General features: G+C 49.2%; 1 protein-coding gene across 1 annotated transcript; it reads left to right on the top strand.

Moving 5' to 3' along the window:
* Positions 1-5,375: 5,375 nt before the first annotated feature.
* Positions 5,376-71,811, top strand: MTR (5-methyltetrahydrofolate-homocysteine methyltransferase; the record flags this gene model as incomplete). Its single annotated transcript, XM_080716919.1, has 33 exons — positions 5,376-5,409; positions 9,438-9,649; positions 11,900-11,989; positions 13,488-13,557; positions 15,152-15,244; positions 16,825-16,931; positions 19,610-19,669; positions 20,586-20,680; positions 21,386-21,486; positions 22,490-22,551; positions 23,213-23,280; positions 25,177-25,256; positions 28,413-28,525; positions 31,827-31,967; positions 32,858-33,043; positions 38,819-38,998; positions 39,913-40,029; positions 40,435-40,575; positions 42,554-42,643; positions 43,373-43,525; positions 44,329-44,436; positions 45,387-45,487; positions 50,860-50,927; positions 51,418-51,538; positions 57,758-57,839; positions 59,930-60,028; positions 61,393-61,468; positions 64,039-64,194; positions 65,403-65,599; positions 68,513-68,713; positions 69,061-69,253; positions 70,876-70,988; positions 71,725-71,811. The coding sequence occupies 33 exons, from the start codon at positions 5,376-5,378 to the stop codon at positions 71,809-71,811; spliced, it is 3,795 nt and encodes a 1,264-aa protein (XP_080573045.1).
* Between the last annotated feature and the right edge of the window lie 45,344 nt (positions 71,812-117,155).

The following is a 117,155-nucleotide window of genomic DNA, read 5'->3' as shown; positions in this document are numbered from 1 at the left end:
GGAAGACCTAGGGATAGAAGGAAAGTTAAAAATGAACTCTAGAATTCTCAGGATGGGGGTAGAATCACAAACTGGTAAACACTTGATATTTTAAAAAATATTCTTCCTACTGTGCTTATGTGATTATCCCTTGGAGAAGATGTTTGAGATTCTAGTGTTGTATTTTTCACTCATCCAAAGATTAGCTCGACTTACATATAAATGGTACTCCCATCTCTTCAGTTGAATTAAATGGTAATGAGATGGACCTGCCAGGGAAAGAAAGGGGCTGATCAAAAAGTCTTTAGCAATTAAAATTTTTGTAATAGAATGCAAGGTCAGCTCTTCATTATTTAGGACTAGATGGTCTGATTAGTAAGGTTTTTTCTTTTTTTCTGTGTGTGTGTGTGTGTGTGTGTGTGTGTGTGTGTGTGTGTGAGATACTGGGGATAACCCAGGGGCTTTCTACCTCTGAGCTACACCCCATCCCTATTTTATTTTTTATCTTATTTTTATTTTATTTTATTTATTTTTTTTGCGGGTCTGGGGATGGAACCCAGGGGCATTCAACCTCTGAGCTACAGCCCCTGCCCTATTTTTTATTCTTTATTTTGAAACCGGATCTCACTGAGTTGCAGAGGGCCTCACTAAGTAGCTGAGGCTGTCTGTGAACCGCCATCCTCCGGGTCTCAGCCTCCCAAATGCTGGGATTACAAGCATGCGCCACCACGCCCGGCTTATTATTTTTTATGTTAAAACAAGGCCTCAGTTACCGTGCTGGCCTCAATCCTCCTGTATCAGCTTCCCAGATAATGGGATTACAGACTTGCACCACCACGTCCAGCTGATTAGTAGATTTTGATGCCTTATTCTTCCCCAAAGAAGGACCAGAGGAATCCTGGAGGTCAATTTAGTTGCCAGAGGCAAAGGTGGCGCCCAGTGGGTAAGAGTTTTTGAGGACTGTGGGTTGACTGCAGATCCCCAGGCTTGGTCCAGCTCTTGTTCCTAGAGTTCTCCAGAAAGGGCCGTACCTGAGCGCTCTGTTTTTAAGGAAGCAGGTTACTACGGTAGTTGCTTCTAACAAGAGAGAACACGGACACTTCCAGGGCTCCAGGCAGGCCTCCCTCGCCCAGTGTTCTGTGGCCTATTCAAGGGGGGCAGAGTTCGCAGGAAAGGTGCGGCTCCTCCTGGCAGTAGAGGAAGTGTTTGCTCCTACAGAACCTCTACACGTAGCTGTGGGGTGGATCCCTTTTGTGGACTAGAAAGTCTAAGAGGCGTTTGCTGGTGGTCAGGTGGCCACCACCAGGGCCGGGAGGCACCTCCCAACAGGTTCCAGCTGAACGTGGCTTTGCCTGCGTCAAGACCCACTTCGTGACCTGGGAGGCCACCTGCGCCCCTGACGTCACACCTCCATCCACCTGATGTTCAATAACTTTTCTGCTCATGGTGCCATAGGCGCTAACCCCGCCCCCCATTTTTCTACCTCGCTGATAGCTGTAGATAATAAAACAGGGATGCTGTCTAGACTTCTAGATCTGGGTCCTTAAGGATCGAGAACCCAGTTATAAACAAACAAACAAACACTGGCTACAGACAGCAACACAGTGCTATGCACCTGTCACCTACAGTCTGGGTCCTCTCATTTTTATAGTTTTCTGCGACAGCTAGAGATATGATACTTTCTTTTCACGACAAGACCTTTACCACACTGGACCATTTATAGAAGCTTCGACCTTTATGCATTTTGTGAAATTGTTTCATTATCAAATAGTTGGTAGTTCTTAAATTCCTGAGTTATTTGAACTCCTTGAGTTTTATCCTGGACACTCTTGGGCTGGGGTGTAAGTCAGGTTTTGACTCTGTTTTATTTTAAGCAGGTGCTATATTCTATCCATAAACACAAGGGAGAAACCGGGGAGTTGTTTTTTCTTCGACACTAACCAGGGGTACTCGTGTTTTAAGTGTGGGTATGGGTAACTCACCGGAGCGTATTCACCACACTCAACAAGAGAACGGATCAATACTGTCCGCTAATAAGCGAAGACAGGAAATAAAGTCTGAAAGCCAATAAACATGTTTATACTCTCATTTTAGAAGTTGTTTTTTTTTATTTCTGATGCTGAGTTATCCATTAAACCATGTTTGAAAAATAAAAAGAATCACTGTTTTTAAAATTATTTCAAAGAATAAGGAGGTACTTTTACAAACTTCCACATTTAAAATTTCCATCATGGAGAGCTGGGTGCGGTGGCGCACGCTTGTAATCCCAGGAATTGGGAGGCTGAGACAAGAGGATCGGGGTTCGAGGACAACCTCGGCTACTTAGTGAGGCCCTCTGCAACTCAGTGAGACCCTGTTTCAAAATAAAGAATAAAAAAATAGGGCTGTGGGTGTAGCCCGGAAGTAGAATGCCCTGGGTTCCATCCCCCCAATACTGAAAAAAAAAAAAAAAAGAATTTCCCATCATGGAGGTTGAAACAGGAGGATCTCAGGTTCCTGGCTAGCCTCAGCTACTCAGTAAGGCCCTCTGAAACTAAGACCCTGTTTCAAAATAAAGAATAAAAAATAGGGCTGGGGGTGTAGCTTGGAGGTAGAATGCCCCTGGGTTCAATATCCCTGTACCGCAAAAAAAAAAAAAAAAGTCATATTTTTTTTTCTGGTGGTACTGGGGTTCCTGGAAGCCCTTCTACCTCCGGGCTACACTCCCAGACCTATTTTTACATTTTTATTTGGAAACAGGGTCTCCTAAGCCAGTGCGCGAGGCTGGCTTCGAACCTGCGCGATCCTCCTGTCTCTGCCTCCCAAGCGCGGGGATTACAAGCGTGCGCCACCACGCCCGGCCAAAAAAGTCATCATATTTTAAAAGCTCTCATTTGGCATATCTGCCTTTCTTAACCATTAACCTGATAGTTGGGTCTAGTGACACATTCTTGTAATCCCAGTACTTGAGAGGCTGAGACAGGAGGATCAAGGTTCAAGGATAGCCTCTGCAACTCAGTGAGACCCTGTTTCAAAATAAAGAATAAAAAAAAATCGAGCTGGGGGTATAGCATGGAGGTAGAATGCCCCTGGGTTCCATCCACAGTGCTTAAAAAAAAAAAAAAAATTAGCCTGGCTTGTTAGGTACAGGCTGAATTTCAGATGGGAATTAGGGTTGACCTAGTTAGAGGTGAGTGGTGAATGAGTTAGGAGGAAAGTCACTTTAGAATTCACAGCAGGCTGCCGGGTGCGGTGGGCACGCTTGTAATCCCAGCACTCGGGAGGCTTAGACCAGAGGATCGCAGTGCGCCGACAGTCTCAGCTATTTAGGCCCTCTGCAACTCAGTGAGACCCGGTTTCAAAATAAAGAATAAAAAATTGGGCAGGGGCTGTAGCTCGGGGGTCGAATGCCCCTGGGTTCCATCCCAGACCAGCAAAAGAAAAAAAAATTCACAGCAGACTATATATATAATATATATGTACGTATATATACACATATATACATATTTGTATATATGTATGTATATTTACACATATTTATATATGTATATCATATAAATGTATGCATGCTCAGCCCTGACATCTGTGTTTTAATTTGCAAAGGTTTGGTTTAAGCCCTGGACATCAGTATTTTTTTTGAAACTCCATGGGGATTCTGCTAGTTCTTGACTGAAAACCTGTGAATTAGAGGAAAGGTCACTACAATCAAAAGGTCTAAAACAGAATAGCCTTTCCTGGGAAGGTTCATGTGAAGCTGGACTGTATGAGTGACCCGGCAGAATTGCTGTTCTCTGCTTGGCAATATGAGGGTGTACAGAATCGACTTTTGTTATTTTTTAATGGTACTGGGGGTGGAACCCAGGGGCTGTCTACCTCCGGGCTACACCCCCAGACCTAATTTTTTTTATATTTTATTTGGGAACAGGGTCTCACTAAGTTGTTGAGAGCCTCACTAAGTAGCTGAGGCTGGTTTCGAACCTGTGCGATCCTCCTGTCTCAGCCTCCCAAGCGCGGGGATTACAAGTGTGCGCCACCATGCCCGGCTCGAAATGAAAATAAATTAAAAACTCTGTTATAATTATTCCTGAGAAAGTAAGAGAGCACTTGGGACAGACATAGTAATCAAAGGTAATATTTCTGCTCCTCTAAAATAGGAACAAATAGACTTTGTTACAGGGTGAAGATAAAAGAGACAGAACATAAGCATGTAAGAATTCAATTCATAGCTAGTATTATCATATAATTACCTAAAACCCATTTTTGTATTTAATTGTAGCCAGATGCTGGCAATAATTGGCCAGGTGGAAGACTTACTGTTGGAGTTTGAGGAAACAGGTGGCATAATTTGAGCCAACCGATCCCCCCATATGCCAGGTTTTTCACGGGCAATGGTAATTCTCTCGGTAAAGAAAGGAAGAGGGAGGCCGCAGGGCTGTTGGCTATGATAAAATCACTGCAGATTTCCTTAGCATTCGTCTTCATTACCTTGTACCTGTTACTGGGGTCTGATACCGTGCAGTCTGTGTGGATAATCACAATGGTGCTGACCTATGTAATCGAGTGTTGGGTCAAATCTTCGAAACTGCTGTTTCACGCAAGAAAATTACTTCCCAGCCGGAATGGACTTGGCCGAGGCACACCTAACAATTTCCTTCAAGACCCAGCTACTTCTTGGAAGCTTTCTCCCAGCACCCTTAGGGAACTGTGTCTTTTGGAACATTCTCCAAGACAGAGTTGGGGTCTGATGTAAGTTGTCTCTCTGCAACCCAGTGTTAGACGCATACAGATACCCAATTAGTATTTACTGTTCCTAAGTGACTGTTAACCTCTCTCTATATATACTAGAGTTTTCATAGTGCCTTTGCAAGATCTCCTTTAATCCTAACCGCAATCCTATAAAACAGATCATTACTACCCCCCATCATTTCCTGTTTACAGTGTGCAGACTATGTATGTGGTCTAGCGCCAACAAAACGTAACTCGAGGTGGTCTTCGGACTCCAAGCTGGCGGCTCTGGACAGCGCGCAGCTCCTGCGGGCCAGCGCCCACCCGGCCCTGCTGAGCGCCTAGATCACCTGGTGCCCCCAGGAGCTGCCCGTGCCCGCCAAGACAGAGAAGCTCCGCCCCCTAGAGGGCGGGGCCAGAGCCTGCACCTCCCATAGGGCCGCGCGGGGCGCAGCCTCAGACGATTGGTCAAAGCTGACAGACACTAGCACGCGAACGCCGCGCGCGGCCCAATCACAGGCGGACGGGGGCGGGCCCTCCGTGCGGAGGCTGGGCTTAGCGGAGAAGTAGCGGCGCGGAGCTCGGCGTTTAAGGGCTATGGCTGCCACGTCTCGCTCTCCTCAGGCGGCGCCCGGTCGTGGACGGATTTGACGGCCCGGCTAGTGACGCCCCGGCGGGGGAGGCTCGGCGACATGTGCCCCGCGCTGCAGGACCTGCCGCCGCCCGGTAAGGCCGCGGCCCCCACCCGCTCGCGTTGCCCGGGATCCCCGGAGCCCGCCGCCGCCGCCGGGGGACGCGGCCGGGGCCCCGCGGGCTGCGGTTCTGGCTGCGTTTCTTTCCTCCCGGGCAGGGACGCCCTGGAGCCCGCCGAGCACGCCCTCCGGCCGCCGGAAACACGCGCCGGTCGTCCCCGCTGCAGCTGCTCGCAGCTCCGAGCTGCGTGCTCCGGCAGGGCCCGAGGGAGCTGAGCTGTGCACGGGTGACGTTCTTCGCCAGTAAATACGTATAGGAGGTCGGCCAGAGGAAGTTCAGGGGCCGGGAGACGGACACGGGAGCCCAGAGGGCTGTGATTTTATTTGTGTAGTACACGGATTGAACCCTGGGGCGGCCTATTTCCTAGACACACCCCCGGTTCTATTTTGTTAATTTTTTTGGTGGTACTGGGGTTCCTGGAAAACCCTTGTACCTCCGGGCTACACTCCCAGACCTATTTTATACTATTTGGAGACAGGGTCTCTTAAGCCGGTGTGGCTGACTTCGAACCTGCGCGATCCTCCCGTCTCCGCCTCCCAAGCGCGGGGATTACTAGCGTGCGCCACCACTCTCTGCTAGTTTATTTATTTTTTTAGCGGTACTGGGGATGGAGCCCAGGGCCACGCTACCTCCGAGCCACACCCCCAGTCCTTTTTTTTTTTTTATTGTTTTGAAACAGGGTCCTAAATATCCGAGGCAGTTGTCGAACCGCCATCCTCCTGTCTCAACCTCTCAAATGCTGGAATTACAGGGGTGCACCACGACACCCAGCTTATTTTTTATTTTGATGCAGGGTCTTGCAGGTATTTGCTCAGGATGGCCTTGAACCTGGCTCCCTTCTCGACTTCCCAAACTCTGGGATTACAGGCTGGGCCACCTCCAAGGCTTCACCTGGTCCCTGAAGCTGATAAGCAGGTTCCAAACTGAAATCCTAACTACCCCAATTAAAGCTTCGCCCTTCCTCCCTGCCACGGTCCCTGCCTCAAAGCTATTTAATGAATTGGGAATTACTGAAGCTCAGAGCTGGGTCTTAGAGCTTAATGACTGTGATGTCTTACCACAGTCACCTGGAGAAGGAGGCTGGTGGGCTGGCAAGTACTTGTGAGATTGCAACCGTAGCTTCTAAGGGTTTCTAGTTTTCATCCTTAGGATGAAACATTATGCATGTTATACTGTGCTGTGAATGATAGGGTACGTGACCCACTGAGCTGATATCTTTTTTTTTTTTTTTGGTGGTCCTGGGATTGAACTAGGGGCGTTCTACCTCCACGCTACACGCCCAGCCCAATTTTATTTTTATTTTGCTCTGTTGATGAGTCTCACTGCTTGCTGAGGCTTTCCTGGAATTTGGAATCCTCTTGTCTCAGCCTCCCTCAAGTACTGGGATTACAAATACGCCTACCACGCCTGGCTTGATGGCATTCTTATCCTACAATAAAAGGGAACTACTTCACAAAAGGAATAATACACAAGCAAAAAGAGACGACTTTGTAGCAAATAAGTACAAGCCAGACTCAAAAACCTTGCAAGTGGTTTATTTGTAGGGCAGAAGTAGAACCACTGTGACTGGGTGGGAGCTGGAAACCGCTGAGAAAGCACTGCGATCCTTTGCTTCTGGTACAGAACATGAGCATGTGTCTTCATTTGCTGAAGTGAGAAGGGGAGTTCTAAGTAAGTCAGACCTGCCTGGGTAGGTCACTGTCTCCAGAGGAGCTGGATTCCTGAAGCTGCAGTTAGGAACATGGGAGGGTTTATTGGCTTTTCCCTTCATCTTGTCTTTTTTTTTTTTTATAATAGTTCTTAAGGTGACGCTTGCCTGACTTAGCACCTCAACAGATGATCGGTGCTGTAGCCTATTAATCCTATATTTTTTATTTTTTGGAACACTTGTGAATCCAAATATTAGCAAAGGAAAAAAAAAAAAGTAATGGTAGGGCGATAAACTCCACAAAGCGTATTGGCTAGATCCACTCCAACTGGGGAAATCCCGTGTGATCTCGTGGGCTCCCTAGTAAGAACATTTCTTGAGACCGCCTCCTCCGCACTGCCATCATCTGCATCACATACACACGCTAAACAGAAAAGTGTTTCTGAGACAGCGTTCTAACTCCTAAGTGGGGGAACCGCAAAACTATGTATTCTTCTATTGATGGTGAAAGATACTTGGAAGTGTTCTGTTTAGGGCCTGACCAGCCAGCAGTAAAGTGGACAGAACGTTCTAGTCCTGATGAACTGGGTGTAGATAGTGATTGTCTTTTTATTTTTTACTTGTTCTTCGTGAAAGCAGCATTTCAGTGAGTGCCCACTGTGCCAAGGGAGCGCATTATTGTCAAGGGGCCTCACACAGATGCGGTGCTGGTGGTAGTTGGAACCCGGTGAGTTAGAGTGGTAGTCAGGAGCCAGTGAACAGTAACCTCCCACTGGAAACGCTGAGGGAACGCTGAAGGATGAGGACAGTCAACAATTAACACCAACACATCTCCGGAGGAAGAGTTTTTATTTTCTCTAACTGGGAAATCTTACGTTGTCCCTTAAAAGGAAAATAAGCTTGTGCCAAATGTAGAAGCTTTGTTGGTCCTTAAGGGCCTCAGCTGTTTGATGGTAAATGGTGTATCTTAAAGCCTGGGAGCCCCGTAGGGGGTCCCATAGAAAAATAGAGATTATAGGAAAGGTGGGGTGGGGGTGCTCTTTGAGGTCAGATTTACTACACATGAGTAGTACACATTTACTACAGATTTACTACAGTAAATCTGTACAGTAGTACAGATTTACTACACAGAGCACTTGCTCTGTGTACAAGAAAAGAAAAAAGGACTTGTGAATAGTAAGATAATGACTGATACTGACCATTTTGCTGATGCCAAAGGAGATTTCTCTGTGGGAAAGATGACATTTTCTTTTTTTTAGAAAGTTCGGTTGCCTTTTAAAAGTGATTTTTCATCTGCATGACTTATCTGCGGCCGTTGCACCCTGGGCTTCCACCTGTCTTATGATTCAGCCACCAGCTTAGGTTTATATGATCTCATTTCGGGGTGGATTACAGCTACCTTGATTAAAAAGAAAGGCCTCGCTTGGGCATGGCATAAAGATTGTGGGCGCCTCTCGTCTCAGGTTTCCCTTGACGTGATTGCCACGTAATTGCCTTCTCTGTCAGGTTGATGGCCATTTCCAAACCTGCAAGGATGCCATTCCTGCCCCAGCACAAACAGGGCGCAGTGCTTGAGGCTTTATACACCATGTCTGTTTTTATTCAGCTTACTGAACTTTGTAGCGTCAGGAACACGGTCTTGAGAGCTTCAATCCCAACTCTGTGACATTTAGACCGTCGTGGGAATAGCTAACATCTTCCAGGTGTTCCTGTGTATCAAGCACATCTGTCTCATTCCGTGACTCCTGTGACTTGAGAGGTCCCGTACAGTCTCATTATTATCACAGTTCTGATGACGAAGGCAGGGCTGGTGGCTCCCGATTTTGCTAAAATTAGAGACGCCTTCCCAACCACATACCCCCTTAGTGGGGCTGAGACGGAAGCCCAGACTTCTTGGCTTTTCTCACCTGCCACTTTTGGCTTAATCACGCCAACTGGGGGTGCTTGGTGCCTGATAGGACTTTCCCACGGGGATGTCCAAATTAGAGCCACATGCGAACTTGCTTTGATTGTAACTAGAAGTGACTGCACCACTCTGATTCCCGCTGGTCTTCCTAGGAGACCACCTCATGCAGCCGTGCCTTCCCTTCCTATCTCCTGAGAAGCGATTTCCTTCATTACTTGGGGTACTGCTGTTGGGTCTCCAGATCTTAGTCCTTTGTCAGGAAGTGTTTTCTCTCAGCTGCAAGTTCAGTAAAAACAGCAGCAAACATCCTTCTAATGCTGTAGAGGTATGCGTGCATCTTCTAGGAACTCCACTTACCCCTTCACGTGAATTATAAAAAAACTCTAAATATCACGTTATCTTTTTTACCTGTCATTTCTTAGTCATTCTTTGCTTTCTTTCAAGGAGGCACAAAGCAAACGCTGCAGGGTGAGCTCGAAGCCGTTCTGCGGAGCAGGATCATGATCCTCGATGGGGGGATGGGGACCATGATCCAGCGCTACAGGCTGAGTGAAGAAAGCTTCCAAGGCCAAGAGTTCAAAGACCACGCCAAGCCGCTGAAGGGCAACAATGACATCTTAAGTATAACTCAGCCCGAAGTCATTTACCAGATCCATAAGGTAAACTCTGGGGGAAGCTAGGGGTGTTGCGTAGCCCACCTTGAGGCACTGCCTTTTCATATTAAGAAATATCAGGAGGCGTCTCAGCGGATTTGGGGTGCTCTGACAGGTGAGACTGCGTGGCTTGCACAGCAATGCTATGTCTGAGTTCTGGCGGGGACTGCAGAGCCCACAGAGCTGGTGTCTGCTGAGAGCCCTCCTCACGGGCACGGGCGGATGTCCTTGTGTGGTGGACAGCGGAGAGAGTGCAGTCTGTCGTCTTATAAGGGCACTGCTGTGATCTGGGTGTGGTGCCCCTGGTTGGTGTTAAGCCCTCATGCCCAGCCTGAGGGTGTTACGAGGCATGCTCATAAGGGAGGCCTCGGCAGCTTGCCCATCCATTCCACGGCAGGAGGACGCGGGGAGAAGCAGCCCTCTCTGAACCTGAAGTCGGCCCTGGCCTTTAGTCAAGCCCCAAGACACAGCGACCATTCACATGTTCTAGTTTATACTGTGGTCTCGCTTTTCTATTTAAGTTTTTAAAAATTAAGTTGTATTATGTTGCTTTATACTGTCTTATAATTTAGTTTTTTTTTTTTTTTTTGGTGGTACTGGGGTTCCTGGAAGCCCTTCTACCTTCATGCTACACTCCCAGACCTATTTTATACTTTGTGTTTTATTTTTGGAAACAGGGTCTCTTAAGCCAGCACGGCTGGCTTCAAACCTATGAGATCCTCCCGTCTCTGCCTCCCAAGCACGGGGATTACAAGCGTGCACCACCATGCCCAGCTAATTTACAGTTTTTACTTATCATTAGCATTAAATATCCTGAATATTTTTTTGTTTATCTTCTTAATAATCTCTTTTCTGTCTATTTAACTAGTTTCCTTATCTTTAGGCATTAAGGTAGTTTTAGATTTTTCTGTTATTTTTTGGTGGTACTGGGGGTGGAACCCAGAGGCTTTCTACCTCCGGGCTATACTCCCAGACCTTTTTTACATTTTATTTGGAAACGGTCTCACTAAGTTGCTGAGAGCCTCACTAAGTAGCTGAGGCTGGCTTCGAACCCATGCGATCCTCCTGTCTCAGCCTCCGAAGCGTGGGGATTACAAGTGTGCGCCACCACGCCCAGCTTTTCTGGTTGTTTTTTGAAAAATTAAATATTCATTAATTCATTCTTATAAAAACAAAATTGACATTTTCCTTCCTAGAGATAGCATTGATTTGTTGGTCTGTCTTTCCACATCCTTTTGCTAGGCAATTATATAGTATGAGTGTGTGTGTGTGTGTGTGTGTGTGTGTGTGTGTGTAGGAAACGTTTTGGGTATACATGTACGTTTTAAATTTAATGATTATCATTAATGCTTTAAATTTAATGATTTATGTATCATTCAATAATGCTTTACGTACTGTTTCTTCTACTCAGCACTACTTTAGAAGATTTGATATGTCAGAATATGTAGATAAAATTTTTTTAGCTGTCACATAGCATGTAATAAAATCAGCATATAATTGATTGAGCTCCCCGTTGATATTTATTTGATGGTCCTTAGGGTGTTTGTGACTTGCTATTACAGCTGTGTTCATCATTTGTTGTCTTTTCTGCAAACGTCATTCATCCCCTTAGGAAGGATCTGGCTTACCCACTCTTAGAAACTCAGGGAGGTTGAGGGGTTCCAGAGCGCCAGTCAGTGTGAGGTTGAGATGATGTCCAGACAGTGAAACCAGGGGATGAGTTTCATACAGGGAGGACAGTGGGACCCAGAGTCCTCCAGGTTCCCGCAGGAGCGCAGGGCTGCGGCAGAGGGCCAGGAGGTGTGCACCGATGTCGGAGATGGTGTGGTTCTCGGTGGGGATCAGGTGGTGCTGGACCAGGGAGGAGGCCGGGAAGCAGAACGGCGTTAGGTGCTCAGCGTGCCAGACACCCGAAGCGTTCCCTTGAGTTACCGCAGCCACGCGGCATGTGGAAGACGGTCAGAATGCTGTTTGAGATGAGGACACGGAGACTCGGGGTTTAAGGAATTTGGTTGTCTTTACATAGCCTCAGTGTGTTAACTTTGTCTCCGCTTAAGTTTGGTGCTTGATTATTAATCCACATTTCTCTCCATGGGCTCCTCATACCTTCTTACTCCTCTAGCCTTCAGCGCACTGCCTGCTCTTGGTCAGTGGTCAGAAGGTGTTTGGCGGAGATGGCGGTGGGAGGACATGCACATTGTTGGGGGACAGGGACCCTCCAATCCTAAAAATTGAAACTATTACCTCTCGTTGCAGGAATACTTGCTGGCTGGAGCAGATATCATTGAAACAAATACGTTCAGCAGCACTAGCATTGCCCAGGCTGACTATGGCCTTGAGCACTTGGTAAGAACTTTCTTCCTGTTCCCCAGCAGACTTCTGAGCACGTGCCACACTGGCCATTGCTGGTAACAAAATCACCTAAAGCCGCAGAATCGAGCTGATGTCCTGGTCTTGTTGGTGTGAGACGGGGAAATGGCTCGCACCTCCTCTGCCTACACTGCAGCCCGTTCACTTCCAACCAGCTGCTTTTATGAACAAGTAATAATGAAGGACAAATGGTATTTATTGTGCAGTGGCTTTCAATGAGGCATAATCATTGCTCTGTGCACGGGTCGATGAAATATAAATGGTCAAGACTTGGTCCCAGTAAAACTTTATTTACAAGAATAGGTGGGGACTAGATTTGCCCGTGAGCCACGGTGGACCAGACCTATTAAGGATATCCTGGGTTCTTAAGTAGGCCCGTAAGATCTTAGGATTGGAGCGGATCGCGAAGATCGCACTTTTAGGACCTCTGGCCGGGCACAAGGCCGGGCTTGTGAACAGACACAGTATGCCACACTTTGTGTGTGCGCATACTGATTCCTGGTAAGAGTGTTCATGGCCCTTTATCACATCTCAAGAGGTTAATCTACCAAAAAAAAAAAAAATCAGGTAGCACTCATTCCAACCATTGTACAGTGAAGGAAATAGAGGCCAGGGGAGGTTGCCGTGGGAACTGCCAGCCAGCCAGCGACCCTAGAACCCGGTCCTCCTCGGAAGCCTGGGTTTTCCCCTTTGCTATATTTTTTATTTATTTATTTATTTATTATTTATTTATTTATTTATTTATTTATTTATTTATTTTGCGGCTCTGGGGATAGAACCCAGAGACATTTGATCTGTGTGCTACACCCCCTGGCCTATTTTTTTATTCTTTATTTTGAAACTGGGTCTCACTGAGTTGCAGAGGGCCTCACTAAGTAGCTGACGCTGCCCGCAAACCACGATCCTCTGGTCTCAGCCTCCCAAATGCTTAGATTACAAGCGTGCGCCACTGCGCCTGGCTTATAGTTTTCTTACCTTCAGCATCTTTTTATTTTATTTTTTTGGTGGCACTGGGGGTGGAACCCGGGGGCTTTCTACCTCCGGGCTATACTCCTAGACCTATTTTATATTTTATTAGAAACAGGACCTCACTAAGTAGCTGAGGCTGGCTTCGAACCTGTGCGAACCTCCTGTCTCAGCCTCCCAAGTGCTGGGATTACAAGCGTGCGCCACCACGCCCGGCAACCTTCAGCATCTTTTAACCACACCAGCTTATGCTGTGACATGCCAGATGTCCAGAGGTTGCCCCTTTACCCGCTGGCTTGTGGTTTGGAAGAAGTCCTGAGCACCTCCCCAAGGTTGCTAGCTGTTCCTGCTGCCTTTCAGGGCTAGGGCATCAGGTCTTCTCCCACATCTCCGATGAAGTCCCTCTGCGGCTCTTTACTGAATACAGCCGGGTAGCGGGCGGCCGTAGATTCTTACTTAGCTTGTGGAGGAGAAGCAGGATAAACTAACGCTTGCGTTAATGTGCTAGGCCTACCGGATGAACAAGAGCTCCGCGGGCGTGGCCAGGAGAGCCGCGGAGGAGGTCACTCTCCAGACAGGTAAGGGCCACTCTCGCTCCTGCGGCCGCACGTGGCTCCTTTGATCTCGGCTAGAACGTGCAGTCCTTCCTGCAGGTTTCCTCCCGAGGCCTTCGACGTACGAGCACCTGCAGCTTCCCGAATTTCACTTGTTTGAAGGTTATTTCTCCCCAGTTTCGTAATGAAGCAGTCGGCGCCTCTCTGATGCAGTGCACGGTGGGCCTTGGGCTCAGGGTTACTTTCACCTGCTGCCGAGCGCCTGCCTTTGTAGCTAGGCCCCTGAAAGTGATGCTTCTCTTTGGGAGCATCCCGCCAGGTTGTCAGTGACAGCGGGCTGGTTTGGTTATCTCGGTTATCGTTAGGGTACTGGATTTCATCCTTCCTCAGCTGCCCTCCTCCCTGAGACGGGCTTAGTGAGGCGGAGGTGCCTTTTGAGCATTTCCCCTCTGTACCACCGATGACCTCGGAGGTCTGCGCAGCGCACAGAAGAGCGGGCGTTAGATTCGGTCTTGTTGGGCTTGAACAGTGGCTCTGAAGTAGCCGACCTCGTGGCTGCCATCGAGCACGTGGGCACCAGCCGGTGAGAGCCTTTGGAGGAGGAAGGAACAGAAGAACTACCGGAGCCCTTAGGGCTTGGAGCTGTGAAGCTCCTGCCGGTAGGAAAGATGTCACGCAAAGCGGGGCGGACGTCAGCCGCAGCCTACTGATGACGAGCAAGTCAGCTTATAGGAGCTGTTCTGGGCAGTGACGTTTGGATCCATGGGAATGCGTAGACCACTGCGCCACGCAGACGCAGGTCGGAAGGTGTTGAACCCGCCACGGCGGGCGGCGGGGGAGGACGCTTTTCTCCTGCCGACGCTGTTGCTCGGCTTTGGGGAAGATGAAATGTGACGGGGCTGTGAACTGCTCCCAGGCTGGGCTCTCAAGCCGGTAGTCCTCCAGCTCGGGGTAAGGCAGAGAGCCCAGGTGATCGCGTGGCGGAAATCACCCTGTTGTGACAGGCACGTGAACGTAACTTCCTACGCCGTTTTAGAAGCATCTCCACTCCCGCCCGGAGGCAAGGTGTTTAAAGAGATCTAAAAGAACACTCAGTCTGCTGCATACCGGAGCTTCCGACTTAGCACTGTTAGTTCTGACTTATTACTTACCTACAGTCCAATACTAGAGAGCACTTCCAGTTAAGTTCAGGACCATTGGGGTTACTTAAGAATGGCGAGACGCAGTTTGTCCACGTATAGTTGTGGTGATAGACTACTTACAGAAGCACTTTGAGGTCAGTCGTGTGAGAATTTAAGAGTTTTTGGATTGGCTTGGTGATACTATTTATATATCCCATACATTACATGATTTCTGCAGGGGAAACTGAGGCAGTCCCCATAACCAAATATATATATATTAGCAGATTTCACATTCAGTGGCATAAATACTACAAATACTCTCTTCTTCAGTAGAAGGCTGGTTTTATTGTGCAGTTAATTAAGAAAAACAATTGAGAGCATTTTGGATTTTAGAGCTGTGGGAAAAGGATTATAGCTGTGCTAGTCTACCCTGTCGATTCACAACAGGAAGCTTGAGCTGTTTGGACGTTTTTACATGTGCCTCTCTTTTCCCCAAGGAATCAAGAGGTTTGTGGCAGGAGCGCTGGGTCCAACTAATAAGACGCTGTCTGTGTCGCCCTCTGTGGAAAGACCTGATTATAGGAACGTCAGTGAGTATCGCGTCTCCTCGTGGACCTGGGCGGGGCCTTAGTGCGTCCGTGTCTGCTTCTGCCAGTGGGGCCAGTAACAGGATCTGCCTCAGGGATATTGTGACTTTATCTGTGGAAAGGGCTTATCATAGTGTCTGACATATGCCATAAATAGGTGCTGCTCCTAATATTTGAGCTTGCTTGCAGATGTTCCTGGTGATATGTCCATCTGTGGAAGGAAAACCAGTCACCATAGAGCTTTAGAATAAGAAGTAGACCATGTTTAGGGACCAGCTTTCGGTCTATTTTAAATAGCCCAGAGTACTCCCATTTATCAGAAAGCAGTCCAATCTAAATAAACATACTGGCTTTATACATAATATAAACACACTTACTGAGATTTGACCCCAAATACAGGAACTTGGATCAATTTCTAAGTATTAATTTTATAGAAACCAGCTGGATGTGGTAATCGCACGTGCTTGTAATCTCAGTACTTGGGAGGCTGAGACAGGAGGATTGTGGGTTTAAGAACAGCCTCAGTAACTCAGCCAGGCCCTCAGCAACTTAGTGAGACCTTTTCAGAAGAAGAAAAAGCTTGGGAGTATAGCTTAGAGGTAGGATGCTCCCGATTTCAGTCTCTAGTAATATACACATGCACGCATGCACATGTATATTCTCTCTCTCTCTCTCTCTCTCTCTCTCTCTCTCTCTCTCTCTCTCTCTCTCACACACACACACACACACACACACACACACAATAAAATTAAAATTTCAGAGCTGAATATACTACTAAGGGTGTTACTGGAGATTTTGTGTAGATGACAGCTTGAGTAAGTGTAGCCCGTAAGTTATTGGTTGTAGGACTTTGCACGTCCCGACACCGCGCTTTTCCACCGGGAGCCCTCTTGCAGGGCCTGTACGTGGCCGATGGTCCTGTTTTTTCTGTTTCTAGCGGGAAGCTGGCCTCTGCTTGTCCTCTGCTGTGTGGCGTCAGGTGTCCTTACACAGCAAGTATCGACTTACTGCTGGGCTTCTCTGTGGAAGCCCTGATCATTTTTCCTTTTTAGCTCAGGAGATAAAATGGGGGGAGGAATGACCTCTCTGGAAATAGACACTCCCAGACATGTGCAGCAAAGATCCTACCTGGGAGTGACGGGGCACCTTTGGCCGGGACGGCAGTTGCCCGTCTGAGAGGTCTTTTCTCTGGCAGGTTTGGGGCAAGGGCAGCAGTGAAGTCTGCAGCCTTTTACCCGAGGGTGCGGCCTGAGGCAGCCCGGCCTGCACCCACATCACGTTTCTCGCATTGATGGTTGGGTACACTGATCTGTGGAGAGGATTTATGAAGTACCTGGTTCAGCAGGTCGACACATCTTCCTGCTCCCAGCTCGCACTTGCGGAGGGGGGGGTCGCGCGGCCAGTGTCCAGGAGCAGCCGCGTTCAGTTGGCTTGCTTGACCTCCCGTCGCCGCCGTATTCTTCGCGTGGTTCCTTACGGGGCATTGTAGGCCCGCAGCGGTCCGCGGGTGCCAGTCCTGGGCTCCCCTTGCCCTGGCCTCAGGCTCCCCGTGACTGACCGGCTGGGTGTGGTTTATATTCCAGCATTTGATGAGCTCGTGGAAGCATACCAGGAACAGGCCAGAGGACTGCTGGACGGTGGGGTCGACATCTTACTCGTTGAAACTATTTTTGATACTGCCAATGCCAAGGTGAGTTATGGGGGAAAAAAGGAGTAAGGCTGGCATGGGGACTGGGAAGAATCCCCCAACGTAGGGAGACAGTTTACAGAGTTTTTTTGAGGGGGGCAGGAAGCTATACTTAGAGGGACACTCATTATTCTGAGATAGGGAGAATATACTTAAAGGGACGGGGCACTCCTTATTCCAAGGGAAGGAGAAAAAATGATCTAGTACTTTATAATTGTATCAAACTTTTAATCAACTGGAAATAAAATCATTTGCTAAAATATTTGTATGTCAGAAGCCTCTCCCAGCCAACAGCTAGATGAACACCGTGGGAATCACTTTCCACACTTTAATCAAATTCCTGAGATAATTAGCTTATGGTTTTGGCTCATGGTTTTGGAGGTTCCAGTCCAAGATTGGGGGGACTTGTCGGCTTGCGCCTCTGGTGGGCGTGCCAGTGGCATGGTGGGGTTTATGGTGGAGCCGTGGAAGCAAGACGAAGAGGAAGGCGCTGGAACCCCACCGTCCATCTTGCATGCACCCCAGTGTCTTAAGGACGGCTGGGGAGGCCCCGGCTTCGAGGCTCTGACTCCGAGAGGCTCCACCGTCTCCCAGGCATGCCACCCTGGGACCAGGCCTTCATCCCGGGGCCTCGGGGGACCTTGAGGATCTAGACTGTAGCAACCGCCTTACCTCACTTTTCTGCAGAGCTGGGGTTGAATCCAGGGCTGTGTGTTGGTTTTTTTTTTTTTTTTGGCGGTACTGGAGATGGAACCCAGGGGCATTCTACCTTTGAGCTACACCACCAGCCCTATATTTCTATTCTTTATTTTGAAACAGGGTCTCATGGAGTTGCAAAGAGCCTCACTAAGCAGCTGAGGCTGTCCTCAAACCAGGATCCTCCTGTCTCAGCCTCCCGAATGCTGGGATTACAAGTGTGCGCCACCACGCCCGGCTCCTCAGCCTCACTCTTAACACAGCCTTTTTATTGTGTTCTCGTGTGTGTGTGTGTGTGTGTGTGTGTGTATTTTTTTTTTTTTTTTTGATGGTATTGGGGTTCCTGGAAGCCCTTCTACCTCTGGACTACATTCCCAGACCCATTTTTTTATATTTTTATTTGGAAACAGGGTCTCTTAAGCCAGTGAGGCTGGCTTCGAACCTGCGTTATCCTCCTGTCTCCGCCTCCCAAGCGCGGGGATTACAAGCGTGCGCCACCAGGCACCGCTTGTATATATGTATTTTGAGAAATTGTTTTGTGAATTTCAGATAAACAAATGACTGAAAAGAAATTCAGATAAACATTTTAAAACACAAGAGCAGTTAACAAAGAAGCACCCTCTGTGAAATGAGGCTCCGACGGCCTCTAGGGAGGAGTCCCAGCATTGTTGACGGGAGAAGCAACGCTGTGAGGCCCTGGGTCCAGTCCCTAGTGCACACACAGGGAAAGGTCTTAAGTGTTAAGTGTGGTATACAGTCTTTTGTTAGAGAGATTTTCTGCATGATGCTTCTAGAATTTATTTTGGAGTGGCAAGTAGGGGAGAGCTTTTTTCTGGTCTAGGTTATCTGGTTTCCTTAACACCATCTATTAAGCATACCCCATTTCCAAACAAAAGATGAAAGGGCTGGGCATGTGGCTCGAAGGTAGCATGTCTGTGGTTCAATTTCCAGTAGCATTAAGAAGAAAATGTCTGAGCACTGGAAGGCGGGGGGGGGGGGGGCTCAGCCCCTTTTCATTAACCCCGCCTTTTTTCTGACTGTCCTTTGAGTTTGTTTTCCATAGGGTTTTTAGGAAGTTGGACATTGTTGATTTACTTTTCATAAAAAAACCCATTTTCATAGGGAAGGTACTACAGATTAACTATAGGTTGTGTTCTGATTTTATTTTTTTATTTATTTTTTGGTGGTACTGGGGGTAGAACCCAGAGGCTTTCTACCTCCGGGCTATACTCCCAGACCTTTTTTATATATTATTTGGAAACAGGGTCTCACTAAGTTGCTGAAAGCCTCACTAAGTAGCTGAGGCTGGCCTCGAACCTGTGTGATCCTCCTGTCTCAGACTCCCAAGCGCAGGGATTACAAGCATGCACCATCATGCCTGGCGTGTTCTGATTTTAGAAAATTGTACAAGCATGCACATCTTTGAATTAGTAAATATAATCAGCCAATAAAGAGATCCATTTTCTAGAACTAAAAACATAGGCCAACGGCACAGAGTAAATGGGGTTTATAGTTTTACAGTCCAGTCCAGGCTCACTGTTTTTTTCCCAGTGACCCGCTCAGTTACTGTATCTACCACATACATAAAAATGAGAGGGCAGGGGATTTTTATTTTTGATTTTGATTAAGGGATGAAAAAAAATAGAGCTCTTCAGCTATTCCTCTGAAAAGAAATACTTCCACAGGCGAGCTCAGCACTTTGCTTTTGGAGAGGTGCTGGATGTCGCCAGGCCTCCCGTGGGCTGGGCAGGTGCCCGCCGCCTGGCCGAGCCACCCGACTCCCCCGTGAGCATGTTGGGTAGGTGGGGCTCGCTGCAGCGGGAGCGCCGCTTGGGTATTACAGGCCAGATGCTGCCCCCACTCCCCCTCCAGAGAACTCTGCGTGTTCCTTACTGAGGAAGCCTAGGAAAGGGTGTTTTCAGATCCCTTGGTCTGGCTTGGACACATTCTCTTGAGTAAAGATGTCTTCCTTTTTTCTTTGACAGGCAGCCTTGTTTGCACTCCAGAAACTTTTTGAAGAGAATTATGCTCCTCGGCCCATCTTTGTAAGTTCTGAAATGTGTGATGACGTTTATCTTTTAATAGTGCTTGCCACTTTGAATGTATGCTCCCCCACGCCCCAGCGTGGTGGAATGACTGATGTCGGGCTTTTAGAACTCACCTCCTTTCACTTCCTCTGCTCACCTCCCTCCTCCTGCCGTTTCCAGGCCAGGAGCAGACGCACCTCTAGAAACGCAAGGAAAATATGCAGGTGGTCACTAGAGGCAGGCTGTTCAGAAGCCCCCGCATGAAGCCAAAGCTAACTGACCCAGTTTTATAAACACGAGGGCTGATAGCCAAGTCCCCAGCACTGAAGACGCCAGACGCCAATTCATCAGCTAGGCCGCAAGAGTCCTGAGATTGCTTGGTGAGAGTAGAACAGAATCAGAACAAGGTGTTAGGTGTCGGGTGCTCAGCGGCAGGAGGCCAGGATGACCTGAGATCGCTGGGCCTGGCTGTGCGAGTGCTTGTCCTGTGCGCGACATGGCTCTGGCCTCGGCCACGTTCCCTGTTTTGTTTTTCTATGTCACTTGCATGTAGCTCAGACACTTGGGAAAAGTGCTGCCTTTGGGTTCCGCAGTTCTTTTTTGTAAAAGAATGAAGAACAGCCCGGGGTAGTGGCACACGTGTGCCTGCAACCCCGGTACTCCAGAGGCTGAGACAGGAGGATTGTAGGTTCAAGGTCAGCTCCAGCAACTTAGACCCTTGACAACTTAGAAAGACCATGTTTAAAAGAAAAGTGAGACGGACTGGGGTTATAGCTGAGAGGTAGAATGTGCCAGGTTCAATCCCCAGTAACACACACACACACACACACACACACACACACACACACACTGTCAGCTGTTTGATTTGATTTTGCCGTTGTGACCAGTCTCTACCCGGGTCTGTCTCAATGACCTTGTTTACTCTGTACTTCAGATTTCAGGGACAATTGTTGATAAAAGTGGGCGGACTCTTTCTGGACAGACAGGAGAGGCGTTTGTCATTAGCGTGTCTCACGCAGACCCGCTCTGGTGAGTTCTCCCTCCGCCATTCCCTGCTGCTTTGGGAGGGCTTTCCTGATGGCTGCAGATTGTCGGGGTGGGGTGGTGTTCACGTGGTCTGGACCACTTCCAGGCCACACTGCGTCGCCTCTTCTCACTTCAGACCTTTCCTCAAGGGCTTCAGAAGACGCTGTCAGGACGCGTCACTGAGGCCCAGGAGAGCCCCTAACCTCAGGGCTGCCAGGTGTCTGTTTGTTGTTGCTTAAGATTGGCTGGGTTACACCTTCCAGCTGTTACCAGTCACTTTCAATCTGGGGTAGTGCTTTGTGTATTTTACGCAGTGCCTCTCTGATTAACAACATTAAGTCTTCCTTTTCATAAACATGTAATAGCTTTCCATTTATTTAGGTCTTTATTTCTCTCATTAAAGTTTTATAGTTTTCCTCTTAGTTCTCATTCATATTTTATTAGATGCATACCCAGGTGTTTTGTTTTCTTGCTGATGTCAATGTTTTTTGGGTTATTTCAAATTTTAGTTGCTCATTGCTGGTATATTGTTAAACAGTGGCTCTGGTATGTTTATCTTCTATTTTGCAGCCTTGGTATATTTGCTTATCACTTCTGGGAGTTTTTTCTGATTGGGGAATTCTACAGATACAGTTACATATCTATCATAATTTTTGTGTAACTGTCTGGAATGAAGGATGATGCCTCTAATATCTTCTGTTTTTCCAGCATCGGATTAAATTGTGCTCTGGGCGCAGCCGAAATGCGGCCTTTTATTGAAACCATCGGGAAGTGTACCACGGCTTATGTCCTCTGTTACCCCAACGCAGGTGTGTGTTTCTGTTACCCCAACACAGGCGTGGTACATGGGGACAGGTGTTGAGTAGAAGAGATATTTTTCGTAGCTCTTGGTGTAGAACTGACCCTCACAGGGATTTATTTTTCAAATGAGTATTTGGGTGTCAGCCAGTGTTTCCCTTCGGACCTGAAGGAACGGTGTGGCTCAGCCTGAAACTTCAGCATATTACACAACTGCAGGGGCTGAGTGTGCCCCGTGGCCTGCCAGGGCCTGCGGTGACGGGCTCGCCGTGGGCTGGCTACGGAGGAGGAGGGGAGCCCTCTCCCGTTTCCCTGGGGCAGTGGACGAGCAGCTGAAGATTCCCGTGTGTGGTCCCTGCTCTCCTCTCTGAAGGCTAGGACATACAGCTCACCTGTGTGTCAAAATTCCAAAGGCGTTTGCAGGTCATTCTCAGACCATCCAGGTACATGCTGGCAATCCATTCTGGGTTAACTAGATTTCCCAGGGAATGTTACTGAGCGCTGCTCCGCTACTTAGGGCTATAAATAATTTTCCATCTTTCCTTTTCCAAATATATATGCTTAAAAATGCACAGTGCATCTACCTCCCACCAGGAGAAAGGTGGCTGGGAGGGAGGAGTAAGTAAAATTGGGAACTCTGGTTACAGGGAGAATCCTTCTGAAAGACTGGTTGTTTTTGTTTGAAGTTGCGTGTCAGGTGCTCCTAGTCCAAAGGATGTGAGCCCTCCTCTCCCTCCTCACGTGGCTTGGAAACAGGAATGAATTTCTGTAGTGGGAAGGGATTGGGGGGGGGCTGTCCCATATTTCCTCGAAGCTTTCAAATGGAAAAGAAAAAGGGGGATGTTTTTTTTCCTGTGACTTTTGGGGGGAGGGGCATGGGGAATTGTATTCTGTTTCCTATATGAATGTTACCTATTATTTTCTATCGCAAATAACCACCATTTAGTTCGCAGTACAGAACTTTACAGCTTCTTGTAAAGGCTGTTTTTAATTCAGTTGACTGTCCGTCTGCAGGTCTCCCCAACACTTTTGGGGACTACGATGAGACACCTTCCATGATGGCCACGCACCTAAAGGTCAGGTTCGTTCTCTTCCGCTCGGGTTTTAAGAGAGAGAGAGGGTTTTAGATAGAGATATTGAGAAACAGAATCTTCCCTTAAAGAAATCTCAGTCTTTATAACGAAGCAAGGCATCTGGAGGCATCGGGAAGGGCGGTCCTGTGGATCGGCACTGGTGGCTGCTGGGAAATTCCTAATGAGGTCCATGTCCAACTAATTGAGATGTGGCTCTCCTCTGAGATGCTGCCTCCACTGCAATCCTCCCAACTAATGTCTTTATCCACTTACGCCCCTCACGCTGCTGGATGGAGTAGATGTGCTCCTGGGTACCCTTTGACCTCCAGCAGCCGCCGCCTCTTCCCATGCACCTGCCGTCTGAGTCACGAGACTGTACCTCCCACGACAGTCCTATCAATGTGAACCCAAGGGCGTAACACAGACCGGCGAATAAATTGCCCACTGCATTTTAAGTACTACAAAGAATTTATTTCATAGTATCTGAACTGTGATCTTCATATCTAGGACTTGTAAAATTTTTATATCTGGAGTTCAATAAATATGTTTAGCTTTCTTTTTAGTATAATCTTAGTCGTTCAGGAAATACAGGAAGTAAAGTCTTTTATGTCTTTTTAGTGAGTTTAAAATTCAAATGAACTCCCTGGAACTTTCCTAAATGCAGGACTTCGCAATGGACGGCTTGGTCAATATAGTTGGTGGATGCTGTGGTTCAACACCAGATCATATCAGGTAGTATTCTCCTGTTTACCAGCTGAATTTGTATATCCAAAACTTGTATATTGAAGTCCTCTCCCTGGTAGTTCAGAACTTGACTGTATTTGGAGATAGGACCTTTAAGGAGACAGTTAAGGTGCACTGAGTCGGTCCATCTATACACCGGCGTGGCTGGTGCACGCGTCCGAGATGGCCATCGGCCAGCCCTGGGAAAGGCTTTGGAATAAGCCAGCCCTGAGAGAACCTTCATCCTGGAGCCTGTCTGTCCGACCCTGAGGAGACTGGTTGATGTTGCTTAAGCTACCCGGTCGGGCACATTTGTAGCAATCCTGGCCAAACAAATATGCCTTCCTATTGTGAGAAATCCAGAAGATAGTAGAGAGATTGTAAAATGAGCCCTCATGTGCCTCTCAAATACGTTGCAGAATTTTCAGTTTTGCCGCTCTTAGGTTACCTATCCCTCAGATTTGTCCTCTGGAATATTGTAAAGCAAATCATGATAGTCTACGCTTAAACACTGCGTGGACGCTCGAGAGGCACGCCTGGGCCACCGGCTCCTCCACGAGGCTCTTCCGGAGGCGGCGGCAGTGAGGAGAGCGCATGCGCGAGGGGGCGGCGGAGCAGGCAGCGGCCCCCGCCCCGTGCAGCTTTGTGGCTCACAGCAGACTGGAGATGAGCGCAGGAGAACCTGCTCGGGACTGTACATCTTTACCCCCGAGCGCTGAGGGGCATCCTTTGGGCCCCTCCACTGTTGGGAATGTTTTCGTGTGGACCCTGTGCTGCTTCTACTCCGTTGCCTGGGAGCTCACCGCTTTCATTGACTTTAAACCTTTTTTTTTTTTTTTGGTGGTAGGGATTGAACCCTGGAGCATTCTACCTTTGAGCTGCGACCCTCCCCTGGCCTCCCCTTTCTCTTTATTTTGAAACAGTTCCCTGGTGCTGGTCTTTCTTGGACTTAAAAGTCTGTTTCAGCCTCTCAAGTACTTAGGCTGCTGGAGCATGCCACCACATCTGGTTGATAAGCTCTTAATAAGTAATTGTGTGTGTGTGTGTGTGTGTGTGTGTGTGTGTGTGTGTGTGTGTGTGTGTGCTGGCGATCGGATCCTGCAAGCTAAACATGTTCTCTTCCACTGCACTGAATCAAGCCCAGTTTTAAAAATATCTTTTATATCAGAATTTATATCTTTTATATCACATCTGAGGACTAGCAGTAGCTAAATATAACCCATCTTTGGGTCATAGATTATTTTTCTTAGACATCCACATACTCCTTAGGGTGGGGGAGAGTGAGCGGTTCCTACTGGTCCTGAGAAACTTAGTGGAGTCATGATTTTTCTAATTAATCAAAGACCTTCATTAAATTGCTAAGGTTAGAGAATAACTAGGACCAACTTCGAGGAGTAGTTACTTTGAAATGTTTCCAGCGGATTGCCTTGCGCCCTCGCCTTTGCTTTGTGTGCGTGCTGCGGCGAGCAGAGCCATGGGATCGGCTCCTGTACTTCCAGCCTGCCTGCTCCAGTCTGCTGCTCCTCAAAGCTGATGTCTTTTGGGGTGAAGCTGTCGAACAGACAGCAAGGGTGCGTGCAGCGTGTGGGATTGAGGGCGTGACAGCCATCTGGGCTGGGGGGCGATTCTGTGCTTGCGCAGACTGTCGAGCACCTTCAGGTCCGCGTCTCACAGCAGGAACGGCGCAGCCTAGTGTGAGTGTGAGGCCGCCTGGGCGGGCGTTCGAGCTGGCCTGGAGGTTGGTTTTGTGCATACTGAGAAAGCCAAGATATAATCACTGCTGCGCGTTTGGAAGTAGTTATGTAATTACGCGCGTAGTTAGTGAATCCAGACTTAATTTCGTAGCTGGAAATTAATTAATTTTACTCTGAATTAATGGATGCAGTGTTTTCTCTTTTGACTCAGGGAAATTGCTGAAGCCGTGAAGAGCTGTAAGCCTAGAGTTCCACCCGCTGCTGTTTTTGAAGGACATATGTTGCTGTCTGGTAAGCCACGAAGGATGCTGATCGTGAGGTTAGGAGCCGTGTGTGGGCTGTATTCAGTATGTTTATTCTACGCAAAATCTAGAGTTACCTTAACCAGCAACTTGTGTGCTGGGTCAAAGAAGAGTACTTATTTCTGTTAACTCAAGTGAGTGCTAGTGACAGACGCTTTGTTCTCCTCGGGCTGGGGCGGGAAGGCCTCAGCTTCAGGTGAGTCCAGGTGGCGCCCTTGCTCACGGCGAGGGCTCTCCTCTGGTCTTGTCTCTATAGTGCAGTGTTTGAAAACATGCTCTGGACCACAGACTAATAATTGTAGTCATCTGATTGATGCCAGTGTTTGGTGATGCAGCAGCTTCTTCCTGGGAAGTTTCTTGTGCTTCCCAAACAGTAATTTTGTAAACTTGCCTTGGCCATGTGTTTGGGACTTTACAAAAGAGTTGTTGGCCGGGCGCGGTGGGCACGCTTGTAATCCCCGCGCTTGGGAGGCGGAGACAGGAGGATCGCGCAGGTTTGAAGCCAGCCACACTGGCTTAAGAGACCCTGTTTCCAAATAAAAATATAAAGATAGGTGTCTGGGAGTGTAGCCCGGAGGTAGAGGGTTTCCAGGAACCCCAGTACCACCAAAAAGAATTGTGTGTTAATTTTGTTTGGTTCCCAAAATCGGATGAGGCAGGCAGCCTTCTTATTTAAAATGTGTTTTAATATTCAAATAAGGAACATTAGCAAGATGGATCTTCTGCCAGTGTTATAAAAACATTTAAAGTTAGTATTTTTGCCTTGCTCTGTGGCTCTGTGGGCCAGCCCTCTCTTCTCTTGCACCAGAAGACAGAGGACGAGAGTAGAAATGGGCATTGTCAGAGTGGGGCGTGGCGGGGAAAGGCCTTCATCCCAGGCACTCAGTACAAGCACCCAACCTTGCCAGAGTCAGAACCAGGCCACATATACATGAGATGTGTTTAGAATTTATTTGTAGGAAGGATACTCTTTTCCAATTTGAATTTCATGCACAATTTCTTAATCATCAGTCACTTTCAAATAGATTTTTTTCTGGGGAGGTGGTATTAGAGATTGAACCCAGGGGCATCCTACCACCAAACCACACCTCCCCCTTTTGTTTTGAAACAGGATTTCACCAAGATGCTGAGTCTCTGTAAGTTGCCGAGGCTGACCTTGAACTTGTGACCCTCCTGTCCCAGCCTCCCAAGGCTGAGATCATAGGCATGTGATCCTCTTTAAATTGGTTTTTTTCTTTTTCTGCAGTCTGGGGATAGAACCCAGGGGCATTGTACCTCTGAGCTATACCCCAGCCCAACTTTTTTTTTTTTTTTTTTTTGAAACCCGGTCTCACTGAGTTGCAAAGGGCCTCGCTAAGTAGCTGAGGCTGTCTGCGAACCGCGATCCTCCTGGCTCAGCCTCCCAGATGCTGGGATTACAAGCGTGCACCATCATGTTCGGCTTTTTTTTTAAAAATGACATCAAGCATGCTTTTTAAAATCTTTTGTAAATCGCAAACCTGAGGGGAATGCCGTTTTTGTATTACTTTGCGTTCATACGGCGTGAACCGCTGGCCGGAAGGTCACACAAGAACCCCCAGGCACTTAACCGCTAGCTTCGGAGTCTGCTGGTCCTGCGAACCTTTGTCGGCCTAAGGACCAGGGGAGCCTGGGACCGGCCTGGGGCCCCAGGGTCCTTACCAATAGGAAGGGGAGTCACATGTGCAAAAGTGATTGTGTGCTAAGTGGATGGCTGGCCTAGAATGGCTTTATTATGACCCAGCTCATCACGTGGCCCAGACCTGCTTCTTCCTCACCAGTGCTTCAGGAAGGACTTGAATGCTGTTTTCTTTTGCCCAGGATGGCGCTGATTTCATAGCCATCACCGTCACTCAGGCTTATTTTTCCAACAGTGTGGGGCAGGTGCTTGGCCTGCCTGTCCTGTGAGCTCAGGCATGTGGGTATCTACCTCAGGTTGTTCAGGCGGGTCAGTGAGTCGGACTCACCTGTCCCCAGAGCCTGCCGCCAGCCATCCAGTGAGACTGCCTCCCAATACTCCAGACAGGAGGGGCGGAGCAGAGCTGTTCCCGGTCTTTCCCACAGCCACGCTGTGCTGTTGTGGCTCTGTGCAGTGTGTCCACACGCATCATCTGACCATCACCCCGCATCGGCCTGTGGCGGGGAGATGTCACCACCTGCCTGCCGTTGGCAGGTGTGGAAGCAGGACCAGAAGCCGGCCGCTTGCCCCGGTCAGTCCGTTAGTGCGGAACTGCCACGGCCAGTCTTCTCCCTGACCGCTGCCTGGCTTCTTCTAACAACCTGGGTCAGTCCTGCTGCTTATGGGTTCTTGGCCTCTGGATCAAAGAGGCAAAGTACCGTTCCGCACACACTGTAATAAGAGAGCTCCTTCCATCCAGCAGGAAAGCAGGCAGCTATGGAATAACTTTTTTTGTGATACTAAGGATTGAACTCGGAGTGCTGTACCTCTGGAGTACATCTGTGGCCCCCTCGCCCCTTTTATTGATTCTAGAGATTGAACCCAGGGGCATTCTACCTCTGAGCTATACCACTAGCCTTTTTTATTTTTATTTTTTTGAAGTAGGGTCTTGCTGAGTTGCTGAAGCTGGCTTCCATCCTGTGATCCTTCTAGCTCAGCCTCCCAAGTACTCGAATTTTAGGCATGTACCACTGTGCTTGGCTTTCCCGGCCCTCTAAGTTTTATTTTGAGATAGGGTTTTCCTAAATTGCTCAGACTGGGTTTGCGTTTGTAACCCTCCTGGCTCAGCCTCCAGAGTAGCTGGGCGTCGTAAGCCCCCGTGCCTGGCTGTAATAATGCTTTCATTCTAACTTTCCTTGGCTGAATAGGGATATGAAGATAACTCTTCTTTTCCAGAGATGGAGTGGTTCAAGCCCATTAAGGATACTTTGCGTTTAAATCTGAGATATTTCTTCTTCGAGAGTGCCGGTTGTAAATGTAGCAGCTAAAGCAGCCTTTGTCGCATCTGGGAAGCCTGAAGGAGAAGGCTGTGACCCCTTTCCTCATCGGTCTCTTGTCCGCCTGCTCCAGGGGCTTTGGCATAACAGCTTTCTTACTGAAGACATTTGTGTGTGTCTCCTGTCATTCATGTATACTTTCAGGAACTTCTCAAATGCTTCTCCTCCTCAGGTCTAGAGCCCTTCAGGATTGGACCGTACACCAACTTTGTCAACATTGGCGAGCGCTGTAACGTGGCAGGATCGAGGAAGTTTGCTAAACTCATCATGGCAGGAAACTATGAAGTGAGCATCGTCAGGCGGCCCCGGAGGCTTCTGCCCTGGCCCCACGTAGACGGCGTGTCAGCAAGTGGTGTGCTGCCCTCGGCAGTGCCGCCCGCAGAGCTGCGGGGAGCGGGAGGTCGTGAAGTGCGGCCCTGGGGCACCAGGAGGGGCGGGGTGGGCGCCATCCACGGCCTGGCCATTCCTCTTACCGTGAAGCAAGTCTAAATATTGGAGACTGCGCTTCATTTTTGCCACCCACAAGTCCTAGAGAAAGGGAAAGACAAGGAAATCTAATTCCTTAACGCGTCGCTCGTGGGCTATTGGGTGTTACTGACCCATTTTGCTGTAGACGGAGACAGAAGGTAGAGGTCGTTCCTTGGGAAGTTGATGGGTGAGTTATGCAGAGGCAGTCTACCTCCGGGCTGTACCCCAGCCCTGTTGTATGTTTGATTTGGAAACGGAGTCTCGCTTAGTTGCTGAGAGACTTGCTGAGTTGCTGAGGCTGGCCACAAACCTTCAGTTTTCCTGTTTCCCAAGTGCTGAGATTGCGCAGGCCTGGTGCCCGGCTAGCCGTGGTGTTTTAAGCTTGATCATAATGTAATCTTCAGAGAGCCCGCCTAAGATCTCCGGTTAGATTTTCTTGCCCTTCTTCACGTATGAAGTTAAAAGTGGGAGAATTTCATTCCTCAGAATTTCAGAGATGGCTAGTGTTGCTCAACTTTTCTCACTCTAAGAAGCAAGCCTTTCAGAAACCAGCCCCAGAGCAGATGCAGTTCTTTGTCACAGACATGAGCCATCACTTGCCCCTTAAGGACCTGCTAACGACTACTTCTTGCCCCCGCCCCCGGTTGCACCCTCCTCCTATGGTGCCCCTTCCGGTGCCTGTGGCCCCTTCCTTCTCTTTGTTTCTGTTCACTGTGGCCATATGCTTCCTCGTGGTTTTCCCCAGCTCAGAAGTCCTCCAGGGCAGCGGTGGGCATGTAGAATAAAGCCCAGACTCCTGAGGCCGTCGTCTTGTCCCCTGCACTTGTGTGCACCCAGAGCTCCCCATCCCACCTGGGGGTCACCTGACGAGCCCCAAGGCTTGGTCCCGCCGGGCCGCGGCTCTGGCTTGCCCCTTCCTAAGTGCAGACGGCCCTTGTCCTCATGCATGTGCTGCAGCTGCTGGGGGTCCCGCTCACGTCATGACCCTCTGCCCACTGTGGCAGCCCTTCCAGCTCTTGGATTTGATAGATTGGACCCTGAGGAGGGGAGAGAGCCCTTGAGGAAGAAGCAAGCTGGCACAAGGGGTGGTGCACGCCGTTTATCAGCCCATTGTGTCCACACACTTCACATCCCAGCCCCATGGAGGACAGTGTGGGGATGGAGGCTCCGGGGAGATCAGATCCCTGCCCTGCAGTGGAGGCTGAAGGAGGTGGCCTGAGAGGCAGTGGGGATGCGTCTCCTTTAGAGCCTGGCGTTCCAGGACGCAGTGACCTTCTGGGCTCTGGTCTTGTGGAAGAGCACTGGCCCAAGAGCACCTCGGTCCTGGCTCCCCTCATGGCTGGCGAGTCTGTGAGCAGCTTCCTCTCCTGGCTTGTTTGGGAGGGAGGGCCAGGCGGCCCAGCACTTATTCTGTGATTCTGATAACGTGGGTGGGCCACGTCTTGGCCCTCTGCTGCGGACCTCCTGTCCTCTGCTTCCTTCAGGCTGTCTGCTGGGAGTCGAGTTGGCGGCAGGATTTCCCTCTGGGTTGGCTTCCAGTTCAAGTCCACAGCTTACAGCGCTCTCCTGGGTATCTAAGGGGGCTTGGCATTTGACCTGCAATGCACAGCAGTGCCCGGGTCAGGTAACGCCAAGCAGAAATAAGTTCTACCAGAACAGAGGTTGTCATTAACACTTCTTTTAATTTTTTATTTAATCATTACTGATGAGGAGTGTGTGTGTGTGTGTTACTGAGGATTGAATTCAGGGACATTCTACCTCCAAACTATACCCCCAACCCTATTTTTTATTCCTTATTTTGAACCAGGATCTCACTAAGTGGCAGAGGGCCTCACTAAGAAGCTGAGGCTATATGCTCCTGCCTCCACCTCCCAAATGCTGGGATTACAAGGGTGTGCCACCGTGCCTGGCTAAGCGTACCCCTGCCCCTTAACAGTGCTGGGAATTGAACGTAGGGCCTTGTGCGTCCCAGGTAGGCGCTGTACCATTGAGCTACGCTGCCAGCCCCTGGAAAACATTTCTTGATTGGCTTATTTGTTTGTGATCCTTTTTCTGTGCACCTTTTGTTCACTGTGAATGATGTTTTCTGATGGCACATGTCTGAGTTTCATGCCTATTTTATTATAACAGCTGATACCAGTTCTTGATTTTCTTTGACTAAGCAAAAATCAGCATCAGCATCTAATAATTTTATCCTTATTTCATTACACTATAAAGTGTACAATGAAAACTTAAGGCAATAAAAGTCTCTGCTCCATTATTTAGAAGGTATCATCAAACATGTATTCTTTTCTAGCTTTGTTCAGAGTAGGAAATAACATAAGACCTTTCCATCTGTTGGGAGGAATAAATGACTGCTCGCACTTGAGGACTTGGTAACGTGATCAGCCACATGATAATGGTGTCCAGGGCCCACAGGTCATCGCGGCTTAACAGGGTTCATGAAGAGCACTCTCTGCTGATCTTGCAAGACACTCCTCATGTGGTCATTAGTGGGAAATCCTGCATCTTGTTCTTTCTTGGACTGTTGCAGTATATGCTAGTGTTTTAAAGGATTTGAAAAGCTTGCTAGTATAGAAGTACACCAAATTTATCTCCTTCCTTTTTGTTTAACCCCTTTTAATCTTCTATTAACACTTTGCACACTTCGGCCGACACTCAAGAGTTAGATGCGTTTTGAATGGTTTCTCAGGACCTTCCTTGAAGGAAATGAGACTTCAGCTGGGTCTAAACTGGGGCGAAGGGAAGGAGTTCTGCCGTGAGCAGAGGGGACTGTGCGCTCTGGGGCACAGAGACGGAGGTGGCCGTGGCTGGGTGGAGGTTCCCGTGGGAGTGAAGCAGGAAGGTCAGTTGAGTAGGAGCGGTCAGCTCAGAGGGCCCTGGCCACCAGGGCGAGGACCTCTTACTCTTATGGTAGAAAAGCAGCCCGGTGGATTCCCAGTGGTGAAGCTGTGCGATGGGTGGGCCCATCCGTGGTGGGCGCCGGGGCAAGGTGGCCCACCGCCAGGAGTAGGCTGGTCAGTGGGTTCCAGCTGGCAGGGACTGCGGGGCCTTGGGATGACGTAGTGTCCTCTCGGTTGCCCTCTGCTGACGATGCGTCCTCTTGCTTCCCCCTCAGGAAGCCCTGAGCGTTGCCAAGGTGCAGGTGGAGATGGGAGCCCAGGTGTTGGACATCAACATGGACGACGGCATGCTGGACGGCCCGAGTGCCATGACCAGATTTTGCAACTTCATAGCTTCCGAGCCTGACATCGCCAAGGTAGTGCGGAGCTGGTGCCCACGGGGGGTGGATTGCCTGCTCTGTCCCTCAGCTTTGCTGGCTGTCTGTTGATCTATCCACAAATAACCTGGCTTTCCATTTTCCCACATTGAAAGCGCAGGGCCTTCTTTTTGTTAGCTTTCTCAACTAATGATAACCTTTTTGACGTAAGCTGGGTTTTGGTGAGAAAGACAACTTTAGCTTGGCTATTTCCAAGGCTTCTGTGATTGGTCGTGAGCACTGATGACTTCAGATGGCTGATAAGCTGAGGACTCGCTTTCTGCTTTGGACAGACGTGCCGTCATGCCTGTCCCTGCCGCGCGTGGGCCACGTCCTTGCCATGGGGGAGGGAACAGGAAGAAGACAAGTTGGTGGGTTTATCAGGTTAAGGCAAAAATGTAAGATCAGATTAAATCAAGGTATTTTTTTTCAGATTTTACATTTGTTCTTTAAAAGGTGAAAGTTAATTTTTGTGTCAGGCTTCGGGCTTGTAAACATTTTTAGAGTTCTGAAAACTTTGAAAATCTTACCTCATTTCTCTGTCACTAATTCTGGGATGAGAAGTGGTTTTTGAAGCTCTGTCTGAAGAACTTCCTGGAGCTCTTTGGTTTCTTTTTCGTGGTGGGGATCGGATCGAACCCAGGGCCTCAACATGTCCAGCTTGTGTTCTACCACAGAGCTGCACCCTAGCCCCTTCTTGGTGCAGTAAGAGTTGGGTTTTTCAGGTTGGACTCTCAGTTATTTTATTAGAATTCAGCAAATGCTCTGGTTAGAAATCTGGTAAGCCCATCCAACCTGAGAAGTCCTTCCTTGAAGAGGTCGGGGAAGCTGGGAGCCCTGGTGGGATGTGACGACTCATGACTGCTCGTTTCTTCTCGCCCGCTGCCCAGGTGCCCCTGTGCATCGACTCCTCCAACTTCGCCGTGATCGAGGCCGGGCTCAAGTGCTGCCAAGGAAAGTGCATAGTCAACAGCATCAGCCTGAAGGAGGGCGAGGAGGACTTCCTGGAGAAGGCCAGGAGGATCAAGAGGTTCGGAGCCGCCATGGTGATCATGGCTTTTGACGAGGAAGGCCAGGCGAGTGGTTTCTCTGGGGTCCGTGCCACTGTGGCACGTGGTTAGAGAGCGGTGTCTGAGGCAGGTGTGTGTGTGTACACATGCCTGTGTCTCTATGCATACATGCATACACAGGCAGTGCATGATAGTGTTTTCATCGATGGAGAAAGATTGAATTATTCAGTAAATGCATTCGGGACAGAGTAAAGCCAGAGCCCCGTTTCGGTTTATCTGTGCCGCTGTAACAGTATCGCAGACTCGGTAACTTATAAATAGTAGTTTTCTTGGCCTGCAGTTTCAGAGGCGGGGAGGTTTCAAATCGAGGGACCCCATCTGGAGAGAGCATTCTTGCTGTCTCCTCCCATGGCAGAAGGTCAAGGAGAGGGTGAGAGGGCAAGAAAGGGCGGCCTTTGACTTCAGAGCACCCTCTCGGAAAGAGCCCGTTCCCGACGTGACAGTGTTAACCCACTCCTGAGGAAAGAGCCCCCCGGCCTGGCCGCAGCAGCGCTGGCCCCAGTTACCCTGTATGCTAACGTCCGTGTTGATTAAGGAATGTAAAAGTAAAATAATTCTAAAAGAATACAGGAAAATATTAATTTAAATTTGCATTGTAGAAGATATTGCCAACTCAAGCCAGAAAGAAAAAAATGGATAGAGCTATCTACCAAAATTATAAATCAGTTAACAGCATAATACTGTTTGTAATGTAAGTAATGGCAGTGGGTGAATATCCCAGATGTGCAAAGAGCAGAACTCCCCAGTGAACCCCAGAGAAGAATGGACAAAAGCAATGGAATTTATAGGAAAAGGAGAACAAATAGCCAAATAACCTACGAGATTAAAGTTTTTTAATGATTAAAAGAATAAAAAGGCAATAATGAGATAGGTTTCCTTTATTTTTATTTTTATTTTTTTTGTTTTTTGGTGGTACTGGGGTTCCTGGAAGCCCTTCTACCTCCGGGCTACACTCCCAGACCTATTTTTACATTTTTATTTGGAAACAGGGTCTCCTAAGCCAGCGCGCGCGGCTGGCTTCGAACCTGCGCGATCCTCCTGTCTCCGCCTCCCAAGCGCGGGGATGACAAGCGTGCGCCACCACGCCCGGCTGATAGGTTTCCTTTATTATGGAAAAAAATCAGAGATCGGTGTAGGAGCCCTCCTTAAATCCAGTGAGCGTTCAGCTGGGTGACGCAGTGTATAGTGTTGATTGCATTTTTGTTTGTGCCCCATAACTTTTAAGAATATTTTGGTATCTCTTAATTAAAGCAATTGAAGAAAATCCTTTTTTTTTTTTTTTAATCATTAAGCCCCTCTTGGGAATCTTAAATTGGTGAAGCAGGTTGAGCACGTCGGCGTAGGTGTAGATGTTCTTCGTAGCGCTGTGATAGCGAGAGGGTGGCAGTGCTGTGAAACCGTGGCTGGAGAAATGCTCCTGCAGCAGCTAAAAGAATGAGCCGATGAGACAACGCGACAGAAGCCGTGGTGACCCAGCTTATTAACAAGGATGTGTGTGGGACGTGCGTGCTTGTGGAGATGCAGAAGAGACTGGTGTTTGTCAGCTGAGGGATAGGGATGGGGTGGAGGCGGGGATGCTGCTTTATGTAGAACGGTTGAGGAATAATGGGACATTTTACAGAGACCTGACGGAGCTGAGGGAGCCGTGTGCAGAGGGGGAGTGTGTGGGGCAAGGAGGCCGGGGTTGGTGGCACAGAGGGGAGACGGAGATGCCAGCTCGCGGCATGCAGGGCTTGGGGCTGCTTTGGTCAGCGCTGTGCCTCCGGGAGAGCTGGGAAGCTACTCAAGGCCCTGGCAGAGGACCAAGTGCAGTTTGATGTCTGCTCTAAACCCCTGTGTTGAGCCAGGCATGGTGGGGCACACTTGTAATCCCCGCGCTTAGGAGGCTGAGACGGGAGTATCGCGCCAGCCTCAGCTACTTAGTGAGGCTCTTAGCAACTTAGTGAGACCCTGTTTCCAAATAAAATATAAAATAGGTCTGGGAGTATAGCCCAGGGGTAGAAAGCTCCTGGGTTCTACCCTCAGTACCACACACACACACACACAAAAACCCTCTGTTGGAGAGAGCATGTTGGGGTCGAGCTGTAATTCAGATGAGAGCCTAGAAGCAACAGAGGGTGTTAATTAATTGGTTTCAAGGTGTAGGATTTTTTTTTGTGTGTGTGTGTACACTAAGCTGCTGAGAGCCTCACTCAGTAGCTGAGGCTGGCTTCAAACCTGCGTGATCCTCCCATCTCAGCCTCCCAAGTGCTGGGATTACAAGCGTGCGCCACCACTCCGGCTTCCCAGGTATAGTTCTAATAGAGCTGGTGGCCTTGGCCTTCACGTTGGGTTTGGCATAATTTTAGGGGTATTTGCATGGGGAGTCGAAAGGTTGGAGCCATCGAGACGGGGAAGACTGAGGAACCAGGTTTGGGATGGTGCGGGAGAAGTTTGGGGTGGCGCATACCATGTGAACTGTGAGTCTGGATTCAGCGGTCGAAGTGTGGCTTGAAGTCGATTCCCTTTCTTGGGAATTATTTGCGCACAGATGGTGTTGCACGCAGGGAACATGGCTGATCTCACCGGAGGAATGACGAGGGAAGCCTGGGCCTGAGTAGGGCTGGGGGCGGCCTGCTTGGGCCTGGGGAAGAGGAGGTGCTGTCACAGAAAGTGGGAGAGCGGCCTGTTTTGGGGGCCCAGGAGAGGCTTTGCTGGGAGGCCAAGGGAAGGACGCGCTCCAGTGGGTAGCTATTGGGCGCGCCAGGAGGAGGAGGAGGAGGAGGAGGAGGAGGAGGAGGAGGAGGAGGAGGAGGAGGAGGAGGAGGCGGCCGCCAGGCGTGTGCCCACCTTCAGGAGAGGTGCAGAAGCAGCAGTGCGGGAGGCGCTTTGAGTTCAGCCATAGTGGGCAGCAGTGAGATGTGGAAATTGGAGGCTGGTGGACCCTGAGGTCAAGAAAGAAGGAGGAAGGAGAGAGGACATGAGACAGGGAGGGAAGGACGAGTGCAGATGCCAGCCGCAAGTTTCCTAAGCGCGTGGGGACGCTCTGCTAAGGGGTGGTGCGGGTTCGCTGGACCCATGGCCACGCAGTTTGCAGGCCTGGCCGCCAGCAGCAGCAGAGCCAAGCGGCTGGCTCCCGGCAGGAGAGGAGCAGAGAGATCCCTGGCCGTGCTCTGGCTGCTGGTGGGCGGCTAGGGTTGCCCGTGACCTCAGGGAAGTCGCAGGCAAGGTGAGCTCGGCGTGAGAACAGGATGCCGTATGCGCTGGAGACCTTACTGCTGGACCAGGAGCGCGAGGCAGAATCTGATGAGGCGCAGTGGCCAAATAATGAGGTTACTAAGGTAACTTCAGTTCCTTCATCTATTGGAATATTATCCAGAGTACTTATGTACTATACAGATTTTGGAGCAGCATAAATGCCCACTGTCAGGTGGAAAGTACTGAAAATTATGAACAAAGAAAAGAACTCATGTACCTGTAGAATCCAGAAACCCAGTCTTGTCTTCCAGCACTGCGTTCTCCCAATGCTGTAGGATGTCACATCAGCTAAGAACAGGCTAAGAAGGGGAGGCAGCTCCCTCGGCGAGAGCGCCGCTCTTGCAGTAAGCAAAGCCAGGGACTTGGCTTCGCTCTCTGGCTGCTGGCTGCGGGTCTGGGTCTTTGGTGTATATTTGCGATGAGTGTTTCAAAGAAAATCAGAAGGTCATGGCCAAACAGGGCAGAGGGGACTGGCCCAAGACTTCTGCTTGGGGGCAGCGAGGGAGCATTTCTGTGCTGCTTGTTGTTTTACTCAGCTCTCATTTTCAATACCAATGGTAAGATAAAGGGACACTTGCTCAAATTTTAATGGGAAAGACCATTTTATTGCTACTTACCCTCTAGATTCAGTTCTTTTATTTATTTATTTATTTTTTTGTGGGTCTGGGGATGGAACCCAGGGGCATTCTACCTCCGAGCCATACCTCCTACCCTGTTTTTATTCTTTATTTTGAGACGGGGACAGGGTCCCACTAAGTTGCGAAGGGCCTCACTAAAGTAGCTGAGGCTGTCCGCGAACTGCCGTCCTCTGGTCTCACCTCCCAAATGCTGGGATTACAAGCGTGCGCCACCACGCCCGACTGATTTAGTTCCTTTCTGATTGAAATTATTTTTATATGGTAACTTTTGAAACTGTGAGGTTTCTTAAAAATGTTATCACATAGTAGCAGAATAAGCTATTATTTTGTACATGTGTAAATTACATAGAAAAATATCCTACAAATGAATCCATTATATCTAACACATTTGCTGTGTTAAGATGATTTGCAAATAAGCTTTCGATTTATAGAAAAATGATCCCCACTGGGAGGTCGATTGAATTTAGTTCTAACCCAGAGCATAGTGGTGAATCAGTATGTTGGCAATGTTCAGGTTTGTCCTTGAGGAACTTGGAATGTCTTTCCAACTACGCACTCCAACCACTCATTTTGTAGTTCTCTGTAAAAAGGAAATTTCAGCTGGGCGTGGTGGCGCACGCTTGTAATCGCAGCATGCGGGAGGCTGAGACAGGAGGATCGTGGTCGGCAGACAGCCTCAGCTACTTAGTGAGCCTTTTGCAACTCAGACCCTGTTTCAAAATAAAGAATAAAAAATAGGGCTGGGGGTGCAGCTCAGAGGTAGAATGACCCAGGGTTCCACCCCCAGACCTGCAAAAAAAAAAAAAAAAAAAAAAAGAATCTCGGGGTCATTCCTGGGTACTTTGCTGTGTTTGTTGTTTGGTTTTTTTCTTGGGTAAATATTTTTTCTTTGGTAGTGATTTTTAGACTTTATCTCATAACTACACTCTTGATTGAACTTAGATGAATTAACACTGTTTTCCAGTTGCTATCTTAGACCCAGTCATGAAGAGTAATGCTAATTTTTGCATTTGTAGCTTAGGCCCATGTTAACAAGCCAGTGCGATGGTGGTGGGTGGGAATGGGGAGTAAATGTACTTTGTGTGTGTGTGTGGGGGGTACTGGGGAGGGAGCCCAGGGGCATTCTACCTCTGAGCAACATCTCCAGCCCTATTTTTTATTTATTTATTTATTTTTGGTGGTACTGGGGTTCCTGGAAGCCCTTCTTCCTCTGGGCTACACTCCCAGACCTATTTTGTATTTTTGAAACAGGGTCTCTTACGCCAGCACGGCTGGCTTCGAACCTGCGCGATCCTCCTGTCTCCGCCTCCCAAGCGCGGGGATTACAAGCGTGCGCCACCACGCCCGGCTCTCCAGCCCTATTTTTTTATTCTTTATTTTGAAACAGAGTCTCACTGAGTTGCAAAGGGCCTCACTTAGTAGCTGAGGCTGTCCTTGAACTGCGATCCTCCTGTCTCAGCCTCCCCAATGCTGGGATGACAAGCTCGCATCACCCTGCCCGGCTGGGAGTAGATGTGTTTTTGGGGCACCACAGATGCCAACTGGATAACCCCCGCGGTGGCGGCAGCATTGTCTGGAGCCTCAGGAGAGGGAGGCATGCTCACATAGTCTCTCCTGTATAATGTTATATGTTCTTTAAAAGCTTCTTTATTAACATGCACATACACATGCATAAGATTTGAATTTTGCATAGAGAATATAGCTGTTGTGTTGGTGAAAACATGCACGGTTTTTAAGCGGATTCCACACTTGGATTTTTGATAAAAGTGTAGAGGCTCTTTGGCATTTGCACTAAAACGGAATCCAAGTGTGGACATTCGAGTGCCCTTGATGAGGGGAGTGTACCATGTTCACGGATGACACTGGGCTTCTTTGTTTCCAATGACGTATCTGCTCCTTCCCCCAGGCCACGGAAACAGACATCAAAATCAGTGTGTGCACGCGCGCCTACCACCTGCTTGTGCAAAAGCTGGGCTTCAACCCAAACGATATCATCTTTGACCCCAATATCCTCACCATTGGCACCGGCATGGAGGAGCACAACTGGTATGCAGTCAACTTTATCCAGGCCACCAAGGCGATCAAGGTGAGCGCGGGCCGCGTTCCCGCTTCCTCCCACGACGAGGCTCCGGCTAGTCACGTGGGACTGGAGCGCGGTCAGAACTTCCACTTGTGTTTATTGGCTGGGAACTTGACTTTCTTGTTAGCAAATTTTTTTTCCTGAAAAGTAGGGACTTTCTTACATTATATGATGCTCTTTTGAATTGTGAAGTATAACATACACTGGAGAATTTGTTAAACGGATACAGGGGGTAGTAAGTAAGATGATGTAAAGAGCTTTCACTTGGCCCAGGGAAGCACACGGCCAGTGCCCCGTTCGTTGCGGTAGCTGCCACCTGCTCATCTGTCAGTGTTTAACTTCCCTGTGTCACTGGGCCGCAACTCACCACTCTGCTGGAGGCCAGCATTTAGCTTCCGGGGCTGGGATATGGACGGTGCTGCTGAGAACACCTTGTATCTTAGGCCCACATGCCCGCGATCCTCCTGCGGGACGTGGGTCGTCCCGCGCCTGCTAATCCGCGCAGGAGCCTCAGTGCCCTTGGTCCTTCCATCGCTCGTCAGGTTTGTCGTGAGCGGGAGTTCACTCGGCCTCTTGTGCTCTCGGTGCCCTCTTCCTGTCTGTCTCCTCCTTCTGTCTTTATCCAGCAGATACTCCGTGAACCACTCGCTCTATGGCATACCCTGTCATGGTCATTACAGAGACAGAGTAGAGTTCCGTATTTTTCCATAGGGAGACTAAAGTCTAGTCGGACACACTGAGGAAGCAGGGCCTTCGACACCGTGATCTGACGAACGTTGGTCAGTGTCTAGCGATGACGACCTCCGGGTTGCTTTAGACATTGTAGGCTCTTGACTTTCCGTCGTATATAAAGGTTAACATGTGATCGCGGCTTCGGGCACAACAAAGGAATCTTCTCACGTTTTTAAACTTTTTTCCAGGAAACGTTACCTGGAGCCAGAATAAGTGGAGGCCTCTCCAACTTATCCTTCTCCTTCCGAGGAATGGAAGCCATCCGAGAAGCCATGCACGGGGTCTTCCTTTACCACGCAATCAAGGTGCGATGGGAACGGTCTTCCTTGACCAGGCAGTCACGATGCGGTGGGAGGGGTCTTCCTTGACCAGGCAGTCACGACGCGGTGGGAGGGGTCTTCCTTGACCAGGCAGTCACGATGAGGTGGGAGGGGTCTTCCTTTGCCTTGCAGTCAAGGCACCATGGGAGAGACCAGCTTTGAGCAGGGCGGGGTTTGCAGGCTGTCAGGCTGTGGCCAGGCCCGCAGGCCAACTCTGCCCCCAGAGTGCAGAGGTTTTTCCTGGGGCGGAGCCCCGACTCCACCCCCATGGGCGCCTCTACTTATATCTCTTCTGGGGCTGCGTTTAGGTGACGGCAGCAGAGTCAAGGGCTTATAAGGGACACTGTGGTTCCTGGTTTTGGAAATCCTCACTTCACTTCTTGCCCTCAGTGCGGCATGGACATGGGAATTGTGAATGCGGGGAACCTCCCCGTGTACGACGATATCCATAAGGAACTCCTCCAGCTCTGTGAAGACCTCATCTGGAATAAAGACCCTGAGGCCACCGAGAAGCTCCTACGCTACGCCCAGGTAGAGAGGGAAGTGGCCCAGGGGGCTCTTCCTGTCTGAACTTGTCACTCACAGGATTGGACCTTCATTGTAGAATACAAGCGAGTAGCTAATTGTCTCTGGATCAGCGAAAAAAAAAAATTTTTTTTTTTTGGAAAGAGGGTCTTGCTAAGTTGACTAACAATCTCTAGGTTGCGGAGGCTGGCTTTGAACCTGCGATCCTCCTGTCTTACCCTCCCAAGCACTGGGATTACAGGAAAGTGCCACCATGCCCAGTGAGATTTTTGTTGTAACTTCTAGTCACGTGGATTTTCTATACATTTGAAAATAGAATTGCATACTGTGTGTGTTACTAGGGACTGAGCCCAGGAACATTCTACCTCTGAGCTATGCTCTCATACCTTTTTATTAATATTTTTTTGTGTTTGTGATACTGGAGATTGAACCCAGGGGTATCCTACCTCTGAGCTACATCCCAAGCACCCCCCCCCCTTTTTTTATTAAACAAGGTCTCCTTGGTTGATGAGTCTCACTTTTTGCTGAGGCTGTTCTCAAATCTAGGTTTCTTCTCTGTCAGCCTCCCAAGCACTGGGATTACAGGCGTGGGCCTCCACTCTTGGCTTCTCAGACTTATTTTAGTTTTCACTTTGAAACGGGGTCGCACTAAGTTGCCAAGGCTGGCCAGGAACCTGCGATCCTTCTGTCTCAGCTTCCCAAGTACTAGGATCAGAGATCTGTCACTACGCGTGGCTAGGACTAGATACTCTGGATGCTTTTGGTAACCTTTTGTCACCCTGGTGACATCTTTCCATTATATTTGGTGTTTTTCTGCTTCATTTAAAAAGACTGCTTTGGATTTTCCTGTATGGCGGCAATCGTGATCTCTGGCCCCTGGTGTTACGTGTGTGACTTTCTTCTAGGATCTGGTCCTTTTGTGTAGGTTCTGCAGTTCAAGGTGTGAGGTCTATGCGCATTCTATCTGGAAGAATAAGTGCAGATGATTTAAAGATCAGCTCCTAGTTTCTATCTCTTATATGTTGGTCATAGTTGTGGGCTCGTTAACTACCAATGCTGCTTCCCAGAGTGCGGGTTAAAGGAAGATGAGATCGTTGCCTCAAAAAAAAAAAAAACAACAACAAAAAAAAACCTGCATTAGAATCTGAGAATAGCAGTAAAGGAAGACATTTTCCTTACAAAAGCAGGTAGGCTGCTTTTGTGTATTGTCAACTTCAATAATGGTTTACATATTAGAATCTGAATTTTACTCCTACAGAACTAACTTCTGCTTCATAGAAGGATAAGTGTTCTTGAAGAAGGGTAGGACGATACAGGATTAGCTACGTATAACCCTTAACTCATAACTTAACTGCACGTCATCCTGGTGATGGGATGTAGCTGGTAGAAATGCTTACGGGAGCCTCGGAGCGGTGTCATGTACACACAGCCCTCCTCAGTGTCTAAAATTCCTCATTACTCAGTGTTGATGCAGGCTGCCTGGCTTGGTGCATCTGCCTCATTCAGCCCTGGACCGGCCTTCTCAGGGCTGCCTGACCTTGGGCATCCCACCTCCCTGGTTCCATGGCAGAGTCTGGGATGGGCACGCTGAAAGGTACAAGACAGAAATCCCACACCTAAGACCTTGTGTGCCCAGCTTGGCTTCACTAGCCTCTGCCTTTGTTTGTGGGTAGTGGTGACACCTGTCGAGAGCCTGGAATGCCCCCTGAGGCTAGAGTCGGCTTCCTCATTGTCCTAAGGGTGCTTTGTTATCTTTTAGAGAAGAAGTAAAGAATAGATGGAACTTCACTCTTGTCTGCTACTCAGAATTCAAGTCCTAAGGGGTTTCTCTTTCCCTCTCTCCATTAAGCACATAGAGAGGTCTTACAGATGCTGGGTGCTCCATCAGGGCTGGAAATGCTGAGGAAGACTAAGACACGGTTTTCCTCTGCTACCGTAGTGCAGTGAGTGGCCTCTTGTACCCATTTCTCCATCCTCATTTCAGATGCACGGCACAGGAGGGAAGAAAGTCATCCAGACAGATGAGTGGAGGAGCGGCCCCGTGGAGGAGCGGCTGGAGTACGCCCTCGTGAAGGTGAGTGGAGCCGGCTGGTGGCTCACGGCGCTGTCGGAGGCTGCAGCTAAGGGTCGGTGCTGGCGGCAGCTGGAGGAGAAGCCCGTGACCCCAATTTTTAACCTGGGGATGGTCTCCTGGCCCCCCCACATGATAGCACATTTCAGTGTCTAGAAAAGCGTTTGGTTGTCACACCTGTGTGTGGGGTGTTACTGGAGCCCAGTGGCCAAGGATGCTGCTCAGCACCCTGTGGTACCCAGGACAGCCCACACGGCAGAGAACTACAGCCCAAGCGCGGAGAGCCCTGCTGGGCCCAGGCTGCTCTAGCCGGTCAAGCACGGCAGTGCTGGCTCCTCTGGGTAATGGAGTTTTAGGGAAGGTAAGTGATCTCTTGGCTTCAGTTTCTTTCTTGGTGAGCCGAGAGATTCTCAGAGTTGTGTTTTGGGCTCCACAGTTTAATTCTTGGGCCTTTTGAGGTTCATGCGTTGCAGGGTGTGGAGCTAGTGGGCCTTACACAAGGGCCTTAAGCGGAGGACTCGGAGGGGCCTGTCAGTGAAGGCGAGACCAAAGCCTAACAGATCGCCAGAGTCAGGGCTGGGAGCCAGGACTGGGCTCCTGAATCTGACTTGGAGAATTCCACTAGGCATGTCTGTGACCCTTTGGAGTTAAGCCAATTTTTATGTACCCCTCCCTCCATTTCCTTCTTTCTTTCTTTCCTCCTTCCTCCCTCCCTCCCTCCCTTCCTTCCAGGGCATTGAAAAGCATATTATCGAGGATACTGAAGAAGCCAGGTTAAACCAAGAGAAATACCCCCGGCCTCTGAACATAATCGAGGGGCCCCTGATGAACGGCATGAAGGTGGTCGGCGATCTTTTCGGAGCTGGGAAGATGTTTCTACCTCAGGTTGGCAACACAGGGAGAGAAATTCACAGCGGATTCTTGGCTTTGTCTTTTAACAAAGAGGTGTGGGTACTGGTTTTCAATTTTCAGTTTGGACAAGAGCTGGGTGGGGTCTCACCTGGTCATTCCTTCCCTGGATGTATCTGGAGGCATGACTGAAATAAATATCTTGAGGGTGGTGTGAAGGTTAGAAATCACCTGGAAACTTGGTGTTCTGGTTTTTTGCAGTACCTTTCACCCCAGTGCCTCTCTCTGTTCCCACAAAAGTAAAGAAAACCCCAAGATAAATACAGCATCAGTATTAAGGTTGGATTAGAGTAGCCAGTGTTCATCTTAAAGGATGCAGTGGTCCCATAGATGGTTTCAGGGAACCTGGAGCCTTTGGGGCCACAGCTGCTATGACCTGTCAGTTAACACAGCGCCCAGGCCGGGGCTCAGGGAGCCTCTTCTGTGAGGCTGGGTTCTAAGTGAGTCATGATGTTGGGGACTGAAGAGAGGACTGGGAAGCTTGAAACTGGGAGGACAGAGCGAACTGGAGAAGCGATGGAGGCCCTCGCCTGAGAACCAGTGAGCAGAGGTTCAGGAGGCCGGCGTTGCGGCTGTTGGGGTCTCGTGTTTTCCCTCCTCACTCCTCGGCCCCCACACAGTGCGCTCGTCCCTTCCGCCTGGTCCTGCGCGCGCTCGGAAGCAGAGCATGGGCGGTGGGCCTGGGGTCCAGCGTGCGCTCTGACCCGTGCTGTGGCTCCCAGGTGGCCACGGCGTGGTTCCGAGCGGTCATCAGACGCCTGGCTCTGCTCTCTTCCCAGGTTATAAAGTCAGCTCGGGTCATGAAGAAGGCCGTCGGCCACCTTATCCCCTTCATGGAGAAAGAAAGAGAAGCAGCCAGAGGGCTTAACGGCACCGTAGAGGAAGAGGCAAGTCCTCCTGCCGGGCCTGTGGGCCTGGAGACGCCTGTGGGGGTGGCAGAGGGGTGGGGTCAGCGTCGGGCCGGCTCGCCGTGTTCATCACTGAAAACAAAATGGAGAACCCCAACGACATCTGCCCCTCCTTTACCAGACTTCAGAGTGCCCAGGGTTCCGCCGATTGTGGCTTTATGACATTTTTAATGGAGACATAGTTTTTAAACCAAAGTGCATGATTTCAAGACAAGACCAGCTTATTCCTGTTTACTGACATTTACGGTTGTTTCTGGAAAACTAGTATCTAAATATTCTTTCCCTCCCGGTAGTATCCTTGGTAGCACTTCTGGATTCAATTTAGTCCTTGCTGGTCGCACCACGAGCGTCAATCATTAAGCCTTTTGACTGCTTAGCTCCCTGTGAAGTTCAGGCAGCTTCAGCCCCCAGGACTCCAAATTCATAAATTGATCCGAGTTTGCAGATGGCTCAGACAGTGTTTATAAAAATGCTGCCTGCCTTGCTTGCTATTCCTCTTTTTATCCCTAAAGGGAGGGGATATATTGGCAGTGTTTGTAACAACCCCTTTCGACACTCAGATGCCCTCTCTGCTGGGTGCTCAGGGCTCTTTAAAGCTTCTGAGAAACATCTGTAGCTACCGAGGCCCCTCTCCTCCTAGCTCTTCTTTATCTACCAGCTGTAAACTCGCCAGGCAGTCTGGAGAGCAAGGTTGTGGTTTTCGGCTGTGGAGCTGGTCTGTGTTTGAACTTGAGACATTGGGATGCATGACTGTGGCCGAGGCCCCTGGGGCTAACCAGCCCGAAGGTCGCCTGAGCTGCCTGGGCCGCCGGCCTCGGGTCCCGGGCTTGTGCTCGAGGTGGTCTTGGCACATTAGTTCTTTCTGCGTTGACATCTGTGTGGCTCTAGAGAACCAGGGTCTGCGCTCAGCCGCTCGGCTTGCTTTCCAGGACCCGTACCAAGGCACCATTGTGCTGGCCACTGTTAAAGGGGACGTGCATGACATAGGCAAGAACATCGTGGGCGTGGTGCTCGGCTGCAATAACTTCAGGTAAGCCACGGCCCGCTGCGTCCTTCGCTGTTAGAAAAGGAAGTGTTTCCACAGGGCAGCTCTGTGGAGCGCGAGAGGTAGGAAGTGTTAGAGGATAATTTTTATTTTTTTCTACTGTGTTAGGTTTGTACGGAGAACAGAGCTTTCCAAACGAAATACGTTAGTAATTGCCTATCTGTCATGTGTTCAGTAAGGACAGAAAGAGTAGGAAAAGCTGCCGAGGCAGGTCGGAGCCGCCAGGAGGCCTTCTGGGTTGACGCCTTGATGGGGTGCTGAGGGCGGGGCGCGGGATGCTGTGGCTTACGGCATTCAGCCTGCCCCCTTCCTCTCGACAAGCCGTGGGATTTTAGAGGCGAACCACAGGCTTTGCGTGGACTTGGCTCCCGGCTTGGCTTCGAGCAGGACCCTGCGTGCTTCTTGGTGGCAACGAAGCTGCCTTTTGGAATGTTGTGTGCAAGGAAAGCCCCTCCCTGCAGTGTTTCATTGTGAAATACTGATAGTTATGTCCCGGTGAGAGCCCACCACCCGCAGTCAGTGCGTGTTCTGCTCGTATTCCACCATGGTCTCGGGGATGAAAAGCCCAGTGTGGCGGGCACCTTCCCAGCTCCGTGTCCAGCCCACAGCCCTCCGTCGCCGGCTTCTTTGCCAGTGTGCCGTTTTCTCAGGTTAGAGAAGGGAACGGATTGGAGCCATAAGTGTGAGCTTCAGAATTCTCTTCTCTGCTCGCAAACACAGTGAACCCTCAGGGCCTCTGCTCTGAACACTTTTCTCCCTCTCCGCCTAAGGCTGAGGAATGCAGCTGAGAGCTTTTCAGGAAGGCCGGGCGGAGGAGCGGGCCCTGCGCTGGGGGCGCCCGTCCCCTGCAGACGCTGCCGGCCGGCTGCCGCACAGGCTACGCACCGCGAGCGCTCTTGGCCGAGAAGTGAGGAGTACTGTTAGCAGTTTATCTTTTTTTTAGAAAACTATTTTGGGGATCGATTAGAATGAGGCTTTATCAGTGTAGTAAATATTTTGATAAGGTATTCACCCCCTAAAATCTGCAAGACATTTCTGCCATTGTCTGACCTTTCTGCCCCGATGTTGTTGGTTTGTTTGCATTCATTACAATCAAAATTCAATTGAGGCAATAAATGTTTAGAGGTAATAACTACCAGGTGTGCATTAGAGACACAGTGATTCAGTTGACTTTTCTGACGTGTCTCACCGTCGGTCTCTGTTTGCTGTGTGGTATGGGGGTTGAGTCGCGGGCTGGTATGTGCCGGGTGACCGAGCTAGTCCCAGCCCCAGGCTCAGTAGCAGGTGCACATTGGGCCGTGGCAGCCGAGAGGTGACTTGCAGACATTTCCACCGTCCTTGTTCCATTATTGTTTATTTTATTGTTTATTTTGGCCAAGGGCTCGTCCACTGCGAGATCATAAGAGAATGCTTTCCCCCCAGCACAGACGTTGGAGGTGGCCAGGAAGGTTTGTGTCCTTTCTCCAGTGGCTCCCACAGCTCGGAAGGCTCCCTGCAGTGCATCGGCTGCTGAGCTTTCCTCGTGAGTCTAATGGAGAACGGTCTGGCTCAAGCTGGGACTCTGTCACTTTACTTTCTCATTCTTTTTGTGTGTGTGGTGCTGGGGATGGAACCCAGGGGCATTCTGCCTCCAAGCTACACCCCCAGCCCTATTTTTTATTTTGAAACAGAGCCTCCCTGAGTTGCAAAGGGCCTCACTAAGTAGCTGAGGCTGTCTGCAAACCGCGATCCTCCCGTCTCAGCCTCCCGATGCAGAGATTGCAAGTACACGACCACACCTGGCTCCTTTCTCATGTTGACTTGCACACAGCTGTAACTGCAGTGTCTGATGTGATATTACTTTCCCTCAGTAATTTAGAATGTTTGGAAATAGTTTTGATCGAATACGTGATTACATAAAAGTTGATTTTTAGATGAATGTTCTAATAATTACTATAAAGTCAAATGTGTTTTTTATTTAACAGATAATCACACTACTTAAGAAATCATAACAGACATCTTAAAATTATATACCATACATCTAGTACTTGGAAGAGTATGGTTCTCATGAAAAGGGAATGAGGCGTATTTATTTTAACCAGTGGTTCTCAGTGTGTCTGGCATGGGTGAAAAAAGTAAGCAGTTCTGAGGCCTATCTTACATGCATAAGAATGGAAACAATTAGAGACCTGTGTTGGCCTGTTCAGCCAAGTATCTCTCCTGAGCACCTCACATGCTCACCAGTAATTTTTTTTTTTTTTTTTTTTTTTTTTTTTTTTTTTTTGCGGGTCTGGGGCTGGAACCCAGGGGCATTCGACCTCTGAGCTACACACCCTGCCCTATTTTTTATTCTTTATTTTGAAACCGGGCCTCACTAGGTAGCTGAGGCTGTCCGCGAACTGCGATTCTCCTGTCTCAGCCTCCCGAATGCTGGGATTACAAACGTGCGCCACCACACCTGGCTCAGTAATTATTTAGAAGCTTTTGACTTGTTATATTTGTGGGGAAGATTTTCAAGAACATGTTTTATTTAAAAAAAAAAAAAAGAAAAAAGAAAAAAATGAGTACAAGGGACCCCCCCCCCGCCCCCCCCTTGCTTGATGGGAACCTGGGGCTGTAGACTGGTGGGCACTGCCATCTAGTGGTAGAACCTGTGAATTGCAGGGGCAGCTGGCAGTTCAAAGAACAGCAGCAAGTGTCAGGACCCTTAAAAGGATGCAGGTGCAGTTTTCTTTCTTTGCATGTTTTTATTTTTAATTAACACATAACAACTGCATACTTAAGAGGCACATTTTAGTGTGTGTGTTTGTGTAACTGGGGAATGAAGCTGGGGCATTCTACCTCTGAGCTACACCCCTAACACTTTATTTTATTTTTTATTTTTTAAAGGGTTTCATTTTTTTGTCTTTTTGGAACCAGGGATTGAACCCAGAGCGCCACCAAAGCAGGTGCTTTGCCGCTGAGCTATGTCCCGGCCCCTTATTTTTTCTTATTTTGAAATAGGGTCTTGCTAAGTTGCTGAGGCTAGCCTTGAACTGTGATCCTCCTGTTTTAGCCTCCCAAATACAGGGATTACAGGCGTGCATCGCACCCCAGTGTGGTATTTTAGTGCCCGTGGGGGGGCAGTGTGCAGTGATCAAATCAGGTGATTAGTGTTTGTTCCATTATCGTTTCTTCATGTTTGCAGCCTTCAAGCTCCTCTATCCTATTTCTTCACAAAATTTATAGTAAGTTATATGAAGGCTGTGGTCACAACCCTGTATTTAGAACACAAGATTGTGTGTCTCTCGGCTGAGTTTTGGGGTCCACTCCCCATCTGCCCTCCCGCCTGCCCTCCCGCGTCCTCGTAATTACAGCTCTGCCTTCTTAGACTTTGAGATCGACTTCTGAAGCTCCTTGAGAGCGAGCGAGTGAGCGCCCGTCTGTACCTGGCTCATCCCCGTGACCTGATGCCCTCCGGTTCCACCCCAGTTCTCACTGCTTAGCCACCAGTGCCTGAATTTTATTTTTTTCCCACTGTGAAGCCCAAATTAAATGTTGATACGTGGAGATCTGTTGTGAGCACTTAGCACTTACGAGTAACACAGTAAAGCCAACATTCGCTGTAACTTTTCATTTTTATCCTTTTGACTCTCTCAAGTAGAACATGTAATAATGTATAATAGGAGAGGCACACAGATGCGGGCATAGCTCTGAATGACAAGGGAAACCCAAGCACCCAGAGCCCTTACAAGCGTGCGCCCCCACGCCCGGCTTAACTCTTTATTTTTGAAACAGGGTCTCACTAAGTTGCAGAGGGCCTCACTAAGTAGCTGCGGCTGGCCGCGAACCCTCGATTCTCCTGTCTCAGCCCCCCAAGTACTGGGATTACAGGTGTGGGCCACCGGGCCTGGCTGTGCCAAGGGTTTTGATTTCATTTAAAAAGCTTCTCCAGTGTAGAAATGACCAGCTCTGAAGGCGTGCCTTTTTTTCTTGACTTGACAGCAGCGTGCTACTGTGCCTCATTCTAGAGGCAGCAGCCTGCACTTAGTCACTGTTTGACAGGAGATCTGGTTACCAGACTTAGCAGTACATTACAAAGGGGCCGGTGGAGCCAGCTCCCTCTAGCTGCAGCCCCGCCATCAGCACCTCCAGCAGTGGCGTGCTCACAGCACTGAACTATCCTTCCTTCACAGCACTGATAGTGTAGCTGTCAATGGTTTGTAGCTAGATTTTTCCTGAGGACTCCATATTTGCTACCTGATTTAAAAAAAAAGGAAAATTTAAAAAGTTTATAAGGAAGTAAGCTAAAAAGGCAATGTAAAAAGACATATAGTGAGAATCGGGGCTTCTCCTTGGCTTGGTGCGCAGCTCAGTTGTACCAGCTGGTACTGCGATGTAATTCTTTTTCAGTGGCTCTGGGGATTGGACTTAGACATTCTACTTTTGAACTACACCACTGCCCTTTTTTATTTTGAAATATGGTCTTGCTAAGCTGCTGAGTATCTCATTAAGTTTCCGAGGCTGGCCTCAAACCTCTGATCCTCCTATCTCATCCTCCCAATGATTGGGATGACAGGCATGTGCCACCACGCCCAGTTCCTGTAGATGTTCTTAAGCATGCTTTAAAAAATGTAAACAAGCCGTGCGTGGTGGTGCACGCTTGTACATTCGGGAGCTGAGACCGGAGAATCGTGGTTTGCAGACAGCCTCAGCTACTTAGGTGCTCTGCAACTCAGTGAGACCCTGTTTCCAAAAATTAAGAATAAAACATAGGGCAGGAGGTGTAGCTCGGAAGTCACATGCCCCTGAGTTCCATCTCCAAACCCGCCAAAAAAACCCACATTTTTGCCTATTTAACTTTAAGACATGATGTAATAAAATAAATGAAAATACCTGCTGAAAATTTTAAACTTCTTTTAACAAACGTGATGAAGTAGAAAAGGAGTGACGTTCTAGGCGCTCAGTCTAGAGTGGAGGAGTCCAGGGGCCACTCCCGGGGCAGGTGTCCCCACGTGCTCTGAGTCCCAAGCAGCGCGCTCCTCGGGAGCTCCAGGTCCCCGGCAGCGCTGCGTTCCTTCAGCCTGCCCTGGCCTCCCTGTCCCGGCGCCCCTCTCCCTGGCCTGTGTGTCCGCCCTTGAGGCTCGCACACCTTGCCGGCCGCGCGCTGTACGTGGGTGAATTGTGCGCAGCGTGCACTCTGTTTCGGGAAGCTGTCCTGGGACAAGGCGTGTCCCTCATCGCCGGCATTTACGGGGGTGGTCGGCCCGCTCAGCGAGCCCGGCCCTGTGACCCCAGGTGACGTGAGAGCCGTGTTTAACGACTGGATGAAAGTGTTAGTTCCGCTCTGTGCTGACGGGGTGCTGTTGATTTTCTCCCGTCTCTTCTCTGTGCCGCAGAGTTATTGATCTAGGAGTCATGACGCCCTGCGATAAGATTCTGAAAGCCGCTCTCGACCACAAGGCAGGTACTGTGCTGGGTCCTCCGGGCCGCTCACTTCTGCCCCTTCTCCTGACGTCCGTCCGTGTGCAGAGCGGGGTCCGAGGGACCTCAAGTGCCCCTCCCGCCCGGCCGCCGGGGGCCGAGACGCGTGAGCCACCGCGCAGCTCCTCCCGGCTCCGGGCTTCTTGGAGCCAGACTTGGGGTAGACTTTGTGTGTGTGCGGTTTTTTTTTGTGTGTAGTTTTTTGTTTTTGTTTTTTCCCAACATTGGTTTGTTTGAGTCTGGACTTTGATGAGCTAAAGACAGTCCTGTACTCTGTGGTTCTCTAAACCTACCAAAACCGAATAATAAATCCCCTTAGACGGCAAAGACGTCTTAGGATTGGGCGCTGGCCGTTCCCGCTGGGTCCTGCGGTCTTAGTCACGCCGCTTTCAGAACGGGTCATCAGACCTCTCTGCTTTTCTCATCCTCCTTACTGTCCTTTTTTTCTTTTCTTTTCTTTTAAAAAATAATAGACATAATCGGCCTGTCGGGACTCATCACCCCGTCCCTGGATGAAATGATCTTTGTTGCCAAGGAGATGGAGAGACTGGCCATCAAGATCCCGCTGCTGATCGGAGGAGCCACCACCTCCAGGTAGGCGGCGCTCGGGGTGCGCCGGCACTGACCACCGGCGCCGCGCTCGTCCCCGGCTCGGCCGCGCGTCGCCGCTCGCTGTGGAAACTTCTGGTGTTGACTTTGTCCAGAGCCGGGATGCTTAGGGGCGCGCTGTGGGGCTCCCGGGGCTCCCCGCTCCTTGCAGCTGGGGATCCTCTGGCTTGCGCTTAGTTTCCCAATCCCCTTACCGCGCGCTCAGCTTCTGAGAGTCGTAATGAACTCCTGCCGCTCTTGAAACCAGACTGAGCGCAGGAGCTGTTTTCTCGGTCCAAGGATGTTGCTCAGATTTCTGCCCGCTCTCTGACTGACTGGATATAACTCCAGGCTCCCTTGATAAACTGTAACCTCGCCCTACTTTAGAGACAGAAGACCCGTCCAGCTAGAATGAACCGAGGGTCACTGTGGGGCTTGTTTCTGAAAGGAAAGCTTTATGGGGAACCTCGGGCTCACGTTTGGTGACATGGTCATCATTTGGCTTGCCAGATTTTTCCTGGGATCTCAATCCTGGCATTTTGGGGAGGGGTATGTTAGTTTTGGGTCCTAGACTTCTTATGGAGTATTCCGAATGCTACACATGGTTTACTTTGGTCAGAAACAGTATTGAGCAGCAGTACTGAGCTGGGTGCATGCAGTCTTTTTTTTTTTTTTTTTTTTTTTTTTTTTTTTGGCGGTACTGGAGATTGAGCCCAGGGGTATTTTACCTCCAAGCTACAACCTCAACCCTATTTTTTAGTCTTATTTTGAAACAAGGTCTCACTAAGTTGCAAAGGGCCTCACTAAGTAGCTGAGGAGGCTGTGAATCTGATATCCTCCCCTCTCAGCCTCCCAAGTACTGGGCTTACAGGGTTGTGCCACCATGCCCAGCTTGCAGTTTTTTTTTTTTTTTTTTTGGCACTTGGGATGGAACCCAGGGGCATTGTACTCCAGGCTACACCCCCAGCCATATTTTTTAGTCTCTTTATTCTTTGAAACAGGGTCTCACTGAGTTGCAAAGTGCCTCGCTAAGCAGCTGAGGCAGTCTGCGAACTGTGATCATTCTGTCTCTGCCTCCTGAATGCTGGGATTACAAGGGTGTGCCGCCATACCTGGATGCAGTTTGATTTTTGTTGATGCAAAAATATAGTCGTGGCCTGGCAGTAGGTGTGCTAGAGTTCCTCAGAGCGAGAAAGTCATGCTGAGGAACTGGCTCTGTGATTGTGGATGGGCAGGACTCATCTGCAGGCTGAGGCCAGGCGAGAGCTGGTGTCGTCTCGGCTCTGGCGAGGGTGAGGGGCAGGAGTAGAGGAAGCACCTGGGCCTGTGTCTTTGGCCTTCTCGTGGTCTGTGAGCCACCACATAATGAAGGTAATCTGCTTTACTTACAGTCTGGCTAAGATGCTTTCAATTTTATTGATTAAAATATTAATCACATCTAAATATCATACCTTCACGGCAACATTTAGACTGTGGGCTGACTGAGCAGAAACGGAATACCATGGCCTTGCTAAGTTGACACATGAGATTAACTGTGGCACCATTTTTAATCTGAAAGGACCGTTTTCACCGGTAGCCACAGTGTTGTCTTTTGTCTATTAACTGATCTTCATACCGGAAGAACTTTATTTTTTTCTACTATTATTGCACATATTAGAAAACTAGGTTTGTTTTTCCACAAAGGACTTAACCCCCAGGCTGAGTGGCAGACTTGGTCCCCAGGAATATGACCAGCCATCCAAAAGTGGGATTTTGATGAACATGGTCTTAGGTATTCTTTTTTTCTTTTTTTCTTTTTTCTTTCTTTCTTTCTTTCTTTCTTTCTTTCTTTCTTTCTTTCTTTCTTTCCTTCTTTCTTTCTTTTTTTTTTTTTTGGCGGTGCTGGAGATTGAACCCAGGGCATCACATAGGCCAGGCAAACGCTCGACCACCAAGCTACATCCTAACCCTGTTCTTAGATAATTGAAGCCAAGCTTAGTAAAGAACATGGTAGAATGATTTCTAGGCTACTGTCAGAATGAAAGATCTTCGAAAATCAGGATGGTAAGCCAGGGGTGATGGCACACACCTGTAATCCCAGTACTTGGGAAGCTGAGAAAGTATTACAAGTTCAAGGTCAGCCTTGGCAACTTAGTGAGACCCTGTCTCAAGAAAAAATAAAACGGGTTGGGCATATAGCTCAGAGGAAAACATCCCTGGGTTCCATCCTCAGTAACACACACACGCACGCGCACACACACACACACACACACACACCACTGTTATACAATCGAATAAAGAAATATTTAAATGAGCAGATGCATTAAAATGCCATGTGAGTATATACGTAAATGTGACTGGTTTCGAAATTAAGATCTTTTTATATAAGACGCTATAGTCAGAAATTTAAGATCAGGAATTTATTACTTGTGCAGATTGGAACTTGCCCAAATAGTGCATTCTATTTTAAGAGCCACCAAATTAAAGAAACATTCAGAAGCAGCATGACTACCCTCCCAAGGTGCATCCATGGCAGAGTGAGGCGTTGGTGCCTTCCTGGTTTCAGCCTGCCGGGCCAGATGAGAACCAGTGGCATGGGAGGCCGCCCGCCGTCTCCTCTGGTGCGAGCTGTCTCACTGCTGGCCGGCCCCTGGAGGCAGAAAGCAGCTCAAGGCCTCTGGGTCTCTTCCATGGGTCTCTTCCATATTCCCGCTTCCATTCTCCATGAGCTCCATCCTTTCTGATTTTGTTTTTCCATGTTGGCTACAGTCTTTGGAACTCTATTTGGAAAATGAACGAGAGCAATGTCGCTTTCCAGGAGCGTCCCTCTCTACCGTGGCCCTGGCGCGGCCTTTGCAGCCCCCGAGAGCTTCTGTGTCAAATTCACCATTCGACTCGAGTTCTCCTACTTAAATGAGCACTTTTACAGAATTGTGTACACGAGCCCCGTGGGCACATAGCTTGACTTGGCGAGCCCATCTAGGTGACCACCCCAGATCCAGAACTGGACTGGCAGCTCTCAGGCAGCCTCCACGCGCTCTTCTGCACCTCGGGCGGGTTTGCCCGCGTTCCAGCCTCATGTAGTGGAGCCATAGTGTGGATGGGAGGCCCGACCTGTTGTTTCAGTAGTTTTGGGGTCTCCTCCCCAATTCAGTGTAGCTTTTCAGTATATGATGTCTACGACTTAGGTATCCTTGCTTCTGCTGGTGGACATTTGAATTTTCCAGTGTGGAAAACTTAACTGTTAGGATAAGCCCATACTTATGGGGTGGCTATGAGCATTTTTTTTTTTCAAATGACTTTTGGTACATATGTGTGTGTGTGTTTGCCCAGAAATGAAATTATTAGCTCCTAGGATATGCATATGCGGGTCTTCCGTAGTTGTCACCGGGCGGTTTCCACGTGATTGGAGCACTGTACCGTCTCACCAGCGATGAGTCATAGAGCTTTTCCGTATGCTTTTTAGTCTTGCCCGTTTTAATGGCTGCATAGTTGTGTCTTGATGGGATTTTCATTTGTCCTTCTCTACTGACTAGTGATGTTTAACGCCCTTTCATATGCAGATTGAGGATATGCTTTTGCAAGTCTCTTTTGTGGTTGTGTGTTTCGCCTTGTTATTTAGGGTACAAACCCTTTATCAGAAGTAAAGCAAATCGATTCTTCCAGTCCTGCTTGCCTTTTGCTGTCTTGGTGTGGTCTCTTTGGATCACAAGAATTATTAATGTTTCTGAAGTCTAGTTTTTCAGTCTCTTTACTTTTTGGTTAATACCTTCAACATCTGAATAAGAAAATCACCTCCTCCTAGGAGCCTGCTTGGCAGAGAGTGTGCAGGGCTCTGGGAACCTCAGGAGACCCTCGAGGCCCAGCGGGGTTCACCTCTTACCTCGCTAATGGCACTTGAACGGGCTTCCAGGTTTTCATGAGAATTAGGCCTGTGTCTCCAAGGTACTTGGACAGGGGTTAAGGATGTCCCGTGGAGACTAATTAGATCAAAGGTCAGAGGTAGGTGGAGATGTGCTCGGCTTGTCCCTCTTTACCCTGTTGTAGAAGGCTAGAAAACTAGTACAGACGACCTGTTACCACATACGAGACGTTTCTAGAATCTATCTGGTCCTGTTAACTACAGACCTTTCTCAAGGGCATGCGTCTGGCAGTCTGCTTTCATGCTTTAACTAATTATTACAAAATGTCCTTTTCAATTTTTTTGTGTAACTTGGAGAATTCAACATAAAATCACATTGCTGTAATTGCTTCCAGGTAGAGATAATTTTCAGAGGGAGGAAGAGAGTGTGTGTGGGTGCGCGCACGTGTGTGTGTGTGTGTGTGTGTGTGTGTGCGCGCGCGCGTGCTTGCTAGGAAATAGGGCACTAATCACAGTGATTTTTATTCTCCTCCTTACGACTGCACAGGGAGGCTGGGTGTCGGACTGTATGGAACCTTTATGTGCTAACTTACCTCTGACCCCGCCTCACTTCTCCCATCTCTGTTCTCCCTTTTTCTTTGCTCACTGGATCTGACATTGGTCACGCTCTATTTGTGTAAAAGACCTTTAATTCTAGAATAGGGTGTCATAGGACACAGGAGCTTAGGGTGGCCATTCTCATTAGAGAAGGTCTTCTGAGGCGAACAGCGTCCAGCTCATCTGGCAAAGGTGGGTGATGACTAATCGGGTCCTGAGTGTTGGTGAGGGGCCTGCGAGGCGGGTTGAGATCTGGCCTCAGCATCCAGCCCTGGCTCTGGACGTGGGGAAGGGGTGGAGAGATTCATTCCGGAGTTGTGCGTCTTGTCAGCCTTCAGAAGGGTCTTTCTCCGGGAGAACAGCTCGTGTAAACAGAAGCCTAGAAGATAGTGGGATCCATGCCAGGTGCCTTTATGAGGGGATCAGGAGTGCTGAGCAAGCCCGGTTTTGTGCCCCTGGTCACTTGGTGCTGATCAGTCTTATGTTGGAAATTGCACTTTCCTTTCATGTAGTTTGTACTGATGATCATCTGAGAGAACTGGGCGGAGTTGAGTGAGAACTCTCAATAAATATTGTGTTGGTTTTAAAAAATGAAGTCGAATTGGTTCTAAGAGAAAGGCCAGGTGAGTTTTATCAGGCTTAAAGGAATGTTGCACTGTGTGTGTGTGTGTGTGTGTGTGTGTGTGTGTGTGTGAGAGAGACACTGGAGGTGGAACCCAGGGGCTTTCTACCTCCGGGCTATATGCCCAGACCTATTTTATACTTTATTTGGAAACAGGGTCTCACGAAGTTGCTGAGAGCCTCACTAAGTAGCTGAGGCTGGCTTCGAACCTATGCGATCCTCCTGTCTCAGCCTCCCAAGCGTGGGGATTACACGTGTGTGCCACCACGCCTGGTGGGTGCACAATATGTATTTCAGGCAGGTCATCAGAGGTGAATCTGGGCTCAAGGAGCGTGCCCTCTGGAGGGGAGGGGAGGGGAGGAAGCGAGCTCTGTTTGACTTGAGCTGTGTTGAAATACGGGGTCGCAGCTTCTTTCTAACTTTTCCTGCTTAAAAGTGAAGTGTTCTCCCTCACAGAACACGCAGGGTGTCTCGTCTTGGGGCTTTGTGGTGGCCTGAGCACACTGAAGCATAGTGTGGGTCCTCGTCCCCTGCTCCAGGGCCTCGGTCTGGCCCGCTGCTGCGCAATCCTCCTGGCTTTTGCCTTTGGGCTCCTGCTCACAGTGGAGGTGCTCTTACAAAGCAGAAACAGGTGAAGGGTCGCTGGTCCTGACGGTCATGCATGAGATTTTAGAGCCTATAAAAACACTCACACACATAAGACACCTTTAGTACTCTCTAGGTGTTTAAAGATCACCACAGTAATCCATGCTCGCTGGAACACTCCAAACAATGGCGAGGACTATGAAGTAGAATCCAGCCTCTGCCCATCACCTCTGCTTCCTCTCCAGCCCCGTAAAGTCTGCGCGGATGCTGGTATGCGGGCCAGGAGCACGGCCTTGGCTCGGCCTATGCTGGCACCAGCTGAGGACAGGGGCTTCCTCGTTTCTCAGACTTGATTGTAGCTTGGGCCTGTTAATTTCTCCTTGTCTTCCTCATCTTAGGATGGGGAAAAAGTCATTCTTGTTTTACAAGGGAGCTTTGAAGCTCAATATTTTTAGGTACCTGGAAATTTTTCTCTGGGAAACACTGTAGAAACACATTATCTCTAATGCTTCTGAGCAAGAGCTGTGTAAGAACTGTCAGTACTGACGGAAGTGCCTTTCCTTCTGACCCTTCTTTTCAGAACCCACACAGCAGTTAAAATAGCTCCAAGATACAGCGCGCCCGTCATCCACGTCCTGGACGCGTCCAAGAGCGTGGTGGTGGTAAGTGCGGGGCCTTCTGCTTGACTCCAGGTGGGCTCTAAAGGGAGCCTCCAGTAAGCTGGGCGCGGCGGCACACCCCTGTAACACTGCTTTAAATTTAAAAGAAAGAAAGCTTTAAGAACCAAGGGCATTCAGATCTGTGCATTGTTGCCCAGTTCTACTGAGGACGTGCAGGAGAGCCCCGGGCTCACAGCACTCCCCTGCGGCGCCTGCGGTGGGTGAGGTCTTGGTGAGCGCGTCCTCTGCTCAGAGACACACACCTGAGCCGGTGGGCAGAGAGGGATGGCGCCAAGACCTCTTCAACCCCGACACCTGCCCAGACAGGCAGGTCACTCCCGTTTACGAATATGTGTAGACAGGTCTTGAGCGCTGCCAGAGTCGGGCAGGACATATGTGTTTAAAAATGCCATTTTTCCTGATGGAAGAACCCATGAGAAAGGGCTGGTGGACCCAACCAAAGATAGGGCCGGGAGTAGGTTGACAGGCACTCCTTGGTGATCGCCAGCAGGACTGGCCGCGGGGCCTTCCCACAGCCCCACGGCTCACGGTGAGTCTCATCGTGGACTTACGCAGCGGGTGACAGCAGCCGGGACCCTGAGACACCACGAGCCAGTGGCTGCCTTTGCTCTGAGCCTCGGAATTGTCTGCCCGTGAGGTTTTACCTGGAAACTCAGTGTGGTCCAGAGAAGGGCCCGGCGCCCTGCAATCTACTTCTCACCCGGTTTCTCATCCAGCAAGCACAGGGAGACGGCCACGAGCCTGGCGGAGCCGCCACAGCCTCGTGTGGACCCCGTGTCAGGCCTGCCGCGGTGGTCTTTCCCAGTTACATTCCTCAGCGCGGCGGATTTGTTTTATGCTCGCTCATAGGTCATTGGATTGTCGATACAGACACTCAGGAGTGTCATTGATTCGCAGACTGAAGGCTGGGAGGCGCCTTGGCCCTTACGCAGTCTCAGCTGAGTTTCAGATGGATACTGTGCTGGCCTCCCTGCCGTGTGCTGGCGAAGCCTGCAGGGCGGGGCGGCAGCTCCTTGCTCTCCAGCTGTTCTGATCGGTAGCGGTCATTCTTTCGTTGTTATTTTGTTTTGAGCTATGATGGTAGCCAGTTTTCAGCTTGATGGCCACAATCACAAATAACATTAAGCTCATCCCAGCTTTACAATTTAATGTGTGACCTTCTCTTAGGCGATCCGTCTCCCTTGCTATTCTAGTAGAAGCTCACGCTGTGGAATTAGCCTTCCGCCTTCGTTAAGCACCTAGTGAGGATGCGCCTTCCACAGGCCAGGTGCTGATCTAGGACTAGGGACACGAAGGTGTCAGCATGATCCCAGTGCTCAGAGGCTGGTCCTCCAGTAAGGACAGCAGACACGTAACCAGGCACTGAAGCCTAGCCCGGGTGCAGGGCTGGAGGGAGGAAGGCGTGGAACACTGAGGAGGGCACCTGGCCCAGTGTCCTAGGACCCCAGGACCACCCTGAGGCCCCGCGATCCACTGGAAGGACCCATAGAACTCAAACGCTGTGTGCCCATGGTCTCAGCTGATCATCTTAGAAGGATAAGGCTGAAATTCCATGAACACAGAAGGCACGTCAGGTGGGCGGTCACTGAATTCTTCACTCAGGCCCAGGAACTGGGGACGCTGCCGACCAGGAAGCCGCTGGCGCCTTGGTGTTGGGGTTTTTATTGGGAGTGGGTCACACAAGCCTGCCATGCCCCCATGTCTGGCCTTGGTTGCCCAGGCTTTAAACCTTCCAAGATCAAACAGATGCAGGCTGAGCCAAGGCCCCACCTTAAGTCAGTGTCTAACTCTGGCCCAGCCCAAGGCCCAGATACGCCGTGAGTCTTACCAGGCAGGACACCCCAGCGGCTCCGAGCCTCTCCCAGGAGGGAATGCACGCCTTTCTCTGGCACACGCGGGGTTTGCTGTTCTGAGCCCACCGAGTCTTCCTGTACTGCACACTGCGGCTGGAGTTGGCCTGGGCATGAGGGGAGAGTGAGCCCTGTTAGGGGGAGGCTTCCCGAGGGCGGTCTGACCACGTGGGCTTTACCCCTGTGCTGCTCTGTGGTTATTAAACTTACCTTGCACTTCAGTGTTCCCAGCTGTTAGACGAAAATCTGAAGGATGAGTACTTTGAAGAAATCATGGAAGAATACGAAGATATTAGACAGGACCACTACGAGTCTCTCAAGGTAAACGAGAAACGATCTTTGCTGGTTGGGGTAACACAGTAATCCTATAGTGTTAAATAAGTCCTATTTACTGTCTTGAGGATGGGAACAGCTTAGGGTCCTTTTAGAGAGTCCTGTTGTCTAGTTCAAACCAGAATTCTTCATGGCAATGTTCCTAGTATGTTTTGGTCATAAAAAAAAAAAAGAATCACGCTTGTAATCCCAGCATTCAGGAGGCTGAGACAGGAGGACAGCCTCAGCTACTTAGTGAGGCCCTTTGCAACTCAGTAAGACCCTGTTTTAAAATAAAGAAAAGAGCCGGGTGTGGTGGTGCATGCTTGTAATCCCAGCATTCGGGAGGCTGAGACCTGGAGGATCGCAGTTCGCGGACAGCCTCAGCTACTTAGTGAGGCCCTCTGCAACTCAGTGAGACCCGGTTTCAAAATAAAGAATAAAAAATAGGGCAGGGGGTGTAGCCCGGAGGTCAAATGCCCCTGGGCTCCATCCCCAGACCCGCAAAATAAAATAAAATAAAGAAAAAATAAGGCTGGGGGTGTAGCTTCGAGGTAGAATGCCCCTGGGTTCCATCCCACAAAAAAAGAGAGAGAGAAAGAAAAAGAAGAAGAAAAAAAAAGAATCTTCAGGTGTAAGTTAGCGTGTCCCGGGTCCTCAGGGGGTGACGGGCTTTGCTGAGTTCTAGGATTAGGAGAGTGAATTAACGTGCGCTGTGCTCCTGCCCAGCAGGGAACGGGAGCTACACAGCGTCACAAAGCGACCCTCACAGGTCCCTGATTTTGAGGGAATGAGGAAGGAAAATGGAGGCATGAGCCCGAATGACCCTGGGCCTCTCTGGTGAACTGGCCCTGGTTGTACAAAAGCAATGTGTCAGGCCCGGCCCGGCCTCTGTCAGCTTCGGGGAACCCAATTCCTCTTTCGAAGCCATGGGCTGCTTCCTCCTGGTTACCTGCTCCTGGCTTTGGGGGAGACAGGCATCTGGGGAGCAGTCAGGGAAGAGAAATGGTGGAGAAGCGACGCGGGCTGTCTCACAGGGTGGCTTTCTGCTCCCTCCTTGGGCTTGCCCACCGCTGGCGGTTCTTCAGCTCTCCCTCTGGTCCTCGGGTGGCTCTGGCAGGCCAGTCCACACAGGCCTCTGGTGTTCTGGAACACCCCAGCTCACACGCCGCCTTGTAATGGCACCTCCCTGGCTGGCAGGGGTTGTCAGCCTGCTGCTCCGTGCCAGTGTGGAGCTGGGTTGGAAGGAAGAGCTTTGTAGGAGAAGGATTTTTGTCACAGAGCATTTGTTTTCTTGCAAAGCTTCTACACTCTTTGATAGCAGAGGTGGAAGAGCTAAGGGTCTGACTAAATGACTTCTTTTCCTTCAACAGGAGAGGAAATACTTACCCTTAAGTCAAGCCAGAAAGAATGGTTTCCACATTGACTGGCTGTCGGAGCCGCACCCAGGTCCGTGGCTGTCTGCGGAGGTGGCCGGGTGATAACGGGCAGCAGGCAGAGGTGCGGGGCCCCGTGGCCAGGCAGAGACCCACAGCGAGGAGCTGTCTGCGTGTGTCTCGTGAGCAGCCGCCACATCAGGGCCGCCTGTCCTGAGAGCCCACCGGCGCTGGCAGGCCCTCCGGCTCTGTGCCAGCATGTGGGTCACGGTCATCCTAATCTGCAGAAACTGCGTTGCGGGTAGTAACTGGCAAGGGGGCCGGGCGCCTGCCGTGGGTTTTGTGTCCAGCCCCGCGCGGGCTCCGCTGTCCTCCCGCAGCCGGGCCAGGGTCGCGGGAGGCCCACGGCGGGCGAGGATCATCTGCCCTCGCAGACCCTGGGCCGCAGCGGAGCCGGTCCTGCTGCGGGTCGCCTTGCCTCTGGCCGCGCCCTTGTTCGGGGCCTTGCTGGGTTTCTTCCTGTGTGTTTCCGGCCTCTTGCCTGGGTGCCCTCACGGGAATAGGGTGTGTAAGATGTTTTGACAGGCCCAGAGAGGCAGTGGGTACGAATGCAGGCAGAGACGGGGAGCAGGGGTCATGGTAATTGGGTCCACATTTCCAAGGTAATATCTAAATCAGCCCTCCTTGCTCACCGAATCTGCGTTCTCCGTGCGTGCTCGGCAGAGCCAAGGACTAAGTTGGAAATGGAGGTGTGCCTGGTTCTCATTTCATTCCTGCCGAGTTCAGCGTGGTTGGGTGGAATCAGGCGGGGTTCTCGGAACCTGGCTCCCGAGGGTTCTCTGAGTGACCTTGAGTGTCTGTCCTCAACGCTTGACAGCTTCTGCTGTGGCAAACGTCGTGAGGCTGAATACCATGGGTGCTAGCTTTGGGGAAGCGTGAATCCCCGCCGCCGGTGCTGTGAGCGTTTGTCTTTCCTGGGGCAGTTGGGCTGGAGCACATCGCACACCCAGACAAATGCTTGGCTAGGAGGGGCGCCCAGCAGCACTGGGGACTCTTGGGAGTGGCCATCTTAACCAGGCTCTGGCCAGCTGCCCGTGGCGTGTGGGGTGCGCGCCGTGGCCCTCACAAGTGTCTGAGGGCCGCCCGGCCTTTGGGAAGCTGCGGAAGTGGATGTGGGAGGAAAGGAGCGTCTCCTCTCAAGCTCCCAGCAGCTCTGGAACTCAGGACGCCAGCCTGCTCGCTCAAGAGCCCTGTGCTTGGCGGCGGCCCCAAGACAGCCGCTTCCCTCCCCTGCAGGGGCCGCTTCCATCAGGACCCAGGGCTCCTGTTGACCTCTCCTTAGGGGACTGCACGGCCCTTGTTACCAGGGAAACTGACAGTGCTGGACTGTAAGAGGGGACTGTCCTGTGCGGTAGGAGGGGCATGGACTGAGGGCGGAGTGTCATCCCACACGGCCAGCAGGCGGCCGGGCTGCCCCCTCTGCTTCCCTCCTGTGCTCTCAGAGCACCTGCGCTGCTAGAACAGGAAGACCCTCCAGCCCCGTCACGGAGAGACCGGGCCGTTCCTCAGTGTGGCTCGCACCCCAGGCTGGGATGGTATCGCCACCCCTGGGTCCTTCAAGGCCTTGATGTTAGTAAATGATGGTGTTTCACACTCTTGAGGTACAGAGAACAGTGTTGAGTATCTATGTACCTACTAGCCAGTCTAAGAAAACCTACTGCCCGGTTTTGTTTTTGTGTTCTGGGAGGTATTGGGGATTGAACCCAGGGGTATTCTACCTCCCAACCACACCCCCAGCCCTTTTTATTTTTTATCTTATTTATTTTTATTTTATTTTATTGTGGTACTGGGGATAGAACTCAGGGGCATTCTACCACTGAGCTACATCCCAACCCTATTTTTTATTTTTCATTTCGAAACAGGGTCTCTCTGAGCTGCAAAGAGCCGCCTAGCCTAGACTGCCTGTGAACCGTGATCCTCTTGTCTCAAGCCTCCCAAATGCTGAGATTACACGCATGGACCACCACGCCCAGCTTTTACTTTTTATTTTTTAAATATTATTGCTAATTTGCTGAGGCTGGTCTTGAACCTGTCCTGTCTTGGCCTTCGAATACTAGGATTACAGGCTGTGCCACCACACCCAGCTCCTCTAACCTGTTTTTTGAAAACAAAACCATATGTGGTGGCCGTCCCCGGTGTGTCCTCCTTCGGCTAAAGGCCAGTGCTGAACATGCGGTCTCTGCGCTCGCCTGTCTTTGCGTTTTGTGCCGTGGGCTGGGCGGCCGCGGGCCTCTGTTTCCCGGTTACACATTGTGCGGTAGTCGCTTCCTGTGCGTGTCTGTCCAGAGAGGTCTCTATTTCATTCTGTCCCCACTGTACAGTGGAGATGGGCTGGAGCCTTTCTGGTTTTTGGGGGGTGGGGTGGGGGTGGGGAAAGAAGGGTTGGGGAAGCTTTCAGGACGCAGTAGCCACATGGGAAGAAATGTTCTATTAAGACTCACCGTGGACTCGCTCCTTCTCCACAGTAATTTAAAGCCCTCCTTTGTGAGACGCCTCCCACGGTGACGGGAGGGAGCGGGACGTGGGAGCTGGGGAGCAGGGCCTCGCCTGGCCGGCCGTGACCGCCACACTTCCTCCCCACAGTGAGGCCCACGTTTATTGGGACCCGGGTCTTCGAAGACTACGACCTGCAGAAGCTGGTGGACTACATCGACTGGAAGCCTTTCTTCGATGTCTGGCAGCTCCGGGGAAAGTACCCGAACCGAGGCTTTCCCAAGATATTTAACGACCAAACCGTAGGTTGGTTGAGTGGTGCTTCCTCTGGGCCGGGTATGGTGGTGTGACTCGGAGGCAGGCGCGAGCCGGGCTGAGCTGTGCCACGTTTGGACGACGCAGGGAGGGTCCAGCCGCTTTCCTCTGCCGGCTGCTCGGCTGTCAGTGGTTCTTACGCCGCTTGGTCCATACTCGTGAGAGCAACTTGGTTTGGCATTTTATTTATTCGTTCTTTGAATAAATGTTCACGGACATCACTCTCATGCGGGTCTCCATGCTGGGCACTAGGGATAAACAAAGGAGACCGTATAATCCCTGCCATCTACTACCCGGCTAGGTACCATCTGACACCCGGCTGGATGTGCCAGGTTCCTGTGCTGGGTCCAGCCCAGGCTTGGACACGGGAGAGGAGCCAGAGCTGAGATGGGGCGGTCGGGGGCGGCTTCCCAGAGGAGGCAGCATGGGAGCCGCTTTTTGAAGGTGCAGTGGGATTTAGCGAGGCCGGGCCTGGGGGTGCAGGTGTCCATGAACAAGGACTCCAGGCAGGGAAACGGCCGAGAATACCGTGCCGTGTGGGGAGCCGCGAGGAGGCCTTTGCTTTCGGAGCAGAGCGGAGTCTGGGGTGACACTAGAGAAGTGGGTGAGTTGAGAAGTCGTCACCCCATTCTCAAGCTAGCCTCACCTCCAGACGTAGCCCAGGGCCGTGAGATCACTGCGCAGCCCTTCGGGACCCAGGAAACGGCCAGATCTGAGAGAGGGAGGGTGGGCTCGCGGAGTGTGCGGTGAGGCGGAGGGCCTGAGAAGCAGCGCAGGGTTGCAGATGCAGACACCGAGGACCCACATGGGCCTGGCTCACAGCGCCAGCGATGGGGCTCAGAGTCCAGCCGATCCCTGGAGGACCTGGGCCACGCTTCACTCCCTGCCTGGCCTGGACCTCGCTGTGAGGTTGGCGGAGTTGCGTGGACAGGGAAGGCCAGCACCAGGACCCCGGCCTGCCTCGGGAGCCAGGGCTTGGGCTTTCTGCCTTGTTGTTAAATGGATGATGTGAGTGGCTTGAGCTGGGGACGCAAGCACTGCTCAGCTACCCCTCGGCCAGGTGGATGGCGAGCTCGAGCCATCCGGGGGAGCCAGAGGGGCCGGGGGCTGGCTGAGGAGGGCAGGGGCTTTAAGAAGCAGTGCTCTTTTCTGCCTACTGTTGCAGCCTGAAGTAAGTTCTCACGGTGTTTCCCCCATAGGTGAAGAGGCCCGGAAGGTGTACGCGGACGCCCAGAGCATGCTGAACTCACTCATCAGTGAGAGGCGGCTCCGGGCCAGGGGCGTGGTGGGCTTCTGGCCTGCGCAGAGCGTGCAGGACGACATCCACCTGTACGCGGAGGATGCAGCGCCCCAGGCCGCGGAGCCCATCGCCACCTTCTACGGCCTGCGGCAGCAGGTACAGAGAGCGGGCAGACAGCGAGCCCTGCTTCACGTGGGTTTAGGCACCAAACTAGATAAAGCATTGGGGGAAACTGAGGCACCTGGGTGACACCACCCGCTGCACCTTGTCCAGGGCTGCCACAGGCCTAGGCCGTGAGGCCGCGGGAGCAGAGGCACCAGCACGGTGCCCCGCCAGCCGGGCTGCGTGGGTGCCAGCAGGTGAGGCGCTCACTTCCACGCCCGCAGGTGGCCAACAAGCGCTGCCAAGTGCCCACACGTACCCTCTGTCTTATCTTCTGAAGCAAGAGTAGGCTTGCTGGCCTGCATCTGTGCATGTTACTGAAGAGACTCTTGGCGTCTCCCTTTCCACAGGGGAGCAAACATGTCTGCCGAATGTCCCCCGGGTGCCAGGCGTGCAGGAGGGTGCTGGACTGGCCATTCTCTTCAGCGCCCACTCAGCCCCTGGCCAGGCAGTCTCTTTCCACTTTATAGAGGGAGGAACGAAGGCCTTCGGAGGAGGCGCTGAGCTCCACGCGCAGCATGTGGCCCCTGTGCAGGCGGCGGGGCCCCGCGCACGCCTTGGCTCTGCCCTCGGTGTGTGAGGCCCTTCTCGGCTTGGCCCCGCCTTAAAAATGTGGATATTATATGATGTCTCTTGAGCTGTCACGAGCAGCATGCATTCTAGTCAAGAATTAGAACCGGAATGCACCAGAGTCATTAACAGTACGCTGTGGCAGATTGCTATCCGTTAGACTGCCCTTTTTTCAGTACTGGAGATGGAACCCCGGGGCATTCTGCATCCACACCCTCCAGCCCTATTTTTTATTTAACAGAGTCTCACTGAGTTGCAAAGGGCCTCACTCACTAAGCAGCTGAGGTTGGCCGAGGGCCGCAGTCCTCCTGTCTCAGTCTCCCAAATGCAGGGATTACAAGTGTGCGCCACCACACGGGCTTGGCCGCCATTTTTAGACCTTTAAAAGCGATAGTGTCGCCTTACAAGTTGCTCTTTAATTCCAGATGACAGGTGTTTTGATCATAGCATCTGATGGGGTTCATAAATTTGGGGCCTTAGAAAGGACCACAAAGGGTTAAGGGAAGGCAGCCACGTTCCTTCTTATGGCACAGGGCTCAGTAAATCCCACCTGTGTGCCCTCGGGCTCAGATGCCACAGGGCACAGAGCCGAGTGTTCTGGGGCTCCAGCCCCTCCCTCCCAGGGAATCGGGGCTGTAACTAAAGTCAAAAACCTTTGCAGCTGCGCCTCGCATCCTCCGTATCCGGTGTCGACCTCTGCTCTCTGCTTCCAAGTGGAGCGCAGGCGCATCTCCAGGCGGTCTGCGCCGCGCTGGATTAGGGCGTTGAATGAGGGGCTTCTCAGCTGACCTCTCCGATAGTCCCCGCAAAGAGGAACCGGGCCGCGAGCGCGTATCGCCTGCTCTGACTCCTACTTCTAAGGAGCTGCCTTCCTCTGAACACTGGGCGGTTCTGGCGCCTCCGATCACCGTCCCTTTTAAAGAACCGTGGGGCTGCAACCTGTCCCATGCTGCTGGAAGCTCTGTCCGTTAGCAATGGTGGCTCCCTCCCCGCCAGCTCTCCGCCGCTCACTGTTGTCCTGCCAGGCTTCAGGCTGAGCTCGCTGTCACGGCCAGCAGACACCCTGACACTTCAGGGCAGCCCCACGTTGACCAAAGCAGTGCTGTGTACATAGTCTCGTGCTGGCCCCGAGTGCTGGCTCCAGCCGCTGGCCCTGCTGGTCTCTGCCTGAGCTGTTGAGCAAGCTCTCTGGGACTCAGTATCTTGCCTGCAGAATGGAGTGACGGCGTCGCCCGCTTCACAAGGGTGTGGAGAGAATTAAGTTAGTCATTCACAGAGAGAGCACACCCCAAGGTGGGTGGGCGGGATCTGCAGTGTGTACAGGATTGTTTTTTGACTAAGTCAGTCCTCAGGTAAGAGTGAGGGACGGGCAGGGACGGCACTTAATGTTGATCTGCATTTAAAAATGTTTGGGAGGGAAACATTTTCTAAAATACATGATCTTTAGGTTCCCATCGCTAGCACAGGTGTTCAGGAAGCACTTGGTCGGTGTCTGAAGGAACGAGTTTTCTGGTTTTTTTTTTTTTTTTGGTGGTACTGGGGTTCCTGGAAGCCCTTGGGCTACACTCCCAAACCTATTTTTGCATTTTTATTTGGAAACAGGGTCTCCTAAGCCAGCGCGCGGGGCTGGCTTCGAACCTGCGCGATCCTCCTGTCTCAGCCTCCCAAGCGCGGGGATTACAAGCGTGCGCCACCACGCCCGGCGAGTTTTCTGGTTTTGTGACTATGTTATGCTGTGTCATTTTTTAAACATCTCATTTCATTTGTGACCTCGTCCATTTTCCATTGCTATAACAGGACCTGAGACTGGGGATTCAGGAAGTAAAAAACTGTTTGCTTTGCATTCTGGAGGTGGGGAAGTCCCAGATGAGATGGCTGGCGAGGGCCGGGTGCCACTTCGTGACAGGTGTAAGTCAGAAGGGGAGAGAGCGTGTGCCCCAGAAAGGGAAGAGCAGGGAAGAGATAGTTCCCTGTCCCCGAGAGAAGGGCAGGGCTCCATTCAGGAGGCCCACCCAGGCCAGCGGCTCCCTCTGCCCGCCTCCCAGCCCTGCAGCACGGTGGGTCCAGCGTGGAGCTTCTGGGGGCTTCTGGGGGCAGACCGGAGCAGTTGACTTATTGAACGGCTATTTATTGGGTTTCCAGTGTGAGCTGGGAGCTCTGCTCAGTGCAGGGGACTTGGCAGTCAATAGAGACGTCACCTCTGCCCAGAAGCTTACTTCCATCTGAAGACACACTGTGTGTGTGTGTGTGTGTGTGTGTGTGTGTGTGTGTGTGTGTGTGTGTGTGTGTTTGCACGCACGCGCTAAGCGCCCCTCTGCCCCCTCCGTGGGATTTCAGGCCGAGAAGGACTCTGCCAGCACGGAGCCGTACCACTGCCTCTCGGACTTCATCGCCCCTCTGCATTCGGGCGTCCGTGACTACCTGGGCCTGTTCGCCGTTGCGTGCTTTGGGGTGGAGGAGCTGAGCAAGGCCCATGAGGACGGCGGGGACGACTACAGCAGCATCATGGTCAAGGCGCTGGGGGACCGGCTGGCGGAGGTACGATGGCAGGGTACTGAGCCCCAAAGCACCCCCAGAAGTTAAAAGCAGGAATCCACCTCAGCCTCCTGTAACAGCACCAGCTTCTGTAGGTCCTTCAGCCTGCCGCACGTGGGAAGGGGCAGCCGGGGCTGTGGGGAGCCCGTCCCTGGCCCTGCAGGGGATGCTCACAGGAAAAGGCCTGGAAGCCCTAGAGTCTGGGCCAGGGCCCCTGGGGCAGCTAACCAGATCGCAGACACTTGAGGGTCAGCCCTGAGCCCGGGCGGGAGGCGCCGCACGCTTCAGTGCGGGGTGGCTGCGGGGTGCTGGGCCCGGCCCTGCCTGAGCACACTCTCTTGGGTCCCCAGGCCTTCGCGGAGGAGCTGCACGAGAGGGTGCGCAGAGAACTGTGGGCGTACTGCGGCTGTGAGCAGCTCAGCGTGCCAGACCTGCGCAAGCTCCGCTACGAGGGCATCCGGCCCGCGCCCGGCTACCCCAGCCAGCCCGACCACACCGAGAAGCTCACCATGTGGAGGCTGGCGGGCATCGAGGAGGCCACAGGTGCGAGGGAGGGGGGGCCTTGCCCCCGCAGACTCGGCTTATCGGCACAGGCAATCGGTGCCGTGTGAACGGCGTCCAAACCCGAGGAGCCAATGAAACCTTCCTAACCCTGGCCCTTCTCCATTTCACTGTTTATCCATCTTCTACTCCCGTTCCTGGGTTGTTTTGATCTTAGATTTGTCGGTCTAAGTGATTTCCTCGTGCCCGTCCACTGGCGAGGCGCCCCAGTTCTCTTTTGCCGGGTGGGGGTCTTTCACCCTGCCTGCTGACCTGTAGTCATGTGGTCTGCTGCAGCCAATGGTGTGTGGACACGCGGCTGGCAGGACTTCAGCCCTCAGCCGCCCTGTCTCTTCGCCTTAACACTCCTGCTGATGGGTCTAGTAATTCATGTTTTGTCTGTGATTTGGTTCTGATAGTTGAAAATGAAATGTTGGCTGAATGCAGTAGTCCACACCTGGAATTGGGTGGTCGCGGGTTCAAACCCAGCCTGGGCAATTTAGCAAGACCCTATTTCAAAGTAAAAAATAAAATAGGCTGGTTATAAGCCAGGTGTGTTGTGTTACGCTTGTAATCCCAGAATTCAGGAGGCAGAGACCAGAGCATCATGGTTCATGGTCAGCCTCAGCTACTTAGTAAGGACCTCCGCAATTAGTGAGACCCTGTCTCAAAATAAAGAATAAAAAATACAGCAGAGGGTGTACCTTGGAGGTCGAATGACCCTGGGTTCCATCCTCAGACTCGCAAACAAAAAAATAGGCCGGTTATGTAACTCAGGGGTTAACCGCCCTGGGTTCATCCTCAGCTCTGGGCTTGGAGGCCTGGCGCCCAGCCTCAGCACCCTTAGCCAAGCAGAACACACCGTCCTCTGGCTGTGTGTTGTCCTGTCCTTGTGCAGGTTCTAGCCCTGGTCACGTTCACATGGTTGAGATGGTCCAGGCTAAGTTCAGTTTTAGTGGGGTTGATTAAAGTCGGGCTGTCAGAGCTGACGACGTTAAAGGGATCTAGGTGTGCGTGAAGAAGTGTGAGCTGGGCTGACTCGGTCATCAGAATCAACACCCACCTCCAGGGGTCCTGCGCTCTGGCCGTGGCCCCGTCCTCACGCAGCGGCTGGTGATCTTGGCTCAGGCGCTCAGCCCTTGGGTGCTTGTTTCCTTGTTCATAAAACACGCAGCTTGGGACAGGCCTGAGAGGGTCCCTTTGAGTCCCTGGGTCCCAGGAGGAGGATCATTCTTTCTCAGCGCTATCGGGAACATTCTGCACCGACTGCAGGTCATCGCCCTGGGGCCACAGCCGTCATTGCTGGTGACAGTGGCTCTTGCCTCCAGGCTGCGGGCAGAGCAGGCCTCGGCACTGACCTTGGTGGGCACTGACCTTGGTGGTCGAGGGGCTTTTGACGGAAGCGTCCGGAGGGTCTTGGCCAGGTCTGCCCTCGAGCATGAGAGATCTGCATTTCTGAGCTTGATCTCCATCTGGGAGGCCGTTGCTAGGCTCGCCAGGTCTCTGCTCCTGTGAGGGGCCACGTGTCCTCCTAGGGGTACACCTTTGCTTCGCTTGCTGGTTGAACAGGAGTGGTCAGGGCGCGTGTGCAGCACTGAGTGAACGCATGCCCCCTGTCGCTCTAGGCATCAGGCTAACGGAGTCCTTGGCGATGGCCCCGGCCTCGGCGGTATCCGGACTCTACTTCTCCAACTTGAAGTCCAAGTATTTTGCTGTGGGGAAAATCGCCAAGGATCAGGTAAAGATTGGGCTTCAGCAGACGCCTCTTTGTTTCCTGTGGATGTCTAGAACCTGCTTCACATTGTATGTGGTTTTGAAGATCTAAGAGGGTGAATCATTAAATATTTCATCATAGTATTATCCTCAAGTGAAGTAAAAATACCTTTATGAAACTGCCAGTGGAACCTATTTATTCTAAACATGCATCAGAATAAAATGGGAAAGGAACACAGACATTTTTGGGTTAATATCTTAATTTTATTTCATCCTGTCACTGACTCCAGTCCTACCCTCTAACATCTAACGGACACACACACACTTACCCAGCTGCTAAGCAGCAGGTGCTAACTACCTGCTGTTTTATTTATTTTTATTTATTTATTTTTTGGTGGTACTAGGGGTGGAACCCAGAGGCTTTCTACCTCCCGGCTATACTCCCGGACCTTTTTTTAAAAATATATTTTATTTGGAAACAGGGTCTCACTAAGTTGCTGAGAGCCTCACTAAGTAGCTGAGGCTGGCTTTGAACCCATGAGATCCTCCTGTCTCAGCCTACCAAGCGCGGGGATTACAAGCATGCGCCACCACGCCCGGCTCTACCTGCTATTTTAAGACATCAGGTAAATAGATGAGTGTTCGTGTCCATCTAATTGCTCTTAAGACAAGAAATAGAAGGTACTTAATGTTTCTTAGCAAAACCTGAAAATCTTCTGTTGAAGTGCTTTGTTTTGATTAGATTCCTGTGTCCTTTGCAGATTGAGGATTACGCTCTGAGGAAGAACATGTCTGTGGCCGAGGTGGAGAAGTGGCTCGGGCCCATCCTGGGATACGATACAGACTAACTTCTTTGTGGAAGCTCCTCTGTCCTTGCCGACCTCAAGGAGGAAGGACCCAGTGCCTTCAGAACAGCTGCGGCGAGCCAGCCCCTGCGCTTCCGCACAGCTGGGGACGACCGGCGCGGGGTGCTGCGGGGGAGCGGCCTTCCCGTGGCGCTTGAAAGATAAGCCTGGGTATTGGGGGCTTTGAGTGAGGAGCTGTGGGGCTTCAGGGCCTTGAGGGTGTCCCGGGCCCTGGGGACTGGTCGTCTGCATTTCATAGCAAGCCAGCTTGCTTTTATCCACTTTTACCTTGCATCTAGAGGGTGCTTATTCCTCCCCACCCCCCTGAAGAAAGCCTGAAGCTGTTGGAAGTGTACAGAGAGACGTGGCGCTGTGGTACAGGAGCCACTGAGAAATGGGGCGCTTTAATCCACGTGGCTCCAGCAGTAGGCTCTGACCGGGAAGGACGTTCACCTCGGCTCACTCCAAAAGGCCTCGTTTTCTGGGCTCGATTACATGTTTGACAGCTCCTTTTGGCAAAAGGCAAGCACTCCAGCCTGTCCGCCAGACCCAGCAGAGCTCACTGCCCTGCGTGGCCTCGCACACCTCCGAGCTGTTCTGTCCTTCCACGGTTTTGAGATCCCTGCCCTAACGGAGGAAGTGGGGACTGGGGGCAGCGGCTGTTAGGGGCGGTTAGCGTCTTCAAGTGTTTTCAGAACGACAGTCGACATCTAGTGTTTCCGGCCCAGCTGTGACGGCCGCTGCAGAGTGAGGCTGGCGGGTGGCTCAACACCTCTGTCGTTGCCCCAGCCCCAAGCCTTGCAGCTCAGAAGTGGCACGATGAGCTCCTCTGGATCATCCCGGGAAGCGGCCAAGAGCATGAAGGGGGAGGTCAGATGCAGGCGGACTCGGATCAGCTTTGCCGCTCAGTGACTGTGCGACATTTTAGATGACCTGGGCTCTCCACGCGGCTGTCTCACTCGTGAGTGAGGAAGGGCAGTGGCCCTGGTTTCTGTCTCACCAGCACGAAGTACACGCTCAGCGAGATGGTGCGTGTAAGACGGTTAACATTCACGGCAGCTTCTGTAGAGCTCAGAGGCAGCCCCTCGGGCGTGGCTCGTAGCAGGTGCCCGTGGAAAGAGGAGGAGGTCAGTGGAGGGGAGGGGAGCGGAGGAAGGCCTGTGGTAATGGCTGGGTTGAAGATGCTGGATCTCCTTCTGGGATTAGAACTCCATTTGACACCCACTGGGAAGCAGACGCCATCTTTTAGTCAAAAGCATCATTAGGAGCCATTTTCTGTGGAACAGCCGCCCCTTATTTCTGACGCGGGCCAGCCGCGCCTCCACCAGGACATGCAGGTGCATTGGAAGTGAGCAGGGAGAAAGGCCTGGAAAGCGATCATCCTGCTAGCCGGCATGTGCTCACGCGCACTTGCACTTGTGCTGGTGATCTTGTCACTGCTGACCCAGTGGCCTTTCCAGGAGGTTTCCTTTCCTTTAGTTTTGGGCAGTACTGACCACGTCTCCAAAACTCTCCTCACCCTGGCTCCCCCATGACATCACCCTCTGGTCACCTTCGAGTCTTGGGGCCACCTTCTCAGTTACCTCCGCCTCTGCACTTGTTAATCGCCTTCTCAGGTCTTGCAGTTTCAGTGATGGGGGAAGGGTCACTGCACCCAGGCTCCTCTCTTTTGAAGATATGGCCACAGGCTCAGCTCTCCAGGAGCACACGCGTGGTCTCACACCCAGCGTTTCTCACCGAACCCTTGGCGCCGCTCCCCTCACCCTGGGCGCTCTGTAATGAGTGATGCCCCACAGCTGCGCCTCAAGCCCAACCCACAGCCTGAGCCTTAAGCCCGGCTTCACAGCCCCTCCTCAAGTCCAGCCCACGGCCGGCGCCTCAAGCCTGGCCCCTGGGACTGGTCCTCAGGGACTGGTCCAGGCATCTCAAAACGTTGCACTTAAATGGTGCGCTCACTCTGCTGTGGTGGGCGGAGGGCGTATTCAGGGAAGGCAGTGGAAGTCTGATTGAGAACTTGAAGGGTAAAGATGAAGATGCAGGTCAGGAGCCCGAGAGGAGCTGCCCTCAGTGACCAGCAACGCAAAGGCGATAGACCCGAGAGCGTCCCGGGCCGAGCTGTGGACACAGCGCCTTCTCCAGCGCAAATTCAGCAGAGCTGTGTTAAATATGGGCGGCTACTTTCTCACCGAGTTGACACAGACTACAAAGGCCGAAGCAGACGAGGTCTGGGGACCTGCCCGTGCTATCTCGAGCTCCGTCCTAGAGATGGTGTTGTGCAGAGGGGGCTTCCAACAGTGGAGTGCAGCGGCCGGGGCCCATCTGTGGCGCCGGTGACCGTGAGCCCCACAGGGGTGGCCTGCCAGGCGAGCGGGACGGGAGGGCCAGCTCTGGGAGGGAAGAAAGTGGGTGACTGCCTCAAGTCTCCCCCAGTCAGTTCCAAATGTGTAAAGGGCTTCAGTCCAAAAAAGATAAACGTCAGTGTTTGCAGGGAAGATACTATAAGGCAGGAAAGAATCCCGTGAGACACAAAGCAGTAATCAGAAAAGCTGATTCTATAAACTACCAAAATGGACTTAGGCCCAACGATTTAAGTGAAACGACAGGCCACAACTTTATTTTAAAAAAAAGGACTTAACAAGGCGTCACACACAGGCTTGTAAACAAACATGTTCCACAGCATTAGTGATCAGGAAAGTTTGAAGACTGCAATGAGATCACATTTGCAAGTTTTGCAAAAGTCAGGCCGGGCAGCGCTGGGTGTTGGAGATGTAGAAGTAGCGCCCGTGTGCGTGTTCCCTGGCAACGGCCCTTCAGAAAACAGTTACGCCTCGCGAGTGTGAATGCCGGCCGGCCTCGCGACCTGCTTCAGCCTTCTGCCCTGTGTTCACCAAGGCCTGGCGCTCGGTGTGTGCAGAATGTGCAGGTATGTTCATAGAAACATGTTCTCGGTATTGGTAACTGGGGAAAGTGAAGTGTCTGTGCACACGGGCGTGGGTTAATGAGCAAGGTGTGCGCCCTGGGGATGTTGTGTGGTGAGAGTGGACAAGTGACAGCCACACCTCTCTGAGGATGAGCCTCAGATAATATTAATGGGAGGAACAAGTTCCGCGGGACTGGTGTGGTGTGGCACTGCTCACTGAGCTCAAACAAGTAGAACCAAAGGCCGTGCCGTCTGGAGCGCGCACACGTGGTGAGACTGTACTGTAGGGAAGGCAGGATGCTAAGCTCTGCGATCCTTCCCGGAGGGAGCAATGGAAAGCAATGGAAACAGTATTTGAGTGTTATAATATTCTGTTTCTTGGGTGGGAGGGTTATGGGTATTTACTACATACTATATTTTGCTTTATAGCATAGATTTTTATACCTGTCAAACATGCTGTATTTAATACATGTATTAAATATATTAAAAATAAAAGCAGAGTGAAATAACCCAGAATCTTGTGTGGCATTTTGTAAACTGTGTACATCTAATACATCCTTAGAAGAAAGGAAGAACGCCATAGAGAGGACGGTGGGTATGCAGGTGCTGGGTGAGAGGAGGCGGCCAGGGCGGAGGCTCCAGGTGCCAGGGTTGGGTGGGTCAGTGGGCATAAGTATGATAGTTCCCTCTTCTCCTTGGGAAATACATTTCGGAACCCCATGGACACCTGAAAACACCGCGAGTCCCCGCCCTCTGCGTGTTCCTTCTTCCTGCACGCCTCCACAGATGTAATGCCTTTCCCATCTTAACTAAGCTCTTACACTGTGCCTGGAACTTGCCATCTCGGGTGCAATAGTTAAACTAGAACAAAAATCCTTTTCATAATTTTGAAGAAGATTCATCCTTGCAGATCTCAGCGTACAGGTGTGTGTGTGTACTCTACTGGTAATGGAACCCAGGGACACTGTATCTCCGTACTTTACCCCCAGCCCTGTTGTATTCTTTATTTGGAAACGGTCTCCCTAAGTTGCTGAGAGCCTTGCTACGTTGCCGAGGCTGATGAAAACCTGTGATCCTCCTGTTTCAGCCTCCCAAGTACTGGGATTACAGTATGCACCAGCATGCCTGGCTGAGTTTTTTTCCCCTTAAGCTCTGAACGTTAACCTGTTTACTCCTCCTTGATGTATCCTAATTGCCACTCTTGCTTTTTGGGGCGATTGAGTGATATAAGGGCTGCTTGGACACAGTTCTGCAATACCATGGCAGTGTGATGACCAGGACGGCTTCGAAGGTGCTAGCAGGTGGTAGCCTGTTAGAGTACGGATACACTGGACCAAGGCACCCTTCATGTCTTGGCAGGATCGAGCCGGGACTGGAATTTCATCACGCTGCTCAAAATGCTGCACAATATAAAACTTACGAATTGTTTATTTCTAGAATTTTTCACTTACTATATTTGGGGCTCAGTTGGCTGCAGTTCCCTGATGCTACCGAGAATGAGACCTTGGGTGGCGGAGGGGGGGGGCGACTGTGGCCTTTTAGAGACTCTCAAAGCAAACAAACCCTAATTTTTGCTAAAGAAAGGATCTTGGTTAAATGGTTCTTGAGAACCCTGAGATTTTGTGTACCGTGAGAAGGAAGAAACAAAAGGCAGACTGCCCAGTGGTGCTTGTTGGGCTCTGTCTTCTGTGATGTCTTCTGTGATGGGTTAAGTCAGAATGAAGCTTGTAACCACCGAGGAACCAGCGCTGCCCCAGCACAGTCCAGTTTGTTCTCCCACCTGGAGAGCAACTCCGAGCATGAGAAAGCAGCCTCGTATTCCAGATTGTCTGAAAGAATTTCAGTGCTCACCTATCTTCAAGCTTGTGACATTGATTAATCTGTGTTTGTTTTCAATGAAAATCAGCAACATCCAGTTATTTTTGGTAGATAGTGTTAAGTATCATTTATTAAAACATTTCAACTTGGTACAATGGATTACTTTTAAAAATTCATTTTTAAGATGAGCAGCATATGAAGAAAAAGGAATCCTAGGGGGATAAAACATTTTTTTTGTGTCAAAATACTTGGTTGTTTAAAAAATAATGCAACTCCTCAGCAATGGTAGCCATTTGCTCCAAGACATATTTCAGGGACTTGTCTAACATAAAACCTTTCCCTGGTCATCACATTCCAGCTTCTGTGGCTCTGGGCAGGTCCCAATGCCCGTCTAAAATCCACGGGGACAGTGGGCTGTGTGCAGCAAATGCTAGTGACCGCTGACCACCGCACAGCCAGGGCTGGTTCTGGTCCGCAGAGCTCCATTCCTCTCCATTAGACTTCCACATGAACTAAGTCTTGGATAAAGCGAGGAGTCACGTATCAGTCAGTGGACCTCTTAAAGCAGAGTCAGATGCCAATCACGGGCTGATACACCACCCAAGTCGCTGAGTTACGTCATAGAAGGAATGGGGTATGTATGTATGTACGTGTGTTAGTCTGTTTTGGCATCAAAATGTCTTTTATAACTGGGAAAACTGTCAGTGGAAACTTCGAATGATTTAAAATTCCTCGCTCCCTGTACATTATCACCCAAGATGTCAGATGAGCCAAGAGAGAGACCATATGAAACTTCACTTATTAAACCTGGCCTTCAGCCGGGCCTGGTGGCGCACAACTGTAGTCCTGGTACTTAGGAGGCTGAGACAGAAGGCTCGCGGGTTGAAGGCCAGCCTCAACAACTTACTGAGATTTTCAAAATAAATAAATAGATTGCCCATAAGTTGGAGAAGAAAACAGAAACCTCTGCCACAAGGTGGCACGGTACCTATTCCATTTGTAAGTACTGAAAGAGGAGGATCACATGTAGTAGTTAACGTCAATATATATAACAATCCTGCCAGGCACAGAGAAGGAACTTAAAATGTATTCACTGAATGGGTGAACTCATGAGAGGACCAGCTGGGGCGTCTGCTAGTGCCTTGAGTTTTATCAGCCACGTTCAGAGATTCGCTGCGTTTAGATGGCACAGACACTGATCCGGACCAGCGGTCAGAGGCCGATCCAAGACTTAAAATTCAAGAATTGATGGTACTCCTAATATCGTAAGCAGCAGTAGGATTCCCGAGTGCCATCTGAGTCATCACAGACTCGAACAGTTCAATATAACTTCAGTGTTAAGTATGTTTTACCATGTGAATTATTGTCCTCAAAGGTTGGCCACCGAAGTGTGATAAATGTGCTTCCTCTCCTTAACTGGCAGATAGATTAAGCAAAAATTCTTCCCAGTTAGAAAAGATAGCATAAGGACTTCTGCTCCTATCACCAAAAGAGATGAGCCTGACATGATTTGTTTTGATTTGGTGGTCCTGGGGATTGAACTCCACCCCCAGCCCTGTTTTTTTTTTTGGGGGGGGGTCTGGGGATGGAACCCAGGGGCATTCCAATTCCACCTCTGAGCTACACCCCCTGCCCTATTTTTTTTTTATTCTTTATTTTGAAACTGAGTCGCAGAGGGCCTCACTAAGTAGCTGAGGCTGCAGTCCTCCGAATGCTGGGATTACAAACCTGCGCCACCACACCTGGCTTTTGTTTTTGTTTTGAAACAGTCTCACTAGGTTGATAAGAGTCCCACTACTTGCTGAGGCCGTCCTCGACCCTGATCCTCGACCCTGAGACCCTGCGATCCTCCTGTCTTAGCCTCCCAAGTACTGGGATTACAGGTGTGCTCCACCACGCCCGGCTCTGCCTTGATTTAAACTAGGGTGAGGCTGCCCAGGTGCACAGATGGTTCCTTGGGGTGGAGAGAAAGACCTGGAGGAGAGTGGTTACAGTCAGGGAGTGTCGCACGAGGGCGTAGCACCAACTCCAGCAGCTGGAGGGGCTGCGGCGGGCGATGCCCTTTGCACTGAGGGGAGGGGAGAGCGCGGATTTGGGATGGGTTGTGCCAGATTAGGGCAGGGCTCTGATCCATGACAGCGGAGGAATAATTGGGTTTTGTCAGGTGAAAAGTGAGGTTTGGCTTTGGATAGCACTTTTAAATTTGTACTCAAAAGGCACATTGGGTTGGAGGGGGAGGAGGGACATTGAGGATTCTGCATGGTGGGGATGTTCTACCTGTCCCAGAAGCTAGAATTCTGAGTCCAGGCTACTGGGGTCTGGTTCCGGTGAGGGTCTCTTCCAGGTTGTAGACTGCCCACTTCTCTGTGCAAAGAGGTGCTGAGAGGACCCTCCGGGGTCCCTTTCATAAGGACACTAATCCCATTCACAAAGGCTTCGCCTTGTGACCAACCACTCCCGAAGGCCCCCTTCCTAATTCTATCACATTAGGCATTAGTATTTTTTGGGGGGAATCACTGGGGGTTGAATCCAGGGGCTTTCTACTGCCAAGCTTCACCTCTGACTTTATTTCATTTTGAAACAGGGTCTTGCTAGGTTGCTGAGGCTGGCCTTGAGCCTGTGATCCTCCTGTCTCAGCCTCCCAAGTACCGGGTTATAGCCATGTCTGGTGGGCGTTAGCCTGCAAGTTTTGTGGGCAGAAAGGAACACCAATACCCAGTCGATAATAGTTTAGGTTGTTTTATTTGATCGATTGGCGGTGTCTGTGAGCAAAAGCTTCTTAACTCTTTTATTTTTCTCTGGCGAGTACTCTTTTAAGATTTTGTTTCTACCGGGATGAAGCTTTTAAAGTTGTATCTTTGAAATCCATACCTTTCATCTATCAGTGTTTGTGAGAGTTTTATCTTTTCCTGTTTGCGGTTATTCCCTTTAGTCACAGATAGTTTTGTGCATTTATGCTCCGTTGCTTTTTGTCTTAAGGTGGCTAGCAGTATGTCTACTTTGTTAGTTTCAAGAAGAATCAGCTTTTGATATCTTAGTTCTCTTGGCCTTCCATTTTCTAAGTCATTAATTTCTGTTGATAGTTTCAGATGCTTCCACTTTCTCTGATTTTCCTGTGTGTGTGTGTGTGTGTGTGTTTCTTAGATGTTTAAGTCTTTTTTTTTTTTTTTTTTTGAGATACTGGGGCTTGAATTCAGGGGCATTCTACCTCTGAACTCCACCCCCTGCCCTATTTTTTATTCTTTATTTTGGAACAGGGTCTCACTAAGTTGTGGAGGGCCTCACTTAGTAGCTTAGGCTGGCTGCGAACCACGATCCTCCTGTCTCTGCCTCCCAAATCTGGGATGACAAGCGCGCGCCGCCACCCCTGGCCTGATTAATTCATTTTTAAAAATACTTCCGGCAAGAACATTTAATGCAAGCACTTTTTCACCGATAATTGCTTTAGTTGCATCTCACAAATTCTGATAAATACTACTTTCAGTAGTTCATGATTTTTTTTAATTCATGATTTTTTCATTTTTTAATTCATGATTTCATTTTATGTTTCTATTTTGACTCAAAAGCTAAGTGTCTTAGAGTGTTCTTTTCATTGGTAACCTAACTACTGATAGTCTATAGATAGTTAGGTATAAAGATTTCATGAGAAATCTTGAAATGAGAGCATATGCTCTATTATTAGTGTTCAGGGTTATATACATATATATGAAATATATATATATGAAATCTATCTTATTGATAGAATAAAGATAGATTATTGTTTATGTTTTCTATAGTTTTATTTATTTTTACCCATTTGATCTTAGACTGACAGAAGTTTATTAAATTCCTCTACTTTTATTGTTTTTCTGTTATTTTTCTATTTGTATCTTCTGTATTTCTCACTTTATGCGTGTTGTGAAGTGATATTTGGCACATTAAGAAACAACACCTATTTTATCTTACGATAATTAATTTTTTCTAAGACAGTGTGGTACTGTCATAAAAAGAAATATAAAAATCAATGGAACACAATTAAGAACCAGAGACAAACTCTCACACGTATGGTCAATTAACTTTTTACAAAGATATTCAGTTGGGAAATAAACTGAAATTGTAGTATAAAGTTTTCACATTATTTTTAGAGAAAATGCCAGGCCCAGCTGACTTTTATAGGCAGATTCTAATAAATTTTCAAGGACGAAGTCATCTTAATCTTAGGAGTACTGCTCTAGAGAATAAGAAAAGATGGAATGTTCCCCGACTCACTTTATCGCCGTTGGGTTTTAGTCCGGATGTTGGCATGCAGACATGACCAGAGGCGCATCACTGAATCGGCACCAAGCCACTGTGGAGAAGCCCGCTGACGGGTCAGTCATCTGAATGGACGTGCTGGGTGTTAACCATAGGCAGGTGGGCTGTGACTAGAGGAGGCGGGTCACTGGGGGCGTGGTCTCGGGGACACTGCCCCTGGTCCCCTCCTCTCTTGCTTTCTGTCCCCTGGCTCCCCTGATGGCCATCTTTTGCAACGTGCCTCACTACCAGGATGATTCTGCCTTGGAGCTGGCCAACTATGGACAGAGTCCCTGAAACCATGAGCCAAATAAACCTTTCCTCCTCTAAGTTCTCATCAGAGATTCTGGTCACATTAACAGGAAAGCTGACTAACACAAACTGCATAACTTAGTCATGATGGCAAAACCAGAAAACACCCAGCACAAGAGGACATTTGTCTCTTAACAACTCAGTTAGGAAACTTAGGTTTTTTTTTTTTTTTTTTTTTAGCATTTAGTTGTTTCCAGATAAATCTAGCTCAAGAAAATAAAACATTTAGTTGCAACCTTAGTGAAGGTAAAATTCTAAGCAAAATGATAAAACAGAATCTCTCTCCATATATGTGTGTGTATGCATGTGTGTATATGTGTATATATGTAATTTATAGATATATACCACAACCAACCTGGATTTATTCCAGTGATAAAAAGGAAACCACACACATACAAATAAATACATATACATACAGAAAGATACACACTTGATGAAATTAAAAGGCAAAAGAAGAAAACTTGTGTGATCACATCAATAAATACAGAAAAAGCATTTGCTAAAATCTAACACTTTTAATTATAGGAAACAAAGAATATTCATGATCTAATATCAACTATGATAAAACTCACATAGAATAGTCTTCTTCCCCACCAAAAGAAAGAGTGGCTTCAAAATATATGCACAGAACTCAGGCAGGAATTCTCCATCAAAAGCAGGCACAGTCCTCAGAGAAGCCTCAGTTGTGTGCTGTTTTCCCTTTAATCCCCTTAGCCGTGTTTTTCTATAGAGCAAGAGCAAATCCCAGAAAAGTAATTTTTCTTGCTTTGTAGAAACTTCTTTATCTGACAGAATATGGTAACTCATCAAAGCGGCAATCGAAGGCAACTTTTCAACTCTCAGTCAATTCGATCAACATTATGCATCCATCAAACGAAGGCACAGGAGTGATAACCTTAAAAAATCCTGCCAGGCAACCAGTTATTGATTCTGTGTTCACCTGAAGGATGTAAGCAGACCCGACAAGCCCCGGCAGGCCGGCCCACCTCCCGTGGCTCGAGCAGGACCGGGGCTGGTGCACCACGCAGGATTCAGCAAAGGCTCCCTCCTCGGGGTCAGTCAGGCCTGGACCTTCGCCGGAGGGCTGTTCCTCCTACCCTTTCCTTGCAGCTTCCAGAAAAGCTCAGAGAACAATGGACAATACACCTAACTATTCTTGTGGGCTGGCTATTCGAGATCCACCATATTACAAGCATTTGGAGGAGGTTGTCTGTGATGTACACGGAAAGGGGAAAAAAGTATACTAGTAGTTGGAAGGGCTCAATTTGTTTTAGAGATTAAATTCTTCTCAGGGGCTTTAGAAGCATCGATTCATATCAAGCTAATGAGTGTGCTAATTACAGCTCAGTCCTTTCAACTCACTAAGCCACGACCTCTCGTGAGCTGAGAGGCGACACGGGATTGCAGGTGCTGTCCAAGGACCCCAGAGCCCATCGGTGGAATGGCTGGACCAGCTTTGGAGAAAATGAGTAAGGACCAGGCCTTTCTAGAAGCTTCTGTCTCCCTAACCTCCCCCGAAGCGTGCAATACCCTAGGTTCTTTGCCTTAAGGCCCCTGAAAGAGTTCCCTGGCCAGTCGCCTGCAGGGGGAGAGAGGAATTAAAGTGCTTTGTCATGCTGGATGACGGCACCTGTAACATCCTGATAGAATGATTTCAGTTTCTCTCCCTACTAGACTGTAACTTCGCGTTGATAAATTTTGATGGAATAAATGAATGCATAATTAAAGCTATGGATGACTGCTATTTTACCTGATTTAGAGTTGTTATGATTTAAAATACTAGATGGTAAATTCGTGGTGGACAGAGTGGGCGCTAAGTCATATCCTAGGATATAACACAACGCATGGCATCGTAGAGAAGAGAACAACCGGGACCATCTTTTAAGTCGTCCCTGACATCATGTGGTCTCTGACCAGGAGCCCCCACGGGGAAATGGTTATGTGGGTAACTCCCTTTGACTCTGTCCCAGCAAAGCCATGGCAAACAGCTGCCAGACAGGAGTGAGCTAGCCGTCACTGGAGGTGTCCAAGGAGATGCAGGATGCATCCCAATTGCTGGTTCAAGGTCCTTGCATTGAGTGAACCACGTGAGCTCCGAGTTGTGTGGCAAAAGTCAACTACCAGGGGCTCAGCATTGCCAAAGAAGCCACAAGAACATTTTCTAAACCTAGAGCACAAAGTATTCACTCCACCTAGCTGGGAACTCCAGCATGCAAACTGATTCTCGTCTTAGCCAGACGTGGTGGTGCGTACCTGTACTCTGGTACTTTGGAGGCTAAGATAGGATAGGAGGATCACAGGTTTGAAGCCAGCCTTGGCAACTTAGCGACGCCCTGAGTGACTTAGCAAAACTATTAAAAAAAAAAAAAAAAAAAAAGGGCTGGGGGTATATCCCGGAAGATTTAATCCCAAAACCCAAAACAGAACAAAAAAAACCCAACAATTCTCATCTTGATCACTGGGTACCTGTATGTTCTCCACTCTGAAAGGGGAAAGGGTCACATAAGATTTGAGAAAGCTATGATTATTAATATACTTCAAAAATTGGGTGAGGAGCAAATCTGTGCAAGGACTTGGTTTCTGCCTAAAAGCAGGCAACTATTCCAATGTAAATTAACCTAGCTAAAGGTAATTGGCAAGTCAATAGGAGAGGAGAACTAGGCCTTTATCTAAAGACAGATCTATATGATTAGATAAGCTAGCTAAGATGGTAGGAGGGGTTGACCTTCATGAAAGGAGACACCTTGCCACACCTGGCTGGGGGAGGTACCTTACAGGGACGTTCCCTACCTCAGAATTACGCAAACAAGATGGAGGTCATGGGTATAAAAATTTTGGTCCACGTGCTGTACCTTGGGAGTGGTGAGTTGGCCCGGGCCACCCTCCCCCCTCACGCCATTTTGGCATGGGGCTGTAACTATTTCCTGTATTTCTATTTTCTGTATTTCTATCTTTTTAATAAACTTCTTTAAATCTTCAGCAACTGTCCAAGCTATGCATATTTATTCTTAGCTTAGGACAAGAACCCGCGGTTTTTCTGTTTTTGGTCATTTTGAGTTTTGTTATGGGTTGGGGGAAAGTGTGTCCGGGACCCTCGCAGAGCTTCCCGGGGAACAGTTTCCCCACAACCACATTCTCTCAATCCGTAACATATTTGGCGCCCACACGGGGCTTTGTTTTGGGGTCATCCCGCTGTGTCACCCTGTGGCATGGTGCTGTGCTCTGAACTCTAGGTTTCCCTCTTTCTAAGGGCGCCAAACCGTAACCCATTAGACTCAGGTACAGGTGAACCAGAACACCGAGGCCTCTCCCAAGCTAAAGGGTGGGATGGAACAGAGCGCCCTGTGTGCACTGGAGCACACAGAAGGGGGGGTATTTTCTGCACAATGGTCCACCTGCTTTACGCTGTTGGTTTATAAAGAACATTATTCTGTCTTCGCCTGTAAGTGAAAGGGTTGGGAACGGGAAGGACTCTTGGCCGATCACCCTTGCTCCTGTCTGGCACTAACATGGGGCCCGGGGTGCAGTGCAAAGCAGAGGGGCAGGGCTGATGTTCTTGTGGGCGGGCAGTGGAGAGCGGGGCCTCCCGGTCCATCTGTGTCTGCTTGGTCCATGGGTGGTGAGATGACCTGATGTTGACCAACCAGGCCTTTCTCTGCTTCCGTCTTCCTGTCCCCACTCCACACGGACATGAGCTTTGGAGGAACCAGCCCACTTTTTGTTCTGTTTTCTGTCTTCGGTCTTTCTGTCTGTCCGCTTGTTGGAACACTGATTCGACTTTATGGGACGAGGAATTGCCTGGTTTAGAATTCAAATGATGAAGCTAATGAAAAATTTTCAGTGAAATTGCAATCCTGTCCTTGGACACTCCTGAAGGGAAGGGGTCTTTCCTGGGAGCTGAGATTCGCAGGCCACAGTGCCGTGGTTAGCCTTGGATAGCCTTGACGCTTAGTTCCTCCCATATCTAAGGAGCTGTTTGTATACAGTGAGCCTGTCATAGTCAAAGCCACAGTACACCAGGCATGGTGGCACACACCTGTAATCCCAGTACTTAGGAGGCTGAGATACGAGGGTTGCAGGTTCAAGGCCAGCCCGAGCAACTTAGCCCCTCACCAACTGGGGAAGACTTTCTTTCTTTCTTTCTTTCTTTCTTTCTTTCTTTCTCTCTCTCTCTCTCTCTCTCTCTCTCTCTCTCTCTCTCTCTCTCCTTCCTTCCTTCCTTCCTTCCTTTCTTTCTTCCCTCGCTCCCTCCCTTCCTTTTTTTTTTTTTTGTGGTACTGGGGTTCCTGGAAGCCCTTCTATCTCCGGGCTACACTCCCAGACCTATTTTTACATTTTTATTTGGAAACAGGGTCTCCTAAACCAGCGCGCGGTTGTCTTCGAACCTGCGCGATCCTCCTGTCTCTGCCTCCCAAGCAGAGATTACAAGCGTGCGCCACCACGCCCGGCTCTTCCTTTCTTTTTTCACGGGATGGAAACCAGGGTCATTCTGCCTCCAAGCTACTCCCCCAGCACTATTTTTTTTTTATTCTTTATTTTGAAAACAAGGTCTCACTGAGTTGCAAAGAGCCTCACTAAGTAGGTGAGGCAGTCCGTGAATGGCGATCCTCCTGTCTCAGCCTCCCGAGTGCCGGGATTACAAGCGTGCACCACCACACCTGGCTAAAAGCTATTTTTCTTGGTCTCACAATTAGTATTTAGTTCTTGAGTTTAGCAACAACAAATTGTTGGATATATTTGGCTTCCCCCATCCACCATTGGATTGGTCCCTTGAGGCATGTTTCTTGAAGCAGATTCCAGGATCAACAATTATAAATACATTCATGGTTTCTGATATGTATTTATATCATTTATTTCATGGGAAAATAAATTCTGAGTTTTCCAAACAAACTTCTACATAAAAAAAAATTGTATCATGTGGCTGGTTTTGATCTGTGGCGTTTTGGGCAGGGGCATAGCTCAGTGGCAGAGCACTTACCAAACATATACAAGGCCGTAGGTTCGATCCTCAGCAGTGCCCCCAAATAAATTAACAAGATAAAAATTAAAATTGGAGACTGCCTGTACTGTGTTGCATTTGTTATATAAATGTATGATGCTGAGTACAGCTATGCCAAATTTATCAGTCTTCTCATGAATCGGTGTGTATTCTTAGCTTTGGGGCGCTATTAGGCTGGAGGGCAGGATTTCTGCAGCCCTTTTGAACCCAGGACATCCGCAGCCTGCGGAGGAGGACTGTTAACAAATGCATCTAGCTGGATTCTGCTGCGCGAGGTGGAGCTCGGGAGGGGAGGTGGTGTCTCCGGAGTCCTGATGTCTCTCTCCAGAACATTCCTGTAGGTGGAAGGAGTAGGAAGTGTTGTCAAGGCCGAGAAACAGGAGGCAGCTGCTGCAGCGAGCTCTGTGGGGAGCCGGAGGGTCCCCGTGGGCCGCTGTGGCTGCTCTGGCAGGTGAAGCCGCCCTTTAAACAGCTCGCGATGGAGCTCTCTGGAGAGGCCGAGTTGAGCTCACCGAAGTGCACTGCCGGGCTCTCAGGTACTCTCCACAGCTGGCGGGGATGCCAACAGATGTGTCCAGTGACAGGCTGAAAAGAGAAGAAGGGTGAGAATAAATAACCCCCTTCCTCCCTCCCTCCCTCCCTCCCTCCCTCCCTTCCTTCCTCCCTCCCTTCCTCCCTCCCTCCCTCCCTCCCTTCCTTCCTTCCCTCTTCCTCCTCTTCCTTCCTTTTCTCCCTTTATAATCTTTCCTAAGCGTGTGTGTGTGTGGTACTGGGGACAACCCAGGGGCACTGCACCTCTGAGCTACACCCCAGCCCCATTTTATTACTTTTTTTCTTTCTTGAAACAGAGTCTCACTAGGTTACTGAGAGCCTCGCTATGTTGCTGAGGCTGTCCTCAAACCTATGAGCCTCCTGTCTCAGCCTCCCACGCTTGGGATTGCAAGCGTGCACTACCATGTCCAGATAAGTATTTGCTAAAAACCAGAATACTTTTGTTTAAGGGAAAAGCCAACTTCGCGCTGCAAACTTCATAAAAAGCGCGCTGCCCACGAGGTGCAGCAGGAACATCTCAGCTTCCAGACTCCTCTGTGAAGCTTCACGAGCGGCTCCCTTTCCCCGGCCTTCGCCAGCTGTGGTTGGGTCAAGATGAGTGGGTCAGCGGAGCCCGTGTGTGGCGGGAAGAGGAGCTGGGGTTCAGCACAGCCCCTGCCTTCTAGTTAGCCACACAAGGAGAATAACACTGTCTTGATGTGGCAGGTGATGAGACCGGGCCCAGTGTACTTTGGGGGTGACGGTGTTTGGCTGGGCACAGTGACATACAAGCACCTGAGACCCAGCACCTCGGGAGGCTGTGATGGAAGGATGTCCTGGCCCCTCCTCCTGAGCCCAGATCATCATGGGTCAAATAAAAGAGATTCTGTGCCAAATAAAAATAAATAGCCATGTCTTACCCTAGAAGGGCTCAGGCGGATGGGATGACTGTAGTCCCCTGTAGATGGTAAACCGTACTGAGATAGCAGGCTTCGGACAGCGGGCATCGGTGCCTGTCAGGTGTGGTCGCCGTCCTGAAGCCTCATCTGCGCAGTGCTCTGGGCGTCTCACGAGGCTCTTGGGCACAAGCCGCACTTGCTGTCTATGCAAATCCACGAAAACGAGAGAAAGCATATTTTGAAAACTAACTGATGTTCACCCCCAAATGAGGAGAACTACAGTGACCTGAAAACTTGAGAAGCGTCCATGAGAATGTAAAGGGACGCTTCAGCCTGTGCCTCAGAGAGCCTGCCTCTCCCTCTCTGTTTCTCTCTCTCTCTCTCACACACACGTGTGTGCACACGCACTGACATATGCACACACACTGATTAGATGGTGCTGGACACTGTCTCAGCTGGACACTCCGTCTCAGTCTGAGACCTGCAGCCTGAACGCCTGCTCTCAGGATTGGTCCAGCTCAGGCCCCAGGGGACTTCTTCACAGCTTCATCCACTGTGTCCAGAACAAAAGGTCGTTCTCCTCCCCAGGCCTACCAGTGATAATAGGGCCCTTTCTCTAAATGGGGTCTTGGGCTGAAGAGAGAGCAGGGCCCCTGAAAGCAGCCACCTGGGTCCCGCATCGTGCCCCAGACTGTCTGCTTTTCCTTTATTCCCACTCAGCTCAGGGCAGCTGGGAGCCGTAGTGAACTAGCTGGTTTCTCCCCCTCTCTCTCCGTCTCCATCCTGGTGGCTGTGGGTTGTCCACCAGAGAAAAGAGAGTACACGTGGGAATTGCCAGTGCTCAAGGAAAATGAGCCCCACAAAAGAGAGCTAACTAACCCACAGGGTGCACCACACATCTCATCTTGTTAAAGTCTAAGATTCACGGAGCTGGGCGTGGTGGCGCACGCTTGTAATCCCAGTATTTGGGAGGCTGAGACAGGAGGATCGCGGTTTGCAGCCAGCCTCAGCTACTTAGGCCCTCTGCAATGCAGTGAGACACTTTTTCAAAATAAAAATCAGGACTGGGGTAGTAGCTGGGAGGTAGAATGCCCCTGGGGTCATCTCCAGTATTGCAAAATAAAAATAAATAAATAAAATAAAAATCAGGCTGGGGTATAGCTCAAAGGAAAAAATGCCCCTGGGTTCCACCCCCAGTCTGTCTGTCTGTCTGTCTGTCTGTCTCTATCATACATACACACACACTAATACTGAACTAGTTTTTAGACTGCCCAGCCTTTCATTTGTACCCTGCCACTATCTGTATGGCTTTTGAGCACATCACTGAACTTTTCCAGCCACTAATTTTCTCTTATGCTAATGAGAGCAATGGACTAAATTGGGCGTGGCTAATATAAGACCCGCCCCTACCAGCCTTCCAACTGCTGCACAGAGCAGACATCACTAATTGATTACAGCACTCCCAATGCTGGGAGAAACCAGTATTTGTTGGTTGGAGCCAAGGGACAAAATGGCATCTACTTGTCATCCTTGCCTAAAACGATCTCTTGGGTCGCCTTCAGTTTGTTTGAAATAGCAGGAAGTGTACTAGTATTGGGGAGAGGTTTTAAAGTGTATTAATGTATCAGTATTGGGAAAGGTTTCCAATTTTAAAAAATATATCTTTTATACTAAAAAAGCCAGGGCTAGCTGGCAGGAAGGAGGGACTTGTAATTTACATTCTAAAAGGCTGGAGCCAGAGATGGGAGGAAATCCCAGATCCTGGAGAAACAGGTTCACACATCTTGGGGGATGGAACAAAAGGTGGTCGGAGATGGGGCTGCCCCCCCTCCCCCTTCTGGGGCGAATCCGCCTGGAGACAGCAGAGCCAGGGCTAGAGATAAGGTAGCATATCTCCAGATCAAAGGACCTGCCGGCTGGGATAAAACACTTAGTAAACTGGAGTTCTGGGGCATTTTCATTCTAATTGTCCCCACTGGCCCGCTTTCGGGCACAGGGCTGTAACTATGTCTTGTATTTCTATCTTTTTAATAAACCTCTTTAAATCTTCAGCAACTGTCCAAGCTATGCATATTTATTCTTAGCTTAGGACAAGATTCCATGGTTTTTTCTTCTGTTTGGGGTCGTTTTGGTTTTTTTTATGGGTTGGGGGAAAGTGTGTCCGGGACCCTAGCAGGGGTCCCCCGGGGAACGGTTTCCCCACAACCATATTCTCCCAATCCGTAACAGGAAGTCTAATAGGTTGCCACTGGGCCAGATTCTCATCTATCTGGAATTAGGAAAGCCCTGCTTGAAGATCAGAGAATGAGTAAAAGGGCCTTAAAATTTCCTAGCATAGCCAGGCATGGTGGCTCACACCTGTAATCCCAAAACTTGGGAGGCTGAAGACAGGAGGATCACAGGTTCAAGGCCAGCTTCAGCAACTTAGTGAGGCCCTCCACAACGAAGTGAGACACTGTTTCAAAGTAAAAATAAAATAGGGCTGAGGGTATAGCTTGGAGGCAAAATGCCCCTGGGTTCAATCTCAAGCATCACAAAAAAATAACAGAAGATTTCAAACATGCCTAAAATTGTGTAGCAATTGGAGTCGACTAAGCCAACATTTATCCCATATCTGCTATGGTCAAAGCCCTCAGCCCGGTGACACTGAAATGCCAAGATAAATGAGCATGCCTCATCTCCAGAAAATGAAAAACCGACTAAAGGAAGCGGCCAGAATGAGGCTCTGACCAGCCCCGGTGTAAACAGCAGCGTGAACCACCTGTTGGAGCCCCGAGCCCCGGAGCCCGGAGAGCACTGCCTACCTGGTTCTCAATGTCAAGTACAAGTTCTCGTTCAGCCAACAGCCATAGGAAGTGGGTTTGTGAGATTATTATCGTTATCTTCATTTTTATCAGGACCAGGAAACCGAGATACCATGAAGTGAAGAAATTTATCCAAAGTCACACAAGTAGTTAGAGAAACTCAGGAAGGGACCCTCAGGGGTTTAGGGTTGAGGTCATAGGAGGGAGACATCCATTTGGGGAGATAAACATGGTTTTTAATAGCAAGGAGCAGGCCTCCCAGGCCGAGGGAGCAGCCCCAGCATTGGACAGAGCCCTGGCGGGTCCCGGGGCCACTGTGTTAAGGAACACCAATGGAGCTGGTTATGAGCTTGTGCCTGTTTACAAACATTCCCTGGCAAGCCGGGCGTGATGGCGGATGCTTGTAATCCGAGCATGTGGGAGGCTGAGACAGGAGGATCACGGTTTGCAGCTAGCCTCAGCTACTTAGTGAGGCCCTTTGCAACTCAGTGAGACCCTGTTTCAAAATAAAGAATAAAAAATAGGGCTGGGGGTGCAGCTCAGAGGTAGAATTCCCCTGGGTTCCATCCCCAGCACCACCAAAATAATAATAATAATTATTATTATTATTCCCTGGCAGGTGGAAGACTCTCTGACTCTATTGAGCACAGGCTCCATAAGTCCTGGTCATATACAGGGTTGGAGGAACCTCCGGGTGGTGATACGCTTGGAGAGCAAATCAGGATCCAGCTCCTGCAGGTCTTGGAACGGAATACCAAAGGGACGAGGACTGAGAATCCCATTTCCACAGGGTTGCGGGCAGGCCTGAGATGCAGCCAGCCTTCCATAGGATGATTCAGGCACTAACGTGGATGATGGATCGGGGAGGCGGGAGCCTGGCAGAGTCCTCCGGGGCAGAGGAGACCTTGAACAAGGACAGTGACTGCGGGCGGAGGGAGGGAGCCAGCGTGTGGGTGGGCACACGTTGCAGACAATTCCACAGTTTATACTCTGGTGCTTGAAAGAGGGCTCACACGTGTATACACACCAGGTGAACGTGGGCGTGGACTCACAACACAAGAGTTCTCTGTCCTGGCCTGCTTATGAGCGGTGCTTCCCAGCAGCGACACCTGCTCCCTCCACAAGAGTGGAGTATTGTGAACAGAAAGCTGAGCTGGCCAGATCGAATCTTCCAGAGTCCATCTGGGGCAGGTGCATCGATACACGCAGAAGCAAACTTGGGGGCCAATGGGAAGCCGGTGCTACTGTCTATCCTGGGACTGGTCCTCTGACTTCAGAGTGTTGATGTTAAGTGGCGCGCTTCAAAGCACTGCGGGCAGAATTTAGCTGAGCACAGGGACAAGGTCAAGAAGCAGAGACCGCACGGAGGTACAAGTAGTGTGGGAACTTTCAGAATCATCAAGGGTATCAAGATCTGCAGCAGAGAAAACCTGTGAGCTCAGCAGCTCCGGGCTCAGAACCTTCATAAGTCCCAGTGGTGCGATGGGGGTCCCCCGTGGCCTCGCTGGCAGCGATGGCCTTCTGAATGCACCCTGCCGAGACCTTCAGGGAGGTGAGGTCCAGTCCTGGCTTCCCTGTGTACTAGGTGGGCGACTCTGCTGAGCTCCTAAAACTCACCGAGCCTACCTTTCTTTATCTGTGACACAGGGATGTGAAGGACTGTTCCTCCCAGGTTGTGAGGGTTAACAGAGATTGCCCAAGGAGGCATGGAGCCTGGTACACAGTTAGTGTTCAGTAAACACTAGCTACGGCCATTGTGATACGGAGCCAGGGCCTGCTGCCTGCTGTGCAGAGACATCAATGCTATGACACCTGTTTTTGCAAAAAGAAAGAGCTTTATTTCAGGCTAACCGGCAAGGAAGCAGAAGGCACACTCAACTCTGTCTCCAGGATGGATCAGTAATGAAGAAATTTAGGTGGGCTGGGGCGAGGGGAATTGGAGGGCTGCTGGTGTAACCAGGAGTCTCGATGGAGAGTGTGCACCTGGCATGGTAGGCGGTCCAGGTGGGACTTGTGGGCTTTTTAACAGGGTTTATTCCGGCCTATCCTGCAGCTGGGGGCAGCATCCTGGCTTCGACACTCATTCTGCAAGGCTTTTTTTTCCCTTCGGGTTTTGCTGCTGGGAGGCTCCTGGTTCCATTGGGGTTTCAAGGTCACTGTGGGCTGGACTCCGTGTTCAGCATCCCAGACGAGGTCTTGAGCAGCGTCCAGGCGCGGGGGAGCTGCCGTTTGATGGCCCCGTCTCAATCTTATTATGAGGCTCGTCCACAGCACGGGTCTGCATGGACTGGAGGCGCTCTCTCTCTCTCAGATGGGTTTCAGGTAGGCTTTTTATCCATCCGGTTTGAGGTTGTTTAGACGAGATTCCAGGAGCAATCTCGGAGGTCGTTTGGTCTGCTCTCTGGGAAGAGCCCAGAATCTAATACACGTGTTCCCACCTGTATTTCTTCTTAGGGGCCAGAGCTCCACACTGGGGTGGACACACAGTCCATACAGGGGTAGTTGAGCAGTAAGCCCCAGCGAGGGGGCAAGAGGCCAGCTCTCAAATCAGCCCTCAGGCCCAGCTGTGTGGCTGTGGTCAGCATGGGAGGCTCCGTGAATCCGGGATTCTTTCCTTCTTTCCTTCCTTCTTTCCTTCCGTTCTCTCCCTACCTCTTTTTTCTTTCTTTTTTTCCGGATACTGGGGATGGAACCCTGGGGCACTCTACCTCCGAGCTACACTCCCAGCCCTATTCTTTATTTTGAAACAGGGTCTCACTAAGTGGCAGAGGGCCTCAAGAAGGAGCTGAGGCTGTCCACAAACCACGATCCTCCTGTCTCAGCCTCCCAAATGCTGAGCTAACAAGCGCACGCCACCACACTGGCAAAATGATAGGATTTTGACAAAACTATACAGCTGCAAAGAAGAGCAGATAGAGCTCAAACTGTGGGGATGCTTTCGATGGAGTCTAGGTTGAGTGGAAAACTTGTCGTGGTGAGCTCTACCCTCTGGGCTCTCCCTGCTGGCCAGGTGTGGTGATGCACGCCTGGGATCCTAGTACCGGGGAGGCTGAGACGGGAGGTTTGCAGGTTTGAGGACAGCCTCTGTAACTTAGTGAGACCTTGTTTCCAAATAAAAAATAAAATACGGTTGGGGTATAGCTCAGACCTAGCATGCCCCTGGGTTCAATCCCCAGTACCACCAAAATAAAATAAAATATAAAATAAAATAATAAAATAGCAGATTAACAATTTAATCCCACCTTTAATTTCTATTAACAACCCCAGACCCCTTTAATTTCTATGTGATCTGCTAATTTGAGGAAATAGATGAGGTTCACTCTTCATTTTTTAAAGATTTGTAAGATAATTGAACTTGGCATGTTCCAGATGCATCTCAAATATGTATATGCACGTGGTACAAAGCAGGATTTATTTATTTATTTATTTATTATTTTTTATTGAACATAAATGGCATACATTTAAACTATACTTGGTGCCCTCTCCCCCCCGCCCGTTTTCCCTTCCCCCCTCTCACCAATGATTGTCCAGGGTAACCATGCCATATTCATAAGTTTACACATATTCGGATGCGGACCCTCATTAATCACGTTCAGTCTTCCTCCTCGCCTATCCTTCCATTCAAGCTTTGCTGGTGTTTCCCCTCCATTACCTGGAGTCCCACTGGTATCCTCTAGGTTCCCTAGTTTGGGCATATTAGAGGGAACATATGTCCCTTCTCCTTCTGTGCTTGGCTGTAAAAACCAATGGATTTCCCTACCTTGTTCTCGTATTACTTCCTATTTGACTTGTGTGCTGTAAAGAACACAGGCAGCTGGGCGTCGTGGCCCAACACCTGTAATTCCAGTACCTGGGAGGCTGAGACAGGAGGCTCACAGGTTCAGGACCAGCCTCAGCAGTTTAACCACACTCTCAGCAACCTGATGGGACTCCTTTTCTAACTAAAAAATGATCCCAACATGGTGGCACATACCTATAACCTCAGTTCATGGGAGTAGAATCACAGGTTTGTAGCCAGCCTTTGCTACTTAGATTCTGTTTTAAAATAAAAAATAAAATAGGGCTGAGAGTGCAGCTCAGAGGTAGCATGCCCCTGGGGTCCAATCCCCAGTACCACTAAATAAATAAATAAAAGAAAATGTAATGAGCTGTCTCACAACCAGCGGTGCAGTCTATGGGTTTGAGATAGGGCGCGCACAGCATTCAGCCGGGCCCAGAGCTCCTCCACACCTGTGTATCCACGAAAACTGCCCTGGCCCCATTGAGCAGGAGGACGCAGGAGAGCCTGGGTGCAATCAGAAGTGGGTGCGTGGGCCAGGCCTGGCTAGGAGAAGGGGCTGGATTTACTCTCGGTCACATTGTGCCGATCTGTTAACTGTGCTCGCATGTTGTGTGTGTAATATGCTAGTAACTTTATTAAACCTCACACAGGCCGGCGGTGGTGGCGCACGCTTGTAATCCCCGCGCTTGGGAGGCTGAGGCAGGAGGACTGTACAGGTTCAAAGCCAGCCTCAGCTACTTAGTGAGGCTCTCAGCAACTTAGTGGGACCCTGTTTTTAAATAAAGTATAACATAGGTCTGGGAGTATAGCCCGGAGGTAGAAAGCCTCTGTCTTCCACCCCCAGTACCACCAAAAAAACAAAAAACAAAACAAAACAACAACCCCCCCCCCCAAAAAAAAAAACCTCACACAGTTTGTGTGTGTGTGTGTGTGTGTGTGTGGTACTGGGGATGGAACCCTTCTACCTCCGGGCTACACTCCCAGATCTATTTTATATTTTATTTGGAAACAGGGGTGTGTGATCCTCCTGTCTCCACCCCCCACGTGTGGGAATTACAAGCGTGCGCCACCACGCCCGGCTCACACAGCTCTTTTTACAGTGCAGACACTGGCCTGAGTGAACAGCATTGTGGTGCTGCTCTCAGGCCTCGAGTCTTGGCACCCGGAGAACGTCAAGGGTGTGGATGCAGCAGGGTGCAGGGTCAGGCCTCAGGGACGGGCAGGGGGAGGGGCCTGGGATGCAGCTGACTTTATTATTTATTTATTTATTTATTTATTTATTTATTTATTTATTTGTGATACTAAGGATTGAACCCAGGGGCATTTTACCTCTGAGCTACACCCTTAGCCCTATTTTATTTTTTATTTTTGGTGGTACTGGGGTTCCTGGAAATCCTTCTACCTGTGGGTTACACTCCCAGACCTATTTTATATTTTTATTTGGAAACAGGGTCTCTTAAGCCAGCGAGGCTGGCTTCGAATCTGCACGATCCTCCTGTCTCGCCTCCCAAGCGCGGGGATTACAAACGTGCACCACCACGCCCGGATATTTTTTATTTTTGAAACAGGTTTTCACTAAGTTGTGGAGGGCCTCACTAAGTAGCTGAGGCTGGCTGCGAACCTGCGACCCTCCCATCTCAGCCTCCCAGTACTGGGATTGCAAGCGTGCGCCACCGCACCTGGCTTGACTTTATTCTTGAAGAACACAGGACAAGACTGGTCCAGTGGGCAGCAGGGAACCTGCTGGGCTATGGTCAGATTGCTGTAGTCCTCAGTCCGTCTTTGAAAGGATATCTGAAGATTCCTGTGTGTGCACTCGGTTAGTCCACCGTGCTTCTGCTGGGAGAAAGAGATGGGGTCATACAGGTTTAGCCAGGGAACACTCTCCTCACCCAGGCAGTGCTTTATATCAGCAGTTATGGAGAATCCAAAGGGGCTGAGACACAGTCCCGGCCCCAGTGGGTCCCAGTTGTGATTGTGGGTTGCGATGGAAGACTGCTGGATCCAGGGGTGGCTCCGCCTTTGGGTCCCAGGATGGTCCAAGCTCCACAGGCTGGGATGGGTGTGCGTGGAGAAGCTGAGTAAGACCCCGGGGCCAGCACAGCACCCTGAGAAGAGAAAGAAGTCATGTTCAGTGGGCTCCCTGGCTTTGGGCTTGCGTCCTGGCTCTGGAGAGACCACGGGCAATGCATACATCTTTTCTGAAACTCTGGCTTCTTCTCCATAAATTGAAGACAGTCTCTCCATCCAACACTGTTGTCAGGATACAATGCTATGTATTGGCTCTTAGGAAGCCACGTAATCCTAGACAAGTGATTTGAAGGCCTGCCTCCTTCCCTGTCCTACCTCCTCCTTCCAATTGCGTCCATCACTGATATGTCCAAGCCCTCAGCCTCCTTACTCATGGGGGTCTTCTCTAAGACCCTCCCTTCTTTGCCAGAACCTCTTCTCATCTCTACTCCAAACCCCAATTTATTGGCAAACAACACAGTGTTGGGTTTATTAATTGCCACACCCAGTGGCTTACAGGACTGATATTATTTATTTTATCAAAGAAAACCTTAGATAAATGAAGGGAGATGCTAGTGAAATGGAGACTGGAGGAGGGGACCCAGGGAGGGGAGAGGGGAGATCTCTGGTGATGTTAATTATTCCAGTAAGCCTCTGTTGATACCTGTCAGGACTCTCTGTGGGGAGGGGGAGCAGCCTGGGACCTGGAGGGCCCCACACGACGATGCTGTGTGCGTGTTCGTGTCTGTCGCGGAGCCTCACCGTGGTGCATAATTACGGTGCATCAGTGTCTTCTCATAGATCTGGATATTGGAAGCCCAAATCAAGGTGTTTATGGGGTGGGTTTCCTCTGAGGTTCATCCCTGTGGCTTCCTGCATCTCCACCTGGTCTTTCCCCCGTGTACATCTGTGTGTTCATGTCCTCTTTTTATAAGGACACCAGTCAGATGGGACGGGTGGCGCCCTCATAGGCTCGGTTTAACTTCATTACTTCTATTAGACCCTGTCTCCAACCACATTCTGAGGAACCAGGGACAAGATTGGGTGTGGTGGGGGGGCACAGTTCAAGGCCATACCCAAGAGTTGGTAATAAATAAACAATCCCTTCCTCAAATTCTTTGCAATTGTAAACAAGACGCCGAAGGAGAGAAAACCGTAAATAAATGATGTCTAAAGGAAGAAGTTAGCATCTTGTGACCCCTTGGACGTGTGTGGGGTTATTTTTGGTTGCGGACCTTTGTGGCCCCCTTCACGCATAAACATACAGGCAGCCAGCTGTTGCTGTGTCTGGCTCTGAGTGGAAAGATTTCATTTTCATTTTCTTTCTAGATTCCGAAGAAGCCAGCCAGCCTCACCTTCCGGCCTTTCAGGAACACCAGTAGTTTTTAAAAATAGTTTCTCATCTGGCGGCTGCTGCAGCTCTGCCTGGGGAATTTAGCCTCTGGCCCAGCCACCTGTTGGGCTCCACAAGGAGGGGGCTGTGTGGCTCCCAGCAAGCAGGAACGCCCAGATCCCCACCGTCCCAGGGCCCAGCTTGGCAAAGGCTGCCACTTCTCAGAGCCGGGAAGCCAATCTCTGCTCCTGCTGTGGCGAGTTGTACAGAGATAGATTACTTGCTGTGTATTTGTGGAGAAGAAAGAGAAAAATAGGCCTTTTAGCTTTCTGTAAAAAGAGCAGGGCTCCTGCCTGGGGTAATTCAGCTTTGTGGCTAGAATGGAGAGTGTGGTCCCTGGCAGAAGACAGAGGGTAGACCTCAGTGGGTGAGCGGCTTTCAGGGAAGGTGTTGAGAAGTGCCCGCATCCCCTGGGGGACCGGGTTCTTAGATGGGATCATGACACATCCTTTGCCTGGAAAGGGCAGAAACCATCTCTTATCCTCTTACCTGGAGTAAATAGGTGTGTGGATGCACTTTTTTCCCCCCCAGTACTGGGGATGGAACCCAGGGGCATTTTACCTCTGAGCTACACCCCCAGTTCTATTTTTTATTCTTTATTTTGAAGCAGGGTAGTACTGAATTGCAAAGGGCCTCACTAAGTAGCTGAGGCTGTCCGCAAACCTGCAATCTTCCTGTCTCAGGCTCCCAAATGCTGGGATTACAGCGTGCTCACCATGCCCAGCTTTTCACAGATGTTTTAACAGCACAAATCTGAAGTCAGGGACTGCTGGATCTATTTGTGAAACAAAAACGCTTCACAAATACCAAATACTAATCGGAGGGGAATGCCTTTTCAAATCTATTCCCACACATGCAGCTGATTTTATGCATTAAAGAGATATGAATTGATTGATTGATCGATTGATTGATTGTAGTACTGGGGATTGAACCCAGGGCCCTCTACCTCTGAGCTATACTCCCATTATTCCTATTTTATTTTTTGAAACAGGGTCTTGCTTGGTAGATTGCTCAGAGTCTTGCTATTTGCCGAGGTTGCCCTTGAACCTGTGACCCTCCTGTCTCAGCCTCCTTGGCTTCATCCCTGACCCTGCTCACACACACCCAGGCCCTCATGGGAGGATCCGTTTCCTTGGACTCTCACATGGCTCTTGGGCTCCAATCCAAGGGCTGCTGTCTGTCTCCAGGACAGCCTGCTAGCCACCTGCTCACCGATGGCCCCACATCCAGAACTCACTGTGGTCTCCACCAGTAGGAACCCTCAGGCAAGACAGGGGGTGGCAGTGTTTCCTTTACCTGCAGAGCAGCTGGGGAAGGCTGGTCTCAGAGCATGGCGAGGGAGTTGAGCTGGCCCGGGGACAACTAGCCATTTGTTCATTGCTGTATAGAGCCGTCAGCTGCCCGAGGCAAAGGCCCTAGATATGAGGAGCGTCTTGGACTAAAGAGGCCCGCCAGCTTCAGAGGAGGAACCCGTCACAAGTAAGGACAGCTGCAGGCGGGTCCTACAGGGAAAGCGAGATCCTGCAAAGCAAAAGCAAGCCAGGTCTCCTGGGGCTGGACGGGAAGAGGAACAGGTAGAGAACCATGCAGAAGGGGCCGAGCCAGCAGGAGACGGCTCCGGGAAGCAGAGCAGAGCTGCAGGTGCATCGGGAGCGCAGGCGCTGGCGCGGGGCTGGCACGGGGCCCTCTGCGCTTCCAGCGTTACAGGGAAGAGAAGCGCGCACGGTGTTGACTGTTGAGTATCCCTTATCTGAGCCCTGTGGGATTTTTGCGTGTTTGGGATTTTTATTTCCGGATGTTGGAACATTTGCATATACACAGTGAGATCTCTTAGGGATGGCCCCAAGTCTAGGCCTGACATTCATTTACACTCAGATACATATCAGACAGGTAAGCTACTACAATGAAGGTTCATAATTTCATACACCGTTTTCAGCGTGCCTGCATTTTGCCGACCGCCTGCCACGTGAGATTAGGGTGTGGAGTTTTCCGTTGCGGTGTCTTGTTTGTGCTCCAAAGTCTCGGAGTCTGGACCGTTTGGGTTTGGGGTTTTTTGATTAGGGATGCCCGAGGTATAGGTGAAGCTGCGCTCTGTGGAAGGCTCTCCGGAACTTGAATTTCCTGCCTTTTCTAGCCTCTGGAGCTACATGCATACCTGTTTGAAGACAGGCTGTTCTTCCTTTCTTCAGAGGCAGCAGCCCTAGCACCCTGCTTCAATTGTTACGTTGCCTTTTTCTGCAGTAAAATCCCCCTGGCCTCTCTCTTTTGAGGACTCGGATTATATTTAGGGCCACCCAGATAATCCAGGATAATCCTTCAGATCAAAATCTTTAATCACATATGCAAAACCCCATTTGCCATATAAGGTAACATATTCACAATCTTGAGGGATTAGGATGTGGACATCTTTGCAGGTGTGGCGGCCTTGCATACTGCAAAGAGGGTTGCCAGCAAACGAGGGAAAGAAAATCGAGGGGAATAGAATTCCACAGGAGCCAGAAGGATGGTGTTCCAAGAACAAGACCCTCTGAGTTTGGAGCTACTATGAGGATAGGTTTGAAAAGGACAGAAAAATGTCTGTGGGGTTCTGGAGTGGCAGACAGTTGACGGCCATCTCGGGGGAGCAGTGGGGATGGAAACCAAGTGGCAGTGCGTTGAAGCGTGAAGGTGGATCCTTCTGGACAAGATGCTGTGATTTGGCGGTAAATTGCCCTCTGCTGCATCTCACAGGATGGGTATAGGTGGCGGGCAGGGTCTAGCACTTCCCCCACAGCTTGGACGGTGGCTGGGAGACAGCTGGGGACCACGCTCTTGGACACTTCGCCTCCAGGTGTGTGCAGTTGGTTTTTGCCAAAGGACTTGGGTAGAAGTGGTCCAGGAGCTAACAGGTGGTCCAGGAGCTGAAAATGGAGCCACAGGGGAGGGGTGTAACCAGAGTCTTCCTTCACTGGCTCCCTTTCCTCTCCATCCCATCTGGGGTGTCACACAATGTGGGGTGTCTCCTCTTATTGAGTTCTTGTCCAGTGGATTTTGACCAGTGAAGTCCAAGGAACTGACAAATGGTATAGAACTATGAAAGTTTATTTTAAGTCAAGGAGAGATAGAAGACAAAATTTAATTTTGGAAGCACTTCAAATAATAGAGTAGACTCATGAAAAGAATTTATGTTTGCTATTTCTGCCTCTCCATGCACAGAAGTGGAAAGGGAAACCCAGAGTTTGTGTGCTCCAAGAGGACTCTGTTGTCTCTCCCACTTCATCCTCCACGACTCCACCTGCCCACCATCACCAGCTCTGAGGCTCACAGTGCCATCATCCCTGGGGACCTCAGTCTCCACGAGAATGCCGAGGCCACAGGATTACCCTTCTCCTGACCAGCAAGGCAACCCCTAGTCTCTGGGTTCCTCTCTTGTTTATTTCTCCAGAGCACTTACCACTGACTGGTATACTCCATGTCCTACTTGTATATATTGCATTTTTACTCCTTTTACTTCAGGACAATGCACGCTTCTTTTTTATTGCTCTTGAATTCCCAGAGCCCAGAAAGGTGTTTGGCCTGTTGTAGATGCTAAATAAATAATCTTAAATGAATACATCACAGAGATTTAAAGATAGTAACAATTAAGAACCAACCATAAGTAATGAAAAGGAAAAAATGTTGTTTCTTAATATAAAACACAGATTGAGCTGGGCATGGTGACACGAGCTTGCCATCCCAGCATTTGGGAGGCTGAGACAGAAGGATCATGGTTTGCGGACAGCCTCAGATATTTCGTGAGGCCCTTTGCAACTCAGTGAGACCCTGTTTCAAAATAAGGAATAAAAAAAAATAGGGCTGGGGGTATCGCTCTGAGGTAGAATGCCCCTGGATTCCATCCCTGGTACATAAAAAACAAAACAAAACACAGATTGAATAAATGGTATACTGGACACAATTTAAGAGAGAATTTATGAATTGGAAGATACTCCCAGGAAAGTGACCCAGAACATAGTTCAGAGATATGAACATGTCAGCATTATGAAGATAAATTGTTAAGATTCAATAAATGGCCAACAGGACTTAGAGAAGTCGGGGATAGTAGGAAGTCAATGTTTAGAAGAATTTCCCTGAATGGTAGAAAGATACAAGTCTTCACATCTTTGAATCGAAAGTGAGCCTCAGGTCTCTGGCAAGAGTTGTACAAAAGAACTCCTTCTAGACCCAAAGAAATGGGGCTGCCATTTAGAATGTCAGAGAGAGAAAAAGCTAAGAGGCTACAAGGGAGAAAAGGCAAGTTCCATAGCCGGGCGTGGTGGCGCACCTTGTAATCCCTGCACTTGGGAGGCTGAGACAGGAGGATCACACAGGTTCCAAGCCAGCCTCGGCGACTTAGTGAGACCCTGTTTCCAAATAAAATATAAAATAGGTCTGGGAGTGTAGCTCGGAGGTAGAAAGCCTCTGGGTTCCACCAAAAAAAAAAAAAAAAGAATTGCAGGCTGACCATTGCTGGCTTCTCTGAGCAATACAGGGCACCAGAAATCAAGGCTGTGGGGAAGCATTTTACCAAAGCTGGGAGCAAAAGAATTGTGGTCTTTTGTTCTTTTTTTAATCCACACAATTTTTTAAATTCTCCCTCGGTAATGGGGCATGGACCCAGGACCTTTCCACACACAGACAGGCGAAAGTCTGTCACCCACAGATCTTCCCTGGAAGAATTGCAAATGAACGTTTTTGTGGGGACAAAAAGTAAAGTCTGCATTAGGAGTGAAGGGCATCAGGATGGGCAAACGGCGCTATCCGTAAAATGCGTGGTAAGCTCATGAGCTGCTGGCCATCCTGTAGTAAAGACAACTGTGATTTGTGTGGACCATGAGAAGAGATGGTGGGAGCCTGTCAAGATACCTCTTGCGCTGAAGGACATCAGAAATGGACCAAGCAGGAGCCAGACTGGGTCATCGGCGCGCCCTTGCACATCAGGCCTCCTGGTTCTTTCAGTATAATTTTGCTTACAGCATATTCAGTGTTACAATAGTATGACTCTTCAAAGGGATGATATGTCTTTCCTAGCAAACATTTCCCTGTTGTTTGCCATTATTTTGAGAGCTTCGAGTTCTTTTTATTTATTTTCCCCATAAGTACTTTTCAGGGATTGTTATGGTTTGGATCTGCAGCATTCCCAGAGGCTCATGTGTCCAGAGGTGGGGCTTTGGGGAAGCAACTGGATTGTGAGGGCTCTGGACTAATCCATGGATGGCTGAGTGGATTGCAGCAAGGTGGAACCTAGTTGGGGGAAGTGGGTCACTGGAGGCACTCCCTGGGAGAGTTCATTTCTCCCTGGTTCGTTCTCTCTCTCTCTCTCTCTCTCTCTCTCTCTCTCTCTCTCTCTCCTTCTCCCTCTCCCTCTCCCTCTCCTTCTCTCACTTGTTCTCTCTTTCTGGCCACGGATTCAGGGCAGAGGACCTGGCAATAGGAAGAGATATAAGAAGGCATCTGAAGCCAGGAGTGGTGGCGCACGCTTGTAATCCAAGTACCTGGGAGGCTGAGACAGGAGGATCCCAGGTTAGAGGATAGCTTCAGCAAGTAGTGAGACTCTCGTCGGTCTAGCGAGACCCAGTTTCAAAATAAAAATACAATAGGGCTGGGGATGTAGCTTGAAGGTAGAATGCCCCTGAGTTCAATCCCTAGTACCCCCCACCCCCCGCCAAAAAAAGAGAGTCCATCTGTATAAAGAACAGAAATAGGGAAGGTTAGTAGATACAGGGATAACAATGTGATAATATAAAGCTTCAGCACCAAAAATGATCAAAGGAAAAAGGGCGAGAAAAGCGGAGGGGTGGTGCCAGGTCTTAGAAGAGCCCACTGACCTTTGGAATAAAGATTCAAATTAAGGATTGAAACTGGGCAAAATATCCTGGGTCCCCCAAGACCCAGCTCTGACCAATCACAAATGACCAGGGGAACTGCAAGAAGGAATAAAAGCTTACCACCCAGGGACATCAATGGCTACTCTCTTGGGGAACCCACCCTTTTGTGTGCGGGGGAGTTACTTTTGCTTTCTATTTCCCCTTGGCTTATGAGTAAACTTTAATATCTCCGAACCCTTCATTAGTCCTTGGACTTCGCTTGTTGAAACCCACTGCACAAGAACCTAGTAAGAGGAGACGCCCTGTGCCATGAGCTTTCCTTCCACCATGATATTTCTGCCTTGAAGCCAGCTGACCACGGACTCAAACCTTTGAAACTGTGAACTAAAATACAGTCTCTCTTTTGAGTTGTTTATGTCAGGTGTTTTGGCGATGGCAATGAAGGCTCACTGACACAAAATCCGGTCTCATAGTTTATGGGTCGTCATTCAAGTTTCCTATGAAAGCGTTTCCCCGTATCAGTTATCCTTTCCGCCTGCGGTCCCCCCGCCGCCGCCTGCCATGGATCTTGGCCTCCTTTGACTTGGATGGGCCCCTCCGCTGTTGTCCTGGGGTTCCCACTCATCGGTTTCGAGGATTCCATCCGACCTCCCCCCTTGGGGCCCTGCTTCCTTGGTGTATTTTCTTGTCCTCTTTCTTGGATCACAGTTTTGTTTTTCTCTATCGCCGTGTCCTTGGGATACAGGATGCTGCCTTTTTCATTTTAGTTTTGATTGAAACTGCTCTCCTGGGGGATTCTCCTGAGGATGGCTTTATGGGCGTTTATAACGTATAACATTATATTTGATTCCTAGATCTTTGTAATGTCGTGACATCTAATAGAGCAGGGCTACCATCCCCAGCCCAGCTTCCCCGTCTACAACATTTTCATGTCTATTCCTGACACTTTTTCCGTCCTTCTATTTAACAGCTAACCGGTCTGCACGGAACCCCCACCCGGCAGGTGCTGTTCCCGACTCTGGCTCAAACAACAAAGACAGACACATCTCCTGTTTTAGTGGCGCTCACATTCAGTGGGAGGAGACAGCCAGGGACCACCGACCGATAACCGAGTCCAGTGTTGTAATCAAATCTTTCTTTACCAGCTCCCTTTCCTTGTTGGCCCATCTGGGTCGCCAAAATGACATGGGCCGTCTCCTCTTATTTGGTTCTTGTCTAGTAGATTTTGATGAATATAGTCCAAGACTAATAAAGGGTATAGAAATATGAAAAAAAATTTTTTTTTTTTGGTGATACTGGGGGTGGAACCCAGAGGATTTCTACCTCCGGGCTATACTCCCAGACCTTTTTTTGTATTTTATTTGGAAACAGGGTCTCACTACACGTGCCACCATGCCTGGCCACCCATATTAATTTTGCCCACATTAATTGAAAGAGTTTTGCACTCGCAGAAGGAAAAGCGCATGGATTCAAGTTGTTTTTTTTAAATTAAATATTGCTAGGTAGAAAAAGTGTTAAAGCCCCACAATGTGTAGATTATTAAGGTTTCTGATCTCAGAGGAGAATCTACTGAAGAGCTTTGGAGAGGGAGAAGGGCTTGGACTTTCAGGATGATTTTCTCATCAGGAAAAAGCCAGTTAGCTATGAGAAGCAAGAGGGCAAGCACATGGAAATAAAACGAAAAATGGATCTTGGCTGAGTTTAATGAGTTTGCTGCGAAGACCGGCCTTAGGTCTAGGCGTACTTCACATTATGTGAACAACATCCATGGAAGAGAATTGGGCAGAGGATATATAGGAAATATCAATTTAATGGGGTTCCCAACACTGGGAAGATCAACAACAGACTAAAAGATGAGGGTTGGAGTCACTGAGTAGTAAATAACAGGAGGAGAGGAAGCCACGGACACTAATCTAGTTGTAAATTCAGTGAGGGATGCATCATGGTAAAAGACACTGAGGATGGGCGGGTGGGATGGTGGTAAATTAGTGTATTGGTCAGGGTTCACTAGGGTCACAGAATTCACCAGACAAGTACATGGTTTTAATTTTTAATTTGAGACATTAGTGCATGGGCTGGTGGGTGCTAATCTCCTGGCATCCCTTTATCAAATCATCTTGCAATACAAAGCTGTGGAGTTCTAAGTTTCCAACTGCACATGGGGAGCCAGAGGAACCCACAGCTGGCTGAGCTGTTCCAGAGCTGGGGTCTCAGAATCGGAGCGACTACAGATTCAGTCCCAGTTCAAGATGCAAAGGCCCAGAAACTCCCCGGAGAAATGATGGTGAAGGTCCAGTTTGAAGAGCTGGAGACTGATGTCCCAGGCAAGAGCAGGTGTACTTTCCTCAGGAGGAACCGAGCTTGCTTTCATATGCTTTTCTCCTTTGATCCAGGTCAGAAATGTGCTGTCCACCTTCAGGACAGGACTCCCCCTTCAATCTATCAGAGCATAATCTAGTCATCTCACCAGTGCACCCAAAGCCACAGATTCTTAGGTGTTTCATAATCCAGGCCAGTTGACAATCCAGACGAACCATCACAATTAGTATATCAGGAAGGATTGGCACAGATTTAGAACAATGGTACATGCTCCTGACATCTTAGTGGTCTCTTTAGACTGCACTGAATCAGAGAGGAAAGTTTTGAGGGGTTAGATTCTATGTGAGTTTGGCACCTGGAGGGGAGGAGTGTCTCTGGACAGCCACCACCTTGTGGAAAGCTAGCCTTTGTGACAAGAGGAGCTCCCTGACTTCTTGAAGACATGTGGCTCCCTGTGAACGGGGTGTCCTGCCATAAGGAAAGGGCAAAGGGAGCTCTCCCTTCTTGTTTTTTCTTTTTTTGTGTGTGTGTACTGGGGGTGGAGCCCTGAGGCTTTCTACCTCCGGGCTATACTCCCAGACCTTTTTTATATTTTATTTGGAAACAGGGTCTCACTAAGTTGCTGAGTCTCACTAAGTAGCTGAGGCTGGCTTCAAACCCATATGATCCTTCTATCTCAGCCTCCCAAGCGCGGGTATTACAAGCGTGCGCCACCACACCCGGCTCCCTTCTTGTTTTTTCTGCCTTCGCCGGGCCTCTCGGAGTCATGAAGGCAGGACAGCTGGAGCAGAAGGCAGAAGCCAAGCAAGCGCCACCAGTCCATGGCACCAGCAGATGCAGGGACAAGGGCTGACTCTACACTCACGAAGCACACAGGAAAATACTCACTGGATTTATAAAGATTAGATTTGAATAAGGCAGCATGCCCCAAACTGTTCATCTCATGGTGCTTAACCATCTCTGCAAAGACTCTTCTTCCAAATAAGAACATTTGCAGGTTCTGGGATTTGACACGGATTCTTGTGGGGAGCCTTTTGTGACCTGCCACAGAGACTGTTTTTCATCCTGCGTTTGCACTATTGAGATGCAACACCGAAAGTTTACTGTCCATTTCAAAGCGAGGGTGTAGATCTCCTAAAGAAGGTTTCAGGCTTTGGAGCTTAGCTTCTGGTCATCCCAGATCCCTGCTGTTGAGAAAAACCTCCACAGGGTCTGGATGTCTCCATTACAAGCCTGGTCTCCATTCTCCACCAGCTCAATCCTCCCAAAGAACCAGGCTCACTAACAGAGACTGTTGTTGAGGCACCAAGGTATTAACTAGAAAGTTTGTGTGGATTACTGGGCTCAGCCAAGCAGGATGCGAAGTAAGAAGCGTTAGAATAAGATTGCATTGCAGAAATACTAAAAGGCCTAGCAATAACATGTCGGCCTACTGATCCTTGGCAGTGCTGGGAGACAAGCCCGTATCAATAATTATTACCGAGCATGGGTTAATGGGACCAGTGGCAGGAAATTGACAGTAGCAACAACAGTAAAAATAATAACAGCCCCTACCAGCGAGTGACTATTCATATAGTGATAAATATTCAGAGCTGCACTGACAATTAATTCTGACTGTGCACTATGCCAAACACTTTGTAGGCGTGTATTCAGTTCATCAGCAAAACTTTCTTTTCTTTTTTATATTTTTTTGTGGTACTGGGGATGGAACCCAGGAGCATTCTACCTCTGAGCTACACCCCCAGTCCTATTTTTTATTCTTTATTTTGAAACAGGGTCTCACCGAGTTGCAAAAGGCCTCACTAAGTAGCCGAGGCTGCCCGTGAACCGCAATCCTCCTGTCTCAGCCGCCCAAATGCTAGGAGTACGGCGTGCGCCATCACGCCCAGCTTAAAATTTACATTTTACAGAGGAGAAAAATGATACTAATAGAAGACTGAGTAATCCGGTGAAGGTCACCCTGCTAAGTGGCAGAACCCAGGGTTTCATGCAGATCTCTGCAGTTATATAGATTGCACTCTGGGCTAAGAATAGAGACAGTTGCCTTCCTACAAAGGCCGTTTTTTGTTTATTTGTTTGTTTAGAAAATATGGAAAACCAATGCAATGTGTTTGCTTACTACCTAGATAGTTTCAGGAAACTTCAGTTTCCCACCTGGGCTTTGGGTTTGCTGCCTTCGCATCCTGAGAGATTACGCTCCTCTAGGCAAGTGAGCAGACTTCCCAGATGTGGGACCTCACATCTACAGGGCGTCTCAAGAACACTTGTGGCTCTGTGAGCATCATTCTATCAGGAATGCAGCTTAAAATTCCTCTGATGGAAGAAACAACTGAGAAAGGCTAGTAGGAAAAAAAAAAAAAAAAAAGCACCCCCTGATTATGAAGTCACTCCCCGGCTGCCCGTGCTCTAGGGTCTGAGTGTCACTTGGTTTATGTCTAGCCCGGCCTCCCTCCAGCTCATGTCACAGGTCATGGGGCAGAGCTGAGCTCGGGACTCACGTTTGGCTTTGGTTATCAAGCTGCGATTCCACTGCAGCATAGAGGGAGGGAGAGAGCCATCTGAGTGATCGACCCCCATGTGCTGTTGGACCGGAAGCTGGCTCAGAACACGCCGATGGTCCCCGCCAAGACCTGCAAAGCCCTGCCTGACCTGGGAGGGCCTAGGGTCCCCTCTGTCCCCTCCACATCCAGCCTTCTTGTTCCAAGCAAGCTCTGACCTTTGCACACGCCTCTTCTGCCTGGGAGCATTTCTCTCCAGATGCTTATGGGGCTCTGCCTCACCTGTCCCGTAGGGGCCTGTGCCACACCCTATGGAACCTTCCTTCCCCAGCATCTTCAGTTTGTTCTTTTATTGCCCTGTTTTTCTTCAGGACCTCTCCCTCTCTCTTTTGTGCCTAGAATGTTGCCTGGCATTTGCACACAGGGCTCAACACGACCTTGTTCAATATATAAATAAACAAGGGTGTAATTTTACAGGCTCACAACTAATCCTGACATCGTCTGGGTTGTCCTTTAAGGACCCTGGCCTTCTATCATAGAAAGCAGAAATAAAGTGGTTCCTGAGTCTTTCAGGCCCAGCCTCCACTTTTACCTACCTGACCTAGAAAATTGAGATTAAAACTCTATTTTGACCCAAATATAACAAGAACTGCTTCCATTTTTCTTCCTTATTTTGTCAGGGGCAGCCACGCCCTAGTTTGTGAGATAAATTAGATTTAGCAGCCACAGATTCGCTGCTGGACTAAGAATTAGGGACTGAAGTTTCCATTTTCTCTTTTTTAAAGATCGAGACCTTAGATTTAGACTCATGGCTCTTTGGGTCCTTTACACATTTACTTATGTGCATTAAACTCTTTAAACAGCTTTTGTTTTAAGGCCAAGTTAACCCTGTTAATACAGTCAATTCTTTGTTTAGATATCCAACGAGTTCCTGGTTCTTTGTTTAGTCATTGTCTATAAGGCCCGAGGTTGGCTTGTTCTGTCCTTTGAGGGTATTTTCCTAAATCCTATTTGAAAAGGGGATTTGTCCATCACCATCTGAGTCACTGCTGAGTCCTCACTGGCTACTTCTTACCACTCAGGATCTGTAGTCCAAGAAAAAAATAATTTAAACACGTAAAAACGTTAACTGGAGAGATATTCGGTCTTCATGAATCGGAAGAGACAGTATCGTTAAAAATGCTCTCTCTTCCCAATGGAGCCGCAGGTTCTGTGCAATCTCAGTCAGAATTCTTGCAAGTTATTTTGTGGACACCAACAAACTGATTTTAAATTTTATGCGAAGAAATACAAGACCTTGAATAGCCAGTGCAGGGGTAAAGGAGAGGAGCAGCACTACCCGATTTTGAGAGTTACTGTAAAATAACAGAGATTACACAGCACGGCCTAGGTGAAAGGAGAGAAAAATGGATCAAAAGAACAGACTGGAGGAGTCGGAAATGGAGCCGCACAAGTACAGTTAACTGATCTTTAAGAATATCAGTGGAACGCCAGGCGTGGTGGCGCAGGCCCGCCATCCCAGTACTTGGGAGGCTGAGACAAGAGGATCGTAGGTGGAGGCCAGCTTCAGCTATTTAGTGAGGCCCACTGCAACGTAGTGAGATCTTGTTTCAAAATAAAGAATGAAATGGGGCTGGGAGTGGAGCTCAGAGGTAGAATGCCCATGAGTTCAACCCCCATTAACACACACACACACACACACACACACACACACACACACACACACACAGTATCAACGGAGAAGGGAAAATTTTTACAACAAATTGTTTTGGAACAATTGTATATTCATATGCCCAAACCAAACCCTAAATGTAGACCTTAAATTTTCACACAAATTTACTCAAAATATGTCATAGACCCCAAAGCCAAATGTGAGATGAAAGATGTTGAAGAAGCCAGGGGAAAAAAAATCTAACGGCCTTTGGTTTATTGATGAGTCTTTATATTCTAAAATCATAATCTGCGGAGAGTGGTGGCGCAGCCTGGAATTCTAGTACTTGGGAGGTGGAGACAAGAGGATCACAGGTTCGAGGCCAGCATCAGCAATGTAGCAAGACTCTCAACAGCCCAGCAAGACTGTTTCAAAAACAAAAGATTAAAATTGAGCTGGAGTGTATCTTGGAGGGAGACTGTCCCTGCGTTCAATCTTCAGCACAAAAACATTATTTAGGGGAATAATGACAAAAGTCTGTACACATCCATTAAACGTACTGTTTTTTTTTTTTTCTGAGTGTTTTTGATGCATGGCAGGTTACATCTACAGATCTGGAATCCAAGGATATAGAGGGCTGACTATATATTTATCCAACTTTTGTAAAAGTAAGAAAAAATATAATAAAACATGTTAAAGATAGGAAGGAAGAAGGGAATAATAAAGAAAGAAAGGGAAGAGGGAAGGAGGGAGGGGAGAAGAGAGGAAGGAGGAAGAGGAGCCGGTGGGTGCGGCATTTGTATTAATTTCTGGCTTCAATCTAACCCTGCCCCATACTCATCTCTCTAGGCTCCGAGTCCAAGACACTGAAGTGAAATTGATGTCATCCTGCCTATATTCTGATTGTCTCTGAACCAATCATTCCATTACCACCACCGCATCTTAGTGAGAGCCAGTGCAGGCCAGGTCCCCACACCTTCTGCAAACCCCACAGGTATTTGGGGACCACCCGCAGCCAGATTCAGTGCCGTCCTTTAAGCTGCAAGTCTCACTTTAAAACTGGAGACGGCTGCTTTTTGTGAGCGCCTGTTGCTTATGTCCCAGCCTCCTCACCATCTGCACACAGATAACTACGGAGAATTTGCCGTTGTCATGGGACAGCTGTGATGTGTGTTCCTTAAAATATTTTCTTTCCTTGATTTCTAGACGCCGAGGCATCTGTCCCGGGTTTTGGGCGCTGGGGTCAGGTCAGAGTACGAAGCCTTCTGTTTGCTTGCTATGTTCTGGCTTTGTAGGATTCCACCTGCTGCTTCACCTGGGTTGGCAGTGGGCTCCGGATCCTGCCCCGGGCTCCATCGTGGCCTCACCATGAGCTGCTGAACAGCTGTGGTCTCAGGCAGGCTGCATTCCCACGTGCAACAGGTTCTTGCAGGTGGCTAGTACTTGAATTTTAAACTTACCAAATGCTTTGAGAAATGAAGTTAAAAATATGTGTGTGTGAGTGTGTGCACACGTGTGAGAGAGATTACTCTCTGTGATTACGAGCTGCTAAGAAAAAGTGACAAGAAATTATATGCTGTCTATGTTGCTATGTTATCACCATCATCAAATACTACGCACTAAGTATTCCTCGCACTAAGTATTCCTACGCACTAAGCTTCCTCGACATGGCTGATGCCGAGGGCTGGCAGGTTCTCCCGGCAGGGACTGGCCGCCTATTTTCTTCCTTTCCTTGCATGCAGCCTCCAGCCTTATACCCACCTTCGCCAGCCACAACCTCCCTGCCCGCTGTGAACACCCAGAAAGTTCATTCAAATTCTCCATCCATCAATGGCTTTCCCACTGATGAGACTGGAGTCTGATTCAATTATTTCACTGTTGAACATTTCTTTTATTTGTGTGTGTGTGTGGTACTGGGGGTGGAACCCAGGGGCTTTCTACCTCTGGGCTACACCCCTAGCCCTATTTTATACTTTATTTGGAAACAGGGTCTCACTAAGTTGCTGAAAGCCTCACTAAGTAGCTGAGGTTGGCTTTGAACCTGTGCGATCCTCCTGTCTCAGCCTCCCAAGCACTGAGATTACAAGCATGCGCCACCACGCCCGGCTGTTGAACATTTATGTTGCCATCACATGAGCTTTTCTGGGGAGCTTATAGTTGCAAAACCTGACGAGCTCCTCGCTCTGCTCTCCCAGGACTTCAGGGAACTTGGCACATGGTGTAGTCCCAGCACTTGGCTTTCGTAGACTTGCGTCTTGGAAAGGACTCTGGATTCCACCTACTCTTCCTTAGAAACGTCCTTTCGAATGGCCAAAGACCACATCATTTTTACCACTTTTTGTTCTTTTAGCTGATTCTTTTGGGATTTGTCTTTGTATCTTTAAAACACGTGTTTAGAGGGCTACTTCTTGACTTCAGTGCTAGATGATAGCAGTCTACATTTCAATATGGAAGACGAGGATGCGCCTTTTCGTTAATCTTTTCCCTAGCCACATCAATCCATCAATTCAGTCCCCGCACCCTAACTCCCAAATACTCACTTATATTATAATTTTAGTAAGATTGATATTTATAATTTGCTTCACTATGAGTATTTAAGTGCTGTCCCAAGATGAGCCAGAGTACAACCTAATCACTTCAATGTCCATGAAAATGGTTTACCTTCCTTGGAGTAAGTCATTGTCATGTTTGGTTGTTAGTTCTCTCCTAAAGTCTGTGCTGATGCCTTAGTTTCTCTTGATACACGCAGAAGCACCAGGTATCCTATCATTTCATCTTCTTTTCAACATGTTCCAGTCTAGAAGAGCTATCTTTCCCGCTGGCCACCCAGTTGTTAGCCTGGTGTTTGCTTTTCTATAAGTCTGTTACATTTCCTGTTTCCCATAGCCAGTTCACCTATCTTTTCTTTTTTGCGGTACTGGGGATGGAATTTAGGGCATTCTACCTCTGAGCTATGCCCCCAGCCCTATTTTTTATTTTTTATTTTGAAACAGGTCACACTGAGTTGCAGAGGGCCTCACTACATAGCTGAAGCTGGCCGTGAACCATGATCCTTCTATCTCAACCTCCCAAATGCTGGGATTACAAGTGTGTGCCATCACGCCTAGCTTTTTTTTCTTTTTTTTTCTTTTTTTTTTAACTTCATTGTTTTGATGGAACATATGGCTTTCCCAAATAGTTGATGTTTCTGTGGTTCACGACAGGTGGATTTGTAAGTCTTCGCACATCTTAACGTCCAAACATTTATTTTGCCCTGCCATCTGATCAGTAATCTGACAGGATGTAGTGTTCTGTGTTGGAAATTATATTCTTGCACATTTTTAAGACATTTTGACATCATTTTTAGTCTCTGGTGTCGTTTTGATTTCCGCTCCATTATTTGTTCCTGTTATTCTGAAATTTTATGACAATATCCTGGGCACTTTTGGGGCCTTTTCAAAAGGAAACTCATGTCCTTTACTGCTAGGAAATTGTGTTATTTTGCTGATAATTTCTTCCTTTTTCTCTCTTTTCCTTTTATAGAAACAGCTATTTGAGTGTTAGGCCTCTTAAATTGGTGCTGCAGTTTTCTTATCTTCTCTGTCCTATAATCGCCTTTTCTTCCTGTTTCACTTGGAGAGACTGACTCAACTTTATCTTTCAGTACTTCTGCTAAGTCGCTCATCTTCTTAATTTTGAAGAGTTCTTTTTTATTCTTGAATGTCCCACCCTAACAATCTCCCTTTTACTTTCATGGCACCTCTTTTCTCCATACACCCCCCTTTAGCATCCAAAAATGAAAGAAAACACACTGATATTTTTCTTTCTGAGTCTGACTTAATGCACTAAAAATTATGTTTTTCTTTCCTATTCATTTTCCTGCAAATGACATCATTTTGTTTCTTTTGGATACATCTAAAGGTGTGATATAGCTGAATCACGTGGTAATTCTATTTTAAGTTTTCTGAGGATCCTCCGTTTTTGTTTCCATAGTGGTTGTACTAATTGACATTCCTACTAACAGTGCAAAAATGTTCCTCTTCCCCAACATCCTCTCCAGCATTTGTTATTATTTGTATTTGTATTATTATTATTATTATTATTTTTTGTGGTACTGAGGGTGGAACCCAGGGGCTTTTCTACCCCTGGGCTATACTCTCAGCCCTATTTTTATACTTTATTTGGAAACAGGGTCTCACTAAGTTGCTGAGAGCCTTACTGAGTAGCTGAGGCTGGCTTTCAACCTGTGCGATCCTCCTGTCTCAGCCTCCCAAGCACGGGGATTACAAGCATGTGCCACCACGCCCAGCTTTATTTTTTGTATTTTTGACGCTGCCTTCCTAACAGAAGTGCTATGAAATCTCAGTGTAGATTTTTTTTTGTGTGGTGTTGAGGGTTGAGCCCAGGGGCATACTATACCCCTAGTCCTATTTTATTTTGAAACAGGGTCTCATTAAATTGTTGAGGCTGACGCCGGGTGTGGTGGTGCACACTTGTAATCCCTGTGCTTGGGAGGCAGGATTGCGCTGGTTCGAAGCCAGCCTTGCTGGCTTAAGAGACCCTGTTTCCAAATAAAAATATAAATAGGTCTGAGAGTGTAGCCCAGAGGTAGAAAGGTTTCCAGGAACCCCAGTACCACCACCATCAAAAAAAAAAAAAAATGTTGAGGCTGTCCTCAAACTTGATTTCCTCCTGTCTCAGCTTCCTAAATGCTGGGATTACAGGTGTGCACCACCATACCCTACTCTCAGTGTAGTTTTGACTTGAATTTTTTTGATGGCTAAAAATGTTGAATATATTTTCAAATAGATGTTAGTTATTTCTACTTCTTTTGAAAAGTGTTGAATTCATTTGCCCATTTCTTGATTTTTTTTTTTTTTTTTAGTATTGAGGTTTTTTTTTTAGTTCTTCATATATTCTGGACATTAATCCTTTGTTAGAAAAGTAGCTGGAAAAGATTTTCTCCCATTCTGTAGGTTGTCTGCAGAAGCTTTTTAATTGGATACTGCCATATTTATTGATTCTTGCTTTTATTTCCTGAGCCACCGGGGTCCTTTTTAGGCACTCTCTGCCTACAACTATGTGTTGAAGTTGTTTTTCCTAATTTTTCTTTTAACATTTGCAAAGTTTCTGGTCATATATTTGGACCTTTGATCCATTTTCAATGGACTATTCTACAGGGTGAGAGACAAGTGTCTGGTTATGTAGCTTATCCTTCTACACACGAAGTATCTACCTGAACCAGCACCACATGTTAAAAAGGCTGTCTTTTCTCCAGTGTATGTTTTTGGCATCTTTGTCAAGATGACTACATCTATGTGGCTTTGTTTCTGTCTTCTATTCTGCTACATGGGTCTACAAGTCTGTTTTTATGACAGTACCATGCTGTTTTAGCGACTGTGGCTCTCTATTGTAACTTGAAATTAGGTGTTGCGATACCTCCAGCATCACTTTTTTTGTTTTGGCTTGCTTTGGCTGTTCTGGGTCATTTGTTCTTCCATGTAGATTTTAGGACTGATATTTATAGTTCTGTGAAGAATGTCATTAATATTTTGATGGGTATTTCATAGAATCACTAGGTTGTTTTTGAAAATATTATAACTCAATATTTCCTCCATGATGTCCTCTCCCTTATTGTCCCAAATGAGTTGCCAAAATGATATGGGATGTCTTCTTTTATTAGATTTTTGTCCAGTGGACTTTTTGTTTTTTTTGCGGGTCTGGGGGTGGAACCTAGGGGCATCCGACCTCCGAGCTACACCCCTTGCCCTATTTTTTATTCTTTATTTTGAAACCGGGTCTCACTGGGTTGCGGAGGGCCTCACTAGGTAGCTGAGGCTGTCCGCGAACCACGATCCTCAGGTCTCAGCCTCCCGAATGCTGGGATTACAAGCGTGCGCCACCACGCCCGGCTGTCCAGTGGATTTTGATGAATGAAATCTAAGGACTAATAAAACCTACAGAAATGTGAAAGTTTATAGTTTATTTGTAAGCCAAGAAAAGATAGAAAACAAATATTTTTTTCCACTCACACAGGGTAGAGTGGTCTCCAAAAGATAGTGACCATTGGAGTTTTGGGGAAATGAGCTTTTATATCTTCTAATAGTTCCCCACCTGATTTTTTGTGATTAGTCAGAATTGAGTCTTTAAGGTCCAATGTCTTTTGCCCAGTTTTAGTCCTTAATTTGAACCATTATCTCATGGGCTGGTAGGCTCTACTCTCCTGGTACACTGTATGCTCACTTTTCCCATCCTTGTTACACAGGTTGTCCGCAGAATACAGCCCACAGAAGGGGCTGAAGTTTTATTTTGATTTATATAGTTCTTGCCTGGTCATTGTTACTTATATGTCTTATTCACCTTCCCTGTTTTTATTTTTTATACAGATGGTCTCTTCTAACCCTTCCTGTGTCCAGATCCTTTGCCCTGCCTCAATATGGTTATTTTAACACTATTAATTCTGCCTATCCATGAACATGGGAAACCCTTCCATCTTCTAGTGTCTCAATCCATTTATTTCTTCAGTATTTTATAATTTTTATTGCAGACATCTTTTACCTTCTGGATTAGATTTATTCTCATTTAGTCTATTGTGGATAGAGTTGTTTTTCTAATTTCTTTTTTTGGCAGATTCATTATTAGTGTATAGAAAAGCTAATGATTTTTGTAGGTTGATTTTATATCCTGTTTTTGAACTTTCAATTCAGCTATTATTTATTGAGCACCTCTTGTGGACCAAACTCTGTTCCAGAAACTAGGGTTAGATCAGAAAGCATGATACCTGGAGTCCTTTCTTTCATGGTGCATTTGTACTAGAGGGTGAAATAAATAGGAAACAAGTAAACATATATATAAACAAAATAACTTAATAAGGGTTGGTTTAGCACCCTATTTATTTATTTATTTATTTATTTTGATGTGTAGTTCTGGGGATTCAACACAGGGGGTTTGTATCTTTGAGCTATATTATCAGCCTACTTTTAATTTTTAATTTTATTTATTTACTTTTATTTTTTATCTATTTACTTTTATTTATTTATTACTGTGGTACTGGAGATTGAACCCAGGGGAATTCTACCTCTGACCTACACTCCAGCCCTATGTTTTATTCTTTACCTTGAAACAGGGTTTTGTTAAGTTGTGGATGGCCTCACTAAGTAGCTGAGGCCGGCTGTGAACCTGCGATTTTCCTGCCTCAGCCTCTCAAGTACTGGGATTACAAGAGCGCACCACCATGCTGGACTCCACTTTTTATTTTTTATTTTTTTGTTTTGAAACAGATTTTACTAGATTTATGAGAGTCTTACTAAGTTGCTGA

The sequence above is a fragment of the Muscardinus avellanarius genome, assembly GCF_963383645.1.
Source record: "Muscardinus avellanarius genome assembly, chromosome: 20".
Taxonomy (NCBI): domain Eukaryota; kingdom Metazoa; phylum Chordata; class Mammalia; order Rodentia; family Gliridae; genus Muscardinus; species Muscardinus avellanarius.
The sequence above is the reverse complement of the archived record's forward strand: the minus strand, read 5'-3'. Positions and strand labels throughout refer to the sequence as shown.